General features: G+C 40.9%; 1 protein-coding gene across 5 annotated transcripts; it reads right to left on the bottom strand.

Annotated features, from left to right (window-relative positions):
- Positions 1–950: 950 nt before the first annotated feature.
- Positions 951–114,958, bottom strand: SEMA6A (semaphorin 6A). 5 transcript variants are annotated; one of them, XM_034073274.1, is made up of 20 exons: positions 114,076–114,958; positions 99,095–99,193; positions 62,933–63,070; positions 60,177–60,294; positions 55,151–55,211; positions 53,595–53,657; positions 52,630–52,731; positions 49,874–49,964; positions 46,538–46,657; positions 45,445–45,533; positions 44,338–44,555; positions 41,337–41,468; positions 38,324–38,479; positions 36,743–36,919; positions 35,892–36,032; positions 35,708–35,788; positions 33,695–33,753; positions 31,891–31,911; positions 24,616–24,780; positions 951–3,011 (listed from the first exon to the last, which is right to left on the bottom strand). In XM_034073274.1, exons 3-20 carry the CDS (start codon positions 63,030–63,032, stop codon positions 1,822–1,824), a joined length of 3,084 nt encoding a protein of 1,027 aa, XP_033929165.1. In that variant the 5' UTR covers positions 63,033–63,070; positions 99,095–99,193; positions 114,076–114,958; the 3' UTR covers positions 951–1,821. The 5 variants fall into 5 exon arrangements, with proteins under 5 accessions (XP_033929165.1, XP_030899448.1, XP_033929164.1 ...); XM_031043588.2 differs by lacking the exon at positions 114,076–114,958 and adding an exon at positions 112,171–112,203; XM_034073273.1 differs by lacking the exon at positions 99,095–99,193.
- Positions 114,959–144,179: the final 29,221 nt, after the last annotated feature.

Here is a 144,179-nt window from a genome sequence, read left to right on the forward strand (position 1 = left end):
AAAAACCAAAAACAAAGCCATTTTTCCCCAAAGAAGTATATGCAGCATCCTTCTGGAGCAGCAGGTAGCCACAGCAGGAGCCTGCCAGCCTGTCCTCGCTCCTTTAGCCCTGCGTGCTGCAGGATGCACGGCCAGGCTTTCTGCAGGGCTGACCCCTCTCCCCGGTGCTTGTGGACAAAAGGGAACATACAGGCAGGGAACACACCAGCCCTGTTGGACAAAGGTGTTGGTAGCTTCCCTGCTGCCCAGTGAGATGATTGCCATGCTGACAGGCAGTAAAGGAGGAGGAGGAGGTGGAGGAAGGCGGAACCCCCAGCATGGTGCCTTGAGAGTGTTGCCGTTTGTAGGCGGTTTTGAGGGAGGACTTGGCACAGCTATAAAGTCAAATCAAAGTGGAGGATATGGTGCTAGCCTAATTTCTTAAGGGACATGGGGTTATGACAATAACCACCACGTTCTTCATTCTATGTCTTTACTCCAGTTCTTTAAAGGGCTTGGAGGAGGAAGGATCAATAAATATTTGCATTACTCAAAGGGGAAAAAGAAAAAGGTTTTTACATACTACAGCTCACAAGTGTACACAACTGAGGGTGTAAGGCACAAATTTACATGTGGAAGAAAACAGGCTATTCACAGATATATTTCCCACGAAAAACCCGTGTGATAAGACCATAATTTATGCATGGTAACAGCCGGCATATTAATTAGTTCACACTGTTTGAGGATTTTGTTTGCTGTCTCACATGCAAGGTGAAATGAGATGGCACATCACAAGCTGGTGCCTTCACAGAAAGTATTAGCTACTGACAAAGCTATGTTGATAGCAATGGTGCACAAATGTGCAGCTTTTAAAGAGTTTCTCTTGCAGTTGCTTTAGAAGTTATGAACTCGCAGTATTTGTTTGTTGCTGTCTTAGGTCAGAGGCCGAGCCAGCTAATTAGCTGAGAGACTTAAACAGATATCCCCTTTTTTTTTTTCTTTTTTTTTTCAGCTAATCAGGCAGTCCAGGCACAAAGTTCAGAATTCCAGCTCCAATTTATCTACCTCAGTGAATTTATTGGAAAAATAAAAGAGTTTTAATTACTCCAGTTAATGGGCTTCACGTTAAATAGGTATAGCTTTCAAGGTACTTCTCTGAAGAGCTGCTCTCAGGATGATATGCAGAAGTCATTTCTTTAGGAAAAAAGAAAGTTGAACAATAAATAAAAAGAGTTACTTGCATTAACAGTCACGTGTTATTCGTTAAAAGAGAAGGGTAGCAGAAATCTATGACATAGTTTGCCCAACATGGCATTTAACTGCTGTAACCAAGCGGTTGTAATACTGATGGGCATCATTTCACAGTACCTTCACATAGTAAACTTCTGCCACTGTTAAGTCAAAGTTAGCTTTATCAATGGATTATTTTTTTCTTTTCACTTTTTGTATTTTTTAAATTTGTTTGTTTTTGTAATTATTTATTTTGCTTTTCAGAGCACTCTTTCCCAGTTCAGGAATGCACTGTGCAGTTGGGGGTGAAATGTCACAGTCATTTTTCACCTGTGTGCTTTTGGCTCAAAGTTTGTGATGGAGGGTTACTCTTTTGAGCAAAGAACTGGCGGGTTGTGGGGGCAAGTCCTGCAATTGCAAACCTTCAACCATGAGTCATATGGCTCGGGTTTAAAAAAATATTCCACTTTTCCCAGAGAGCAGAAATTCAACACATCTTCAGCTTACAACAACCATCTTCTCAGAGAAGCAAGCGATAACAGTTGCAGAACACTGGATTTTGAGGGCAACCTCTGCTTAATTGCCATCATCCCCCCTCCCCCCCCACTCTGATTATGTACATGCATCGTTGGGCTTCATGGACGTGGAGAGTGGGGGAAAGGAAGGTTTGGGAGGTACATCTGGCTTTAGCGAGGGTGTGCGTTTCAACCCTGACCTTGTCAGCGAATTGTAGGTGGTAAGACTTGGCTGTCGAGATACAGTCACAGCCTGTGCCTGCGCAGCATGGACCTGTATGGAGTCCACCCGTTGCGGGGCCGGCGGCGGGTTGTCGCCTCGGCCGAAGCTCTGATTGCGGGAGAGGTGGGACGAGTTAGAAGAGTTAGTGTTGTTTCTTTTGAGGGTCGACGTCTGGTGACTTCTCGTGAGCGAGTTTGTAGGGTAGCTTCGCTTGTAGTCCACGTTGTAAGCAGAAGAGTGCATCTCCAGCCGCTTGCTCAGGCCACTTTGTGACAATGAGGCGCTCGGGGGCCCAAGAGAGGCTTCCCGCTGGGGTACTTTTGGTGGCATGCTCTCGAGATTTTCCACCAGGTTAACCCCATGGCTGGGGCTTTTGCTGCTGAGATGGTCCTTGATGGTTTTGTACTCAAGGGTGGCATTCTGGTCCTCCACAGACATCTGAGCTCCATCACTCATTTTTGGCTGGTCAACGTACTCATGCTGGTAGCCTTGCTGGGTAATGGGCAGGACGACAACGCTGGGAATGTGGCTAGGAGAAGCCCTGAGTGGCAGGTCAGTTGGGATCACAGGAGAGGCCATTGGGGGGATATCTTTTGTGCAGGCATTGATGAGGTTCTGGTTTCTCTCCCATTCCCTGCTGCCACGGCTGGGCTTTCTCTTCTGCTGCAGGGTTGGGGTGGACTCAGGGGTTGGCAGGGCAGCCAGGTCCAGATGGTGCTGGTCAGCTTTGATTAGCATCTTGGCAGTGTTACCTGGGGTAGCCAGCTTGCCATTGTGCATCAGAGGAGTGAGGATAGCTTCAGGCTTTGGCTCCTTGGACTGAGCGTCCCCAAAGAGACCACTGAGTTTGGTAACGCTGCTCATGGAGCCACGGCGAGAATGGGTCAGTTCCTTCTCCTTCCTCTGCACAACAGCCACATCTCTGCGGCGGTGGTCACAGATGCAGTACACAATGATGCCCGAAAAGACGGCCCCCATGACAAAAGCAAGAATAACAGCAATGGCCAACAGGGTGACCGGCACCAGCTGATCATGACCCTTTAGGTAACTCTCACGAATCACTCCTGCAATAAATAGCACACAGTGGTTAAACAAATAAAGAACAGAGAAAAGTTACTCATCATTAACTACTTTGTTCAAAGGCATGCTCTGGAAGGTTGGTTTGTGTATTGCAAGGTGATTTTTTATCAGCTTGCCCAAATTTGGCAACTACCTGCCAAGCTACATCTTGCATGTGCAGCCTTAGGCTCTCAGAACAGCTTTCAGATCTGGAACTGAAGACTTTGAAGTTCAGCAGGGGAGAGAAAATTTACTTTCAGGGCAAGTGCAATCAGTTTGAAACCCTGGCCCTGGGCAACTCACTCCTGACTTCAGGAGGTCAGAGCTATCATTTCTCCTACTCTGACATACTGCTTTTTTCTCCCCTCCCTCCATCCAGTCTCTCCTCAGCTAATAGCATCTTATTTTTACTATGGTAAACTATTTACATTGAAAAACCTTTAAAAAAAGGAGAGGAGACAGAAGTTCCATAAATACCAGAGAAGTGCATCCCCTATTGTGTAAGACTTCTTTCTCTGCTCATCATTCTGTTCTCTTTATCATGTGTTTCAAAAGTCAGTGTCACATGCCCGAGCATCAGGAGGATGCTTAAATAACTTGGAAAGATAGAGCAGTGTTGAAATGTATTGAGACTGCTAAAGGACTGTCCTTGCTATTTTCATTTTAAAAGCTCTCTCTTGTTCTGAACACATGAATAGTTCAACCTCTGTGCTAGAGCCTGTGCTTTCTCATCTGAAAGCCCTTACTCTGGGGGCCTCATCTTGTCCGGTGCCATGATCAGAGACCACTGTCACATCTTACTTGGCCCTCCAAGAGCCAAGTGTCAGTGAAAGCATCTTTGGCAGAGTTTGCCTCCTTCATCTTAAGTCCCTAATTCAGCACCAATCAATACCCTGAATTTCTGAAGAAAGTTGCTTTTCTGATATACTTGGGCACCAGGCCTGCAGCCCTAATGAAACACAAACTTGCAGTTTGCTTTTCTTTCACTTCTGTTTTTGTTCTTTTGTGCCTAACAAGGAGAAGCTTCAATCTGACAAGGAGTTGAAGGAACATCTCTCCCACCTGTTTCTCCAGACAGGACCCAAGTGCCTGGCATTAAAAGCTCCACATGCTTGTCCTTATTACACAAGAGGCAGCAAGACAGAAAATGTACTTCTAAGGCTCTCCTGAGACTTTGTAAGGATACAAAACTTCTATGTCATAACTCAACTTCTTCTAGACTGTCTTTTCATGTATTTGGAAGAGAAGGTATTAATGGCCCAAAATTAGAAACAATGCACAATTCTCCTCAGCAAACTGTGTTAAAAAGGCATTGAAAAGTCTCCACTATCTCACAAAAATCTTTGATATAGTATTGCTTCTATAGCATGTATTTTTCTGTGCCCATTTAATCGCAGAGTTTAGGTGGGCAAGAGGTATATCCTTAAAAGACAGGAACTTCACATGTAAAAACAAAACAGCTCTTGAAATCATAAGCCCCACTGTGTGACATCACAGCTGGTTGCTGTGGAAATTATTATAATGTGAAAAATAATAGAAGATTATGATTTCATAAGGAGAATAAATAGCAAGAGCAGATGATCACTTAAGAAAATAAGATCTAGCATTCATATAAATATCTTAATAGTCAAAAAGTAAAGGGAGAGGAAGAAATAAATCTCAGGAAACAATACGTAATTAGAAACAATCTTCCAATTAATTGTTTCTAAGAAAACCCTCTTTTAAAGCCCAGCAGCTTTTTAAGAGGCAGATTTTTCTACTCTTTGTCATCAGCACTTAACAAACAGCAGTAAAAGCCTAGCTCTGTAATTTAAATACATGTGCAAAATTGCTGTATTCAGAACAGAAGCACAGTCTAGTGGTTACAGCACAGTCAGCAGTAACTACATTTCACTGGAAAGGTGCTGGTCTTCTGCAGACCTTCATCTGCTGATATTTACAGCCTAGGCTATGCAGCATTTTGAGGCCAAATTTATTTACACTTTTAAAACTGTCTGTGGTCACTAATTGGAGAATCAGTAGGAAGGATGGTCAGGGAAGTGTTAAGATTTATCCAGAAATGCATTGCTGGGAGTGGAGTTAAAAAAGCTCCAACTGAAAAAACCTAATTTCATAGACACATTCTATCCACAAACTTCTAGAGATACGCCCTTTTGAGCACTGAAGTCCAATGTTTTCTGCATGAAAGAGACTCAAAATCCCTGCTCAGTGCCTGTGTAAGGGTGTAAGCATCTACATCAAAGCCAGCATGGGTTCAGGAAGGGAAAGTCATGCCTTACTAACTTTATACCCTTTTATGTAAAGACTGGGGGAAAAGGGTTCTCCACAAAGGGACATGGCAATTTTGTCTGATGGTAAGCTTAGTAAGAATCAACAATGATGTGCCCTGTTGGCCAAAAGGGCCAACAGTAGAAAAATATCAGATTGTGTCCAAAGCTCGCTAATACAGGTGTTGAAAAGACTACAGGGCATGACTCATGAGGAACAGTTGAAGATACCCAGTTTGTTCAGCTTAGAGGAGATCTCATGGATCTAAAACTTCCTTATGACAAGGAATGGAGGGGAAAATGCTGATCTTTCTTTCAGGTGTCTGGTGATAGGATGAGAGGGAATGGCTTATACCTTGCATCCATGCCTCACACTTTCTACTGCCTAAGTGAGGCTGTTCTACACTCTCAGCCTTCTGCCACAGGTCATATCTACTCTGTGATGATAGCCTTAAGCACAAACTTGCATCACTGCATAAAATAGCATTTATACTACCAATGGATATTGAATCATTACAACTCATGTTATAAAATTAGCACACAGTTCAGACTAAGTGACCAGGTATGTTCAAGAAATGGGTAGCTGAAATGGTGCTGCTCATGCTGCAGTATTTTTATCAGCAGATATTTATAATGGTCTTAAACCAGCCTGATTCCAGCTAGTCCTTCTTGAGCTAAAACCTTCCTGATATTTATTATATTATCTATACTAGAGTTAAAGAATATTTAACATTAGTGGCTTTGCTCTAAGCAGGTGGATCTTCTCTGGACACAATGTCAGGTAAACAATGTAATTTGTTTTTTTACCATGGGTCACATCCATGTATCTTCAGTTAAGCAAGTAATCCAAACAACTTTAACCTAAATGAAATAAGATGAGCAAGATTTGACCTTGCATTAATGTTTATGGAATAGTTACAATTAAGTAATGAAAAAGTATGAGGAATGTTTAGCATCCTACTGTCATGACCACATGGAAGTAAATTCTCCTATGAAATAGACTGATAATTGCCGTCATTGTCAATCAACATCTCAAGCCTCCAGCCTCAGTAGCAACTGCCTTCACAGACCGGGAAGAATAAACAGATGTGTGATCCCAACTATGTCTCCAAAACAAGACAGTTTGAAAGCAATCAGATAGGACAATGTTTGTGTCTCACTATTCAAACAATTAAAATAAAGTGAGAAAATAAGAAGAAAAATTTAGGGCTTCCGTGTTTGAAAGTCAAATGAGGTATTTGAGCTTCCAGCTTTGAGGAAATCCCTGCTATTGAAAAGTCTTAAAGCTATTTATTATCTGACAACCTTCTAAGTCTTGTATTGGAAAACTAACTGGGCTAGCTGCATAAAATGCTAAGGAACCAGGCTATGAAGTATGATTGGTACAAATATTACTGTACTATTTTTATATTTAATAATAAAATGATTATTTTAAATTGGTTAGTTTTAAAATATTATGTCTAGCACTTCCCTGTTTGCAATATGTTCTTCCCAAATGTGAAAATACATTGCTTATTTCATTATGTGGTCTGAAGTGCTCAGCCATATTCTTGGCTGCTTTTTGTAGTATGTGTATAATACATGTATCAACATGGATAATAACCAGCTGTTCTTTGGAAAGGGATATTGTTGACAGAATTACCTGTATTAACATTATATGTGGGAGAGGTCTGGTGGTAAAAATAGTAGCAAAACTGAAAAAGCTTCAGAGACATAGATGAGATTAAATATTTGCACCTTCAAGGATCAGACCTTATATGTTGCTAATGCTGCAAACATACTGACATTTACCTACCTCCCTGAAGTCTTCCAGTTGGGTCAAACTCTGTCCCTTGCAAATCACAACTGGGCTTATGACTTCAGGATCTTCCCACATGTAATGTACCATTATTTCTGGCTATTAAAAGAGCCAAGCTAGTCCTCTGATATCCTCCACTTTTCATAGCCATTCTGATTCCCACAGACAATGTTATCCTTTCTCCTCCATTAACTTTCTTTAATTTCATCCTATGTCCTTTTTTTTGCATGTCCTAACATCCCCATTCATCTTCTTAGTCAGTATGCGTTGTATTGTAACAGTCTGGAACCTGCAAAATCACCTCTTACTCATCCAATGAGAAAGAAGACCCAATACGGTATCGCATTATTCTCCTATACATAATACATTCTTCCAGCAGTCCTTGTAGGTAAGGTACATGGTGTTGGATGCCTGGTTGTTTAAGAAAAGTGTTTCCAAATCGTCAAAGTATTGAAATTCTGAAATGAGCTAGGGCTCATGGATAAACCAGATGAGCAGACTATGAGTCTAGCTTGTTCACTAAAAGCAGATAGGGAAAAAAACAGGAGATGTAAAATTTTACGTCAATAATGCATATGCTTTTTCTAAAGTTCTGGAAAATGTGGGAATCAGACTTGCTGAATGTGTCTGAGTGAAAATAAGAGAGAAAACACTGGAAGTGATGCAATGACATAGATCTACTGTACACTAGAACTTCATAAGCAGGAAGATGAGGCTTTTTTCACCAATTAACAAAAGTATTTAAGGGTTGGGGGTGTATCTCTATATCTTCTAAAAAGACAAGCTAAAAAGCTAAATGTGCACAGTGCTGAAAGTATCATTGCATGAAAATGCTGATGCAGCTATTCTGGGCATGTTCTGTTCCTTCTAAGGCTAACAGAAAAAAAACTTCTGAGGGCAGAAATGTAATTAGGATGAATAATCACAAAGGGATAGAGTTCACCATTCTAAAGGATACATGGCATAAGCTTAATCAAAAAAGAATAACGAGTATTAGTGCACCAAACTTCAATAAAAGAGAAAAGATAAGGAAAGACATGGAAACTGATGCATTTACTCCTTTTTCTGCTTCACTTTTCAGCAAAAATCCCCACTCTGGTCTATGATCAGAAATGTAAAAAAGTCAGGAAGTAAGTGTTGCCCATGACAGAAAAAAGATGTAAAAATATTTAGGTAATGTAGGTGTTTTCAAGTTGGCTAAATGAATTCATCCCCAACTGCTTAAGGAGCTAGCCAAAGCAATTTCTAGACACTGTGCAGTATCTTGGAGAACTCTTGAGGAAGTGTAAGCATCGAAAGCTCTGGTAAAAGATAAGCCTATTACCTGACTTTGAGATGAGCCAAAGAGAGGGCCTAACAAAAGACAGACCTGCCAGTGCAATTTTTAGAATGGGAATGACACTAGAACAAGTGACTAAACAATCAATCTTAGGAGCATTCGAAGAATAATAAAGTAATTATTGAAATAAATAAATGAAAAAGCCAAAGCAAATTTGACAAGAATAAATTACATTACACCAGATAAACTTTCTTTCTTCATAGGATAAATGGCTTACTTTTTATGGGGAAACATTAAGCATGATACACTTTGACTTCTGTAAAGTCTTTGACTTCTTTTCTCAGAAGCAAATGAAAGGGAGCTAAAATCTGCTGAAAAGCTGTGGTTGAAAAGTACTCTTCAAAGGTCTGCCTGGAAAGAGATCTGAAATAAGGTGTCTGTCTCAAGAGAACTGCACTTAATAGGCATCTGCTGAAAGGAGATGTCAACTCCAGAGGCCTGGTAGAAGAGCCATGTCCTTTTAGCATGTATGGTATAAAAAGAAGCATCCCATTATGAAGCCTAAATCTCTTTGTTGCACCTATGGTCAGGGACGGGGATAGCAGTACATCAAGATGAGCCCCACAGTCACATTCCTCTAAGTCTAGGCTCTGGCATACACTTTGCAGTGAGCACAAATTGAAATTCCAGCTTATAACCTTGACAGCTGCTTGACAAATAAGAACAAATAGCAGAAAACTTCCCAGTTTGAATAGCTTAATGTGAGGCTGTTTAAGTGATACAACACTCTGGACACTGCCTTCTCTCACAACCAAGACAGTGAGAAAAACGTACAGGGCAGACAGCAGTACCTGGTCCCATAACTGCAAGTTCCTGTGTGTGAATAACCTAGTTATTTGGCACCAGAAATAACATCTTTCAGTCTGTGCACCACAGTTGGCTGTGGCACAAAGACAAAGGCACCTCTATCCTGAAATGATTTATGGCTGTGAGAGGTGTACCCTGGACAATGAGATGACTTCATGCCATGGCCATCAAGAATGCTCTGTGATCACCTCTGCAGGGATCTGTCATTGTCCAGCTTTCCAAAGCTGCCTGCTACAGATGGTGAAGCAATAACCCAAAACGGTGGCACACACAAAACTGAAACATGAAGAATGCTGTTTTGGCAGGGAAGTGAGGAATAGCTGTCAGGGAATAAGGTAATCTTTAAGTCTAGACCACACATGAACAGCAGTCAGGGAGTGTCACTGCTATCTTAAACTTCCCCTCCCTGGCTAAATGAGAATGACCCCGCTTCTATCTCCAACACCTAGAAAATCACTTGAGACTTGCACAGAACAAGTCATTGTTCGAGAAAGGCACAATGATTTCTTTACTGTTGTTATTCAAGGGGAAAACCTTCCAATTAGTTTTGTTCTTCAGTGCAACCTTTTCTGATGTAAGTCTCCCCTTTGCTGAGACATGCAGGAAACCCCGGTATAGACTCATTATGATGGAGGTTTTTATGGGCTTCAGAATATCTTTTTTAAATACCACTGAGTAAGTTTTCAATGTGTGTCTCCAGGTGTTAGAACTGTGTTTACAGACAGTCTCATGCTGCTAAAAGACTATCTCATCCTGGAAAATCCCTGCAGGTATTAACAAGCTTTCTTCCTCCGTTTTAACCAGCAACAGAAATAATAAAAAAACAGAAGATAAATTTAGACCAGACACCCAGATTTAAAGTGATAGCACATTCAGGAATGTCCAAAGTCTACCATGCATTTCTGAGTTCATATTTCACCTCTTTCTTGAAGGAAGGGTTTTATGGTTTAACACAATCCAACCACATTACAATCCCAATGACTTGATGTTTGTCACTTTATCAGAACTGCTTTGTTGAAAACAGTAAGCAAACTTTTTCTTTCTGTTTGCAAAGACTTGTTCTGCTGACTCAGTGCACTCCTACCCAATATTAATTTTTCTGGACTCTTGGTGTCACCAGCTAGGAAAAAACAGCTTAGACATTCATAGTTAAACCTGCTGGCAAATGCTTTTTTCTCCCACCTCTCGCAGTAAAGCTGTATTGTTGCCTTGTAAAGGTCTGCAACTGTAAGTTTTGCACGAGTGTGCTGAGGAGAGCAATCCATCTTGCCCACTCTACAGCTCTCAAAGACAGTTACCCAAGCTAGCAGTCTGAGATATCTAGCAAACAAAAAGTGGATGTATGCGCTGGGAGAGAAGAATGAATCTGGTAAAGAGAAAATCTTCAGTGACAAGAGGCCTGAGGATCATTGAAGGTATGAGGAGAAATTGTGCTTCTTCAAAACTATGAAAAGAAAATCAATATATAATATGTCTGAAGTAACATATAACAAAGCCTTGAAAAAGATCTAAGCAATCAGATCAGCCATAGTGGCCTCTGTCAGGGTTTTGTGGCCCTTAATCAGAGCAGTTTCAGAAGCAATCCCTCTAGGATAGGTTCATTTACCGATCTCGCAGGGTAGTTTTATTTCTTCTTTCAATTGGTCCAAATTGTATCACTTTTCTCCACTTTTGACAACTGTCAACATGACTCTTTACAGAAAAAAGATGGCTGTAACTTAGTAAAAGAAGGCCATTTCCATATCAGATAACCAACAAATCTTAAAGCAACATTTTTGGAACAGAATTCCATTACCTGTTTTTAGTTTGATTATGAGTCTGCAATCCAATTTTTCTGCATGTGACAACAGCCATACAAAACTACACTATTATGACCATACCTGTGAATTTTAAGAAATTAGAAACAAGCAGTTCTTTTTTTTTTTTTTTTTAAAGGGATTATAGATGGAAATTATGAGATCTGAACCAGGAAAATTCATGCTTAGACAAGTTCCACTCTCACTGAAAAGAAGGGGCAGGAGACCTGAAGAAGACTGGAATAGCAAACTCTTAGAGCTTTTTAAATTGTGTTACTTCTAGGCAGTATCTCTAAATTAATAAATCAGTTTATTAATTTTGCAGATATGGGAGAAGGTTTGAGATACATGACCTCCTGGATCTATAATATAACGACGAAAGTCATTAGATTCCTGATGCTAGCCCAGTTGTATTTGTCCTCGTGGCTAGACTCAAGCTCTTCCACTAGAAAGTGCTTGACAACCTTTCTCCAACTGGCAAGTGGTACACAGTGGCTGATCATTTGGAGCTTTCCTGATTTCAGCACTTTCTTTCACCTCTCACCCTCTCCCAGTGAGCAACGATAATTTTAGATGCCTCTGTGTGATGTGGAATAATCACACATAGCAGATCCTTTAAAAGAGTAAAACACAGGCATTCGCAGGAGTTAAAAAAATATGTATAAAATCCAAATGTCAAGGAAAATTAATTCTTTTGTAGCCTGTTTCAGCAAGGCAAACTTTATGCTGCTTTGCATCTTAAAATACAAGTTCCCTTTAAAGTCTGCTGCGTTTCCTCTAATGACGTAAAAAAAAGTTCAGTGCACATTCTGGGACCTTTCTACTATGCCTGGGATGAGCTTAAACATATCCAGCTGCTCTTTATTAGTTTACTTCAGGGGATCTTTCACAGCTGGCTTACACCATATTTACATATGTTTGGCTGAATATGCATGAATTCAGGACTCCAGAGAAGTTGTTGTAGCCTGTAAAGTGAATCTCTCATCTTCACAGTTCCCATTTCACTGCATGGAGCTCCTCTGATGGTGCAGAACAAATGCTTTTTTTTTTGTCCCCTGCTGTGGGCATTATGTATTCTGGGCAGCCCAGTGCCTTTCTGGAAGCAGTTTTTATGAACAGTGTCAAGGAAAGAGAAGCTGTCACTGAGAAATCTGTGGCTTTCCCCCTCCTTTTTTACAGCCTGTTCTGAACTATGGCCTTTCTGCACAATAGGGAAAAGTGAAGTTCACTGAATGTCAACATAAGCAGCTCTGCTTAGCAGACTGAAGCTCAAAGCAGCCTTATGGAAGGACTGGGGTTAAATTTCAAACACTGCATATGACCTAAAAGCAAAAATTTTTTCCTCATCAGCTCTGATCTTCTCTAAAGAAACAAAAATGGAAATACTAGTTTTGAACTACTAATGCGACTGAACACATCACAGCTGGACTAACAAAGGAGCCATCCATTAAACATCTAAGGCTTTTAAATAATAAGACTGTACCCTATATATCCTATTTACTGAGGTCCTTGGAAATTACTATTAAAATGCTGAACAACTCCATGACCTAATAATGTTTACTCATACACATAACTGTAATTCTTAGGAACAGTCCTTCTCCCCACAGCTGGTTTGCTGGTGCTCATTAGGTATGTGGCTGGTCTCCACAGAAGGTCTCTTACACAGAAGGATGAAACCTCTTCTGTGATTAAAATGCCAGCACTGTATATTTTGTGACAGAAAGCAAACACTGTGGATTAACTCTTCATTTCTCTGACACTCATGAACACTGCAGGTGTAGTCAAAAGCAGTCAAAAGACTGCTGCTTCCAGAAATATTTGCAAGGGCTGGTGCTGTAGACAAAAAGTAGTTTATACATGTCTGCTGTTAGGTTTATCATTTCCCTCTGTATTGCAGTCTCATAGCCTCATCCGCCTTTGAATACATTAAGTAACTGAGGAACTGTGATGAGTTTGAAACGCTGGCCATAACAATCAGAAAGACTAATTTTACCACTAGTTCTTTTTTTGGTATCTCTCTACTCTTCCAATATAAATATCAGAAGCCTTCTTTCCTCTCAATTACATTCATTTGAATCCACAGCATCTCTAGTGAAGCAAGCCCAGTTACTCCAGCCACATCCTGAGTTAAAAGACAGCATTTCCCTGATGGACTTCTTGTCCTGGTGCTGCTATTGTCTCTCTCACTTCATTTTCTATATCTCCGATGGTGACTTCTTTCATGCATTTTTTCTTTCTGTTGAATTTGTAGTTCTCTACATTTTTTAACCTATCTTTTTTTAACCACCTGCCCATCTTGCAGGCACTTTGATGCCATAACTTCATTGATGTTTCCTGTCTGTGAATTTTTTTTGCATACTCAGTGCTTACTACAGCCTGTCTGCTTCACTGAACAAGATGACTGTAGACAAGAGGGAATGGCTTAAGCTGAAAGAGGGGAGATTTAGACTAGATATAAGGAAGAAGCTCTTCCCTGTGAGGGTGGTGAGGCACCAGGTCGCCCAGAGAAGCTGTGGCTGCCCCATCCCTGGCAATGCTCAAGGCCAAGTAAGGCAGGGTTTGGAGCAACCTACTCTAGTGGAAGGTGTCCCTGCCCATGGCAGGGGGTTGGAACTGAATGAGCTTTACGGTTCCTTCCACCCCAAACCATCCTATGATTAATCTCAGAGGATACTCTTTAGCAAGCTGAGGCCAGTAGCACTCTTACCACAGAGCAGTGTTGGCAAATGTGTCTTCTCCAACATACATTCAAAGCCCATCCAGATATCCTTGACTGTCCAGTGGCAGGTGAGGCAGACATGCCTGTGTATTTGCTTTACCACACACCTCACAAATGGCAGTGTTTCTGCAATACAACTCCCCAGCCTTTCCCTCAGTTCCGGTACTGGATCAAATCTCCATTTCCTAGATTTACTGTAATGTTTGTTCAGTTTCTGCTCATGCTCTTCCTTTAAGCCAGTATTTTCCTCTGCTGCAGGCAAACCAGGCAACCTGCACAGCTAGTTGATCAACATGAAGGTAGGTCTATAAGAAGGCTTTTTCATATCTGCACACTAGCTCTCAAGATGTGTTTATGGATCTGCAAATATACAAACTTCCACGTGAGCAGTTAAAGCATCATTTTTTTCCTAGCATTTTGGACCCTAACAAATTTTATCACAGTCTCTTTTCTCTCAGTGATATGTATTTATTCTCCCTCCCTCTTTCTAAACACAGTGTAGCTGAGACCAAACCTTTCAGGGAAGCACAGCTGATGTTATCAAATTGTCTTGCCATGAGCAAGTAGAGATAAACTGTATTGTCTTTCCAGGTCTTGATGCTGGGTATATGAAAGTAGCTGCTGATTTCATATTCGTAATTCAGTTCCATGACTGAGAACTGCACACTTCGTTATACAAATCCCCCTGTGTATAGGAAATTAATAGGTCATATTGTATGAGTGCCTGAGGGTATTGCCCATAGCTTGGTCATATTTAGACAGAAAGCATATGAAGTGCTGCAGGACTGTAAGACCTCTTTAAGACACTGAATAGAGACTAGTGTTTTTTTGTAGAGATAAAGCTGAATGCTATCTGCAAAAAATAAGAAACAGTGCTCTTTATGTTCTTCATTATGAGCCATGACTGCCCAAATCTCTGGGCAGGCTTTGTGGTGAATGCAAGAGGTTCAGTGGGAAGAGCAGGCAGAAGATGGGACAGAGGGCACTCTTGCTCTGTGCTCTCCTCTAAGAGCCTTTGCTTGGGACTCATTCAGCAATGAATACACATGGAGAATTGTTGAACTGTTTGGTGGAAGCTGGTGGCAGGAGTGGTGACCACTGGCTCAAGCTACTAAAACATGCACCACATGACAAGATCACTTCTGTTGGCTTCTTTAAAAACAAACACTGCTCGATGTTTACCCACCATTATGGCTTCTGTCTCGCTCACCCTGCTTGCCTTCAAACAGGAAGCCAGTAAGAATTTATCACTTGAAGAATAAGGAAACACCTGGAAAATATTGCTTCTCAATAGACTTTTGGAACTATTTTAATGCAGGCTTCAGTGTGCGACTCTTCAGGAGGTGTTTCTGTGCATGCTTATATTGCCCTGTCTGTGGTGGTACTGTTTGTGTTTAGTAACCGCAGATTTTTCAGGCTCTCCAAAACAACCCTCCTCTGTTTCTTTCTACAAGAACATGATAGTGAATAACAGTAGCTTTGTAGTGCTTTAAAAATGTGCCTGCTTCTCTCCCCCCCCCCTTTTTTTAACAGCTGTTCTTTTATTTTCTATCATAATTGTGGGTAAGATGGGATGGAGCATGCACGAGATGGCATATTATTGACAGCATGCAGCTGGTGTTATTTTCCAATTAAAAAAATCCTTGTTGGGCATATGAAAGAACTGTCTAGTTTATGCCCAGTTTTGACAATGCTATCAAGCGGTACCTTCATCTGAGATTTTATTTCACAAAAGATAGCAATCTTTGGTTGCTGCTGGGAGAACTACAGTTTTATATCCAGGGCTAACCAGTATGGTAGATGTGGGAGGCTGGAACTGGTCTGGAGGCTGTCACTAGGACTCACTATTTCAGAGTATTACAGATATTCTTCCCACCCAATGCAAAGCTGCTGATGAATGTACTGTTAGCCATTTCCAAATTTTTGCTGTATTGTACAGTTGTGCCAGAAAAGCCTCTTAATGATTCTTGAGCAACTTCTCTATAAATTGCCCTAAGCTCTTCTAAAGTCAATGGAGCTGTTAAAATTCACTTCAGCAGGGACTATGACTTTGATCTGCTGGGGCAGGGAGAGCTGTCAGACAATCAGCTGGTCATTAAAAGTGCTTATCAGTCACAGCTCTGAGGCTCAGTGTACACTGTGTTGTTGTGTATTTAGTTGCCTAATTGTGACAAATCTCTTCTGGGTATGAGGGACTGAGATTTTTCAAAAGCTTACAGCTTGGCCAGTAAAGCTCTTTTTTCCCTTATGGGGATGTCAGGATGCATATTTTCGATGTAAAGGTAAATTTACACAATCTACTTCAAAACTTCTCAATAAAATGCCCTTAAGAATCTTTTCATAACATGTGAATAACAACATATTTTTCCCTATCCTTTCTCTCAGCTACTGGCACAGAAAATCTTTGAACACACGATTAAAATAATCTAGCAAAAGTCACAGAAAAAGTAATTGGATACCAGAGACTATAGCGTCTCACTAAATGACTGTCAAAGACCTCGAAGCAACACCTGCTTAAACACTTGACTAAAGTAAGGATATTCACAGGAACAACTAGTTTCCAATCACAATGATAATTTGTTATCTGTATTTAATGTTCAATAAAATTAACATGGCAAAATCTACATTATGCCCTCTCCAGGTTCTTCTTCTTTTAATTAACTTCATGCTGTTAATCAGTAAACACCAGCCCATCACGACATAAAGAATTAAGCTTGCCTTTTTTTATAGTCTTAAAGAAAATTGAGAAAAAGAGGAAAAGAGTCAGACAGTGTTCTTCCTACATACTAAAAGGGATGTTGACCCCATTCACTAAAAGGTTACCTGTATGAGAAGAATGTAGGTGGTGTTTTGAACAGAGGAATGTAATTAAATAGTTCACAGTCCACAGATCATATTAAAAGTGCTCTGAACCAGGACTGTTATTGTTTAGGTTGTTGTAAAATCACTACTGGACATCTTACCTATTAATTAACACAGTTATTGAAACTAGGCACATCCTGTATGAGAAAAATGAATTATTCAAGTATCTTTAACAGCATATTGACATTTTAATTGTATACTGGCTTTAACACCAAAAGGTGCTGTAAGTGTCTTTCAGCTAGTACATTGTCTGCTATCAAATCCCTTCAAATTTTAAAGCAGTTTCAGACATTTATTATTTAAAGGGCTAGGTTGCCCTCCCAATTCAGCATCTTTGCATGGCACAACATCTCACTATACTCAGTATAAATGGCACAAAAATCAAACTGAGTGTTACTTAACATCCTGTCCACCAATTATGCTTTGCTGTTTCCAGATAGAGTAGTGACCCTGTAGGGCCAGCACACCCTGCAGCAAATTCCCAGCTCTTGATAAATAAGTCAGTGCTACAGGGGTCAAATAAGAGCATGAGGCAGTCTGTGCTGTCCTCACTGGGTGACTGAGGATGAATGCAGCTGGGGTTCTAGTCCATCACACAATAGCTCTAATGCCCTGAACCTTGAGCAGCTGCCTTGACAAATTAGACATGGCCTTTTTTATTGAAAAAGCAGACCAAGGTCCCAGGGCAATGATAGTTTTTCCCTGTTTTAGTGAGACAAGCTTCTATTGCTCATTGCAGCCTGGAAATTGATAGCCTGACTTTAAATCTATGCAGACGGACAGTTACAACCTGCTGTTTCCTGCAGCCACATTTACATCTTATAAGCTCTATTTGAAATTTCACCCTTCTTTTATTTGCAGGATCCAGTAACCTGGGAGTAGAAAAGTTCTGCTGACAGTTTTCTTAACCAGGGGTTGCACATTGACACTATCTCTTCTATTACCAATGATGCCTTTTTCAGCTACTAAGTAGGAAATGGCTCTTGTTTCCAAATTCACTATTCACATTTTCACTTTTGATAGTTAACCCTGATATTTGTACTGTCAGTGAAATGGAGAAATATTTTGATTTCTGAAAATTTTAAGTTAGCGCCAGTGCTGAAGTATACGCATTTCTTCATGTGTGGCACTGGCAGTTGGTGTGTTTTGGAATATACTCTTTCCATTACTTTAATTTCCCTATACTTGTCTATGTTTTGCAGTGAAAACTGTTCCTATCCTTATACTTTCAGGTTACTGTAAAAAACCCATGACTAAATGAGCTTGGGCTTTTTTTTTAACTTAAGGTTTGAAAGGAAGACTTAGTCACGGAAAGGATGCACTAAATCATGCCCTGTATTCTTTTACAATCCCTATGTTTGATTAAAATTGGCTTAAGGAGACCCTGCCTGGGGACTTAGCTTCTGTAATTTTTTCTGCCTTATCTTCTCTCTGTCTCTTTGCTCTTATTCTCATAGAAATTCAGAAAAACATAATGAAAGCAAGTTTGAAGAAAGTCTATTGTCAGAAAAATCCTTCTAGCACTCTTTCATCAATTCTATATACAATATCTATTTTATTAATTAGCATCTAGTTTTCACTGCCACTGTTTGAACTTGAGGATGCATTCTGAGATGATTAGCTGTCTCTAGCCCTGGAAGCAGACAACTCATACATGCAAGACAGAACAGAGGAAGGATCAGTGTCATTCCTCTGGACAAGTCTTGTGTGTTCCCTTAATCCTGACTGCACAGCCCTCTGGTGCATGTCATGGGATACCAGGAACTCCAGGATGGTGGGGTCATTAATTTGGCATGTTTGCTAGTTATTAGCCTTGTATGGTGACACTGGTATCTGGCCATTAAAAACTGCTGAGAAATTTGGTCCCATTTAATTGATAACATGGCTTTCTATATTTATCTGATACGGAGCTAAAGTGGTGCTCCACAGCGTGTATGCCGTGATTAGTCTCTGAGACATTCAGTTCCTGGATAAGTTGCTCATTAGAGCTGTTCTAGACAAATATATGGTTGGGTGGTTGTTTTTTTTTTAAAGGATTTTTTTAGTGTTTCACCCTAGCAGCTAGTATATGTGACAAACACCTCCGCAAAACAGGGATGCTTACATTAAGCTGCTGCTAATTTACCTAAGAACATTATTGAAAAAAAATAAACTACAGGGCTTTGTTTGACAGACTCATCCAGCCAAAACCCCCATCTAAATCCTAATGGGAAAAGTAGGTTTCAATCTACATGTGGGTCTAGGATATCAGAAAGAGACTCTTCACCAGGGACTGTAGCAATAGAAAAAGGGGCAGTCTGTTCAAACTTAAACAAGGGAACTTCAGGTTAGATATCAGGAAGAAGTTCATTACTGTGAGGGCAGTGAGGCACTGGAACAGGTTCTCCAAAGAAGTAGTAGTAAAAGCTCCATCCCTGGCAGTGTTCAAGGTCAGGCTGGACAGAGCCTAGGGAGACATGGTCTAGAGTGAGGGGTCCCTGCCCATGGCATGAGAGCGGGAACTTGACGATCTTAAGGTCCTTTCCAGCCCAAACCATTCGCAGTTCTATGATCTCATATTGTGTAGGTGAAATTCCTTTGTGAAGAACTACAGCTTCAAGTAATCACACCTCATGCTTCAATTCTCAGCCACGTGCTACAGAATCATAAGCAGAATAAGAGCAAATCCGCTACTCCCTTTCCCACAGCACTCTCTATTAAACTGTGGGCAAGAGACATCTTTGCAAATGCACTTCCTGGTGTAAAATTCAACCCTCCCAAGCTGAACATCAGTTGTTTAATTTATGCCAAAAAAGACTCCAAAGCTTTGCTTTGCCACAGTTTTTTTTTTCACTTATTTCATGTCTACTTGTAAAGTATCTTGTTAAATCAGCACTTATCACTTTTTATCATAACTGTACCTGAAGTTTCATGTAATTCTGTCTCACTGCAGCAAAATCTGCCTGAACATTTGAAGACTCTCCAGAGACAAGCATTGGCAGTGCTTGGCAAATCTTTTAAGTAGCAATACTCCCAGTAAAATTTAGTAACAGCAGCTTGTGTACAATATGAAACATCTTCTGGAGTCAGGTTTTGAAATTAACATCTTTTGGGCTCTCCAAGAGCACAGCCCTCCCCAAATTGAGAACCTGAATATTGCTAGTTATGTCTAATTCTGTACTGTAGGGCTGCAATTATTATTAATAACAATATAGATTCTACAGTCTATAATAGGTGCTATCAGACTCTTGCATCTACAGGAGCATTCTTGACAACCAAATACATGGGCAACTCAACTCTGTATCCACCACATCCAGCTTCTAATCAGCTTTTTAATTTTGTTACATAGATGTTGACAAAAGGATTGTTAATGAAAGGAGATACCACCTCATAATCTTCACTTAATGAGTGTTGAGACAACTAAGAATACAAACATTAAGCCTGCTAACAGCAATGCTACACTTTCGTCATGCGGTGCCCAGCTCAGCCACAAGCATCTGAATGCTCTAGAGAAGAAGCTATAGCAGAACCACAAAACTGTAAGCTGAATTTACAACCAATTTATCAAAACTGTGATTAAAAGGTGGGCTCTGGGCATTCAGGGAGCAAGTGAGAAAACTGAACAGTAGGCTTCATTTGTGCTAATGAACCCAGGACTTGAAAAGCATGAGGCATTTCTCAAGGAAGCCTGGCAAGGACAGGAGGCAGCAGAGAAGGGCAGCAGGGTAATGAGGGGCAAGGCCAGCTGCTCCTGAAGAAAATCACTTTGTTTTCTTCCCACAGGCCTTTCGACAAGTGGTACATGTCTACTCCCCCCTTCGTTAGTATTTTGACTAGAGAGAGACACAGCACTATGGTACTACTGGGGTGTAGAGGGTAAAGCCTTGGAGCGCTCCACAGAAGGAGCTTCATGACTGCGGAGGGAGGGAGACCAAGTACAATGGCAGCAGGGGGGAAGGTTAGACCACAAGGAAAACTGTTTCAACAAAGGTGAGAAACACACAATTAAATTAACACTAAAACATAGCAAGAAAGCAAACAAAATGTAAACATACTCTAGAACATGTTTGGTTTTCTTTTTTTCTTCTTTTTTTTTTACTTTTTTTTTTTTTTCTGGGGAGGAGGTGGAAAGAGAAGGGGAAAGAGGGGTGCAGTTTGCCCAATCAGAGCCAATATTTTTGTTGTTGTTCTCTGCAGTATAAGGGCAGATTCCTTAATGGCAAAAATCAAAATGCCAGTGGGATGGCAACACATAGCTCCCACTATACGGGTTGCACTACACATTTTCATCTTGGCATGAAATGTGATGCAGATCAGAAACAATAATCCCAGAGTATATTTAGCTACTAAAGCTGTGGCACACAAATGTCACATTCCCATGAGTCAACCCTTTTAAAGAACCCCCTCTTCACGCCCCCACAGATATTCCCCAAGATGCCTGCACTGAATTAAAAGTGAAGCATATGGATGGATGTGACATCATCAAAGCACCCGTGCTACAGAAAAGAAAGCAGCAAGTGGATTCTGTACAATTAGTACAGATCTGTAAGATTCTGTTTGTGAGCACAGAAAAGGAAAGAAAACACTGTCCAAAGCATTAGACACAACCAAAGAACAACAGAAAGTACCTTGGAAAACAAAGAGAAAATGTTAAAAAAAAGTATTTTTTTCTTTGTGAATATGTGAAAATAAAGGAAATCACAGCAAAAGTGAAAACAAAATCTTTATAAAAGGATAGTATGCATAACATTTTCTGATTTAATTTTGTGTAAGAACTCTTTCCATTGCCCTTTTAAAAAAACAAAAAAAATAGTAGTTTTGGAGCCAGCTGGCTCTGACTGGGCAAAGCAAGGAGTAACAACACACAAGTGGATGGTAATGGTAAACAACCATGCGGTCACCTCTGCCGCCATTGTTTTGATTGCGTGTAGACTGCTTCCAGCTTTGTTAATATTCATAATTAGGCACCAAAGAATGCATGATATTTAAATGACCCTGTCAAGTGCTAATAAGGCTCTTTCGTAACCATCACTCCCTGGGGAGGGAAGTATTGAACGTAAGCTTCATCAGTCAGTGAGCTGAAGTGAAAATTATTAGAATCCAACAGCTATACATTTACTAATATTTTCAATGCAGACTTTTCTGAAAACTTCTACCGGCATACAAGATGCTTTTAAGAGCTAGCTTTCCATCTATTAAGCATTGCTTTGTGAAAGATTTGTGAAGTAGGGACCCACACATAACAAATAGTGCCATTAAAATGCATGCGTCTCTGCATTCCTCTGGGTACATAAAGGGCCAGATCTTTCAATGTCTGTGTTTTTGATGTCACTCCCCTGTCTCCATTTTCTTATCCTTTTCCTCGTTTTCCTTTTCTCCTTCCCTTTCCTTTCCCTTTCCTGCCCTTGCCCTTCCTTTCCCTTTTTATTTCCCTTTCCCTTCCCCTTCCCCTTCCCCTTCCCTTTCCCTTTCCTTAAATCTGCTTAATGAGATCCCCTCCTCTCAGGGTAAAGATATTGCTTACTTTCAAAAGAGGGAACAATGGACTTTCTAAGAAATGTCCTCTCACTTCAAGCATTTTTGGATACCAGGTGTTACTAACAGACAGGACAGAAAAATAAAATAGCTGTATTTTTCTGGTTGTCAGCATTATCACTGATTTATTGCTGAGAGGAAAAAGGACTGCTAGGTAAACCACATGCCATCTTTAGAAGGGCATGCAGGTTTATCTGCCTTCCCTCCTCTATATATCTGATACCCCAAAATAACTTTTTCTAAGTAGCCGTTCTACTGCTGGAGAGCAAAGGATAAGGAATTAAAAAAAAAAAGGAGGACAATATCTCAAACTGACCTTAAGTAGGAATATTAAGTAGGAATATGAATCTGAGCTTTAGCCTTCAGCACTCTCGTCATTTGCACCCTAAGTTATGCTTTTGAATTTGAGTTTGGCAGCTGTCTTAATTTTTTCCTCTGCTGAGGCTCAGCAGCTCACAGGTCTGCAAGGTGTAGAGAGGTTCTGTGCTTAACCCACATGTAAGCCTGTCAGGTTCTAGAAATTCACCTTTTTTGCTTTAGATTTACTTTTAATCCCCCCAGATGTCTACAGGATCAAGCTCTGACAAAAATTGTTCAAACAGAGGCCACTTCTAAAACCCAGCTGAAGGAAGGAAAGCAAATAGCAGTTTTCCCCTTTTTTTATAGGAAAAGCTAATTGCTGGGAGGTGGGAGACAAGTCTGCATCCTCTGCCTGAGGGAATTTAAATCTTTATATTCCATTTCCTGTCAATCAAGCCTAAAAGCCAAGATGTTTGCTATGGCATCTTCAGAATTTTTACTGCATCTTCTGCCTAATTTGACTGGCCTCCTCAGCTGGAAGAGAGCTCCAGGCTTTGTCTCTGCTGGGCCAGCCAGGTGATGCCTACTGCCTTCATGGGGAGGAACCATGAAGGTTCTTCGAGGTCAACCCTAGGGAATTCAGAGAGAAATCCAGGATGTCCCAGGACTGTGGGAGGGACTGTATATCTGGAGCTGTTGAGAATAGCAGGCACTGAGCTCACAGTCTGGGTTCAAACTGCTGCCAGCTGTTCATGCAGCTCTGCTGAAAACGGTTCTGTGATGTTAACAGGCTCATCACTCGCTGATCAAAGTCTCCATGGCCAATGCAGAGAATTCAAGATTCACTGGGTCAGATGGAGGGGAAGGAATGAGAGTTCGTAACCTACTAGTTTGGGCAGACAAGGCAAAGCAGCAGGTCTCGCATGCCAGTAGTTTCTCTAGGAACAGCTGATGCTTTTGTCTAATGAGTTTTTCATGTAAAATGCATGAACAATAGAGACCAGAATCCACATTTCAATTAATATTTTAAGTGTTTTATATCAAGTATTCATAGCAGAAAGGACTGAAGCTCATGTGTGTTCTTGCCCCTGGTGAGTGCCCTAACCACTCAGCAAGCGAGTTTTGCTCATTCCCATCCTTCTTCAGGCCCACCGAATACTTAATTAGTCCATACAGAGTGAAATATCTTCAACAGGGAAAGAGATTGAAATAAACTACCTAAGAACACCCTGGAGAAGAGTAACAAGGACTCAAATCTCTCTAGGCAATGGAGCTACTTGAACCTAAGTCCCCTATTTACAAAGGAACAATTTTAACTTCTTTTGAGACACAGATTAAAAGCAGATGGGATAACTGCGGAGGGCCAAGATGGAATGAGAAGGCAACACCATCCTCACATAGGAGAAAAGCTGCTTGTTCTCTAAGCAGGTCCAAATGGCAAGTTTTGGCAATTCTCTGCCTAATTCTGTGTACATATAGCAAAAGGGGATTGGAGGCCAAAGGACAAGGCTGTCACTTGTACTAGACTGAAGGGTTCTTCGGCACAGGGTTGAACACTAAAGTGACACCTAACTCCAACCTTTTGATACTTTAAAAATGCAACACAGAATCTCTCTCCACCAGCAGTCACCTCAGCTAATGATGACCTCATCCCCTACTCTCAAAGGTATTTGATGCTCAAGTCTCACTGGCAGCAGGACTTAGGGCTAGTGTCTAGGACTACTGTCAGTTTTGCTTCAGTGGTTAAACTAGAGCAGACTTTCAGTATCTCTTATCTGTTATTGAGAGGTGGAAATGATGTAAAATCAGCCAAGATCTGCTGTGATGCCCCGGGGATTCAGACAAAAAGACAATATAAAAATGCACCCTTAAGATCAATGGGAAGCTATAGATCTTCCTCTGCCAGAGAACAGGGCAGATCAAGTTTAAAGAGAGCTAAATCCCCACTGTTTCCCTCCTTCCTGTACACATGCAAAACACGTTCTGCAAAAGCATACACTTCTGTTTGTTTTGTGTGGTTTCCTCAGGCAGTGAATTATCTAGGACTGGGACTGAGATTGGCTGTTTAGTTTCAGGCTTTACGATAAGCTTTTAATTATAGCACAGGAGTTTCATTGCATGTTACTCCGAGCCAGCTGGAAGCAGTTACACTTTAGTCTTCCCCCCACCATGCTCCTCACTACAGGACGTCATTTCCAAGGCCTTACCCTTCTTGTCTTGATGATTATGGGATGAAACTGCCACATATGGATCTGTATTTTCAGACGAACCAAGCGGATCCTTCCAATCCAGCATGCGTCCCCTAGCATCATAACCCTGTCGAGCGTGAGAGTCGGAAGTGGTGGTGCTTGGGACTAGGGAACTGGAGTGTCCTGTTTACATTATAAATACAGGTAGGGAAGACAAGTCTCATTAGTCACTTACCATGCTATCTTCCCACACTCAGGAACGCACATACTGCTTTGTTTTGGTGATGGGTGAACTTCTTGTCTTAGGCTGACAAGTGTTTCCGAAGTCCTTCAAAGCATAGCCTCAAGGAAACGGAATTTGAACCTTCCGGATCAGGGTGTTAAAAGGTGTGTGCACACTTTTGGCTGCCACTGAGCTGGTGGTTGTGTTCTTTTATTCAACAGAGTCATATGCATGTGAAAGGGGGTGAGTGAGCACACTTCATCTGAGTCAAGCACCCTCTGTCTAGATTTATACACGCCTGATTGATGCTGAAATGTCAGTCCATGTGTCTAGTACTGGCTTAGCAAAAAAGCAATTTTAAAACCAATTTGAAATGGAATAACTTCTAATATGGCTGAAACAGAAGGGGAATGCCAGAAGGGCTATAAAATGGTGACAGCAGTGGCTCTCTGTCCCATCCTCCCAGGGGAACAAAGGACTGCCAGGAATCAGCGTGCTTGTGCTGCAGCATTGCCCTCTAGATAGATGTGCAGTGCCCAGCAGCCGCTCGTGCCTGTGTGCACCCTTGTCATTGGTTCTGTCTGAGCTCACAGAACCAACTGGCTCTGAGACAAGCAGGAAGCCAAACATCATTTCTTCTCAGAAAGACAATGAAGATAATGTTTGACTAAAGGGACCTGCCCAGAACCTATGACTCCAGCAGCTGCTGAACAGAGGTCTCACACGCCTTCTTTCGGCTACCGCTACTCCAGACACTGCTACTGCTGTCCTGAATAAGGCTGAGAAGCTCCTTGCCTATCAAATACATCCCAACAAACAGCACATTCATAGAACATGCCCTGATGAAAACATCACACACTGATTTGGTTGGGGTAGAGCCGTGTTTGTAGGCTCACACGTCTTTTGCTGCTGGATCCTGAGAAGTATGTCAGCGCCCAAAATGCTTGGATTGCTTGGAGTCTACCATCTCTGAAAGATGGCTCCAGTCTGGACTTCCCAGTGGCTTGGGTTGCTCTGTCACTATTGGATGGGGACACCAAAACCCCATCCATAACACAACATTTTTACCTCAAAACTGCGCATGTCTCTGAAAGTTCCCTTGTGGCACATGTTTCCAAATGAATTATTTTCAGTGAGACTCAAGGAGCTCTGGGCCTAGTTAATTTGATGTGGAGTAACTTCCATTTACTACCTTCCTGAAGGACACCATTGGAAGGGGTTTCTGAAATATGCTCAAACACAAACTAAGAGAAGTGGATTATTCACAAGACAGAATGGCAGATAACGCTTAACTCTTTGGATAACACCGGACATACTGACAGCAGTCCTCCTTTCTCCTGCCTCCTTTTTCACAGCCCAGCAAGTTAATTTTCCTTCCTTAGATGTGACTCTTTGGAGAGCAGTCCAATCACCAGGCTGCAGATTGCCCAAGCAGTGACCCTCTCCTGGCTCCTTCTCTTGACATTGTTTCACTGCTCAGAAAAATAACTTGAAACTCACTGGGGCAGAGGCAGAGCAACACAAGGAGCCCAAATTTAAAGCCTCACGGAGAAGGCACAGAGTTGGGCCAGAGAGTCTCTGCGTCTGTAGTTTATTTCAAACAGTCACTGGATAAGTGCAGAGCTTTTGGAAGCTGCGTCTCAAAAAGGCTGCTTTAAATGGCTTCTAAAGCCAGCCAGACCCAGCTCTCAGATGCACAAGAGAGAGCTGATGAACCCAGTTTCTCTCCTTCAATCAAAAGTCTAAATGTTGGCCACCAATGCTCCCAAGCTTTTAGAGGCACTCCTGTGCTTTGTTTTATCCATCCCTTTCACCACCTTCATGGGATTGAACTACTGATGAAGTCAGCAAAAAGGCTGCAACTTCTGTTAAGATGCTGCTATGATTTAAATAAGTCCTGCTGAATATTAATGATCTTACAAGAGGAAGAAAATGTCTGCTTGTCTATATATTTTTGAGGAGCCCTTTTAATTTACTGCACACAAATATATATAGCAGCACTTTGGACAGTGTTTTGCGTAGAACATAGACACAACCAACTCCTATAACTGGTATACTTAGCAGAAAAAATTGGTCAAATTCAGTGTTCTCACCATAAAGCCAACCTTTGGCTACTACAGCTAATCATGAACACAATTTAGCTCTGGACCTCAGGCTGAAGGCATATGCTGGCAAGGGCACTGGATTAATTTTTACCTCTCATGATAGGTACTGTGGTTTCTCCCAGACATCTTTCTTTAACACAACAAATTAGAGGCTGTATTTCATTGAAGAGTTTTTAATGCTACTCAAATAGAGAACAGAAGCCAAACATTATCCACTTCTAAAAGGTTTCCATAAACCACAGCACAGCTGGGAGCATTGGTAACATACATTTAGATGGGCAATGCACTCTGATCCAAACGTGCTGCCTGCTCTGTAGCCGTCCTGCAGCAGGGCTGCTTGTTTCCAAAAGGACAGGTGGAGGTACAGCAACTGAAAAGATGTGCCCTCTTGAATCAAGAATATGCTGGACCATGAAAGCATTCAACTCTGCACCGTTTTATGCTTGTCAACTCCCGTGCTCATCCTCAAGAAATAAGAGGAATAACTGGACAGAGAACAGGCCAGAAAATGGAAATCATGAAATTTCTACGTCTTCTTTTTTTCCCTGAGGACTAAACCACAGTGCCAGCATTCATGGGGTTCTCCAAGTCTCCAAGTTAATACCCCATTCAGCAACCACAATTATGTGTACAATATTGGTCAGCCTGCAAAAAGCGCTGCATGCAACATAAGAAAGCAATTAGTTGTAGCTTGATAAGGAGGCAAAAGAGAAGAAAATCTTGCCAAGTAGCACTCATATTTTATGCCTGTGTTTGATATGCACTTATATACTCATATATATCTTTGCCCAGACACTTGCACTTTAGGTGTGCTTAAAGGTGAAATTCTAAGGAAAAGCCATAAGTACCGTTAAAGAAAAACATTCCTTAATACAGTAACCTAGAGGAAATATATGCCAAAGGGACACATTTTCTGGGGGAAAAAAAAATCCCTGAACCATATGCTGCAAATACACAGAAAACTTCTTTGTAATGGAAAGCTAAGGCTTTGTGAAGATATTGATGTGTACCAGATGGTCATTAGGTAGAGAAGGGTTTCACACAAACACAAGAAATCAGTCTATTCACTCTGTTACTAATGTGTTAGTCTAGTACACACGGAGAAACAACTTGCCACACCTAACCAAGACAACCTTTCTTCCACCTGACTTTGGGAAAACAAAGCAGGAGTAGATTAGACCTTAATAGCCTGTTCCATTCATGTTTGAGCTGTATTCTGCAAACACTTACTACTGGACAGTGGCTGTTCCCATAAATGGAATCACCATGTCTTATAAGTGCCCCTACAGCCAGTACCGCTGGGTGAACTTCACCTCTGAGCACAGTGGCACCACAAATGCATGAGCTAGTGAAGTTTCTCTTATAAACAGAGAAAAGACTGAAGTGGCAGGCAATGCAGTCCTGGCCCTTTCACACACAACCATTATTAAACCTTTAGAATGTGTTGTACAGTTTGCAACACATAGTGAGCCTTTTTTTTTTATTATACCATTTTTACCTGTTTAAATAAGCTTTCCTGCAATTTAAAGAGAGTTTAAAATTTTGAGGTGTGCCCAGGACCTCTATGTTAGTATTGGTTAATACCTAAACATCTAAGAAACAATTCTGCCTCTGTTTTAAAACAAACCACCTGAAAACCTGCAGAGACAGTGCTTTTCAAACTTATGTGTTTAAAGCAAACATGTAAAAATCAAAACAGACACTCTTAAAAAAAAAGCCCAACTGGTTTACATGCTTCCATTATTTGGAAAAACTTTTCATTTGGAGTACTGTAATCAAGTAACAGAAGGAGAGTAAAAGCACTTAGTGACTACAGGCATGGATAATGATTCAGAAGGGCTGCACTTCTGTAACTATAGCTCATTCTGAAGTGTACTTGTAAAATATAAGGAGGTTTTTTTCAGGTTTAAAACAAAGACAGGTATTCAATACATATTTGATAGTTGCTCTAATATGTGCAAGTCATTAGGATCTCAGAGGTTAAGATGTCTGCGAACTATCCTATTAACAGCTATAGCAACCTAATCAGACAATTAGAAGGAAAGGCTAAATCAATACTACAGAGGGAGAAAGGACTATGTCTAGGGGGTAAAATAAGGGCCCAATTCACTAAGGACTGATGTTTCCAAAGCTAATTGAAGCTGCTTGAAATTTTGCAGAAGAATCTAGCTTAATCTCCTTGTTTAAATACGTGGTTCTTGCATCATTTACCTCTGATGTTCTGCAGCGAGACCTTCAGTCTGCTATCTTCTCCTTGGGTTGCAAAAGGGATGAACTTGAGCAGTAACCTGTGTGGACTTTACACTACTTGTTTACAACCCATCACATGAGACCGCTCCAGAAAAGGGAGCCCACCTGCCAAATTCAGGAGGAGGCTGATGACAAGAATACAAAGATTAAGGGCTTGGTTCTCCTTTCATTCATACTGCCACAGATAGAGAGTAAGCCTGTTGAAGTGAACTGATTTAGAGCGGAGTAAATCAAGGGAATCAGGCCTTATGACATCTTTTGCAACTGGTGTTTCAAATGCATTTAGATACATTTAGTCTCCTGAGTCCAAAAGAACCATGAGCATTCACTTGTTACTATTCTGGTATATCCCAGCATGCTGAGGTTTAATCTATTAAGAAATATAATTTGCTTATGCATTTAACTGTACTCAATAAAAATGCACCACTGATAAAATTTTTGTTTTCTCAAAAAAAAAAGATTCAGAGCAGTCACTACAGTTACCAAACATGAGCATGTTTGCTGAGACTGGTTTACTACCTCATGCTGTAATTTTATACACTCTTTATGTGGAAGATCAATAGAGGTGACTAGCACATTTCCTTTCACATTTTGCCATGGTAGGTGAAAAAAAAAATCTGCAATAATATCGGAATGGGTGTTTTCACTAAACCCATAAAAGGAAGAGCGGACTTGCCTAAAGACCACTTTATCAGGATGTACCTGAGAAGGGTCAGTGAAGTTATCTGTGAAAGACAGGGCATAAGTGGGAACAAGTGCTAATGTTGGGTCTGCATTTCTCCACTGCATCTGCCAGTAGGGTCCTGCTCAAAGAGCTGGGTTAATTCCTGGAGTCTGTCTTGCCTGAACAGTAAAATGGACTCCCTTTTTACCTGTACTCCCAGCTTTTTTCACCCTGCTGCTCACTTGAATAACTTTTCAGATTTCCTGGTGATATTAAAATATCAGCTTTTGCTAAAGTCCCTACTAATATGGTAGCTGATGGGATCAACAGCCACAGCCCCACAGATGTAACTGTTCAGTCTACAGATGTGCTTAGAAGCAGGAGATCTAGAACATTTCTGGTAGCACATCAGTACTATGTAAAGGCCATTTTCTTTATCTTTACATTCAGCAGTACAAATTAATTCTTACTATTCTTTAATTACTGTTTTGTGCCCTGGAAATACAATTTTCAAATGAAAGAAAGTACAAGCTGTATATGCAGATGAAACCATGAGTCTTCCACACGTTATGAACTTTCAGCTTGTCTTTGACTTTGTACATTCCCTTCACTAGTTTTCACTCTCATACTTTCAAACAAGTTTCACCTGCATGTTTTCCATTTCCTGGTAATAAAGAACATGGTGAATTTGATTTTCTTTTTACAAATGCTGAACAGCATTATTGTGCCTTCAGTTATTTATATTCTGCTCTACTGAGCTGTCATTGGTTCTGGTTTGTACCTACATGTTTTGCAGGCACGAGATGAAAGGTTCTATTAAATGTTTGTAGTAACTGCATGCTAACCTACCTCTTGCTACATTCAGCCAAACATATGGTGGATTTGCCCTAGCACTGGTGAATTGCTAGTCTTTTAAAGCCTGCAAACAACTTCACAAGCAAGCTCCCATTCCACATGGAAATTCTCCATGGACTTCACTGGGAGCAATACCACATATCCTCTTAGCTTGCAAGTACTTGTCTGTGCGCAGGATGTATATAAAGACAAACTACTGCAATATCGGTCTAGGTTTGAATTTAAAGTGATTATTTATTTTGCAATAATTCCTCATGAAGACATTTATTCTGCACTCCAAGTACTAGAGTAATCCACTTCCAAATATACAGAACAAAGTAGAGGAAAGCACTATGAGCACAGATTAACAGCTGCCTCATGGGAAACTGCTACTCTAGCCTGGCAGAAATGCTCTTCTTCAGCTCAGGTAATTTAATTCGCTATGTGAAATCCTGGTTTTTGGGTTTTTTTACAGATCAGATACTGCAAGCTTGGGTAACAGAAATTACTTACCCTAGCAGTGCCCTGCAGGAGTCAAGGCATAACCCAGTCTCAGCTCACATGGTTAACAGGTTAATTTTCCTTCTGAGAGATCTTTCTGTAACCCAGGGACAGTTCTGCCCCTTTCCCTGAGGTATCTTTGACTGTCTGCTGCAGCAGTCATGACACCAGCCTCATGACGAAACATGAGTAGGAAGCTGCTATCTTGTTTTTCCTGGCAAATAGGTAGGATGCATCATTGTACCCAAGTGTCCCTTTCTCTGAGTGATCAGATGAAACATGCTCTTAATGTCTGCTCATATCCCATTAAAACAGGCCAAATCTTACTTCAATTCAATGGAGATAGTTTTGAGGGAAGACAAGAAAAGACAGATTGAAAATCAAGAGGTATGATTCAATCCTAGTTGTGATTAGTGAATCAGGCCCTCAGACCAAGACAAAACAAGTATTAAAGGGCAACAACTATTTGAGTACAGAAACTACTAGCTAAGACAAGGATCAGGAGGAATTTTTAAAAACACCCATAAACTGACCATACACTGTGTCGTAAGACATTTCATGATCAGGTGAAGCTGTTGAGATGTCTATGAACAAAATAAATTGGGAAGAAACATTAAGCAAAATGAAAGTATGAAAATACTTAAGATTTTAGTAAAAAGTGATTCCTCCAAAATGGATTTGCTGTCAGTAAATAATGAAACTAAGAACTTCCTTACCATTCAGGGCTACGAAGGAATCTGAAAGACAAATAACAGGGGAAAAATAATTATTTTTCTCTCTTTTTCATTTTTCACTCTTTTGTTGCTAGCAGTCTTCTATCCTACAGCTGATACTTATGTGATTAGTACCCTAACGACCCACGCAAAACTAATATTCAGACACATGTGAATACAATGTCTGGCTCTGAAAGTGTTCATGGCCAGCCCTGTGCAAGGGAAACCAACTAGGAAGGCCAATGTCCTCCCTGCCATGGCACGAGGCAATACAAGTGATGCAGCCAGCAGTGGGAGTCAGTGAGGACGAAACTCAAATGACCCAAGACCACATGAAGTAGTAAGATCAGCTGGGTTATCAGGGAATGAAATCTACGCCTTTGTAGTGTCAAGGTTCAATGCATCATTCAGGGCTAAAGCAGGGTATAGGCTTTGTTCTCTCTGCACAGAAACAGACATCTCTCCATGAGCACAATGTGCTGTTTCTGAATAATTTCCTACGTTTATTTTATATTTAACTGATATTAGGTACCCCGCACTTTTCTCTAACCTATTTGCCCAAGGAGAGCAGAACTGTCTGAAAGGGCAAAGTTTCATCAGCTGGGAAGTGACCTGATTTTGTTTGTTGCTAACAGCACTAAGGGAGAACAGGAGGGACTATGTGTACACCTCCTTCAAAAAACTTTGAGACAGCCTACATAACCTTGTCTTAGGGCAGACGAATGTGTAGCTGAGATGAAGGGAGGGCATGCAGAGGCTGAATCCTTGTACTCCCCCAAGCACAGTGACCACAGTAGTAAGTGGCTCTTGAACAAGGATGCACAAGGCATGAGAAGGCTCTGTCTTTCTCCAGAGCAGCTGGCCAGCACTGTATCCCACAGCACATTCTAGCCCTCCATTATTTTGCTGTGTATTCCAAAAAGTCATGATTCTCTCACTGTACATTACTTCCTCACCTTCAGCAGTTTTATTGCATGTACAGGCATCAGTGCAAGCTGCACTGAAAAGAATGTGATTCTTGATTTCATAAGGCTCATAAATAATATTTGGGGCTCAGAATTACACTTGGCAAGAACATTTGGAACAAGAGCTGCCCTGAACACAGATGTTGGTATTCCTTAAGGTTGAGAAATCAGCATGTAAGGTTTCTTTGCATGCAGTGCAAGCTGTACACTTTTAAGCACCTCAGTGCAAAACATAAATGTTTAAAGACTGTGTTTAAGCTTCCAACTCAAGCTGTCAGTACCTAAGGTTTACCATTAAAATTTCTTAGGCAGGGTCAGTAGTGACTGGCTCTTAAACTGCCATGTTGTCCAGCCTGCGTGCAAATATCCACTAAGGTTCACAAAGTAAGTAGTTGCCACTTCCTGATCTGGATCCAAAGCTGAATTTATATTTCACTCTCTCCCTGTCCTTCATGGGAATGCAGTACAAGTCACATTCTACATGAGGAAACCAAGCTGCTTCTTGTGCAGCTACATAAACAACCCAACTACAATGGATAACAAAGACAATGAACACCCAGTTCATTATGTCATTGCTACAGCCAACATCCTCTAGAACTGAGATTTTCTTACTACATAACTGCTTTGAAGTCTGGTGTTTGCATAAATCACACCAACTGGGCATTTTCCTTATACATATTTAAACAGCCATTCTTGTTCTGAATCTGTATCATTAGCTGTCATTGCTGTCCCTGTTGTGGCTTACATATTGCTACCAAACAATGTCCAACAGGTAATGGTGATTAGAGGCATTCAGAAGAACGCTGTGACACATGGTAATAGAGGGTAAAAGATTTGCTTACTTTGGCAGTCACCCAGTCCATCTGTATTGCCATGTTCTATGTCCTGTTCAAATGCCAGTCTAAATAATAGGAAAATACAAAACAGTATGAATAACAACAGTCACAGGCATGACCAGAAAGAAATTATCAAATGCTCAACTGAAATAAAGCCCTGCCATAAAACTGGCCATTTCTTTGGAACCTCCACAAAGAGGCTGAAAAATTGCAACATAGAGCTATTTATCATTGCTTAATGATTTCTTGGCTTCTGATAATGCTTCTTCTTTACATTATTACGTTTAAAAAATCCACTGTATGCCTTGTCAAGGGAGGTGAACAGACTTAAACATTTTAAACTCTCAACTCTATCGTGAATTATATTATCAGGAGCAATTATGATACTACCTTGACTTGTCCATACAGTAGACAAGGTGCACTGATACTTGATGTGAGAAGGAAGGTCACCCTTTGGGTAGGTGGTGTGCTGGGGAAAGACGACCTGTGTTTGAACAGTCACTTAGGTACTGCGCTGGAGAGGATGCAAGGTGTAAGTACCAGTCCACTGATGGCATTCCACGGAACTCAAGGGTCTTTTCTGAAAAACACTCACAGGCTATTCTAGCTGGCATGCCCAATTTACACTGCTAACCTCTGCCTGTGATTTTGGGTAACTAGTGAAGCTGTTCTTCCAACTTCCTGTACAATTAAAGATGAATGACAAGAACCTTAGAAAATGTCCAAAACAAGCCCTTGTCTGCATTAGTTACGATCATGCCCTTGAGGCATAATTATCCTTGTAGGCACCTCGTTCCCAGCTCCATGTTCCTAAAACTCCTGCTCATGTATCATCTACTCTAGGAGGGCACCTAACATCTCTGCCAACAGTTGGCTAGTTTGCAAGTTCCCTAGACATCTTCTCAGCTAGCTGGATCCCCTTTCTAAGTGTTATGCACTGGAAGGAGAGGGACCTGCCTTGCTCACCTCTGGAACGCGCCACTGCAAATTGTGCCACCTGTTTCTATGGATCTATCGATAAACATGAAAGCTGTTTTTATAGTAAGATATGTAAGTTCCCCACAACATGCCAATGAAGTGCAAAAAGACTCAAGCATTTTGGGCATACTGAGAAAACCTGGTATGGACACAGGTCAATTTTAACATTATTCTACCCTATGTACAGATAGGAACAGTCACATGCTCACAGTAAAGCAAAAATATAGCTATAGCATGCCCAGTGGACAAAACCATTTGAGTTGAACTAGGAAATTAAGAGCAAGACACAAGCACAGGAATAGTAACTCATCCATTATATATTGAAGACCCGTTCAGGAGCAGGGTTAAGTCGGGGGAGCAATGGAGCTGTCAAGGTTGTGTGATGTTGTGCTACACTTGCTCCACTACCCTGAGGATGTATAGCTGCACCTTAGAGTGGGCAAACATGAAGTGTGTCAAATGTGGCCAAGAAATGAGATCTCTGAAGGGGATCAGTTTCCTGCAAGAAGGCTTTAGTAACCACATTTAAACAAACCTTCACAGACTTTCATTATTGTATGATAATTAAATTCCATGGTTAAGGAAGAGGAGATACAGCACTTCTCTGAATCTGCTTTAAGCTCTTACTGTGCTCTGATTCCTCTCAGTAATACACAGTAAATTAGAAGGACTGGTTTTGTTTTCAATGGACAAATTGCTTCAGTAATTTAATTTGGATTCTATTGCCTCTTTAATCAGCTGTGATGGCTCCAGCGTGGGCTGGTCCAGATATACCCATCCAGTTTCCTCCTTTCAATAACACACAACCTTAGTACAGCTCTTTCATTTTCTTCCTCCTCCTCCTTTAGCAGTTACCAATCAGCTGAGAGTTCAGATCAGAAAACTGTGAGACATTTCAGGGTTGAATGCAAATAAGGTAGAAACAAATACTTCCCACATTTTTCCTTTACTAAGAGCTCCATGTTTCACATAGCTCTGCCCAAGACTGCCCGGCGCCACTGCCAGACCTTCACGTCCCATCCAGCCAGAGCCCTTACTCACTTGGAGCCAAGGACCAGCTGTGTGCACACCCCGCTCTCCTTCATCCATCCGCAATATGGGTCTCTGGATGCTATACAGGCCCTTGAGAAAGAAAAGCACAAGGTGGCATTCATGAGTGCTCTCGCCTTCTGCATGCCTGCAGTGCCAAGAAAACATGCAGTGACAGCCACCTGAAAACACATACTTTTTGCATTTGCCATGACGCCCACAACGTCCCAGGGGAACCTTGATGACACAGGTGGAGAAGGCGACATACAGGGCACTGCTGGGCTTGTCAAGCTGCATGCCCACAATCCGCTTGTCCTCCACGCCGTCGTAACTGCACCTGATTCAAAAAGAAATTTCAAATGAGTTCTGCTGGGAAACTAGATGAAAGCTTAATGATTCCTCAAGCTAAAGAATAAAACAAATCAACCCCAAAAGCTCCCGCAAAACAACCCAAGAATGGCAGAATTGAATACGGCAAGAACACACAATATAGCCACTAGAGCCACTGATACATATAAAAGTGAGTATTAAAAATACATTGGACAGGGGAATAAGAAGTGGAGAGAGACGGCACATGAGACAAGCTTTCTGGAGGGCCCTTCATATTTTTCTGTTTATTCTTCTCCAGCACTCAAAGTAGCTGAAATTTCTACATGATTATGGCCCACTTCAAAGCCCCCTTAGGCATATTTGAGGAAGGTTGAAATGCAGGAAATTTCCCTTGGAGAGCAGCTTGCCGGTTGTTGAGTTATTTGGAGAGGAATCAGGTATTTTTTACAGGATTAGAAAATTAATCTTCCTTTGCAGAATTCACTTTTAATTATCCAGCAACTGCTGCATAGGATGGACTATTTTCTACATGTACTGGAAAAAAAAAATCTTATTGCAATGCAGAGACTGATAAGCAGACATCCCCTCCTCAAACAATTTAAAATTACTCAAAAAACTTGGCTTCTCTAACTATTTCCCTTTTCATGGGACAACCTACTCTGGGAAATTGGAAGTCCAAAGTCACCCATACACAAGTACAAAAAGTCAGATACACACTTTTCAGGATTGTAAATGTTCATCTCCTCCAGGAAAAGGCTGTCATTTAGGAAACCACTGTTTCCTGTCCGTGCCAAAAACTTCAGGATGATTCCCTTCTCTGATCCTAAGAAAACCACAGTGTAGTTCTGATATGGCCCAGCAGCAGAGTCCACGGCAATTTTGGTCAGGCGGTATCTAGAATAGCAACATGGCATTTTGCATCACTTGGGATTAGATTGCTGTTTATTTTATTACATTTTCCATTTCAGAGAATTGTGTGGTAGCCTTCTAGCGACCATGTAATGTATTTAAGCACTTTTCCTAGCTGAATAACCCTGTAAGTCAACACAGACAGTACCAGTTTGGCTATCAAAAGGTGGGGAATTTTCGTGTGTTTGCCTGCAAGTCCACGTGTCCAACAGCTAGCAGAAGTGTTTGCAGAAAGCTGAATGGGGCCATTTAGGAATTATCCCAGTCAAAAGCAAAGAACTTGCCTGGTGAGTTATTCAGGCAGGGAAAGAAAATTAGCACAGCATATTTTCTATTTTAATTTCAAGCTCTGTCACATTAAAAGCAGCAATAATGATAACTGATCTACATCTAACTTTCTTGGCAGGAAAAGCTGTGCCAGTGCAACAGTGAAAAGCTAAAATGCCTTTTTCCTCACTAAAAATAATCACACGACTGCCACTAAGTGAGTTGGGTGCTGAGATGATACTGAATCTTGGGATGACACAATTTGTTGAAACTGAGTACTGGTGATTGCGTACCAGTTATCGGGTACTGGTGATCAAAGGAATGTGTTCTGTAGAACTTGCTGCTCTCACCTTTGGTTAGAGGTATAGAACCTGACATGAAAACCTGACAGAAGATACTTTACTAGAACTAAGTCACACCCTTCCAAAGCTAAACAGCACCTGGCATGAAACTCTACCCTTGTTCAGAGGGAGTGAGGAGAACAGGCAAAAGTTAGTCACTCTATTCTGTTCACAACTGGAGGGCAGACAAGTAGTATAGTGACCACAGCAAAGAGTGGGAATGTATTTGATGGGAAGGGAATGGTGTGCTTGAGGCTTGTTGATTTATGAGTCTTTGTTCAAATTCCTTCATTATTATTTTTATCTTGTTGCCATAGAAAGGATACAGATTATGTGATTACTTCTGCCTGTACACTTCTGTGAACATTAAAACATATCGGTACATAACCCGACAGACATCTTCATATCCTGTGAACATATCCTGGCAGACATATTTGTATCCTGTGTACATATCCCTGGGCTGTCTGCTAATCCTTGCCCAAAGTTTTCTACTGAGCTGCCTCAAACACTTGACCCATAAGCCAACAGGCGGGGTCAGCCTTTCCCTCACAGCATTTCCTCCAACATCCTGTTTCAGCACAGCGTGGTTGGAAAGGACTGAGGTTTTTTCCTATCTATCTTGAAAGCTGCTCAGGGAGTTCTGCAGCATCTGCTCAGTGCTGCCATCATTCCTACTTGGTTTCATGCCCAGCACACCAAGGATGTTTACAGAATTTAGGACTATTCTGAGCAAGACTATTAGCACAACTTGACAGCTACAATGAGCACAAGAGGTACACACCTGACCATTGTTCTCAGGAACCAGGGTCGATTGACAATGGAAGGTACAGCCTCGTCCATCAGAGGATGTGTTTTGATGAAGTTCAGAGTATCATCTGGGAACTCATTAGAGGTTACATATTTTTCTAACGACACAGAGCCAGCACAGCAACCAGGCCTAAATAAAACAAGAGGGTAAAGCCAGAACACTTACTCAATGTCTAGTGCAAATTTCCTTTTGTAATGAGACCCTCAATGAAATCTGATGTGCATTGCAAGGATTTAAATGGGGGATTGAGAAGTCTGGTGTACTTGTTCAGCCCCTCAGGGAAGGCCTAAAATCCTGCTATGTCCTCCACTCAAAAGGACTAGAAGCACAAAACAAATTTCTTTAGCAGGCGTGTGACACACACAGTTTGTAGTTCATCCACTGACATGGAACATAATCACTGCATGTGTCCATGGCTTGATGGGGCAAGGCGGAAGGGGCTTTCTGATCTGTAACTATCCCAGAGGACTGCTCTTTCTTGGAATAAAGGCAGTCCCTAACATACAGAAGGAAGTTGATCTTTTCAGCATCTGTGAAAGAGAGTTGCTTTCAGGCCTGTCAGGTAGAAAGTGGACTATCAGAGAAGACCCATGGCAGGGGGGTTGGAACTAGATGATCTTAAGGTCCTTTCCAACCCTAACTATTCTATGATTCTATGATTCTAAGACAACCTAGCAAACACACACATAAACATAGGTTTTACCCTTCTTTCAATTTGAATGAGACAATTTAAATACAGTAACACATTGAGGCTTTCACTAAAACGTTATCTAAATATTCTTTGGCAACTTAAATGCAAACCCACTCACCCTATTTCCTAAAGTCCACCCTGCTTTTCACAGGTAAATTAACCTTTCTTTCTGGAGAGGTCATCTCTACACAGGAAGAAGCAAAATGATTCACCTATTATTAATATTTTGTGGGCTATTTTCGCCAACAAAAGGTCCATTTGTTCCCATTTCATTATGATTCTTCAAGCCTTTGAGCCTCTGTGAGATGGGAAGATAAAAGATGGACTACACACTCATAAGTATGCTGCAGTGTCCAATTTTCATCTGATTTGATGTGTGTAGAGCCACTATCATGAATGGAATAATGCTAATTTGAACAAAATATAGAGTGGTTCTGTCATATCTGTCTCTTAGATTTATATAAATATTCAAATCTTAGGTATCTAATTGTTATGTAGGAAGGTAGCATAGGACTGGAGGTGATTAGCTGTGTCAGTGGGCCTGTTCCTACACAGCTGCACAATAAGCACTACATGTAGATACTCAGTGGTTTTTCTTTTCATATCCAAAATATTTTGGTTGTTTTGTAACTGCATATAGAATTAGCAATAGAGGTAGAGAAGGAGAAACCAAGGGCATCACCAGTCCTTGCTAGGGCACTGATTCACAAGGAGACATTCTCAGAGAACTCTAGGGAGCAGCCTATGCCTTTTGGCACCATGGTCCCCATCATTTATGTATACCTAATCTGGAGGCCTATTACCTCCTAAATGCTAATCACATCATAGGATTAATTCTTCTTTTTAATCTCAAAACTGATTTAATCAAATAAACATAAAACCAAGTAAAACCTGCTGTGCATCTCAGCCAAAAAAGGAAGCAAGGCCCCTGAAAGGCTCAGTGTGGTTCTTAGAAATGTTAGGATCAATAGGAGCACTAATGTTTCTACACAATACAAAGATACCCAAATAAAACTCGTATTATTTCAAAGGCGCCTGTTTGCTCTCATGCATTTCAATATGAGTTATAAGTAATTATTATTTCTACTAAGCAGATTAATGGCCCAATGTTACATGAGACAGTGTTCACCACTTCACTAGTGGCTAAGAAGGAGCTGTATTTTCCTATCTTCATCGTAACTGTTAGCTTGCTATTGGCTTATTCCACAAACTTCTAATGCAGCGCTCTCTTCTTCCTTCCCATCAGAAGAGATTTCTCTCTCCTTTCCCCATTCCCTGCCAGTATTCTCTGAGTAAGGTCCAAACAAATGACTTTGGAGCCCTCACGCAGCCCTGCTCTACCAGGGGAGTCCATTGTGTCAATGAATTGTTGAAACACTGCAAAAAGGAGAAGAAAATCCAGCAGCAGTGTTAGCAGATGCCTTAACTAAGGCTCAGATTGAAAACACAGAAGTTACCAGATTTTCCAGCCATCTCCAGGTTCTTCTCCTGAGTGACTTCAGAATAAAGACAGCACAGGAATACTATACTCAGCAACTCTAAAACATGATGGGCCAAATCTGGATTTAGGCAGAGACTCAGTTGCCACCAAAATGTTTCATGTAATTTTTTCTTCTGAAGTTATTTAGGACACCCCAAGCAATGTAAAACATACATTAAAGTGGTAGAGCTTGACTGAGATAAATTAATTTGCTTCATCTATGTTCACATCATGTTCTCAGCACAAAATGCCACTGGTGTAAATGAGTTAACAAGTGGCTGTCAACAGCAACCTGTACAAAATGAGCGCTTGTAGAAAATATGAAGAGGGTGTAATAGAGGAGCCACATGCAAAAAGAATGAAAGTGGAAGCAGAGAAAGCAACTCATAGGAGGAATGAGGTAAACTGAAACTCTATTTTGATGGAATGCTGGTTTTTTGTCCCCATGATGCTTCCTCTGTGGCACATTAATTGCATGTTAGCTGCAGAGCAGCAAACCACAGAACTGGTGCAGGCTTTGTAATAAAACATCCATTACTGAGCCAATTTGCAACAGGTGTGTAACACACCACTCTTATGTGATAGATTATTCTGACCAAGTGGATCTGACATTGGCTTGATTTATGTTACACAAATCTTGCTAAAGTGGAAAAATTCTCACTCACAAACCTTCCATCCAAATGCAATTCAACTTCTAATTCACTGTTACAACATGTGTTTTCAACTGTATCTGCACCTTACAAGGCTGTTCAAATTACAAAATTCCTCTGTTTTGTGTGCAGGAACAGAAGAACATCACTATACATGAAACGTACCTGGGCTTGGGCACTCGTTCATCAGGAACTGGTGTCCATGTTGAGTCTGGAGACTTTTGTTCTTTGAATCTCCCAGTAAATACATTGGCAATGTCAAGCATATCATAGGCACAGACTGCAGAGCCAGGGATGCTGCAAAGTGACATTTCCCATAAATTATTACTGATTCTGCAGTTATGCATAAGATCTTGAGTGAAAAACATGGTATATAGAAGACTTCCTGTCAGAGGCTACTTAATCCTGAACTCTGTAACCTCTGAGCATTGACAGGAAAAGCCAGCCCCACGGAAAAACCTGAAATACACCAACCATCAGACAGCTCCTTCTATAACAATTTGTTACAAAGGCTCTATAGTAAGAAGCAATTGTAATAATCCTGAAGAAAGGAAAGAATATGTGAGACTCTGGGTACCACTGACAATGCATAAGGAGTAAGAGCCAGTCTCATTCAGAGCCCATTATTTGAAAATTCAAGTTCTCGTAAGTCACAACATCTATTGGCATTAATTCTCACAGTCCCTGTCATGCCTTCAAAATACACTGCAGAAAGCTCAGAAGCTGGTGCTGATAAAACTGGGAGAATGCTGCAATGTACCACTGACCTGGCATTTACATGTTATTACTCCATCCTCCCACAGCCTGATCTCCAAGTTTTCCCAGAAGAAAGGAGATAATTATGCTCAAGAATTTGCTTAACTCAATGAAGTGTAAAGAGCTTATAGAAGCAAATTCAATTTTTTTTTATATAGTAAAGTTGTAAATTTCAGCTTTTTGATTATTTGCATGCAAATCCCTAAACCTAATGATATCCTTACCTACATACTTTCTGAAAGGCTTAGGGGTTTCCCATGGTCAGTTACTTGGAAGCATGAACTATTCATTTACCCACCTTTCATTTTTTTAACATGAACTACTATATTTATGTCCGAGTTTCACTGCTTGATTTTATCAAGTAAATAGCATGAACCCAGCTGGCTGAGGCTTTCAATCTTGCTTTTAGCTACTAGGTTATATATATGTCAAAGAAAAATTGTAGGAACTATAATACTGCTACAGAGAATAAAATTAAATTCATAAAGGTACATAAATTGATAGTAAAATAACTGTTTAAATATTAAAAGGTTTCAAAATTATTATTACTGAAGAAAACAAGAAGCAGGGAGACAGTATTAGTCTTACTTTGATCTCCACAGATTGTGTTTTTTATGGAAGAGAGCTTCAAAGTTCTATATTAATATGATATTTCTCAGGAGGAGTTTTAAATGGAGGCAGGCACATGTATGTTGATGTAAGAGTTGGTGAAGGGTCTATTTGGCCACACGTAGGACCTCACCCTTAAAGACACAACGAGCTAAAAGACCCACTCCAGACAGAAGATTTTGCACTTTGTTAAATTAAGCCCTAAAGAAAAAAAAAAAAAACTAAAGTCTTGAGGAGTGCTGTAAAGAACTAAAAGCTCTGAGAACTGTGCTCAACCCATAACTACACAGTGACTACACAGAGTCACTGTACTCAACCCATAACTACACAGAGAAGACTGCAACAACTTTAACTCTCGAGGATGGCATTTTGCAGGTCCACAGTGGGATAATGCCAAAAGGATGGAGTACCATGGCTCACGGCCAAGCCATCGCCCAACCACTGGACTACAACCTGTCACCAGCTCCTGTCCTGAGTGACTTTAGATTAGACTGGGGAACCAATTCCAGCTCACCCTAAGAGGAAACTTTGTTCCAATGATCAAAGATATTTGTTGCAGCTTTTTCTCAGTACGGGAGAAATGAAAAGAGATCTGTCTGCGTGAGAGGCAGGTTTGTTAATGAGGTGCCTCGAAACCCATGCACCTTTCTGTCACCTTCAATATCTGACAAAAAATGGAGCCTATAAAATAGTAGCTTGATTTAGCACCGAGTATTTAGATTTTAAATGCGGGGAAAACTATTATTCATGACACACCACAGGAAATATTATCAGAATGGGAGGACAATCTCAGTTTTGAGATAATCTTAAGATACAACCTATTTTCTGATGCTGAATCTCTGTTTGTTCACTTGTTTTTATTAAGCTAGTTGCATAAAAAGAGATCATCCTAATTTAATTCTGTATTCCCTATTGGTGGCATAATTATTCCACTCTAGTTCCCGGTGTTTTGATGTCAAAAGCAGCAATTATGCATTACAGGCCTGGGCTTACTCCCATATGAAGTCAGTTCTGTGCATGACCTCACTGAGGTCAGGCTTGAAAAGACATGGTGAATGCACAGCAAAACCAGATGAATTTCAGCAATAAAGTTCCCCTTTCAGCTCAAACATTACTCTGTGAAACAGCAATATATTTTTTAATTAGAGTGCTACTATTTTTTTAACTTCTCTGGGAGACCTTGATAATTAGATACAGTTACTCTCCTAATAACTTCTGGAAAAACATGTTATAATGTGCAATGGTAATAAATTCTTTGCAGATGAACTGATGCTTTTGGAAAACCACATGAACAATGAGATTCAGATGTTCTGGGGACCCTCTGCCCCAGCCAGCAGGACAGTTTAGGTTCTTGCCTCTCCCAGGAGAAAATGTAAGAACCAGAAGGGATACATGAAATAAAGGGAACGAGTACTAATGTGGCTTTGGAGGTTAGATGTAAACAGCACAGGCCTAGTCCTCTCTTTGTGAGAAAAATAATAATCATATTTTCTCTTTGGAATAACATTCTGCAAAATTTCTTGGTGGCTGGTCTGAATTAGTCCCAGGTATAAGAAAGTATGGCCAAAGAACATGTCCAGATAGCAAATGGCTGAAAGCTGTTCTAAGTTATCAGATATAAAATCCAGTAAGCAATACAAGGGTATGTTAAAATGAAACATGAACTACCGGTATGAACATGGTAAATAATAATTACATTGTATGGGCAATCACTTTTTGTACCTTCATAAAGTAAAAAGAAACTGCAGTGAAAAGCAAAACATGAAGGAAGTAGAAGGTAAAAGGTTATTGTCCTTATTACCTATTATATGGAGTGGAGAAGGTTGCTAAAACAACATCCCGACCATTGAAATGGATAACATCTGTAACTGCCTGGAGTATGTTAAAGTAGAAGTGTGAATCGCCAGGAACTGAACAGTTCAAACGAGCCTTGAGAAAGGAAGTCCACTGTTTTTCCAGCACTCTCTGAGATCCTCCCATGTCATTTTTGCAAACCTGAGCCACCCTTGGGAAAACTACCTAGAAGGAGTAGAGCAAAAAAAAAAAGGAGAAAATTAAATGCCTGTTTGAACTAAAGGCTTTGTTGGAACTCTGCTTTTAGAACAAGGTGCTTAATTTAATCCCACGTTTCCATAATCTGTGACAAATAAGAAACAGAGAAAAATTAAGCTTTGGAACAGTGTGCTATAAAAGATAAGGCTGTAGCATTCACTATACAACCATAAATCCTTCAGGAGATCTGTCCTCAACCCATATAAAACTCATTTCCATACCAACTGCTTAGCTTTCTATTTCCCCAAACAAAAGCACATTTTATATTCACAATCCCTGCAACCCACGCTGCCAGTTCTGACTCTTGTGTTTTCAGCACTTAAAACCTATGCAGATCTTGCTGGGCTTTTATTCCTGCCTTCTACCTTTGTGACCTTGGTCAGCTCTTCTGCCTGCTTAGTCAGAAAGCTATTATGAAATTAGCAAAAATGCAGAAAGTGTTTAATTATTCTTTGCAAAATGGCAGAACACAGAATGCCTGCCCCTGTTTATTCAGCACTCTAATTCAGATTTCTTAAAGAAAAATATCTCCCTGTTTTGGAGTTTGTTTTCAACAATTTCTGCTAGACTGAACTACCTACATTTGCCTTGTTCTTTTTATGAGTTTAGAAAAGAGACTTCAGTATACACCGTCACTGTAAGAAACCACCCTGTTTCTTTTCAAGGCAGTAAAATGTTTCACTCCAACCAACCTTTTGGCTTAAGCGATAGGAATCTTCTCAAAATGATGACCTTGTCATCATGATTTACGGTTCTCATTTCAAGGTCACTCCTAACAGCATTGGTCCAAGAATAGCATATGTTTTGTTCCTCCTGAATCTGACAAAGTCATTCAAGGCAGTATTTTTGCCCTTACCTTTCCCATGCTGTTGTACTCCACTGCTATTTCTCGGAAGAAGAAGTAAATGTAATTGCCATAGTCCACTGCCTGGACAAAGTATGGTTCTAGGAAAAAACCCGAGACATCCTATTTAGGCACTGTGTAAGACATATAGCATGCAAAGAGAAGCCAAATACATTCACACTAAACACCCAAAGGTGAAATGCTTGCTCAAGCTTTCTCAGATTTCAGAACTAGCAACATCACCACTGCAGAAGAATCACAGTCTGGGGAGAAGGCAGCTGGGGACAAGTCTGTGCCAACATGACTACAAGGTAGTTAAAGTGTTTGCCACTAATATGGCTGCCCTGCGTGGAAGTATGAGGAAAGGTAAAGAGGCAATACATATACTGGTATGCCTGAGGGGTCCAAACAGTGCTCTTCATGGCATGCAGGCTGCGTGTGGAGGGAAAAACAAACCATGTAACTGCTTCTGCCCACACATGACTGTAGCAGCAAGCAAAGTGGGACTAAGTCAACGCCTGGCAAAACATTTCTGCACGCAGAAAAAGACTTCAAACTATGGCTTTGCTCACTGCTAAAATCATTCCAAATGCTAACTATTTGTAACACCTACATGAAGCTAAACAGCACTGTTCTTAACAATGAGGGCATTTAGAGCACAGAAATTGCCTAATACAATGGCAGCTGTAACAGTCCCTAAGAACCATAAAAGAAAGGCTTTGTGCAATATTCCCATAATTTTATTTTCACTGATGAATCCTAATGCTACAGGACAAGCCCTCTATGCTTCATGAATTCTTGACTACTACCTACCACGCTCCTGGGAGCAAGAATATTTTCTAGCACAGCTCAAGCACACTTAGATCTGCAAGTTCTAACCTTTACATCCAACAGCTGTAAGCTGATGGATTTCAGCTTGGAAAGATGCTGGAATATATATTGTGATCTACCATGCTCACAGTTTCTGTCAGGTGCAGTAACTTGGGGTCAGGAGAAGAAGGAAAGAGATAAACAGAAAGCGGTGGTGAAATTAAATGACAGAGAGGTCTGCCAGGAATATAAGACTCTCATCAGAGATGCTGCTCATTTTGTTTTGTTTATCTACCTTTCAGCCACTTTGAGTCATGCTTAACTGTCCGCAGAGTTGGGCTGTCTCCAAGGCTCCGGTATATGACTGCATCTATTGCAAGGAAGTCGGTCACTGTGGCAGAATACAGCTTTCCCTCTGGGGGAGGAAAGAAAGAAGAAACAAGAGGGGAGGTACATTAGAAATAATATAATTCATTTCTATCATCAGTCAAATGAGATGGGGCAAACAATATCATCACAATCTCCTTAGGAGCACGAAGGGAAAAAATTCAGCTAGGTAAAGGGGACTGAACACTGAACAAGCATGTCACCAATTTTCAAAACTGTCATATCAGAGGGATGCTGTGTGGGAGAGGAAACATTATGGGGTAATTTTTCTCCAGCTTAGGTAAGTCATACCCTGTCCAGTTTCCCTGCACATGCTTCTGGTTCAATGCTCATAAATTCTGCCTACATTCGTGAGCAAAACAAATATGGGAAAACCATGACAGAACTGTTAGTTTTAACTGAGAGGGCAAGCCAGACAGGTCTTATGGACTGCAGCTAATTGACACTTATGCAAATTTCTCCCTTTGAGAGCACTCTCCCTCTGCCAAAGATCACTAACAAAAAATCAAACAGCATGCACAGAGCCCAGGTGAAACAGGGATACAAAGAGATGGAGGAGGATTGCCTATCTATGTTTCTTTTCTAAAATGTGTTTTAGGCATTTTCTGCATGAGTTATGCATTCCTCTCTGTTAAATAACCAAAGGACAAGCAATGAAAAGGACAACCAAAAAAATGTAAACCTATGAGGAGGGAAAACTGTTAGTTCCAACATTTTTAAATTACATTGTTGTCTAATCAGTTTGTGTGTCATGGTAACTGTACAGGGCTGTTTTCATGTGTGAGACACGCCTTGGAACATGTTGTATGGTAGAAGCACAAACATTGCAGCATGAGGACACAACTCTGTTGTGTCTACATAAAATTCAGAATGGCCTCCATTTCATTTGACAGAGATTATGTTGCACGTTGGGCCTTGAAGTCACCAGCACTGAGGACATATCCAGCAGAAAGCATAGAGGCTGCTATTGGTCAAGATCTCCTCATTGCACTTAGAGACAATGTTTCATTTCAGCTCAAGACTTAAAAATCAGACTCTGTTTTATTAGCAGGACTGTACTCTGAGCCCCCATATCATTATTTGGCTGTTTAAAAATGGGCTTCTCCTCTTAGCAAAACAGAAAGAAAAAATTACAAAAAAAAATAAGCAGATAGTAAAAAAGATTTTAAAACAGAATAAAAAGCTGAATTGCTTAGATACGGATGTCTGCACTCATATTAATACAATCACACTGTTTTTATGCTAAGTTCTTGAAGACCATGTGACCAACTACAGTTTGCATATGTCAGCTGTAATAGCTACAGGCTGCAAGAAGAGCCATATTCATGTAAGTAAACTCAACAGACTCGGATGAGCTGGATTAGTGCCCCAAACTGCTCTGAAAATGCTTTCCACTGCACTCCAAAAAGTTACCATGAGTATCAATATGTATAGCATAGAATCATAGAGTAGTTAGGGTTGGAAAGGACCTTAAGATGATCTAGTTCCAACCCCCCTGCCATGGGCATATAAGATGGTGATTTCCTGAAGCTAGCAGATTTACACAGTATATTCTACAAGAATGTATTTGAACAGTATCATATTTATTCTGAATCATCATGAAAGAGCATGATCATTTCCATAAACATATTTTTTATTTTCAAATACTGCGAGGACTTTTTCAGTGACACACTGGGAGTCATCTTACTAAACTTCAGCTGCATGTAAAGTAAAGTACTTCTCAGTACTGTGAGAAGTGCTCTTCTGAAAGATCGTTCAGACTGGCCTAAGGATAGGGAATCTGAGACACATGGGATAAATCTTTCTCTGAAGGTGTCTCTCTCTTTCCATGGTTTATGAATTACCTGCTGCAATTTCTACTTTATGTTCTTTTGACTGCAATTAAGAAACTATGTGCTACCACCATCATCATCATCACTATTTTGAAACAAAAGAATCCATCTATTTACACTTTAAAGAGTAAAAAAGAAAAAAAAATTGCAACCTGCTATAAAATCTCTCATTTCTGAGTCAGATGATGACACCTCAAACACAGTAGTGCTTACTACAGCTCTTCAGCCACAGATTCAGTTGAGAATGGATGAAATACTTGCACACTCTTATATCCTCAGAGGAACAGCTAAAGTATTTCCATGTGAGCACCCAAGCTCTGCTTTCTAGTATCACACCTGCCAAAGAGGACTGACATTATCATGTCTGACTTTGGTATTATTGTTACCACCTACTTTACAGGCAAATCTAACAAAAGATCAGCATGGTTCACAGTAAGGGAAGTTCAATAAAGAAACAATTTAATCCAGGATTCATGAAAAGAGATAAAAAAATACTACACAATCAACAGCCCTAATCAACTCCATTAATAATCATTCACTTTTCTTAATTATTGTAGTAGAAATCAGAGTTAACTGTATTCTGTTGTATGCAGCACAATTCATTATTAATCAACACATTTCTCTTCCTGTCTGCAACAGCCAGTAACACCACACTGAGATGTTTTCTGTTTTAAAATAAAATCACCTTCCCTCTCCTCCTAGGTCTAGAAAAGGGTACATCACAGCATCTTACCTAACTTCCTTTTATTATGAAGTTTAACTTAAGCTTAGAGCTCTTAAAGTGCATGTCATAGAATCATAGAATGTTTAGGGTTGGAAAAGACGTTAAGATCATCTAGTTCCAACCCCCTGCCATGGGCAGGAACACTTCACACTATACCATGTCACCCAAAACTCCATCCAACCTGGCCTTGAACACCACCAGGGATGGAGCATTCACAATTTCCTCAGGCAATGCATTCCAGTGCCTCACAACCCTCACAGTAATAGAATAATAGAGGTTAGGATTGGAAAGGATCTTAAGATCACCTAGTTCTAAGCCCCCTGCTATGTCCTGCCCACCTCTCATTAAAGTTCACGTAAACCATGACTTTTCTTGACTTCTGCAGAAGCTGGATGCAGCCAGAAATGGTGCCTCACACTGGTCTGGCACAATATTATCACAAATCCAGGAAATATTGAAGTATAGAATCAGGAAACTGAGGCTTTTGGGCAGTGTTTATGATAGTGAAGTTAATACCAGAGAATGTGAGGTTTCTTTGCTAGTGATTTCCTTATGCCCCTTATTTTTAGTCACTATTCACTCCCTTTGCCACTTCTTAGATTTTCAAATTCTATTCTCAAGGGTCAGAGTGTTATGTTGAGCCGGGGCTGCCGGACAGAAAGAAAAATGTTCATCTCTGTCACTTTACCTGCAAACAATGCAACGTTGGCATGCTTTGCATCATAGGGGCATCTGGCCATCCCACTGAATTCATCTCCTAGAACTTCCAGGGTATCCATCTGAAAAATGAAAGGAAGCCCCTTAGAGAGAGAAAAAACTTCTTACCCAGGATGAGGCTTGTGACAGTGTTTCTTCTTTTCTGGGCAGGGAGGAAGGTGCTTTCTCTAACTATGCACCTCCTATGAGTTAAAAACCCAACAAAAGTCATGGTGTTAAAATCAATCTGAAAAAAAGTGCATGCAGTAAATCAGGCATTCTTTGGATCTAATCACTCTTACCCCAACACATTTTACAAAAGTCTTCAGTCTATAAACAAGTCTGTACACAAGCTTCCTGTTGAATTGTAGCAGGCTATGTGGTCTGTGGTTCTGGCAAGGATTCAAAATTTATCCTCAACAGTGATCCAACAGAAGCGCTCTTATACACAGAAAAGACTGCAAGCCACAGCAGTCAGAAGAAACAACACTAGGACAATTATCTGTGTGTGCATTTTTCTCCCCAAAGTCCAGAGATCCTTCTGCTCTAGTCTCAACAGCGGTGCTCTCTTTCTTGATTTGCATACTCAGAAGGATGCTCTTGAAGTCTAACTCTATCAGTTGAGTCTGTGTCACGGAGAAATCCTCTTACCATCAGTCAAGAATTAATCTGTGCAGGAGCTGTAAAATCTGAAGCTTAAGTTTAACTCCTGGGAAATAAATTCACCCTGAGCACTCATAATCATACAAATGTACAGGTCAACTTTACACTAAGTTCAAGAGGGTTTAGTGAGCTATGGGGGAAAGATACAGCTCTGACTTCTTTAAGATTCTTATACTATCATATTTTGGGAGTAAGAATCTTTCTAGCATATTCAAGTAACTTCAGCAGTTCATACTGTATAAACTACATACAATACAAATTCATAGAACATGAAAAATAACCCACCTGGCACCATCAACATTTAGCTTGCATATTACGGCACCCAAGTCCTCCAGTGGTCACCATTTGTTTTGTGTTATGTACCCTTCCTGTCAGAACCCAGTCTGAAAGGAACTGTATTTATCCAAGGGCCCATCCACACTTCCATTGGCAGGGTGGAGGAATAGTCCTGTTTTCTGCTTGGCACAACTTTAGTTCTCTATATACACTGCAGAAATACATGGACGAAAAGCCAGGACAGGTACTGGAGCGACCTCCAGCTGACTCCAAGAGATACCACTCAGCTTCTGCAGCTGAGCAACAGGTGAAGCAGTGTGCAGAGGCTGTGTGTCACAGTGAATGAGACATCTGCAGTAAGGGTAAGGAGGGCCATTTATATTCTTCCCATCAGGATGCCAACAAAATAGCTGTATTAAAAGACACCTTTCTTACAAGCGGTCTGGCTGAGATTTGTCAGATCCACTAATGGCATTAAAAGCTAAAAAATTACAAACAGTGCTGGAAGACTAAAGACAGCATTGAGACCAAGAAGCTTCATTACATGCTAGAAGCAGGAAGCAAGAAAAGAAGAAATGGCTGTTAACAAAGTAGCTATCTGCACCACACAGTTAACATGACACAGGCTTGTGTTTTTATTTAAATCTGATTCTTCCTCCACAGATGGAAAGAAAAGACTATTCCTAACTTCAGTGTTTCGTAGAACTAGCTATCACAGTGGCTAAACAAGGTAAAGCAGCACTGCAGGAAAAGCAAGGAAGAGAAGCAGTCACAGCGAATACCACTAAGGAAGCTGATTTCCCAGATGTTAATGTCTTTACTCTGGTTTGGATTTTTTCTTACAGTAACTCTGACCCCAGTGAAATAAATTAGAATTGTACCGTGACTTTATTAGAAACAGCACTATCAAAGCTGAATTTTCTTTTTCCTGAAGAAGGATGAGAAATGACCTGTGGGACACTGCAGTACCTGGAAAAGCAGAGTCTGTATATTGAAAGGGCCTGAGTAAATTAATTTCAAAGTTACTTCAGAGACATACACTGTTGGGGGTAATATCAGATTATATTGGTGCAAACCTGAGAAAATGGGAAGCGTTTGAATAAATGCAGATAACCAGGATACACTATGTCAAAGGAAGACACTGGGGTCAATGAATTAATGTTGAGTATCCATAGATCAGCACAGTTTTCTGCACTACTCAGGACAATGTTTTGGCTTTGCAGAGTCTCAGTTACTGAGGAATACATCACCCTCCTGCTATACTTTTCCCTGTGGAGATCTGCTGTTAATCACTTTTACAGCACACAATGCCATAGGATATCCACAGCTATCTGCTGGGTGCCCAACACCAATCTTGGAGTTTGCTGTGCTAAGTCCTCAAGTGTCTTAAGAACTGGCTTTGGTATTGAGAACAGTACAACAGAGACATTTAAAATGTGCTGCTCCAGAGGTAACCCTTAGCATAAGCCTACAACTTGATATGGGTGTCAGTAACAAGCTGAGGAACTTTCTGAAGACTGACTGCATCCCCAAGCAGGGATCTGAAGGACTCTGCATCTGTGGAGGGCAATACAAACTAGCAATAAACTCTTGACGTGGAGGAGTTGAAAAGAGGTAGGTAATCAGCCCAAGAAATCCTCAGAAATACAATCAATATTGAGCTCTGTAGCACTGAAACAAGTGGGGATAAATGCTACAGAGTTAAATGATGCACTGTTGAATGACAACCTCATGCTACTGCCAGCAGAGTCACAATAAATCCAACAGAAAGACAAGGCATAAATGAAATCCCACAAACAGAACACATACCTTGTAATTCCTGCAAGAAGGGTTGAATGCATTTGTTCCACAGATAAACAGTGTATCCTCATTTCTTTTTAGGAGAACCTTAATAAAATTATGACATTCATCCTGAAGAAAAATAATAAAATAATTTCAACTACTGTATTTTGAGTGTCTGGTTTTATTTGTATGCCATGATATTTCACCATCAGGTCTAAAATGGAATTGGCTGATAGCCACTGTGATATTTTCAGCTTTATTTCATCTAAGTTTAACTGACCATGAGCAAGATGCAATTGATTTATATTCCAGTGGTTTAAAAATGGTTACAAAGAACTGAAGATATTATATTAGTATCATAGCTCAGATTTTACTATTGTTCACATAGATGAATTCTGTTTTAAAGCTGCTGCTTTCCCCAAGAGTGAAAAATCTGATCTTCCTCTCACCTATGTTGCTGTAAGACAGTAGCATTACCAATGCAACATATTGGCATAAAGCATCTGTAACTAGAAGGGGAAGCAGGTGTAAAGACTCAAAGAGTCTGCATCTAATTCTGATACCACATGTGCTAGTCATAGGTCATATACAGTGGGCTAAAACTGGTGTGAGAAACAGTCCTTCAACATCTGTACACATTCATGCTTTCTGATGCCTTACACAAACTTATCCATAAATTTCTTCCGGAGGATGGACAGCAGCACTTAGCTTTTGAGGAAAGTGGTAAGCAAAATCAGTACACTAAGCGTTATGTCCAAAATCCTCAGTGCCTTAAGTATTTCAGGATATTCCTGTGTCTCCTGTTGTAATGTTTTATCACATTAAAAGTAAACTATTTTTGCAAATTAAAGCCTTCAGTAAGTTGATGGAAAAAGCAATTACTGGCAAGAAGTGAATGGCATGATCCATTCCACATCACAGACAGCAGCCTGAGATAATAGTGAAGCAAGTAAACTAAAGTGGCAGATACAGAAGAAATGAAAATTGCTTACCTTATGTTTTCCCTTCATTCTGCATGTGTCTACATCAGCTTGTCTAGATTTCCATGTCAGTTTCTGCAAGGATCAAGAAAGAAATCAATTAGAGCCCAGAGGTTGTTGCGTTTAATTTCAGAAGTATAAGTCCCTTAGGGAAGACTAGCTGTTGAACATATATTTATTGAAAGCTTTCTGCACCCTTTCTCCATGATTAATTCACCACAACAATGAAAGATCAGTGATGTGGAGCATGCACTTAATTTTGTATTGCCATCTATTCATTAGACTAGAAATGTATCCCTTTTTTTAAAGCCTAAGCCAACAGAATTCAGCAATAGTCCAGGTTGCAGAAATATGTGCATTTTTCTTAAAAACACTAGATTCTCTCTTCTTTTAACTTGATATTGTTCTGCAAATTACAAGAAACATTTATGGACTAGATACTCTAACTGGATTCTAAATAAAATATGTATTCTGGAAGATAATATTTTAGCTTAGCAAAGAAATCAAATTCACATAATTCTTATCACCTCAATTCAGCTATCAGGCCCAGGAAGCCCTCTTACCTATCAAGACACTGCTGACTTTATCAGTCAACACTCTCACCAGAACATTTACAGGCAAATCCTAGCCTGGATATCTTTGTGATGATTTTCAGGAGTGGTCAAATGTGGTAGGCTGATCAGTTATAATAAAACTTTAAAACCATATAGCCTAAGTTAGTAATGCCTCAGGCACTATTGCCACAATAGGCCTGATAGTGTTTCCCATCAGTAAACTGAGACACTGTGCATTTATGAAGGGCTCCAAGCTGAAAGAGTAACCATGACTGTTTATTTCCATTACAAGCTTGTACCCTTGCTTCTGATGAATAACTGGCCATAAGCTTATCTTCAACATCACTCATAGTTACACTGAAATACTCTGGCCTCCTACAGTTGATTAATCTAATGTCCAAATTCATATGATTTTCTGCTGGACCAAGGCTGTATATGGCACATATTGCACTGTATGGATGCAATGCAAAGGAGATGAAGGGAAAGTTTTTCTAGTGTGTTTATGTTAATATACAATATGGTAATGCAGACAAAGCTCTAGGTTGAATGAAAATTCCCATGGAGATAATGTGAATATATCTACAAAGTGATGTTATAATAAGATTTTATTTAGTTAGTACTTGCATGAGTGAATAAAATTTGTGTGCATAACAGTATGTAAATAGCACTGGCTTTTTATGATGAAAGTTCCAGTATACTTAATTGGGGTAGTGTAGCTATTACAGCAAACTGCTGAATATAAATTAATAGATGTTTGACAGATGTTCCATCAGGGACTTCACTGTATTTCAGTATAGATTGCATATCAGCCCAACTAAATCACTCATCAGAAATTCACAGAGGACATGATTGCTATTCTAGCTTTCCTCAAATATGATTAGCAATGCCATCTTACTTGGTTGTTGCAGCTTTTACAGCAGCACAGGCAAGTTGTTTGAAACAATGTCATTGTCCTATTTATTTGAAGTTTGTTCTAGAGTCCTTGCTTTTTGGATGATGATAAAAGCTACTTACTTTGCTAAAATAAATTTCTTCTGTATGTGATGTGTCCATATCAACAGTATAAATATGGTCCCTGCAAATGAAGGCAAATGAACACAAAGTCAAATGGAGTCATCAGTTCATTTTCTGTGAAGAGAGTTATCTATCACAAGATAATCCATAACCCATTCAAAAAAGATCACAGGTCTTACCATGGAACATTACTGGCAGCATTGTGAGCTTCTTCCAGAAAAGCACTCTCATATTTAAACTGTTTTCTTGCCCATTAAGCAAAAAAAAAGAAAATGCTACAAAACTTCAAAGCAAGATTCTATCCCAAAAGCAATTATTTGAACAAATGAGATTTTGGAAAGATGAGCCTCATATAATTTCTGCTCTATAGGTCCTATGGCAGATGACACAATCCAGCATGCAGATGCTTTTGCTCTCTCCCTTTTTTCCTCTCTCCCTTTTAATGTATTTATTTATTTGAAATTACATGCCTAACCTCACCTGTGATAATTTGACTGATAATATGGCAGACATGAGGCCGACAGCCACGGAGCTATTCACAGAAATCATTCTTCACACACTGGTAGCCAAACTAAACTAAAATACTCTGCTGGAAAAAGTTCACATTTCTTGATTGCATTTGCTTTCCTGTTTTCCTGAGAACCTGTCCTTGTCTACAATTAGCTGCCAATCTCTCCCTGGAATGAGTAATAGACTCAGCTACTCAGGTAAAGAGATATTCATAAACATTCTCCTTTCTGGAAACTGAGAACAATGACATATCTATATGAAACCTAAAATGTGGGGAAAAATAACAAACCAAAACAAAAAAACCCCCAAAACTGCACCAACCCATAACACTGTAGTAACTGCCACATCAAATTTGGACTGAGCATCTCATTTTTCCTGGAAGTAACACAGGCTTTTTTCAAAATGCAGGAAGTTGTGCAGCTGGAGCATGATCCACAGCATTGAAGAGGTCTGTTGAAAGTAGGATACAGACTTTTTCCATTTCAGAAATCCTTGCTCTCAGAGTTAACTTCATTTTCTTGGGTTGTGGGGAAACAGTGCTAGTCTCTTCAATAACGCAAACACAAAATACTGCTATGAAAGGAATAGGCAACACTTCTCTCATGTGGAGAAAGGAGGCATCACTGTTACAGGGAACTGGCTTTTAAAAATCTACTGTTTGTTATGGTGGTCGAAGCTGTTTGCTTTGTGTGACACCAAAGTGAGGAGTGGATGGTTTCTTCTCCTCCAGACACTGTAAAACCAGAGTTGTCATTTACTTCCAAGATTAGTTTAATTTTTCAGTTTACTCTTCTCCCAACTTTACTGGCAGAGCACTGGTCAGGGTTGGTACTGGAATATATCAGTACCTATTATACCAGCTTCATAGATTACTGCACAGTTACCTTTTTATGTACATCACCCTTTGTTACTGTCACTCATACCGCATAAAGGTAGGAACAAAATCTCTTGAATTGCAAACTAGGTGCAGCTGAAGCTCTAAAAACCTTCTTCCAATGCTTTCCAATGATTATGATTTTTTTCTTTTTAAATAAGACAATTAGAAAACATAGTGGTGGTACTCAAAATGAGTCTTGAGTTATTTAGTTCTACTCTCAATAAAACAGCTTCCAGAGGAGCTAACTTTCTGGTTCAAGAAACAGTTCAAAGAAAACACTCATGTTAAGTTACAGGATCATCTGAAAGAGGGTTAGTATCAGACAAATTACCTATCATTTTCTCATGCTGTATGTGAAAGGTAATCACTGACAACATCAGCAGAGAGAGAAAGAGCTGTCAAACTGAGGGAAGGGCTCTCTAACCACAGACAATGCGGAATTGTCCTTGCCCTCCTTTTCCCACTGCTGCCCTACTCCTACTATCTACTAGCTATGGTGTGTGTACAGCTCATTGCTAATTAAGTTATTCTAACACAAATTGACTTAATCCCAGAGCTTCCGTTTTTCCCACCTCCAGTCAGCAGAATGTGGTTTTGTTGCCATGGCATAATCTTGTGGAGGAAGGGAATTTAAATAATACCACCGGCTGTGCATGACCCTTGGCCACTCAGTGGATCATCTGGAAATGTGTAGCTGCAAATGAGAAGGCAGCCATCCCAATGCTTCAAGGGCTCAATAAACTGTTCTGTACATACACATGAGGGGTGGAAGATAATGTGAACAAAAGCTGCCACCACACAAGACATTGGGAGGAGTAGTCATGGAAAATTTATAAAAGGGTGTGTGTGCTTGGATGTGGGTGAGTGTGAGAGAGACAGCGAGGGAGAACCCTTCCCACGAGAAAAAAACCCCAGAGCTGCTCCTCTGCAGACTGCAAGCCAGATATTTGGACAGCACTGCTACATGGGTTTTGGTTCAACTTATTCTCATTTGTATTGGCTGGATACCTTTGCCTGATAACATGAAATAAAGCCTTTCTGAAGTGACACAAGATTTCATTTGGTAATAGCTAAATACAGGAGTCATGTATCCCATATGACAAAATGAGCAACTGACAGACAGAAATTTTGTTCTTTGCCAGTCGATAGGTAATGAGCTGTTGGAAGCTCTTGAATTTGAGTTAGTCCCCGCCTGCACACAGAAACGGTCTTCAAAATCAACACTGTATTTTCTAAAGCAAGCAAACAAACAGAAAACCCCAACCCAAACCCAGCAACCCCAAAATAGAAACTATCAATGTTTATGCATTTGTTTTGATTGCTTTTCAGATAATTGGGTATAAACATTAACCGAGCATCACTGCATTTCAATGTCTAAAAAAGAGCATGAAAGCAACATCTGATATGACAGCTAAGGGATTTATGTTAGCTTCAGTTTTCAATCAACCTTGCTACAAAACTCTTTGAGAAACACCTTTGATTGCGTACAAATTTGCCTCAGTGTCTAGATTTACTGTTATCTCTAAAAGAGATGCAGTATTGCAGTTATAAACTTTTATTCACACTAGTTATTCAAGGATGACTCATTTTCTGAATTTTATTACTTAAAGATAAAAATGACCTTTGAATTTTAACTAGTATCACATAGGCTTCTCAGCCCAGCAGGGAATTCATTCAGTTACATGTGGAGGGGGAAAAGAATACGTCAAACAGGTTTTGAGTTACCAAAGTGTAAGAAGATACTTTTTGTGTTTGTGTAAGTAAAAAACAGACCAGGTCTTTATTCTTTTTTGTAGGTTGCAAGACCCTAGGAGTATATGAGCACTTTCAGTGTAGTAAACTGTGTTATAAAAATACATAGTCACATAACACGTAAGAATGCATGTTTCACATCCCCCAAGTGTTAGCATTCTTTATATAACTTGTGCATACAGTGGTTTCATATCCCAAAATGTTTGCTGGGTTTTCCTGCTGTAATGCCAGTTGCTCGGGCACTGCGACAGTCTAATTGCGTCAATCTCAGTCTGGGAACAAACTATGAATACAGGAGAGCAAAATCCACAAAGCGGATTTACCACCTTCTCACTGCAAATGATTTCCTAATTTAAAGGAAAACAAGGAAAACAAAGGGAACTCAGCCATGAAAAGGAGGAAATCCTGCCACAACTTTTCAAACCCGTTCAGCTCACTCCCCCGCCTCTCTCATTATCACACTAAATGCAGCAAAAATACTAATCCCTGAGCTCAGGCAAAGTGCAGGGAGGCCTTGCTGTGGGGCTAGCTGCTTTTTGTGCTGTACAACCAACACCACAGCAGCTCCCATGGAAGGATACATGCTCTCTGCACAGACTTAACACAGGGGCTTGGCACGAGTGAGAACCCAGAGCTCTGCCATCCCACACAAATTGGCCTGTGTGAGAAACCTGAAGAAGCTGCATTTAGCTGGTACAGCAGCAATGCCTGGGTAGGGGACCAGGTAGAAGTGTGGTTGTCTACCAGCCAGGGACATGAGTGAAAACAGCTCTCAGTGACCCTGCTGTTGTAATGAAACTAATTACTTGGTGCCAAGTGGAGACTGACAGGCAGATTTATAACACAGGACACATCTGATCACCCACAAGATGGGGAGAGGCTGTTGGAGAAGAAACACAGGCAGCTCTGGACTGCTGCCAAGGGCTCTGAGGACAGGACTTGTGAGAGGCTGCCTGTTCAGCAGCTGTTCCCTCTCACCTCCTGGCCATCCCACCCACCACTTCTTCCATCTGCAGCAAGGGCCTGGCTCCCTCCAGCAGGTCCCAATTGGGATTTGGGACCAAGAGCTCCTAAACTGGACTACCCATCCTTGCTAATCTGGACCTTTCTCTCCTTCTGCCTGCATCCATCAGGTAATGGATCTAATATCATTAATCTCCTTTGCTAGCAACAGGCAGGGAGAGGAAGTGTTAATATCTGATCTATGCCAGCTTGGAAGTTGTATAAATTGGTGTAGCTCCACCATCAGTATGGCACTCATGGTGCCATGCTGAGCTATTCAAACTGAATGGGTAGCTCCACATGCAATTTTGATTAAAAGGCATGTGCTTGTATCTGCACAGTATAGCTCTCCAAAAAAATCCATGCACTAAATTCAATTAACCTTGCTGAACACAACAAAAGAATAGCAGCAAACATGTTCTCTTTTTTGTCTCTTTTTTGTCTTAAGACTTTAAAAATATGCCTAAACTAGCAATGTTACAGTTTAATAACTCTTGTCCCTAAATGCATTTGTGCACCAGCAGAATCATTCTTTGGAATATGTCATTAATGGTGTGCACAAACAAAATTACAGGATGAGGACAAACTCCCTTTTCCATGGGACTAAACAATCTCTCTGGCAACTTCTCTGCTGCTGAGGCAAGGTGTAGTCCAAAAGGAGGTGAAGGTGTGTAGACCTGAAATAACTGGCTCAGCACCTCATAAAACTGAACCTCAGTTGAGGTTTCCAGTGTGTCTTACTAACACTTACTGACTTACGAACCTGTCTCTGAGTGTGAGAAAATCCTGAAATTAACATGAAAAAAGAACTTGGAATATCCCTAGTCTTCTCCTTCCTCCTCTGAAAGCAGCAAGGGAGGAGTAGCAAAGCAGGGGACTACTGACCTAGCAGCAACGTAGAGGGTCCTGTTCATGACCATGACCAGTTGGATGTCCAGCCGGTGCCTCTGCGTGGTGTTCCGCCCTGGTTTGTGACCCACAAACACCGGATACTGTCTTGTATCTGCGGAAAGGTAAAAAAACAAACAGGGTCAAAAGAGAATAATGAACTGAAACAGTGCTAACATGGAGCACCACAGAGCCCAGCTACAGCCAGCTCCTGTGGTTTCTGTTCTACCCTAGCAGCATAGTCTGGAGTTGGAGGGCATGAGTACAGAGAGCTGGAGAGTTCTTCAAGGTTGCAGCTGCAAAGGAGAAAGTCATCACCTCTGTAGAAGACAAAAATTGCAAGGGTTTTTAGAGTGTAAAGCTGTTCTGGAGCTCTTGGCACAAAGGTATACAGCCCTTTCTCACAGCTTTTCTTTCACTGTTTGCAAAGCTTAAATGCATGCTCCTGGCTGCCAAATTGTGTCTAGCAGGACAAAGCTGTTTCCCTGTGGCCCATCAATCACCACACTGACTGGACTGGCAGTGGTTAAAGCAAAACACTTGGTTTTCCTTGGTTCAAACTGCCAGCTCCCTGGGTTTCCTACAGGATTGGACTGCCATCGTAGAACAGCTGTGGGGATTTCTGAGAAACAGTGGGAAACCATGACTTGAACTTTATAATATGAAAATCACTGCATATTATTTGGCAACCAGTCTGATACTCCAGTTCTTCTGGCAGCTGGACAGCAATACTGATTGGAAGCCCTGGACTGAGCATATGCTATTGACAAGTCAGCTTTCCCCCCTTGCTCTATCAGGAAGAATATTTATTCACGGTGTTTCCATGATTTTTTTAATGAGACCTCAGCATACACAGTGTCTGCTGCTGCTCCCCAGCTATCTGTGTACAGCCTATAACAATAGTGAATACTTCTGCCCAAGGGTCACCTTACTGGTAGACTTCACATGTATACATAATTATGACATCTAGATATACAAACTAAGGTACTTGTTAAGTAAACAAAATTACAAAAAACGGGAGGAGGATAAAACTCTGATGAGCATCCTCATCAATGCAGAACTGCTGCATATGCATGTTATACAGAGGTGACTAGCATCTAGCTGTCCCTGAGGTTTTTTCCCCATCAATAAGCCTTCCCAGAAACCTGGAGCTCTTTGAAGGAGCCTATTTCTTCTGAAACTCACCTTCTGCTTTAGTGTTTTTAGCTATTGTCCTCTAAAAGTATTTTCTCTGTTAAGTTTGGTCGATGTATTGATTCCCATCATGGCTTCAGCAAAGCATCCAAGAGTGCCTGGTGATAAAACTAGATAGAAACAGGAACTTCCCTGTGATCTGGATACTGAGAACTCTTGGAGAAACAAAGTAAGATGGCCAGGCAGGATTTACATTCAGAAGCTTAATCCTTCTGACCAAGTCCTAATGCAAACGCCAAGCTTAACTTGGCTGTTCTCTGTCCAGTACCAGTAGTTTCCTCCGTGACTCATGGATCCATCATGAGCTGGGGACCTGCACATTCATGTGCATTTCAGCATGCCATGCTGCAGAGGAAGAATCTCCCCCATGTTCCATTTCTCCAAAAGGATGAAGACTGGCTATTTCTGCATTTGCAAGGATGGCTAGTATCACGCTTCTGGAGAGTGAAAATATTGATACTAAAGACCCAGCAGTCACACTAGACATGTTTCAGCAGGGTTTGCCTGAGAGCAGTTCTGTTCTTCTATCCCAGATATCTATTAGCATCTGGAACACATCAAATGTGTCCCTGGAGTCTGTCTTTTGGCTTGGTGTTACCCAAGACAGACAGGTTTACAGGTGCCAAGGCCACCCCAAAGCAGACTAAGCAATGACAAACAGGAAATTCACTTTAAAACCAGATTCCTGACCCAAAGTAGGCTTAAACGTAAGCCTATTGATTTCTGTCTTGCTACCTCTTAGCATACTTTTAGAGACGCAAATGCTAAAGACTTTAAACATCTGAACCTTTGGGACTTTGTAAGACTTTTCTTTGTCGTAATTGTAATTGAACTGAGGTAAATGTGAAAGAAACAGTTATGCTAAGCCTGACTGGCATGGCAAAATGCACAGAAATCTCTCCACCTGTTTAGCCAGCAAAATCTCAATACTGATTCACAGTTGTTTGCATTACCCTAGATTTTGGAGTGTTTGCAAATTACTGCTGGTAAGAAAGAAGAGAGATTCTGTTACAAAAGATTCTTTGTCTTGATTTGCTTTTTAGCTACAATTCCAGCTTAGCAAAAAAATGCCTAATGCTAAAGTGGAATCTATCAGAGCTTAAAAGAGTAAATTTAATTATTTGTATAGGCAAATTATACCTTCAATAGATAGGCAAATATATACTTTCAAAGTTCAGTTACATTAGTGCGCTATGCCTAATACTCCTGAGGCACTTCACTGGTTATCCAGAAGAACATTTCCACAAGTCAGGTGAGGGACACTTTGATTACGGTACAGGGAAGGGGGGAGAAGGCTTCTCTCCTTTGCTACCGGATAGAGCAAGATACATGGTTTGATTATGTGATGGAAATGTCTATTTGAGAAGGAGGAAGGTCATGGTTCTGGAAGTTCAAGCAGTTTTCCACCTAGAAGCCATAAATCAATGTGAAAAAGTCATGTTCCTATATTAGTATATGAGATTGTTAACTGACTGATCTGAGATATTCATTGCGTTCAACAAAATACTGCTGAAGTCCCCTGATAAAACAAATGAAGTCCTCTGGCCTCTTATACTTACAGTTGCCATGCGAAATACTGATTGGCTCAGAATCTTCTGGGAAACCAGCCCCAGCAAAGTGTAGCAGTGTGAAATATAGCAGCAAGGCTTCTGACCTCATAGTAGTTTAGCTGGGAGGCTTCACTTCTTCACTTCACCCTGTGGAAGACAAACAGGGATTTAAGCACCTTCTGTTGGTTCAGTTTTAACCGCTGCATACAGAAAACTAAAAGGGAGCTTTCCTTCTCAAGCATCTCTCCATACCTGAGGAAGTATGCCATGTTTCTAAGCAGAAAATACCCTATCATGTCATTTTCCCTTTAGCCCATGCCCCAAGAGTGCCCCATCTTGCTTGAGGATAGACTTCATTACCTGTGAGTTACAAAGAATATTCTGCCTCAACTGCTTATATGCAATAAAGAAACTTCATCTCCTACACTGATCGACAGCTGGCAAGAGTTTTCTAGGAAATGTTTTATTTTTCCCTTCTTTGGTTTACATAATTAGATGATGACACAATGACACACACCATAAGTAAAAAAAAAAGCACTCTATACTTTCTGGTTAGAAAGAGATTAAGGATTATACCATGGGCCTGATTCATACCCTGCAGAGTTGTGAATCAAGTGAAAAAACACTGAGAACTTGATGGAGCATGCATAACATGTCATTGAGCTTTACCATAAAAATATGTACCCATAAATCTAGGTGCCATAAAACCAATAATCCAACTTGTGATAAAATAAGGGAGAACAGAACTGTCTAAACCCAGCATTTTTTCCCCATGTTCCACTGACGAATTCACTCATTCACATTTCATGTACAAAAATACCCCTAAATCTTTAAGATAAAAGGAACCACAGGGGCCTCTGGATACAGTGAAAGAAAACAGCACATAATACAGTAAATAGCTCATAATTCCCAGGCAAATTTCACAGAGATGTTGATCTGCAGGGGAAATTAGTGTAAAAGTGGGGTTTTCTTTTCATCCCTTCCAGAGTTTCAAACCTTTGATGCTGCCTGCCAAAGATTCCTTTTGAACAAAACTATTTTACAGTACCCTGTCAGTCATTCAAGATTTACGGGCAGAAAGTCAAACTTCATAACCTACATAGTCTTTGAAATTTAATTTGGCAAACAAAGTGCTAACTTGCCCTTCTGCAACACCATTTAATATTAGATACCTATATCTCCTTTCTCAGTGCCAAAAAAAGCATTAGCAAGTCTGGAGTGTTGCATTTTCATTTGTAATTTCATAGATACAGTTCCTCATCTTTCACCCAATTCAAAAAATGACACAATAATTAATTTGTTTTATCAGGTATTTGCTTCCAAATGAAATTTTAGCTCCTACAACTGGACTGGAGTAGGGACTTCATTGTAGGGCAATACAGTCCATAAGGAATAATGATTTATTATACTCCATGTTTGCCTATTGATATTCAAACACGCAAATTGGAAACTTGGCTGATTCTCTCTATCTATCAACAAAATAACTGAGAGGCTGAGTTAGACCGATGCTAGAAAAAATAAAATTTAATGTAAATCAATGACTGACACCTTAATGGAACAAAGTGTCGGATGGCAAAGGATAAAAATAGCAAGAATAAATGAAACACAATGCAGACACTGACTGTCTATTATACCTTATGTGAGAATGCATACTAGAAGACAGTACACACAAGCCCCAGGAGAAGCATTTCTATCTAGCACTGGTTAGGCCGATAGCTATGTTGATTACTGACACAGCTGGGTCTGCCTTCAGACACTTTCTATACCTATTTCCTTCATTTTTCTCTTTAATCACCTCTTACATTTTCTCTTCACTCCTGGCTGTCTGGGGCAGGCACCATTTCTTTCTATTTCTTGACCTTTGGGGCCCTTAGGAATGCCCCAGGTAGAAATAAGCAGCAGAATTAAATATAATACTTGGAAACATACTTTCCCTCAAAAGGTTTGAGTAAGATATACACGTTACAGGGATTAAATCCTTTCTCTCTACCCAATTTTTCAAGATGTAATTTTGATGCTTTAAAAATTTTGCCCCATAAGTACACTGCAAAGTGACAAAACAAAGTGCCTTATCTTCCTTCTTGAAATTATTATTACAGTCCAATGCAAAATTCTTTTCTGAAACGCACATGAGGAGAAACAGTTTAATGGGAAGAACTTATCAAGCAATCCAATTCTTCCACTTAAACCGTATTCATTCACAGTATCAGCCTGCAGGCGGTTGATTCAAAGCACTTGGCTCACAGTAAGACTCTGGAGTGTAAGAATAGCTTCTCTCTGTTACTCCCTATCAGAACATCATCCACCATCTAACAGTGTGTGTACTCCATGAGAAAAGCACTATGGTACTGTATACACATAGCTGCCACTCCCCTTTACAGCTTAAAAAACTTTTCCCATGGGTGATTCTGCACCATGTTTCCCTACTTCTCATTCAGACATGTGTACTGCTCTGTGTAAATATATATGGGGGCCAGCTTCCAGAAAAATGAACAATGCCCAGCACGCTTACTTTGCTATCTTACATACATGTGATCAGGCCAGATCTTTTTAATTTTACCTGAAAAGAATTAATGGACAAATAAATTGACATGTTACCTTCTAACAAAGACTAGATAAATAGAATTTTAACTAAATGAAATTCTCTGTCATTCTGCTGGGTAGGTTCTGGGGAACAAAAAGGGAGAGAAAAAAAACATAATTCTCTGTTGCTGTAGCATTAACATAATTGTTCAAATTTGTAAGAGTATTTGCAAAATACCTACTTCTATCTGTCAATGATTCAAGTGGACTACACATCTCTATCAATGCCGGTGTCAATAAAGTAACATCAAGTAGGACTCAAGATGCATGCAATGGCAGCCTTTTACTAGGAGGTAATTATTCAAACATAAGGGTTTGCTGTTCTTACAATGGTGGAGAGAGCCACGCTGTTTCAGTGGAATTTCAGAAAAGTGCTGATTCGAGAAGGTCACACTTATTTTTAGTAAAAATTTCCTTTTCAGCAAATACTCAGCTCTGGTTGGGCTCCTGGGAGTGGTGCAAATGTTCTCACTTGCAACTGTGCTGAAATGACTTTCTAATCAAAAGTGCTTGTGAACACAGTGTCTGATGAAGCATGAGTAACTAGACTGTGATGCCAAGCAAGTATAGACACTGTCTTCACACAAAAGCTTTGCAAACATCAATGGGGAGATCTTCAGTCAGACCACTGATGTTCAACCTGGCCTGCATTAAGCCATACTTGTTGAGGAGAACTTGCTCTGAGAACTCCAGTTCTCCCCACTCAAAACATGATGCTGCTCCCGTTGAAGGAAACCAATGGTGACAAGAAGAGTGAGTTTTGGTGGCGTCCTTTTATTAGGAGTAATGAGAATAAAATACAGCGCTGCAAATATTTAAGAGCATATTTTATCACCTGTGTCTAATGCAATGACTTGTAGCCATTGAGTAAGTGGAATAGAAGGTAGTTCTTCCAAGTTTCAGACTCCTAACTAACCTGATTCCTGCATGCCCAAGACCAATACAAATACAACTTTATGCAAGATACTTAAGATACTTCAGTGCTCCGATTCTTCTTTCTGAAGTTGATGGTTTCCAATACCTATGTAAGATGACCTGTTTGGCTATTTCTGTGCTCCCTCCTTTCTGTCATACTCTATGATTAGGTATAAATAAACCATATGACCTCTTAACATATATACAGACCAAAGTTTTGCCTTCCTAGATGGAATAAGCTTTTCTATTTGCACACTGCAGCCAAAAGGCGAACCACCTCTAAGTACGATGTTTGCATACCAGTGCAATATAGTTGCTATTGCTATTATATTCAATCACTCAAAGCCTATGAATACATATACATATTCATATACATATACCCCTTCACATACATAGACGCTTGACATAGAGGCATTTAATTTTATAAAAAACATGTTACTGGCATGATGGGAGTTTCTGAAGCTAGGAAAGTAATGATCCTTCCAAACCAAGGAGAAAAGTCTAATTTTTCCATGCCAAGTGCCTCCCACTGTGGTGATGCATGCCTGTCTGAGCCATCTAGAGGCAACCATGATGAGCTCTGCTTTTAGCTGTCTGATATTTTTAGCATTTGATAAACAACAGCCAGGGTGGCAATGCATATAAAATAATTGCTTGGCTCTTCCACTGGAAATGATTACATGGCTGTTGCCATAATACTCCAGTAATCAAGTTATTGTATCTACAGCTTCTAAGTTCCTGTGAGGTTGTACAAAACGCAAAAAAAAAAAACCTTAAATGGAACTGCTAACTTCCTGGTAAACTCCAGAAAAGTGTAATGCCAAATTTCAGCTAGAGAACAAATTCAACAGCAATGGCAATGACTGCATTGATATATCTATAAATAACTATTGAAAGGGACATTCTTCCATGTTAGAAAATCTCCCATCTTGTTGCTTTGGCCACACTGTGTGTTCAGCTAACCCCAGCGTAATTCCAAGTAAAATCCAAGTATGTAATTATGTCAGAATTTTCCCATGGCACAGTAAGCCTCCTCAGTAATGGACAGACCTTGTTACAGTCATTTATTACAAACCTTCTTTATACCATGGTGGGTTATGTTCATACGCGACAGCTGCACTTCAATCCACAAATTATTAAACTTAATGTGAAAATTTCCAGACAAAATTCAATGGTCTGTGTTATGCATAAAGCAAGACCAGAAAACCTAATGGACATAAAAAGCCCCAACTGTCTTCAACAAAAACTTTTATTTCTACAAACATGTAGAGAAACAAGTTACTCTTCAAAAAGATAGTAACTCTAGTGAGAAGAAACAGCACTTAACCAAACAGTGAGGAAACTAAAAACTGAAGCCAAAAGAATTTCAACTACTGCATAAGGAAAAATGTATGACCAAAAAAAGTAGCAGCCTCTGTCAACTGACCCTGGAAATGCACAGCAAACAGCCATTCTCACCACATTCAGCAATTTCTGGGAAAAACAAAAGGACCATAAAGAAGCAGGGAAGAAACTGTTCTGAGCTTCATATCAGAGATGACAAAAAGATTTGGGACTCTCTTGTGGTAAGAGCTTTGAAGACATACAAGTGAATCAGAAACCCAAATCCTACTTCAGTTTCTCATTGAAAGAGACTTACAGAGTGAGATCTACCTACCCACAATAAAAAAGTACACATTAATCTACACAGCACATACTTTGCCATGCTGAAGGCAAAGTGCAGAAACCAGTCGGCTGACCTGACTGCTGTTTCCCTGCTATGGAAAGATTTGCCACACAATGCTGGCAAGCGTCTCTCATCTCTTGGCTAACCACTAGGAAATCTCTGACTGGAAGATGCCTTTACTGCTATTTATCCCTTTAAATTCACAGTTTCTAAAGAGTGAAAGACAAGAGTTCTGTGCAAGACAGAGAAAGGAATTAAAAATAATGCAACAACAACAGCAAAAAGAGAGGAATACAACCTGCAGGCTGCAGCTTCCAGAAAACGAGGGAAGTTGGGCCAGTACAGTGGAACTGTTCAGGAGAGCATCCTTTGTCTATGCCGGTTTTGCTGGTGGGCTAGTAGCCTCTCAGCCACCTTGCACGGCTGCACCTGGCAGCGGAAGGCATCATGCAAAATGCCTGGGCTGAGTGGTGCCAAGGGGATCAGACAGATGTGAATGAACAGAAGCTCAGCAGGTGCTTAGGGAGCTCAAGAGAGAGGAGACACAAGTGGCTATCAGCAAGACACAGTGTGGAGTGCCAGACATTGCAACTGAATTGGCACATGGCAGGACAGTGCCTGGAATGGCCAGCTTTTTTGCTCGTGTTGTCCTTTCTCTATCAATTGCTGCTCAGTCACCTGAATGGTGGTGCAGGTGGCCATTGAGACTTAATGCCAGCTCTGTGCCTATCATCGCTACTAACCTCCAACATCTTTCTGTGACTGATGATGCGGCTATCATTCATCTTTTCTCTCCTGCCCTGCTCCTGTTGTCTCTACAGCTGGCCATTCATTTCAAGTGGCCAAAAAATCACTTTAGCACTCCAGGTAGCTGGCCCTTATGCCAGAGAGGCTGGTGTGTGAATGCATGGGGGTAATCACCTCTACTCCTTCAAATTATACAGTAACAAGGGGTTGTTTCTGGGTGCTGGTGAGGGGAGGGAGGCACTGCCCAAAGGAAATCCCCACCTGTCTGGTATCCCTGTTGACCCTGGATTACATGTATGAAGCATTCTCTCTCATCTTTGGCACATATAAAAAGATTCCCCCTGACTATAAGAGGAATACATAGGTGCCCTCTGTCATACATGCTTTATTACCATTTTAATTGGACTCAGTACTGCTTACTCATTGCCCAGCTGCCGTAGGCTTCATGCCAGATGTGACTATTAGGTCTAAGGGATAGACACCAATGAGAATGATTTTGCCACATATAGTAAGCAACAGCATCAACCTTCATTAAAAAGAATAATAAAAATCTCATTACTAGTTTGATGAAACATAGATACATGGACCATGCAGATTTTTCCACTAAGACTTGCAAAAACGCATGTCTAAAATAAAATTTCAGCCAAAATACAGAGTACTTTTCACGCAAGTTTCAGTAGTACTTGCTTATTTTGGTCAGGTTTGTGCAAATGTGAGTCCTTACCAGTTTCCCTCTCCCCTCATTTGCAACTTTACAAGGCCATACATCATGCACAATAATGTCAGCTATGATATGTAACATTACTAGCTCCTGCTTCAGTAAGTGATAAGCTGAAAAAATTTGGACAACCCCCAGGCAGCAGTGATGAGCCCGGGCCTGCTGAACAGTAGTAGCAGGTGTCAAGTCAGTAGGCAAAACCCAGCATGCTTAATGCTGGCAACCTGTCTTGTCAAGATCAACTCGATTGTCAAGATTACTGCTCGATCCAGTGCAGTGCAGAAAGAAAACATAAAGAACAAATGGAGGCCTAAATAGGAGAAACCTTCTGTTGACCTGAGTGAGACATCCCTGATGACTGCAGCGTTAATAGGATGCTGCTGTTCAGAGTGGGAACAGTCAGATGGAAGATGAACATCTCCCAGATGGAATTAGAAGCATCTCAGGCCTATCGATTTTGGTTGTAACCTTTACAGTAAACAGTCCACAGGGGCCTCATCAGCCACCTGTTCAGTGGTATTTGCATTGAAATACAGAGCCAACGCAAATGAGAAAATGGCCACAGTTCCTTGCTAAAGCATCTGCTCTGTTCTGTCCCTCTACCTACACATCACCAGCAGTAGCAACGGTACACGTTTACAGGTTTTAAAGGCAGGGGTACCACAGTGGCACTAGGTCTCTCACATGGTACCAGAAACAATGAACACTCCATTTGTCATGATGTTGACCGTGGTGATAGTGGTGTTATATCATGCAATATTTCACTTTCTAATAATTGCTCAGTTTTATACTGAAATCAGGCTTGCCAAAACTGGGAGGAAAGCCATCTGTGCAGGGAGGATGACTGCCAGAAACATTTTCAATTTTATTTTTGGGGTTATAAACCTGCAGAATCAAACAAAGGCATTGCCTATATAACCCCTTTCACTCACCACCCCCAACCACACAGAGCAACAGACCTAAATCTGGAACAGCTTGGTTGGTCATTACAAAGATGTCTTTATTATTTTTAAAAGCCTCACTCATTTAAGAGATAAAATTAGCTCTATTGATTATTTGAGGGGCTTCAGCAAACCTCTATCAAGATTTTGAATTAAGAGCTAAATGTAGCAATCACTGTCTTCTGACAGGAGAGAACGCCATCTCTAATATATACTTTGCTGTTTTATCTCAGCATGCTTAATAGAAAACAGATACACTAACAGAAACACCATTACTCTCCCCAACACTCACTTTGCTTGGGAAATATCAGTGCCAGTCAACGGACCTTCCATTCTCTCATGTGATGTATGGTGCAAAAATTATGTAGCTGCAGGTGACCCAAAGCTGTAATGGGAAAGAAATGTGGCATCTCTTTGTTTCTTTTAGAGAACAAAGATGAAACAAGAGGCCTGAGACATTTTCACAACAACATTGACAATTGCCACTAATAAGAAGTTCGACACAGCCCTGCAGACATTGTCTCATCTGCCACATGACTGCTGTAAACATAACATTAGGATCAGGCAGTAATCCTAAAACAATTCTTACAGCTCGATCAAATCATCAGGTCAGATTCCCCCCAGATACTTAGCACGTACTTCCTTTTACTGCTGGTATATACTTAAATGGATTGCAGTTCTTCTTCACCCTGTAACCAGCTGGAAAAACTTAATTTCCAGCTCTCTTATGTCTGCATAACGCATCTGATCATAGAATCATAGAATTGTAGAATCATAGAACAGTTCTGGTTGGAAAGGACCTTAAGATCATCTAGTTCCAACCCCCCGCCATGGGCAGAGATGCCTCACACAACAATGTTGCCCAGGCTCTGTCCGACCTGGCCTTGAACATTGCCAGAGATACCACTTCTTTGGACAACCTCTGCCAGTGCCTCACCACCCTCACAGTAAAGAACTTTTTCTTTACATCTTACCTGAACTTCCCCTGTTGAAGTTTTAACCCATTACCCCTTGTCCCGTCACTACAGTCCCTAATGAACAGTCCCTCCCCAGCATCCCTACAGGCCCCCTTCAAATACTGGAAGGCTGCTATGAGGTCTCCATACAGCTTTCTCTTCTCCAGGCTGAACAGCCCCAACTTTCTCAGCCTGTCTTCATACGGGAGGTGCTCCAGTCCCCTGATCATCCTCGTGGCCTCCTCTGGACTTGTTCCAACAGTTCCATGTCCTTTTTATGTTGAGGGCACCAGAACTGCACACAATGCTCCAAGTGAGGTCTCACAAGAGCAGAGTAGAGGGGCAGGATCACCTCCTTCAACCTGCTGGTCATGCTCCTTTTGATGCAGCCCAGGATACGGTTGGCTTTCTGGGCTGCGAGCTCACACTGAAGCTGGCTCATGTTCATTTTCTCATCGACCGACATTCCCAAGTCCTTCCCCTCAGGGCTGCTCTGAATCTCTTCTCTGCCCAACCTGTAGCTGTGCCTGGGATTGCTGCGACCCAGGTGTAAGACCTTGCACTTGGCGTGGTTAAACTTCATGAGGTTAGCATCAGCCCACCTCACAAGCGTGTCCAGGTCCCTCTGGATGGCATTCCTTCCCTCCAGCATATCAACCGAAACACACAGCTTGGTGTCATTGGTAAACTTGCTGAGGGCACACTCAATCCCACTGTCCATGTCACTGACAGGGATGTTGAAGAAGACTGGTCCCAACACCGATCCCTGAGGGACACAACTCGTTACTGGTCTCCAGCCGGACATTGAACCATTGACCACAACTCTTTGCGTGTGGCCATCCAGACAGTTTTTTATCCACCAAGTGGTCCACCTGCCAAACTGATGTCTCTTCAATTTACAGACAAGGATGTTGTGCGGGACAGTGTCAAACCCTTTGCTCAAGTCCAGGTAGATGTCGTGGTTTAAAACCAAGTCCGCACAGCTCCTTCACTCACTCCCTCCCTTGCTCCCCCAACTCCCGGAGAGTTAGGAAGGAGAATCCAAAGAATGTAGCCCCCACGGGCTGAGATAAGAACAGTTTAATAGCTAAGGTATAACACAAATCATTATTGCCACTACTACTACAAATAAAAATGATAAAGCAAACAACAAGTGAAGAGAATACAACACCTCACCAGCCACCGACCCATAACTCACCCCACCCTGCCTGACCGAGCACCGACCGATACCTCCTCCATCCCCCCAGAGCTCCTGCCCTTCCGGATTTCTCCCGGTTACATCCTGGACATGACGTGCTATGGTATGGAATACCTCTTTGGCTAGCCTGGGTCACGTGTCCTGCCTCTCCTTCCTCCCGGCCTCCCCTCCTCCCTGTCAGAGCATGAGCTCAGAAAAAGGCCCTGAACAAACCAAACATTTGAGCAGTAACTCAAAACATGCTTGCTATCAGCAAACGTTCTAAGCCCAAAAGTCAAAACACAGCACTGCACCAGCTACCAAGAAGGAGAAAAATGACTGCTACTGCTCAAACCAGGACAGTAGATCATAGAATCATAGAATTGTTAGGGTTGGAAGGGACCTTAAGATCATCCAGTTCCAACCCCCCTGCCATGGGCAGGGACACCTCACACTAAACCATATCACCCAATGCTTCATCCAACCTGGTTTTGAACACTGCCAAGGATGGAGCATTCACTACCTCCCTGGGCAACCCATTCCAGTACCTCACCACCCTAACAGGAAAGAATTTCTTCCTTAGATCCAGTCTAAACCTCTGCTGTTTAAGTTTCAACACGTTACCCCTTGTCCTATCACTACAGTCCCTAATGAACAGTCCCTCACCAGCATCCCTGTAGGCCCCCTTCAGATACTGGAAGGCTGCTATGAGGTCTCCATGCAGCCTTCTCCAGGCTGAACAGCCCCAACTTTCTCAGCCTGTCTTCATCCAGGAGGTGCTCCAAACTGCTCTACCCCTGTCCATCAGCTCTGTAGCCCCATCATAGAAGGCCACCAAATTGGTCAGGCAGGATTTCCCCTCAGTGAAGCCATGCTGGCTGTCACCAAGCACCTTTTTGTTTTTCATATGCCTTAGCATGCATTCCAGGAGAATCTGCTCCCAGATTTTGCCAGGCACAGAGGTGAGACTGACTGGTCTGTAATTCCCTGAATCATCCATTTTCCCCTTCTTGAAAATGGGGGTTATATTTCCCTTTTTCCAGTCATCGGGAACTTCACCTGACTGCCATGATTTTTCAAATATGACGGCCAGTGGCTTAGCAACTTCATTCGCCAGCTCCTTCAGGACCCACGGATGGATTTCATCAGGTCCCATAGTCTCAGACCTGATCCTCTCCTACAGTGGGCCTGAGGTCTTTGTTCTCATGGTCCCTACATCTGCCTTCCTAGACCTGGTTGGTGTGGGCAGAGCTTTTGCCAGTGAAGACTGAGGCAAAGAAGTCATTGAGAACCTCAGCCTTCTCCAAATGCAGGGTAGCCAGTTCTCCTGATAGCTTCCAGAGAGAGCCTACTTTATCACTTGTCTGTCTTTTATTTGCTACATACCTATAGAAGCCTTTCCTCTTATCTTTAACAACCCCGGACAGAGTCAATTCCAACTGGGCCTTAGCTACCCAGGCAGCATCCCTTTATTCTTCCCAGTCTGGCTGTCCTTGCTTTCACCTTCTATAAGCTTCTTTTTTCCTTCTAAGTTTTCTAGTCATGGCGGCCAAAAAATTCAGTACAAACTTCAGCATTGCATTATAGAGAACCCTGCTCAGCACAAGGATATGCGGACATACTGTGGTCAGGCAAGCTGATTCCTACAGGCAGGGAAAAGGATAAGGCTTTTCCTTCTGGAAATCAGGCAAACTCATAGTGGAAATTTATGTTTGTCCCTAACTGATAAAAAATGCAGGTAGGCAAAAAGAGTTCTCAATATGTATTTATAATTTTAGCCCCTAATTTGTTTATGAAATAGCTTTTTTTTCCAGGTTTCTTGGCAGCTTGCAGAAAAGCATGAAATAGATTACTGTAATAATGAAAAATGTACACAAAACAAATGTAATCCTAAGGGAAATTTTAAAAATACCTGTGGATAAGCACAAGTAGGTAGGGCAAAACTCCCAGTAGACTCTGAGTGCCAGGAAAACAATCAAATTAACTGAGAACATTGTCTCTCAGCACTGTCTCTGACATCTCTCTCCCTCAGACCTCCAGCCATGTGCCAATACACTCATAGACATTCACCCAAATTTAAAATGCTCAAATATCACAGGAAAGATTTTGTATTAAAACTTCAGAAAAAAATCATAGATCTCTGTCTTTCATGATTACTCTTTGTTGCCCAATGTTTTTGCTGATACTTTCAGAGACCATAAAGGAGTAGAATAAATCTGACGTGGAGACAGAAAATCCATGTAGTTTGCTTTTCCTTTGAGATGAGCATGATGCTTGCAATAATCCAGTTCCTGCAGTTTGCTAGTAATTGCTAGCTGCAAGTGGCAGACTCTGAGCTTTGCTATGCCTAGATTCATGTCCAAAACCTTCAGATTTTACATCATATACCCTTTCCTTAAGAATGCAGTTTGAGTGAAGGGATCACCTCAATATGTGAATATGACACATTTTTCACTCTTCACTTCAGGGTTATGAAGAAAACAGTAGGCAAAGCAAGAAGCCAAGAGATACCTAAGAAACCCAACTTCCAGCATACTGCTAAGACAAATGATATTGTCTGTTAACCTGGACAAAAGGTTAATTACTGTAACTCAGTTTATTTTAAGGGAAACTGCTATATGCAGATATCATCAATTAACCTCTGAATATAAAAATTTCAATTCCTGTAATTAATAGAACATTGTAAGATCCTTTTAATTACTGGGAGTCTGTTTCTGAGAGGAAACATGAGCTATCTAATGTGATTTCAAGGACAAACTTAAAATTGATGTGATGTAGGTCAGAAAAAGTAAAAAAAAAACCAAAAAAATATTACAGTCAGCCAGAGATAAGTCCCTGCACCACATAAATACACTACTATCTTCTTCTGACACACATTTACCCATATACTGAAGAATACAAGCATCCTTACACATTTGTTCACACCTGCTTCTTAGCACAGCATGAAAGAATTAGAGCAGCATAGAAAATTAAGTCAAAGCAGCATTGACAAATGCCTGTAGTACAAGTTACAAAAGCAATAGCTCTGTTATTATGTGCTCTACTTCTTTGGAAAAGCTGTGGAAAAAAAGGTTCAGTGTAGCAAGAGAGAACAAGCCCACTGAGTATGACTGCCTGAATGGGCCATGATGGATGAGCTTCCTTGTGGATAGGAAAAGCCTCTAATCTGTTCTCTGGCTCATTGGTAGAGCAAGGCAAAGTCATTCTCTTCTGCGGGAAATATCCTCTGCCTTCTCGCTACCACGTGCAGGGTTTTTGCAAAGGACAATCCAGACTGTCACCCAGATGAGACAGCAGCCTGTTTCCAGGTCCTGTGCTAGGGCAGGCTCAGCTATGCAGCTCAAAACCCCCCAGCAAGACAAAGATGTTTCTATATTGCTCATGCTTCCTACGGCTATTTTAGGAATGATTGGCTGCATTCAGGTTCTGACTGCAAATAAATCAGACACACGGGAAGAGAAGTCATTTTCACGGCACCAGAACATGATGACTGATGCTGAAAACATCATTACTAATATTCCAGCTAATTTTCTATAGTTGAAGAAACCCACACTCTGCAACAGACAGAATGCAGACATCATCCCAGTGAGGCAGTAACATCCACAAGCACTAGGACAAGAAATCCCTCACTCCTGGGTTCACTGAAGAAGTTTGGCTCTAACTGGAAAACTAAAGCTTTCTCAGACAACCAAAAACATATTCCCAAACCTCTTCTTCTCCTCCCTATCCCCTGGTAACTTCACTCCTTAAAGGTGGGGGATTGCAAGAAAAGCAGTGGTTCATTATCTACATGCATCTATGTGAATTCAGCAAGATTGCTTGATGAGTAGGCACACAGAGTTACGGGTTTCTAACAAGCCTGCCAGGTGTTTTTGAACCTAAATGATCCTTCTCAGCTTGCCTGACAGAACAGAAATTCCTGTGTAGGAACAGGGAAGAAGACAGTGTAGCTGGCAAACTGCTGCTGTTATTTCTTAATCTGCAGTTCTGCTGCTTATGTGATTTATATCAAATGCTGCAGAGAGAGTTTCCTCTAACTTTGGGTTGGCCTCAATAATGTGGACATTCAGCTGATCAGCTGCCAGGAGCTGTTCTACAGCCAAGACCCAAATTCCTGCCAGCAGATAGAAGAGAAAAAAACCCAAAACCACAGAAGACTTTAGACCAAAAAAATAAAAAAAATCACATTACTTTTCAATGAGACTGAAGGCTGTATGCGTGGGCCATGCTGAACTCACTAGAAAAGCTTGAAGAGATCCAGGTTGACATCAAGGTGAGATGTTCTCAACTGGACTCCAGTTCGGCAACCCCATGTCAAACCTTGCCTACATATATGAATGACGTCTAGCAGATTATGGTTGCTTGTACCACAGGGCAGTGACTCTCCAGCTTGCAGCACAGTCACACCGTTAGCAGTTACAACTAAAGGGCATCGGCTTGTTTTTATTTATGCCTCTGGAAATGGTGACACTGACATCTGCTAGACTGTGAAGTACTGATTCCCCCTGGACTTCAGAAAGACTTGTAGCAGCTCTACCACTCATTCCATCTGCATCAGCTTGCACGTGATGCTGCTTTATCTATTTATAAGCCTTCAAGTTATAGAGAATTGTATATATTTAATTCTTTAATCCTTATAAAAGTACACATCTTTACCTAAGGACTTAGGTTAATTCTGCTAACTTTACATGGCTTCTGGGCAAAATCTCCCAAATAACATGAACAGAGGGAGAGATCCAAATTTTCTGTGAAATTTGAGGTTATACTTCATCTTTTAAAAGAAGAAAGTCTTTTGTTGTAATTCTTGCTTTCTTAAAGTAAGCAAATGAGATGCTCTTGGTCATATTCCATGCTGTATTTTTTTCTTGTTAAAATTTGCCTGTAAGGAATTCAAAACAAAATCTCGTGGGTACTACTCTTCTGTGGTAAACATCACTATATCAGCTTTAAATAAGACACCATTCTTTGTACATGGATGTCCCTATTTTCAACTTGTGGCTGTGGAAAAGTCATTTTTGCAGTGTCTGTTACTATATACGTTGATAACTTCTGAACAACAGGACTAACATCACCTACAAAATGGTCTATGATGACTCTATGAAAAAGCTTTTTGGAAGAAGATTTTTCCTAATGATTTGCAGTCCTACAAAGAGATCTGAAGGCCATCTCTTCTGGCATTCCCCTCTTCTGATGGAAAAATGTAATTTTGAAAGAGCATACTTAACCTACAGAATCTTTTCTGGAAGCTCTGAGGGACCCTGTTGTTTGACGACTGCTTTGCCTCAGGTGTGTCAGAAATAGCTGCCTGGACACCAGCCATAGAGGTATGTACCTCAGTAGGACAAACAGCCCAGAGCTCCATGCTCCCACACCACTTCCGAAAAGGAGAAAGACCTTTATTTATCTCAGTGGATTCAGAAACGTATACAGCCACAGAACAAACAGCACTCTCAGAACATGCTGAAAAAACATTTTATTAGATAAAAAAAAAATTAGAAAAGAATTTGCATATGTTCCTAGATGCTTAAGAAACAGAAGAAAAAAGGTAGAAATCGATAATTTACAATTACCTCATTGATTGTCAGTGCCTCCCACATCTCCCCTCCCAAATTTAGAGCTGGAAACCAATCCTGTTCCCCTCGTCAACTAACCATACTTTTTTTTCCTGGTGTCCTAAAAGTATTACTTACTGCCTTGAAAAGGAAGACAAACTGCACAGTGTCTGCATGGATAAGCCTGCAGCTGGGAGAGGCAAAACAAATCTATGAGTAGCAAGATGAAGTTGCAAGCCAGCAATGCTCTAAAATAAAGTGCTTTTATAAAGAATGGAATTGGTTTCTGAGGCTGACAACTCTGATGCCTCCCTGATACAGGCTGTGAGAAATGCTTGTTCACTCCCCTTCTGAATCCTGAGGAGCATTCCACAATCCCTTGCCTTCCAGGCACTTACACACAGGGTCTCTCTCTCATAAAAGGACTTGGCTTTCCTCATGCAAGAACAGATTTGGCTTTCCTTACACCAGAACAGATTACTCCCCTTACTTACACACATCCTTACATTCCCCAAAAGCTGAGAACCTTATTTCTGTTGCAAGCTTGTGGAGACAGATGGTACCTTCCCTCCTTTTTTGGACAGCTTTAAGAAGATTGCTAGTGCTTCACATAAACAAAAAAACTCCAGTGCTTATGATCAAAGGATGACTAAACTTGGAATATACCTCTTAATGTACATTTTAATGAAGCTGACTTGTGCCTTAATTTATCTTAGCGGAATGCTGGTAAGCTCTGTAGGCAGGTTTTATATGGAGAAACCAAGATAGAGAGATGAAGTAGCTTTCCCGAAGGGGTTGGACAATGAAGAAGGTGGAGATAAAGCTCTTTCCTCCTAGAGCTCACAAGGTGTGCTCCTTTCGCCATCACAGAGACAGATCAACTGCTCTGCTCTTTCTGAGTTGATAGAGCTAGGCAGCCTCCATTCCCCCAACCAGCTGAAGACAACCACTTCCCTCTGCCAGGAACAAAGAGCGTTGCCCTGCTGTGCGTTCCCCAGAGGCAGGACACAGTCATCCAGAAGAATTTTGCCTGACTGGAAATGCAAATGAAGTCAGAAATCTTTTCATCAAAACTTCCACTTCAGACTCTTCTCCTGCTATGCGTACTTAGAAATACACAAGGTCAAGCATATTAGGACAAAAATGCTAAGCCACACATCCTCTGTAGGGTCCTCCTGCCTAGATCTCTCTCAAGTAGGATTAATTGTAATGCATGAATCAACACACACAAACTCTATAAAAACCTTTCATTTCCACTATGCTGCTTTCAAGGTATTTCTAATGTAAACGCAGACAAAAGGTATGCTCTCTTTTATGACAGGCCTGAAATAAAGCAGCTCTAATTAGCAAAACCAGATACAACTTCAGAAGTAACACAGTTTTGAATGCAAGAAACCTCTCCTTTGAACGTATTTAGCAGCAACCAGTCTTCCATCTTTCTTCTTTCTTATACCCTCTTCTCTTTGACTTTGCAAATCTATACAATAGATGAATTGATGACTTCCTACGATAGTAATTTGATTACTGATTGCTGCTTTGTCACAAACCAACTGCACAGCACCTACAGTCAACCTGTTTCAAGCACCAACAGAATGAAGTAATGCACTACGCAGTCCTGTCCATGCTATCACTCCTATTGCTCTCTGGAACTAGCTAGGATGCTGTAACCTACTTTCTATCTGTCACTGGTGCAATAACAAAGTTTGGGCTACAACTAGTATGGCGAAATACTGCTTGGTATTAAAGTACTGCTATCAGGAAAAAAAAAATTAAAAAAAAAAGTATCTTCACCAGCAGATATATTACTGCACTGTATTTTTCATTTTAGTTGTTTTTCCTATTTTACACCAAGACTGCAAGGTGCTGTGCAATTTTTAAGAAAAAATGTCCTAAAAAGTTTACAATCCACATAGACAACACATACATGTATGGGTAAAGGAGAGTTGTTGTTTTTTTTTTTAGTTTTACAAGTATAAGATAAACTGTTCCCACCTGCAGTTCTCCTCATTCAAATACACAAGTCTTCCTTGGCCCTGTTGTTTCTCTAAGCAAATCTTTTAGTTACTAAACTGTAAAAATATTGGCAGCATTTCTACAGCATAACAGCATCCATAGTTACTGACTTCCAACATCCCAAACTGCTCAGATCAACGTTTTGGGCTCAAACAAATGCATTTAATTGCTGACCTCTAGCCCAGCACCACGTCCTTAAAAACTGAATCATGCACACATGCACACACATGGGATGCATTCTCCCAGACAGATGAGTTATTGCTTGCAGTTTCTGTTTCAGCAGGGACATGGCTTCGGAGTACAGTTTTGTAGTTCAAGAAGCACAAACAGACAAACAATGATTCATCTCACATTAAACTCATCCTGCATTCGTTTAGTTCTTCCATTGTTACCAACTGGTCAGTCAGAGCTACATTTGTTTAACTATACCTGCAAAAGCTACCCAAATAACAAAAGAGTCATTATCAAATCTTTCTCCTAAACAACAGACTTCAGAAACATTAATGTTTGAAAAAACCTGGGCAGCGTCTGGCAATGGGCTACAGAATTAACCCCTCAGTCTTGCTTCAGTTACAAGAGAGATGATGCCCCACATTTTTCAGTTAGTTAAAGAAAGATTTCCTCAATCTGTCTAATCAATCAAGTTAAATTATGTTAATTATTAGACTCCACCAGCTGGCTTAAACAGAATAATCTAGCAATCACAACAAATTCACACATAAAATCAAACCTCAGTCACAATATCTTGGACAAATTGAAGGTTTAGCATGCAAACAGTTACCAGATGATACAACTAAAAGAACATGGTTTCACTCAATAGTCATTAAGTTTCAATTCTAAAAGTAAGAAGAAGGAAGATATTAAATATTACCAGAAAGAAAGAAAGAGAGAAAGAGAGAGAGAAAGTAAGAAAGAAAGAAAGAGAGAAAAAAAGGAAGGAAGGAAGGAAGAAAAGAAAAGAAAAGAAAAGAAAAGAAAAGAAAAGAAAAGAAAAGAAAAGGAAAGAAAAAGAAAAGAAAAGAAAAGAAAAGAAAAGAAAAGAAAAGAAAAGAAAAGAAAAGAAAAGAAAAGAAAAGAAAAGAAAAGAAAAGAAAAGAAAAGAAAAGAAAAGAAAAGAAAAGAAAAGAAAAGAAAAGAAAAGAAAAGAAAAGAAAAGAAAAGAAAAGAAAAGAAAAGAAAAGAAAAGAAAAGAAAAGAAAAGAAAAGAAAAGAAAAGAAAAGAAATGGAAAAGAAAAAAATTAAAAAAGAAAAGAAATAAAAGAAAGATTGAGCTCTGCAGAAGAGTGTCCTGAGCAGCAGGGACTTTTAGAACAGAAGATGGAGAAAAGCCATCTCAGCACATTACAGCTTTATGTTAAAGCCATGGCCGGATCTGGTACAATCTAAACAGCAGCAGCAATTCCCTTGGGACTGCAATGTTATGTGAACCTACACACGAAACACTTCATTGATGTCTCCCAGGGACTAGAGGAGGCTAAAGGTCTGTTTTAGCTAACTACTCTAACCCTTCTGTTACCTCCTTCCAAACTAACACTTACCTTCTTCTTCAACAACAGCAAAGGCTGAAAGCCAAACTACGCACTGCTTTGAAGATCTTGCACTTAATTAGGCTTTGTAAGTTAAGTAGAAATTACTAAAAATAAACTTTATAAAGCTTACTAGTCTGTATCTTTAATATCCAAAAGCAATGGAGAGACTAGCAGGTATCTCTGAAAAAAGGAATAAACACCACCACATCTTAGTCTTGCACTGCTGAACATTTACTCCTCCCCCTGCCCCTTATTGTGCTGACAGCAAGACGGACCATACATGAAAATTTGATTCCTGGTAAGCCTACTCATGCAAATTAGCTTAATGAAATAGATGACTTTGTGTATGTCCCTTTGATACTGATTAAGCTCAAGTATCCACTCAGCTAATGACTAAAGCAATACCATGAGAGCTCTTGTGGAGGTGTCATAGCTATACTTTTTTTCTTCTTTTTTTTTTTTCTTTTTAAACAGCCCTTTACTCAGCACTTATTTCCATCTCAGATCCTCTGGCCAGGAAAACAGGCCAGATTCCAAACAGCAGACAGAAGCAGTTAACCGCTTAAGACACGTCTGACGTAACATAAAAATCTGCAGCTACTTTGCACAGCTTGGGCCTCAACACATAAAGGAGATATGCCTTTGTGCCCCGAGTTTTCAAAGCAGATTACCAGTGCACTGCAAGGAGCTGTTTTGACTCTGTAATTTTAGCCATCCTAGTAATGATCTGTTCAATGTCTGCCCACTGCTGGTGCCCAGACAGTTTAATCACTATGCATTCGGCTGGAGAGAGCTAGCTATCCTTCCTGTCATTTGAAATATGGGACATGTTGTGTGAAGGTGGTGTAAATGAGTTCCCCCAGAACTAGCTGGCTAATACAATTTCATCATTTAAAGCCTAAATTCTAAAATAGACTAGTAAAAATGATAATGCTTTACTTCTTATCACAAAAAGATGTCTCACATCAGCTGCACTAGATGAACAGTCAATCCCTACCAGGCCTATACATATATAATTTATTGAGCACCAGCTGTGTGCTCAGCACTGTATAGACACAGAGAGATGCACTCCCTACTCCTGGGAAGCTTTTATGCTCTGAAGTAGTGGGGTTTGGTATTCATTCTGCATGCAGAAATCCCATTGACTTCACTACGGGGAGCAGTTGCAGAAACAGGTATTTAGGCATATTTTACAAGTTAGTACAGTATCAAGTGGGAGGTACAGTGAGAGATAAAATTTAAGGACTACTCCTACATGGACTACGGTTTAGGTCTTGTGGAAACTACTGTGAAGGGCAACACAAAAGAGGTATAAAGACACTTGAGTGTATGTGAAGATGTAGAAAGATGATGCAGTGTTACAAGTTCCAACAAACCTTTATGTTGATGCTGGCTGCATCCCTCTACACCCTACTGCTGTGTGGCTGCTGTCTTATAACATGTTCTCATAACACAGTGCTTTTAAGATAATACTGATCTAATAACATTCATCAACAGAAGAACCAACATCCAAAGTCCTCCTGTGCCAGGGATTTGCTAGGACTCCTAACTATATAGTAGGTGTGTGCCTAATGGGAGAAGGAGGCACGAATCACCACCACAATCTTCAAAATGCATTTTACACTTGAGATTAAATCCTACTGTTTAATTCTTACCAAAAAAAAAAAAAAGAAACCCAGAAGTGAGTGAAGGCATATTTACAGTAATATTTACACACAGTGAATGGAAAACCTGGGAAAGAATTGGGGAAGAGCAAGGCTAAAGTGGGAAGGCAGCACACCTGAGTACAGGCACTGGGAAGCAGAGAAAAAAGACCATGAAGATTGAGGAGCTGGAGGTTCAAACAGATGAAGCCAGCTAGGGAGGGATAGCTGTCGTGGCATTTGGGCATGGGGGCAGAAAAATGATTGGCAAGTGGAAGATGAAGCAAAAATACAAAGATGAGAAGGACATTTCAAAATGAATACAGCTTTAAGAAGACTGTGAAACAGAAGGACAGATGCAGATATGTGTAAAGGAATCTTTAGAATTGAAGGAAGGCAGTTACAGGTAAAGAGAGAAGAAAGGGAAAAGATTCAGAGGAGATTCCTAAGAAAGTGGAAATTAAAGAACATCAGCTGGATGGGAGGAATTGAAGATTAAGAAAACACATCATTAAAGCTACTATTGTGTTTCACACTCATTTTCATTTTGAGTCTGTGCTTGGAAATTAGGTCTCATGGGTGTTTTTTTGTTCCTTTTCTAACTCATCAGCTTTTTAATCTTAAGAAATAATTCAAGAAGAGGAAAACACAGAAGGAAGCCTGTGTATTGACTAATCATTACCACATATTAAAGGAGGCAATGATGCTGCCCTCCCAGCATCTGGCTCAGGAGGACTGCAGGTCCCAGTACAATGGCTACATCCAAACACAGGTTCACAGTTTGTTGCATAGGTCACTACTGGATGAAAAAACAATTCACCATCATTTCTGTTAGCACAAGCCATCTAAATACGTTAAGATACATTAACTACTATCTTTTAGTCACTCTTTCCATGTCAGCAATTACTACTTGTCCCAGAGATGCAATTTAATCATAGGTGAAAAGGAAAGTAAGTAGCTTTTAGATTATGGGTGGGAAGGCAGGTGGTCCACCAAACAGCATCACTTTTGTGAGATCCAAACTGAAAAAAACTGGAGACTTACTGAGCCAAGTGAATTTTGACTGGGCATGGGAATTGTCCTTATGTTTCGAAGATGAAGGATTTAGAGTCTGTACCCAGTTCCTGGTTGCCTTGATTTATACAGTAACGGTGCTTGCTGCCTGCAGCACAGGGACTTGTTATAAAAACACAGGGAAATGTCCTCCTGCAGAGCACTATTGCACACCTCACTCAGCAGCTGCAGAGAGAATTGAAAAATGGCCCACAAGGAGAGGAAAAGACTTCTAAGCCTCAAGGTGGGATAGAAGAAGAGCAAGATAGGAAGGACAGAGTTGCGGGAGAAGCACAGGCAGTGGAACAGGAATCTGAGTGAAATAGGACAGAGAAAAGATATATAAAGAAAGTCCAACACAATATGCACCTAACTTGCCTCATGGGAGTTGGGTAGATAAGTCTACATGGAATAGACCTCTATTTTCATACAGCTGCAAAGATAAACATCCTTCCCATGAAACCATTATAAATCCCTCATCTTCAGGGTTGATTTAAAAATTGTAACTCAGCTGTTGCAATTTGTGTCAGACTGGAATTTGGCACTCCCAGACATCAAATCAATTTCACATGAGAAAGGGATCTACAATGCTCCATTTTAAAGCCTGAAATTGTACTTTCAAGGGTTTAAATTGTTTTCTACACCACCCAAAAGTGAAAGAATAGGTTAATTTTTAAAATGAGGCATCAGTTTAGCTTTTAGTAGAGTCAGTGGAAAGATTCCCCCTGTATTTAAAGGATCCAGTCAGAAACACAGATGATATGCCTCCAGCATTCTTCCTCTCAAGAACAACCAAAAAAATGAAAAAGCAACAAACAAAGCACAAATATTTAAGATGAGAACATTTAAGTCCTGAGCATATATAAATATAGATATTTGACGTTGGCATATCACTTAGCAGCCTGCTATGCTGTTATCCAAAACATTGCTGATGCCTGCACACAGTCACTCATTCACTGATTTCCATGTGTTTTTCCATGTTTTTTTTTTGCTATGACTGTCTTAATTTAATGGGGGTTACATCTTCTGCACAAGGTGCACAAGGTTAGTAGCCCACATGGCAAAGATCAGGAGCCATGCAGTGTTACACTTTCAAACTGTTAAAAACATGCAAACTGTGGGTCTGGATCCTGAAAAACATAGGCAAACAAACCTGCCATTTAGTTTAATAAAGTCAATGGGAGTGTAGCCAGCAAGTCAGACCTTATGAAATTAATATTCTGCACTAGTTAGTCTGCTAGTTTATGTTATAGGACGTGTCGGGCACTGCGAAACGCAACATACCAAATTCAGCTTCACACAACCCTACAGGAGGAATGTTCTGTTTATTTATATGGAAACATCACTACTAAACAAGCACTGGCACCAGTGAAGCCTGGTTGTTAGGAATTTATGACCTGATGCGGATGTCTTTAAAAGGACAGAGTTCCCCACATGTCTTTGGCCTCTTTGAAGGTGCACTCTTTCACCTGCTTGCTTGAGGTCAGGGGTGATCTTGCAAACCCACTAACTTGCAGCCTGGGCTAAGTCAACCCAAAACGTCACAAGTTACTGGGAGCTGTCAACTGTGTATACACAGACAATATGATCACACAAGTCTTGTTTCTTTAGGACGACAGGCTAGAAATATAGCCATTTGCAGTAATTGCTCAGAAGAATTTCAGCCTTGAGCTACAGTGGGTATTGTACCCCCAGTTGCACAGAGCCAAATTTAGCCCTGGAGGCAGAATGAGGCCAAGCTTGTCCCTTATCCTCCTCCCTTATGTGGATTTCAGACACTTCTTCAGCCTGTGCTCACACAGTTGTTTGTGCTCAATTGGAAACAGTCGAATTTCCTGTTAACTCATAAGCAAACAAAGCACCCGCTCCACCAGTGCTGGGACCCCTGCTTGGCTGACTTTAAATAGATGAGGCTGACCAGATACTGACCATTAGTTCAGTGAAGAAAGGGCCATTGTGGGGGAAAGCCTCACCATCCCCCCCCCAACTCAGGGACTCAGGCAGCACAGTGCTGCCATTGCTCACCACAGCCCCACAGTCAGCTCAGGAGAGGTGGGCCTGGAAGGCAAAAAGCATGGACCTTCATCACATTGGGAAGACATCATCATGCAAAATCCCACAACTGGTTCTGGCAGGTGGACAAAAATTTGTTACTTATTTACAAGGATTTTAGAGTGGGAAAGGCAGAGGAAGAGAAAATATCTCTGCTCTCCATGCAGGGATCTGACAAATCCCCAGACCCAGATCCTCCTGAAAAGCTCAGTGTGCCAGTGTTTCCTGCAGGTACCACTTCAGTGTCAGCAGCAAGATGTTCTCAGCAGCAGAATAACAGCTGCACAATACAAGCAGCAACTGAATGGCTGAACAGCTCTTTATACAGGCATGGTGTGATAAAAACCTGGTGTTCTTTTGTGCTACACAAAGCCCCTACTTTGCTGACTCCAAGTTCAAATCTCACGGGCTATTAGGAGAAGGAAGGAGGACAATGCATTAACATGCATGGTAGAAAAGAATGTGCTTTATTCTGGAAACCAAGCCTGAGCTAGGAGCAGTGTTACATCCTAAATACTAAGCCAAAAGCTGCTTTCATGTTAATTAGAAGGTATGTATTTTGGCATGCATGGATCAACAACTTAATCAATGCAACTCAAGCCAGCTCTACATGATGAGGAGTAAATAGAGCATTTTCCCCTCACTATTTGTGCTCCCCAGTAGGGGCAAACACAGGAGATACAATGCTGTCACCAACTGATGACCTTGCCGTTTATTTTTTTTAAAGGTTGAGAAATGTATGATTTTCCCCAGTTCCCAATCTTTTCCCTCCAAAGAATATACCATAGCCAAATAAACGAGAGGTGGGAAATTCTTTTTAGACTGCGGAGCTGAACCCTGTGTTTGCAGAGCCAGCTAAGCCATCGCTAACTCATTTGAATTGCATTGGAGGAATGAGAAACAAAGCAAAGGATCAGGGAGGGAAAAGCAGAGTAGGGCTGGGGTGGCTGTTAGAAGTGGTAAGCTAGTAGCCAAGTGAAATAACAGATCTCTAAACTTGTTTGCTTGGGGTCGGGGGAGGGAGGTTCTTTAACTGCCTCCTCTTCACATTCAAACCCAGTTCCCTCCAGGAGAGGAATGCCAGGCAGTCATGTGGAATTAAGACTGAGCTCTGCATGGGTGGTTCACTGGCTCATACCAGTCTATGGTATGTTAGCTTGTCTTTGCTTCCCCTTCCCAATCTTCCCTTCAGAACATTTATGATTTTATTGAGAGTCATAGGATTGCATGAGGCCTTTGTTTATTCATCTGCAAATCAGTATCTTAACGCAGTACCTACCTCACAAGGAAGTTATGAGGCTCCATGAATTCTTGCAATGCACTTCAAGATAATCAAATAAAGAATGCTAGGCAAGTGTATGGTAATGTTATTGTTCCCTGGAAATTCCCCCTTTTCCTAGTTGGCACAATTCTCCCTTTTCCCTACTTAATTTTAATCTCTTTTTGCCCTTAGGCTACAGTTTATTACCCTGTCTCTAAATCGAGGCCAAAACCTTTGCAAATAAATTTCCACCAGCAAAACTGAGTCAGTGTCAGAGCTTTCAGTGTAAACTACAGGAATTAGAACAAGCCATATCGGCAATAACATAAAAATTCTGTTCTCTCATCCCTGCTGCTAAAGCTTTTTATGGAGCTCTCTAAAATATGACAAAGTGTGTGAAGGTCAGCAATTGGTTTTGTGCCATATGGGCTGAAGGCTGAATATCCCTGTAAACACACAGATTTGGGGGTAAGGGGAAGGTGCAAGGTGTGGTGAGAAAACCCCCAGCAGTAAAGGAAAGCCTAAATTTACATGCTGGACTTGTTGAAGCAAACTACTAATTAACTGGAATTAGCTTAGTCTAAAAACCCTGAACTTGTTGAAAGTGAAATGAGACAACACAGTCTTTCCATCTATCAGTCTTAGAAAAACAAGGTGTCCATTTTAATAAAAGAACAACTACTACAGAGAGATTTCATTTGAAAACCATGATGTTCTGAGTTAATAAATCATAAAGGCAGAGTACTAAAAATATAGTTGAAGTAACTCCTAAAAAAGAGATTGCCACAGGAAAGGGTTAATGATTATATACTGATAATGATAGTCATCTCACATAACTTCTGTCTGCCAGGACTTAACACATATTGTCATTACAGGTTCAAACGTTGTAGTAATTCTAGCACACTTGCTACAATGTTAAATGGGGCTGGGCATCTAGGGCAGGAAAAAGCTCTGAGTTCTGTAAGCCTTAAAGAAGATGGATTTATCCACATGGGAGTTCTCTGGCATAGCTGTATCATGCCCTTGTTGCCATGATTTTTTCTTTCCGTAACCCCCATTACTAAATTAGAGCTCTGTTATTTCAGTGAGTTATTTCACTCTGCTAGATTTTATAAAATCCTTTCAATCGCAACAAGAGCATTCAAAAATGCATAGCAGACTCTGTGCTGGTGGACTGCAGAAAGCACTTCTGAAGGCTCAGAGACTGAGGACAACCTCCATGGATATTCATTCACTGACATGGTGTTCCTTTCACTGGAACAAAACAAAGTACTCAGGCTTCAGCCTATAAAAATACACACCCCACTAGTCCCAGCAAAGAATATTACGCCAGCAGTAGTGAAAACCATGCAGGAACTCTCGCTATTTAAATTCTGCTCTGCAGGAAAATTCCATGTTAGGCTCCCACAGAAATAAAAGATTCTTACCAAACTGCCACTAGGTTGACTCATACTCAACAACAGTATTTATTTCAGTGGCATAATTCCTGTCTTCCTCTGCTGTGAGAGCAAAATGAGGTACAACATCATTTTTACTAAAGTTTAATGGACAGCTAACCTCCAAGGTTTTCATTAGAAGGTACACATTTGTAGTCTTTACTGTGCTTAACATAGTTTTTTGCTAAGCCAGCTTTGGGGGCCTTTCCTCTGAAATAATAAATGATAAATATAACACACATCATCCATTGCCCTCCTCAAACTCCAATTTATTTGTTATTTTTCGCTTTGCCTAATGAACTGGATAATCTCGCTTACAAATGACTAAGTTCAAGTGTAAAGAATATTTTTTCTCAAGAAGTGCTCAGATGAAGGTCGTGGCATTTCCCACGTCAAAGATCTTTCAGAATATCCTATTTTTTTTATTTAGTTTTTCTTTTTGAGGCTCTTAACTTCATTCTTTGCTTCTTAAAAAGTCCATCTATCCAGTTACAAGGTTCGCTTCTCAAGACTTTCTGTACTCACATTTGTTGACTCTGCCTGTGATGAATAATCAACATGTTAAAACATGCTGATAAATACGAGCTTCCATAAATCCCAGCATTGTGACTTGAGACCTGCTTTGAGCCTAGGTGGCATTTTTATTTACTTGAAGATTATAAAATGTTGGGCAGCTGAAACAAGGGAAACAGCATATGCTTTCACCTCTTAGCAAAATGTTCTTTCGAAGGCAGTAGTGGTGATGACAGCTTTGAATAAGTGCCAGCTGCAACTGGAGCACTTTAAGGAGTACCAGAGGGTGTGCTCCCTATTTTTTTCTTTCCAGACCTGAGCCACTGTATCTTGGATACACTCCCTGTTAATATACTGAAACAACCACTGTCACTAGGGATTCCAGCTGGACTGCTTCTGGGATCTACTTGCAAGCTGAACCTGGGAAATGAAAGGTGAGCTGACTCTTCCATTTCTCTCGTCTTCCATTTCTAGTTCTCTTTAGAGAATTTGTTTTCAATTGAAGCGTTATCTCCATCTCTACTTTCACTTTTGTCCAACATTAAAATCAACAAAACAATCTGCAAGCTATGTATGGACCACAGTTAATACAAAAATACTTAAACTACTACAGGCTTTCCAAACTAGGAAGCAGTATAGACACACACAACCCATGTATGCACTAGTACTGCTTCTGAATTCCAGCTTTCAGAATAGGAGAGAAAGCAGCCTTATCCAGATGCAAGCAAGAAGAGAGGCATCTGCACCAGAAGCAGCTCTGACTGCTACCAGTTCAGAAGGCTTGAGAGCACAGACAGCCCTGACAGAGAGTAATGAAGGGCACTTCAGCTGTTTCACCCCTGGATAAATCCACACATGTTCAGAACAGTCGAGCAAGAACTTGGAACAAAATCACAGCTAGTGAGAGTTTTTCCATTGACCTCATAAGAGCAAGTATTTCTCTGTTGTTGCAGGGCTCACATTCACTCTGATGCTAACAGGAAAGCACCCATTCTTCTATGATGATCTGTTGGTGGATATTTCTGCTTATTTTGCACGTAAGGGTTGATAACCTAAAGAAATGGCTAAAAAGGTACAAGTTTTGCAGCTAATCATGTAGACAGATGCAGATGACTGGTTCATCTGACGCTCATTCCCAACCACACACTATAGCTAATGCTCTCTGTTGTTGCAAGAACAGGCATTACTAAGAAGGATTAAACTGCCAAAATAGTTCTGCTAGTGATTATTCTGCTCATATTAGCAGGTTAATTATTGGTCAAAGTATTTTTGATGATACTGAAAAATCAAAACAAGTTTTTTCCTTCAATACAAAATTAAATCTTCAGTTGAGCTAGCAGTAGTTGCTTTTGTCTGGGGAAATAGTGAGAACCAGCTGCAACTGGAACTCCAGCTCAAATCATGAACCCCATCCGCATTTTCTTTACATTTGCCTTATGTCTATGTCAAGCTCACTAATTACAGAAAAACCCCTATGTTAATATAATGTGGGGGGCAGCAAATACAAAGCTGTCTGCTTCTCAACAATCTCCTAAATTCAGGATATTCAAGTTTTCCCCAAAGACTGATAGTACAATGCATCGAAGATCCTGAAGATCAGACCTTCTGAGATGTTGTCACATACTGGAAGACAAGGGCAAACAAACAAGAGGTAAAGAGTCAGAAACTCAGCCAAAGAAAGAAGAATACAGAGGAGCAGGCACCACTGCAATCAAGATGTAGAGAGAAAGGCAGCTGCAATTACAGAGAAGAAAGGAGAAAGGCCTGAAATATGAACCCTTCAAAGGAAGAAAGGATCTGATTGAAAGCAGTAAATAGTGGGAGCTTGTCAATACTGGGATCCTGAGGAAAGCCAGGACAATTCAAGAAGGGTGTCTATTTAGAAGTTAATTCTCAAAACATACTAATCTTCCAAAGCGTGAAGAGTTAAGCTGAGGTAAGGCCACTTCGGAGTAAGATCACTCATACGGGATCAAGGCACTTTAATTAAAGCATAGTTGTAGTTAATGAGTCTTACCTCTCTATGCCCTGAAGAATAAGGACATGGTGACACACTGAAAAGAAGATATGAGAAGATAAAAGACACAGAGAAAAGATGAGACTTGAAAAAGTCTGGTTGACAAAAATAATGGTAAGACTTTATTGTAGCTGACCAGACCCTTGACATCTCCATTTGTACTCAGTTTCTCCAAAACCTTTATATGCAGAAGCAATATTTGGTATTGCTAACAAGTTGTAAAAGTTTATTCTGCAGGTTCAGTAAGAGATTACATCCTAGAAGGTTCCTGTAGATGTTGTGAAGATCACATAGCCTGCTGTGGCTAATCAGCTGGACATCCTGTGCATTACTACAGGAAATAATGAAAGCAGCAAAGGCATTTCAAGTAAGAGCACAGGATATTTCACCTCCCTTGTTCCTGTTATTTAAAAATTTAGCTAGGGCAGTAAGACTGCAGGACTTTGACATGCATCTGATGGCTCCTTCACACATGAACCCACTTTCCACTTCAGTCCTGCCAGCAGTGGTTGGCAAGTTACCCCTAACTCCTTTCTAGCTACCCGTATGACATCTGCACACAGAAGGTGTTTACTTCCCATGCTCCTTTCAGAAAAAAGTTTTTGAGATGTTTTTGACTAGAAGCTACAAGAGCTCATAGAACAAATAAAATAGAAGTACCTTTTCTCAAGGAACTGTTGTTGAATTCTCCGATAGGGATAAAGCTAGTACAAACAACTGCCTGATGCGAGGTAACCTTTCCAACCATTTCCAGGCAGCTACGTCTGGAGTCTCTGTTTATGCTGGTATATGATGGCTCCAGACCTATCAGTGGACAATTCAGTCCTGTGGAGTACAGGTGGTGCACTCCATACGGCATCCAAAGATGCTGAGGTTTACTGTAATTAGTTTTCAGATTAAGTTTGGCAGTTAAGTATGTTTTATGTGCAATGAGTAGCAAAAATAAAAAACATGTTCTAAAACCAAAGGGAATTAAAAAAAAAAAGCAAAGCTAAGAAATATTTTCTTGTCCTTTCTTGTTTCACGATAAAGAACTATTTCTTCTTTTGAACTGCAAAAGAAGTTCATAGGGGAAGTTTTTTTGGTTCAGACCTTCCAGTGCTGTCATCCTGGCTCTGAGTGTAAACTGGACGCAGACCTTTGCAGCCTAGCTGCAGCAAGACTTTTTCAGAAAGAGCTGTCTGATGTTGGCACAGCACTGCCATGTTGTCCCCTTAATTATTGCTTCCTAAAACACCACTGTGTGGGAAATAAAGACAGGAAAGAAGCAGTGAACAATGCATCTTTGCATCCTACTGACTTCCAAGAATAGTACAGCCAGCCCCTGGCTGTGACACACCTCTCCCCAGCACACCTCCAAGCCAGCCTTTCATAACTGAGGGCTGCTCTAACGGCTCATCATGACATATGCATGATTCCCACAGGTTCGTGCCACTCTCGGAGAGCTTACAAGCTATTCAAGGCAATGGAAACTGTCTTCTATCGAGTCTTCAGTGAAGGTCTATAGCTTCACCCCCTCCTTTTAAACCCTGAAAATTACAGTATTGTTACCTCCCTAAAGCAAGGAGTTTGAAAGAACTGCAAATTAGTTATGTGAGACTGAGTTGAATAATACCTTCTAATTGTGGTGAATTCCAGAAAGAGATTCATTCACACTTACTGACTTTATCTCAAAATGTTCATACACTAAATGGTTGGCTCCACATATGGTTTCTACATGAGCTGAAAAAATCGTTTGTTTGTTTTTTTTTTTTTATGACAAGTATTTATCAAATATTTGGTCGTTTTGTAAGGAAGAGAGATATGCCACTTAGCATCAATTTAACATATCTGCTTTGCCTGGTGGCTATACCCTGGTTTTGAAAGCAAGTATAAAATCTCAGTATCTCTAAAATCTATAAGCTTATCTGATTTATTTATGAACATCACCAGAAAATCCTTCTGTTTACAATTTTTATATTACATTTCACCTTCTATACAGAAATACCCAAGTAAATGAGTTCATTTCCTGGAATATTCCATTGGAGCAGTAAGTATTACCTGGCGTGAGCTTCATGTGCATTGATAAGGTAAAGCAACAGTAAGCCTATATAAAACAAGAGAATGGGTATATTACAAGGCCCTAAAAGGAAGAGTTTATTCACTCTGCACGGCTTCTGCACAAAATCACCAAACACCAGTGGGTAAACCTCTGCACACTGAACCATGATGATGTTCCTCCTCTTTCTACACTCCAGTGCCTACATACAGGGGGTTAAAAATGCTGTTCCTTGTCAGTTTGCTCTCAGGAGCACCTAGCTGGTGCAGGCACAGGGCTGCTGCAAATCCATTCAACAGGCAGTGAAAGAATGTGCAGCAAATTTAGGGCAAATTGGACCAATTCCCAGCTCTTTAGCAGATTTTTTTAATAGTGTCATTGCTTGATGTACTGGTGACTGTGGAACTACCCTCAGCCTATTCACAAAGACCTTCACTTTTCATATATATTTTCTTGGTCAGCCCTGATTCAGAAGCTTTGGTTCCTATTTTCAAATCCAATAGGGCTGACAATCAGATAAAATCCTGGAAAGTGCTGTGGTTTTGGGGTTTTTTTGAGAGAAGGGCTCACTGCAGCAAATATTTCTTTTCCTAGTGACAGTCTAATTGCTGATGACAGCCTAAAAGTCTTAGATAAAGTTCAAGAATCAAATTGCAATGCCAGTGCTCTTCATATTTCCCAAGAGTCACGGTGTTCCAAATTTTCCACTCCAGAGTTTTTAAAGTAATTCTTATTTTTCTCTCAGAAATACATGCTCACTGCCTAAAAGACCCACACAACTTGAGATGCCTTTTTTTATTTTGCATTTAAATACGCAAAACAGCTGCAGATGTCTGCTTGCATTTTTCAACCATCTGCTTCAATAACTACAGGATGGACTCTGCACTGACCTTGCTTTCCAGTCCCATAGTCTATGAATAAAGCTGTTTAAAACATGACTTAAATCCAATGACTGATTTGCAAGAAACCCATCACTACACAAGCCTAGAGTCTGAAGGCACACCACTGGTTCACACATTTTCTGCTCACAGGGAATGTCTCCTTGTTTACTCTGACATACCTGGCAATGAATGAACAGTAACACCAAAGTTTACAAACTTTTTTTACTCATCAAATAATCTTTTGGGGTCAATGGCAGCTGACAAAAACATACACTCTTTTTGAAGATAACCGAAGAGTCACCAGAAGATCACTTGCCAGCTAATACAATGCATATTTATACCTTTATATAAAGGTTTTCGTGTGTGCCATCTTTGCTAACTCCTACAATTTTTCTCACAAGGCTATATAACATTGTATTTTCTTTGATGCTCAGGCTTCTGGAATCCAGATATTAGATTAATTTCCAGGAGTAAAAGAACTTCTTGGACACAGGACATCTTGCAAGTTTCCCATTTCATCATTGGGAAGCCTTGATCAGTAGAGTTTGGCAACACTGTCTCTTCACACTTTCAGAGACTCCAGAAGACCAGCACTCTCCTATGAGTGTTATGAAAGGCTCTGTGATGTATTTTATCGCCACTTGTTAGACCCAGGTCAAGGAATTCAGACCACTGACAAAGAAGAGTTTTTCAAGTACCACTTGTGGCAGACAGAGTTTCTGACCCTTGGGCAGAGCCCAGCGCAACCCAGCAGAGCCACGTGAGTGGCCGAGCAGGCTGGGATGGCTACACCAGGTGGGCTCACCCTGCCTAATGCCAATGGTCTGTGGGGATTTTGCATCCGGATCCGGTTAAAGAAAAGACAAGAAAGAAAAGTGAGAAGCATAAATCAGTGGCCATAAATGCAAATGAAGCTAAAGCATAACAGCAAAACCCAGGAGAAAATAAAACACTAAAATATCTTTATTTGTAAAGAGAAAAAATTATCAAATGCATCTCTGGTAAAACATCCCCATTAGCATTAACCTTCATTATTGAGCAAAGTAACAAAACTGCTATCTCCTTGATATTTCCACTAAAAATATAGAGCTGGTGATTAATATTTCACTTCTTCATCTTTCTATTTAAAAAAAAAAAATCTGTTTTGAAAGGAAAAAAACCAAGAGACAATACATTTAGTGGTCAACCCAAGACATGATCACTGAAGGGATCAGAATGAAAATAACTGCCTACAATGCTTTCCCTGTCAGTCCAACTCTCCCGTGCACAGGCTGTGAGTAGGCCTCTGATAATTAATTCACATTCCTCTTCTACATAATCCTACAAAGAGAAATTACTTAGTCATATTTCCATTTTACTTTACAATATTTAGACCAGCTCTCATACATACTGAATATTTGCTGGTACCTTCCTTAGGAAGCAAAATGCAAATAAGGTGGTCAAACGCGTGTAATAAAATGCTATTTAGCCTCTGACTGTCATTCATCATGGAGGTCAGCGGGCATGTGTGGCATACACAAAAACATTAATAAATTTCACAAAATGTATTTCCCACATGGCCTTTTTTTGCTTCTAAATTGTAGGCTTGGTCTAGGTTAAGCTTTACATTTTTTTAAATTACATTGCATTATCTGGCTGAGAAGGAACAAAGCAGTATTTTCCTAACTTTATTTCAATGTTGTTAAAGCAAAATACAAACTCAGCAACCACTTACCAGACCTCTTCCCACAAGACCACCCTGAAACTCTAAACAAGTTAAAAGGGCCACACTGAGAATAAATATCAAAGACATTGCCAACTTTGTCTTTCTGTTTAATTAGCAGACAAGCTCATTAGCAGAAGAGCTGTACAGGAGAGTATGCCTGAAGTCCTTGCTCACATAAAGGAGTGCGGTGACGAAGGCTGCAGTCACACATGCAGAAAGCAGCCCAGTGCTGGCAGCAATAGCAGTAGATATAGCTGAGGACAGGGAAGCCTGTCCCCTAATGAAGGTGAAACTGCAGCACAATGTCATAAAGTGAGATTGGGCATCTCTGCAGACAAGCTACAGAGTGGATTCAATAGCACAGAGCACAACAGATAGAACAGATCCTTCCTCTGCTAACCAGCATGAAGAGGTGGGAAAGACAACCCATGTCCTCAGCATCCAAATGCTGTCTTGTCCCATGGATACCGCACCATGAGCAAACAAAAACAAACACGGGTGGTCAATGAACATTACCATCAGAAAACATATGTGGTATATGTGTGTGTGGGAGCAGTGAGTGTGGGCACCTAGACTGTGTGGGGTAGGGAGGGTAACGCATATTGCACTACAGCAGTCCACTTCTGGGTTCAGCCTGTCACTGAGCAGAACTGTTTATAAATTAATTAGATTTTAGTACTTGTTCAGCACACAGCAACTAATACGCACAAAGTGCTCCAGGAACTGAAAAGACTGTTTGAACTAAAGGCAGTTAGTTCATTGCAGGCTCTCCAAGCAGGAGCATGTCCACCTAATTATTGCTAGGATATTGTCAAGCACATTTTAGCTTAAAATACAAACAGAAACCTCATTTACAATAATTTGAGGATTTGTTTGAATTTTTTGTATTGAGAAAATAAAATTTGGGAGACTTGCGGAGTCACAGCTGTTACTAATCAAATTTATTTAAGAGAGTAATGTGAAACAGCATGTTTGCAAAAGTTCATAATCACAGCAGAATTAAATCATTTTTACAGAGCATTTATTTGAAACATTCTGTACACAAACTTTGAATATGGCAGAGAATATTTCCCTTGCAGTTTAGGTTTGATTTTATTCCTGGAAACCGCTATGAAAATCATGCTCGTTTGCAGCAGGGTTCTTTATTTACACTTGGTTTTAGGTTTAAGACCTGTGACAAACACCAGATTGCTCACGTTCATCATGACCCAGGCAGAACTGCCACACATCCTGCCTTGCCTCTGGTGCTACCTGGCCGTCATGCTGCGTTCCTGCCTCACTCAGGAGCAGCTGGCTCTGCAGGTTTTTCCTCTGTGGACATCCAAGGCCAGAGCTGGAAAAGGTGCTTTGAACTTCATATGCCTCAGCCACATCAGCAGTTACAGCCATAGGGTGACAGACACACCTCAAAGTTAATGATCCTTGCACTGGTTGATGTTATTCTTTCCCTGCTACAAAGACCAACCCTGTACTCATTGCCCACACAAAGACAAGTCCTGTGAATCTCAGTAGGAGTTTTAGGTCCAGCACAGACCTGGTGGCCAGAGCCCCAGAGCCACTGGCTTCTTTCTCTCCCTTCCCCACCCACAGACACCTTCTCTTCAAAAAGACAGGCTGTCAGTCTTTTAAAAAGGGTATAATACATCAAAATCTAACTTTCAGGGACTTAAAATTGTGTTGAGCCAGGCTTTTGCTTCCCCATCGAGGCTACTGACAATTTTCCTAAACAGTGCCAGGTGCAGGGTTTGGTTTGTTTCAAAGGAAGTTTTACTAGTTCAGTGGAAACTGGCCAAAAGCCATGAACTTGTTCCAGACAGCTGACCAGCCAGCTGCAAAGGGTAATGCCAATGCCCTTCCCTCATGGCTGCAAACATGTCAACTCATCAGTGGCCCGGCAGCAAGATCATACAGCCCACTAGCAGTTTCCCTCAAAATGCACATGTTGTAAAGCCTCCTTCCACCTCTTTGGCCAAGATTTATTACAACAAAATTGCTTACTGCACTTCTTTCAGTGCCTCTTCTCTCTGCACTACTATGTGTCAGTCTCTCTTCCGCACAGGAAAAACACCTTTCCTAGCCAGTGACTCGTGATTCTCAGCAATGATGGAAAACCACCTTCTTTTCTCTACCGGTAGCTTGTAAGAGGAATTGAAGGAGTCTCGTGAGATCTCCCAGGGCAGGGAGGAGGGTATGGGGATGGAGGAGAGTCCCATCTGGGATTTTTCTCTCCCCCACCTACCAAATTCTGTGTGAAGGGTAAAGAAATGCGGCAAAGAGATGAACGATATCACTTGCATTTCCCACGTGCCATCTGGGTTTTTTTCACTCCAAACTTTCTGTATAGTTTAGATGGTGACAGCTCATCAGAAAGAATTGTCCCACAGCATACTGCCGATTTGTCCGGTAAAGAGAGAAATGAAACACAGCACTTTCATCTTGCCCTCCTCTCTTATACCTTGGCACTTTGGCTATCCCTCTGTACCAGTATGGATATATCTACAGCTATTACCTTAATCCCTGTGTTTGTAGAAACTTTCCATCCCTCAGACTTGACCTTACAGCTGCTTTTCTTGCTCCCTATAACCATTTTTTCCTTAGAAGTGACTCTATGTATCTATGTTTGCCCCACAACTTCTGGGGGTAGCTGGGATCCAGCAAGAGCAGTATGGTACCTCAGCTGTATCCACTCATAATTTCAGGATTTATGGGTTTCTTCTGAACTTAGTCATGATGCTATCTTTTGAAAGATAAGGTTTTTGAGAGGTTAAACATACCAAAAGCACTGATATGCCTCCATAAATTTAACTTCATTAACTGGGAAGCACCTCTCGAAACCAAACATTATTCTCTTGATTGAAGTGTTTTGAGTGAAGCTGTAATAAAAAAAAATTGTGGTCAAGATAAAGCAATACATCAACACAGACCATCTTAGTGGGTTTGCTGTGGGGGAAATAAAACCCCAACAACCAACCCAAATTCTGCAAACTATGAATAGCTTTCTTGCATCTCTCTCACCTCTCACAAGCTCTCAGAGCAGGCATTAACCTGACATACAAACTTCCAAATATTTTTAACACTTCAAAGACAGATAAATTCTCTACTTCTTATTCTTCATCAATGTATCCTTCAGCAGGCCAACACAGCTTCCTACCTTTTGCCTGCTGAGTTAATGCTGAAAATACAGATTAGGCATGAAGTACTTGTTTCAAGAAAGTTGAAACTGATAAAAAGTGAGGATTTTTCCTGCAGTTAAGGGTTACATTTTGTCCTTAATTTCCCATTTAATCTATTTTTATATCTCACGCTATCGCATAAAGTTGCAATGGAGTTTAAAGCAGAGAGTGATAGCAGTGACTGTAAGCCATCCCAGTGTTTTCTAAGCCAAAATCATAGCCAAAGACAGTGTCCTTGTTTCACACCTGCTGTTGTCAATGGAAATACTGTGCATGTTCATCACGAGAATGTAACATAATATTTTAGGGACTGTAGTGACAGGACAAGAGGTAATGGGTTAAAACTTAAACAGTGGAAGTTTAGATTGGATATAAGTAAGAAATTCTTTACTGTTAGGGTGGTGAGGCACTGGAATGGGTTGCCCAGGGAAACTGTGAATGCTCCATCCCTGGTGGTGTTCAAGGCCAGGTTGGACAGAGCCTTGGATGACATGGTTTAGTGTGAGGTTTCCCTGCCTATGGCAGGGGGGTTGGAAGTAGATGATCTTAAGGTCCTTTCCAACCCTAACTTTTCTGTGATTCTTTGGAGTATTCCACCTATTTCTTCAAAGATGATCAGTCTAGTTAGCATGAGCCACCTTGTCACTCAGAGGCACCTCATAATTCTTTTGGCACATGTAACTTACTTTTGCACGCATTTGAGTTGTGTCTCTAGCCATTTTAAACACACACAACTCACTATTTTTTTAAAAGTGAGACCTGATCGGATGTGACTGAAGAACTGTATGCTTTCTTTATGAATGCATCACATTTCTTCTACACACAACGTCAGCCACTCAACAGCAACTTTCTACCCAAGGCTCTGTCTAAAACCATCTGCAGGCTTGCACATCTGAGGTGTGGATTGAGAAGAGGGCAAAGGTGTGAACTAGGTTCAGAAGCAAGCATCTGTCCACACAGTAATTGCAGGGTGCAAAACCAAACATGACACCTTTTCAGAAAGGTCTTCGTCACTTGGGAGTCCACTGTACCCAGACAAAACAGATTCAGGGAAAGCACAAATTTAAAGCACGTGAGCATAGGCATCTTGATCAGCAGCGGTGCCTTTCTGCTGATTTCTTAGCCTGCGTGGGTGTCCCAAGATCAGCAGGAGTGGGAGCAGAATGACTCCAAAACATAAAAAACTCTCTCCCTAGGTATCTTGCTTTGAAGTAAAAAACCAACCAACCAATAAACCTAAAATATGCTAAGCCCTGCAAGTTCTTGGGCTTGAATCCTAAACGCAAGAGTAACTCTTGGATGGCTAAAAGAACAGCTTCCAGAACCTGCATTTTGCCTGTTCTGGATCTATAATATGACTATTGTTAAGAAAATGAAGGCTGAAAGATGCTGTGTCTCAAGCAAGACACAAATGAAATGGTTTAAAATATGCACTGAGTTCACCTGGAACTCACCTGAGGCAAAATCCAAATCTGAATGCACACTATTTCTTTAAAATAGCATTTCAGTTAAAAAAAAAGGCAAAACTGAAAATTTTAATTGCCTTAGATATGTGGGTCAAGCCCATTTCTAGCTGATTTCTAAGTCACTTTTAAAATAAAGAATTATTTGAATTACTATTTCTTTATTCTTCCAAACACTGGGGCAACTCACAGCTGCTGCACTCTATGTTTCTAAATCTTGCAAAAAATCTATACAGTTCTAAATTCTGGAAGCTCTTTAAGAGAGTATTTAAATACCTTTTGAGCTACAGAAAATATCCTTCGTATGAGCAAGGGGATGTGCTAGAACTACTGCCAAAAACTAATAGCTTGAAGCAATTTCTACCCTCCTGTTTGAGCAGGAGAAAAAATTTAACAACCCTGTTTAAGGGACATGGAATCTCTTTCAACCTTCCCTTCTCTCTCTAAAACTCAACTAATTTGCTTCAACTTAAACTGTGCTTTTAGTCTCCCTTCCCCATGATTACTGAAGAACTAAGCAGTAAAGAGAACAGGAGACCAAGACAGAGCAAGCAAATGTTGATCTGGGACTCTGTTTTGCTAATATAAGGAACCTCCATTTCTACTCAGTGCAAATTCTGAAATGTGTTCAATTGGATGCACTTGTATACCTATCCTGTAAGGCTGAGCAAAACGGTGCAAGCACTGAAACTAAACATGAATATATTTTCCGTAAAAGCAAGGCTGAGACATGAAAGCTGTGAAAGAATCTTGTTAGCAATTCCTTGTGTAGGCAGCATGTCTCACTTTAATCATATGCATTACGGCCTTTACCCGTCACTGTGAATTCACTCCCAGAGCTTTGCTGCACATCAGTTTGGCTAACCCACTTTCTGGTGTCTATGTCTCTGTGTAAGAAAGCTGAAAACTATATTGCTTCTTATACTGCAAACAGCAAGACAACACACACACAGACAAAATCAGTGCCTTTGAAAAGCATGGCTTGTGTCCATCATTTTTTGGTTTTGTTCCATGTTTTTCACTACCCTTCATTATCATCTGGATGCCTGAAGCATCTGCACTGAGATTCTGAAACACAAGAGGGCAGGCTACATGCGAAGGAAAAAGCACAGTGCGTTTTCCTGTTATTTTTTACAGTGCAAATTGCTTAGTTGAACACTCTGCTGTAAAACTTTAAAAAACGCATCTCTCAGTTTCAGCATAAAGAATATGTGACCAAGCTCCTGTCTCTCTAGACATTACGCTGTTAGCTATAGCTGTACCTTGCACTTAGAAACTGTGTGAAAAGGTGTAAGTTGTCTTGAAATCTGTAGCAATTTCTAAGGCCACTATGTAACAGCAGACAAAGTTACCTTGCCCTCTTTCCAGACTGACAAGTACCAGTTTCTTTCAGAGTTTCCGTTTTCATCAGATTGACATGCACTCTGATGTAAATATAGTGGGTTCTCTCTCAGTAAATTCCACCCATTGAAATTGTTAAGGCTGTAAATGTATTTTGGTAAATGTGTTGTGTTCGTTCTTACACAACCCTGTTTTTAAACGCCGGGAGTTAGAGCAGGCTGTCATACGATGGTTGCCTAGAAGTAGGCAGCACAGCTGCGAAGTAGCACTCCAGCCTCCCCACAAACACATTCTCTGCTGGCTTACTGATGAAAAATTTCCACTACTAGACTCTTTGAAGCTAAAATGTCAGTTCAATGTACAGATACTATTATGGTACAATGCCTTCTTGATGGTTCTGATACTCATTTGCTCATGAATTCATTTCCTCCAAAATTTTTAAGTTTCAGTAATTAATGACTCCTACTGAAGTCAGCAAGGTTTGTCACCAATATAAACAAAAGCTTGTTGAGTAATTAGCTTTTCTAGACAAATCCCATGTCTCATGAAATAAATATGGACATGCAATCTCAAGCAAAACTGTATCCTCATTTTTCTGTTTGATGTTAACAGATCAAATGTTAGATCCTGCTTTTAATCCATATTTCTGTGTTGTGGCCCAGCTCCTCTGCACTTATCTATGTGAGCAATGTAATTGGTTCTGATGACATACTCATGTGAGATAAGCAACTTGTTTCAGTAAAGGTTTACAGCTGCATATACAAGTATTTGAATCTTGGGAGCCTGGGACAAAGCAGAAGGTCAGGATTAGCCCTTCCACAAAACCAGTGGTGTAAGCATCCATAAAGGTGCTCCATGTTTTGAAAAGTTCTTTAAGTTCTTTGACTGTGACAACAAAGAATTCTTTCATCCATTTGAAACTAAGGCAGATTACTGACCATTTGGGGGGGGGGGGGGGGGGGGGGGGGGAAGAGGGGAATTCTAAAGAACTGATTTGCTATTCAAGGTACATCAATGCAAGCATTCTTACAGACCCCTTCTTCACTATTAGCAGTGATTGTACAGTCTCCCCTTCTGCAGCAGGCCACCAGCATTCAGTTGCACCAACATGTTACCAGAAAGAGCCTAGCTGAATTGGGTGCTCTTCAGCTTCTTTGATTTTTGCAAATGACATTACCTCCAGGATTTCAGCTGCTACAAGAGAGCTGAACAAGCACGGATGAACACAAACAAAAACAATTGGTCAGAAATGTAAAAGGTGCACTGGAAAGGAATTAGAATTTGTGTGTCAGAGATGTACCTCTATTCCACACTTCACATTTTATCGTCTGTGTTTTCTCTGATAGACACTTTAACACATGCATGTAGTATTTTAAGGAAAATGTCCCGACAAATCAAAACTGGATTATTCTCAGTCAGCCAGTCGGTCACCAGCCTTCATCTCACACCTTCAGGCTATTAGCTCCAGGTTGGCTAAATTTGCCTTTTGGACTATACGCGCTGTTGAACAAGAACAGGATTTCTTTTTTTTTTTTTTTTTTCCTATCTTGGGAAAGGAAGTGTTCTGGCAATATCTCCAGGTCTTACGCTTAAAACAGGATAAAGCAAAAAAGACAACACCACCCTACAATATACACATCTCGTGACGGAATTAATCAGTGTATCTGAACATGCTGAACTTCCCTACAACAGAATTCAAAGGAAACACCTTGCAGATAATAATTAAAAAGTGTAGCAGCTCATGCAAAAATCTTTCCTCTTCCCACAACAGCTCTTCAAGGATTCAGTTCTTAATTTCTTTTTAAAAAAACCTCACAAACTAAACAAATTCCTATTCAAATTCAACAATAATTTCCCTAGGTGAGAAAAAGCTTCCCAAAGAATTACTACAAAAAAGTTTGCATTCTAACTTCTTCATGAAACTTGAAATCTTTCATCTTTAACTCCTTTCCAAGAACAACAACAATAAAAAAATTTCTACACAACGTGTTTCTACAAAATGCGAATGATACGAACAATTCGAGATTTGCATGGACACTTCTTAAAAAACATTTCATCTAATCACTGTCCTGTAACAGACTACAGCAAATTTAACTGCACTAATTTCTGATTAATATGGCTAGGATCAGTAAGTTGTAATTGCAAAAGCTGTGCATTTCTAATTAATAAGTAAAAATGGCTCAGAATTAGAAAGGGTTGAACACTATTAGAATTTTATACACATACTACCAAACACTGTTCACACAGAAAACTAAATTCAAAAGTTGGTTTTTATGCATGACGCTCTTCTTTGATTAGACAGATATGATGAAAAGCCAGTACTATGCTGGACAGACTATGACTGGAGGTTCAAGACTGCAGTTAAACAGCCTGTGATACTGATACAATAAAAAAGGCATTTTGAATCAAATAGCAGGCTGTATTTAACCATGCTTGCAGTGTGCAGTACTACTCAAGAAAGATAAACTGGTGGGACCCAACCTCTATTTTGCCATCAAGCAGCAGACAGCGGGCTGTATGATATGTTGAGAGCAAGTGACATAAACACGGCTCCAAAGGGCATATCTTTTTCCTTGTTCTGTTGTTTTGGGGCAGGATGCAGTAGTATCCTCTCAGCCCATGACAATGGCAATCACAGCATTTCCCAGGCAGACCCAGGCATGCGGCCAGGGCTCCGACTGCCCTCGCGTCCTTCCTTCCCATCCACCCACTCCAAAGGACCAGTGGGCAGGAGTGTACTCTGTCCAAAGCAGAAGACCGGCTGTAGGCAGCAGGGAGCTCTGAGGCTGAAGAGAGGACAACTTTCCTGTCTCTGAGGTCCTTTTGTGAGCATGAAGCCAAAGCCAAGCTTTAGCCTCCCAGGAATATTCAGGCAGTAAGATGCTATTCAACATGTGCAAGATTTGTGAAGCAAAATCCCTAATTTTGCTAGAAAGACACAAATATGGCAACTACTTTCCCAGAAATTGTCATTTTCTTTTCTTGATGAGGTTAGTACCTTTGATGCTTGAATTCAGCTGCTTAGGGATGCAGAAGAACTACTATGATCAAAGATAAATGAACTGAAAAAAATATACCAAAATGGAGTAGGGGCTTGTTGCTGAGGTGTGCAGTAGAAACCCTTCTTTACTCTTCATCAGAAACAAGACTGGGCATCTATACTGACTGTACAATCACTTATCACTCTCTTCTCTGTTTCTTGGAGGTACAAAATTAAACCATAAGCAATAAAAATAATCAACTAATGTTAAAGAAGTGTAAACATACCTTACAGAACTGCTTAAATTAATTTCTATGCAGTTATTCTATACCTAACCTGCAACTAAACAGTGTAAAATTCTGAGAAGAAAAATACAATAGAATTTGTACCTCTACAAAATGACCAGGGCATATTATTTTGTTACATCAGACCGCCAACCTGCTAGATACATGCACACTGTGAGTTTAACATGAAAAAAGGCTAGGATTAACTTCATGTACATATGCATATATAACAGAGTACACAAAAGCCAGACTATAAAACAGAAACTTCCATGTACTATGTGAGAGTATAAAATTGCAAACACAGATTTTCTGTGCATCTACCAGCAAACAGAGCTTTGTAATCTTCAAAATTGATGTGAAATTTTTAGACTTCAATTTGTTCAGTTGGTAGGACTCCTGAGGGTGATTACAAATAACATGCACATGTTCTCAATCTGCTTGTCGATCTCACTTTAAAAACTGACCACAAGATTGGGTAGTAAAGTCCCAAGCTGAAGTTTTAAAACTCATCTCTGAATGCAACCTAACCATCTGAAAGTAAAAAAAGTGGCCAATTTTCCAGATTAGTTCCAATTATGCTGAATTCTTTCATCTAAACTGCACAGCTTTTAATACGCTTATTTACTTGATGTGAATATTCAATGCTCTTATTAATATTTTTTTTTTTCAAGCAGAAGATACATATCAACCTTATCTGTGCAAGACCAAATTGCTTTATTATAACTGGAGGGAAATCTGTTATTCTAGAGACACTGTAAAGTGCAAAAGAAATGGGATTGAAGTATCTGGTAAAACATGGGCCTTAGTCCTGCACTCACAGAAGTAATTAATTTTTTTTCTCAATGGGAAAAGAAAAAGGGGAGCATGATTTTCTTAGTGAAAAATGTTTGTGCATTATTTTATATTACGCATAACTGACAAAACAATATTCAGCACTACATTTACCAGTCAGTCTTCCAGCTACTTTCCTGTTAGATCTATTTACTACTTTACTACTTTCCCATTTGTCAGAAAGCTATTTCTGACTACTCACAGCTCCGCATTTCTCAAAGTATTCATGTTTTAATGCTAAAGTTGTGGACAGATATTGAAACATTGTTAAAAAAATAAAAATACTGCCAGTGCCAACACAATGCTGAAAGAGCACTAGTTCTGTCTGAAAGAAGTTTATTTCTTCTTCTCTCCTTTGTAATTCAACCTGCTCTGCAGCTAACAAAAGGGTACTTATTGTCATTTTCTTAAATTTAAGGTAACAATAAACATTAACTCAGTCTCAAACATGATGTCATGCAGTAAGCTAGGTTAAAAGAGAATATAAAACAAATTACCTGAAACCCTAAATGCCCTAATTTACCCAAGCATTTATCAGCAGAACTAATGAAAAGCCTCTTTTGCTCTTGCAATGGATAAAGGTAGTCATTAGTCTTTGAAGTGTACCATTTTACCAGCAAGACACAACAAAAAGCAAATCTTGGGAGTAAATATCAGCTGGACGTTCACATAACAAGGTCCAGAGAGACATATCCAGAAGTTTCTTCTTTTAATCCAACTCTGAATAATGTTGGATGCTGTTTTCTGTTCCTTTAGAGCTCTTCTACTGCCAAAATAACTGCAAGGCTTGCAAGTCCAAGTATATCTTAAGCCTTTCCCAAGGCACCCCAACACTATGTGAGGCACTGAAACTATGGCAACCGAATAAGAAAGCAGCTTCCATGATTAATAGATGAAGATCCCAGCGACAGTGCCTAGCTAGGCCATAATTCAGGAATGCGGGAGGAATTAGCATAGAATCCATCTCAGTCTACCAATAAAAAGTAGATTTTGAATGGAATCAACAAAACAGCAATTTTTTTTTTTTCTGCTTAAAAACCTCCAAAAGTGCAGAACTATAAACTTCAAATTCTCATTAACATTTCAATGACAGGCTGCCTCAAGTGCAAATAATGGATAAATGTTCATGAACAATGGTGAAGGAACCAACACTGCAAATTTCCCATCTGATTATCAAAGCCATACATAGGAATACTCAATATATAGAACATCTGAGTGAAGCTGAGCAGATGGGGATAAGAAAATAGAAATAATGTTTGCTGCAGTCAGGAATATATTTGGACACAGTTTTTCCCATTGTGTGTAGGATTCATGAGAGAGTACTTTTTCCATCCACTGAACTGGAACACCCAACCATATCTATTATATACTCCACACATTTTCATTACCAGAAGGGTTTGTGATTCTGTCAGGGTCATTGCAAAATTGATGAGGGTTAGGAGTACCTTTTTTTTTTTTTTAAGTGCATAATCATACTTATGCTATTATTGCCAGTAAAAATGCTAGTATTAGAGTCTTCATCCACTAGATGGTCTCAGACTAAGTTGAAAGGGCATGATAAAAATATTCTTTATTTCTTTCCACTTTCATAAACAATATATTTTCACTAAAGGAAACTGGCTACAGAGGACATAAAAGCATAGGAATGCTTCTTTCGCCTGTATCATACAAAGGGTATAACCCTGCAGTCAAGGCAGAGATTTACCTGGGGAGGGCAAGGGAGAAGAAGCCAAAGACTTCTCATATCAAGGACAGCACACATGCTGTCATGTCGCACAGCGCATGTTGTGTGCTGCAGTCCCCGGCACCTGGCCCTTCAAACTCTAACTTCAGCACCACATGAATACTGTAAAACTATATTTCCGCAGAAAGTTCCTCAGTAGCAGTTTTGTCAGCAGCTGAAAAAAACCCTGGAAAAAATGGCATGGGGTAGTCCATGATATGTGAATTTCAAGTATCCAGTATAAATATATAGAAATGCCTATTATTAACAATACTTTTAACGGAAAGTCATCCTTGAATGTAGTGAATTACCATATGTCTCCACTCTAGAGATACAGCAACTGGCAGTTCTGTTAATAGCTGGTTTATCTACTTCATTTTACATCTCTATTTCAGCCACTAAACAAGCACACTGGGGCTTGGGGAAAAATTCCTTTCATACAAAAATGACTCTGTATTCACATAGAGCATACTATACCCCTCCTTTTGGCTGATAAATAACTACAGTTCTATATTGGGACTGACTTCAAGAGGTTTTGCAGTGAATTATGGGACAATTCATGTTGGGTTTTTCTTGTTTTCTTCCTACTTTTTTGAAAGCTGTTTGGTTTTGGGTTTTCTGTTTATTTTTGTTTGTTTTGTTTGAAAAAAAAACAAACCTAAACCTGTGATACCTCCTTCCTTTTTAAATCAAACTGTACCTGGAGCTGAACTTTGCATTTCAGAGGGCATAAGTCTGGCAGCCTCATTTATGTTCATCTAGTGCATGAAAGCTGAGAATATGATTATTTTATGGTGGAAGGCATAGTTCTTTCATCCCCTTCCCTATTTCCAGTGGCACCACTATTAATTGTGAGCAGCTTTTATAAGTCTGAAGTGAAAAAACTTGCATATGCCTCTATGCCTGTCTTTCACTGAACCCCTGCTAAGACTTCCAGAATACCCTGCTGTTGTAGGTGCCTACGTCTTCTGTTTTTCTTTTCTCCTTCAGTTCCCATACCACATTTAATTTTGAAACCTTTCACATCTTCCAGCTGCTAAAATAGGATAGGCAAAACGAGCAGCTTGGGAACTAAGACACACAGGACACGTAATGTATGTAATTATATCACAGTAGGTGGCACTCTTCCCTTTAAATCTTAAAGCAGTGTCCTTGAGCTGTGCTGCCATATTGCCGTGCTGCAATCAAGATCCACAGCCAAAGCACTGGTCACCATGGACAATTAAAGCATCTCTTAACACCGTGTAAACGTGAACATTATGTTATTTCCATGACCATAGGTAATGGTTTAATTGTCTCACAAGACATAAAGAAAATAAAGACATGCAAACTCCAGTCTGCCAGATTTGCACTTGAACTGGGAAAGTCCACTCTGCCTTTGTAGACCCTATCATATCTATGAAAATATTCCTATGAAGAGTTGTCAGGCTCAGGCACAGGCTTCCCTCCAGTTGTTTGTTTCTGCCTTTGAACACTGCTCATGGTTGCTGTATGCTGTTGATCAGCAGCCAGACTCCATACTACTATTGACTGCATCCTATTGCCACAATTATCTCCGTGTATATCTCACCTCCTCCTGATAAACAGAATTAATGTGCATAAAGTGCTCAAATGGTCACAGTGAAAAACACTGATTATGCATCTTAGTTTACTGTTGCCCCATCAAGACAAAGCTTGTCACAATTTGTCAGATGCGACACGCAGACCTAGGTCTGACCCTAACATTAAAGACTGATCTAGAGCAAACATACTTGCACAATAGCTTCAGGTCCTCACAAAGACTCCCAACAGAGAGCAGTATTTTCAGACTGAGGCCTAAACATCAAAAAAAAAGTCCCATTTTGAGTAATATTGAAGCCTTTAATCTCAGAAAATTAAGCAAGCAAGGCTTCAACTGCATAAGCAAAGCTTACTTGGGTGAATGAGACTGAGAAAGATAATGGCTAAAAATTTACCTCCTCAATAAATGAACAGGAGGTAAAAAACTGGAGCATCTGTATCCAATGGGATACTTCTCATTTAGTACAGTTCAACTTTTCTCTAGCATATGCTGCATCTAATAGAGTTGAATGTTATTTTCCAGAATTTACCCAGTTGTTTCTTTCCAGCCCTTTGCTATAGTGTATGGGAATCAGGCACTAAACACAAAACAGTTGTTTGGGTAGTATAACAATGTATTCTCGCAAACAAGCTGGATGTAAGGAATGTATTAGCTCAGGTCAATTTAATCCTAAAACATTTTATGTCTCCCCTGCTGTAAACCATGTGAACTCCTTTCATGTGTATTTATGTATGGCTCTTCAAAACAAGATGACAAATTTCCCCTTCCCTTCACAAAACATGCACAAGCAAGTTCACAATCACCTACTTCCTTTTTAATGCAAACAGTTTCTAGTCTGATTTATCACAGATCATTAATTTGATCTCTCTCTTTTCTTTTTCCTTTTTTTTTTCCTTTTCAAAAGCTCAATGAAGACAACTCCTCATTCTTAGCCTGATCTATCTCCTTCTTCAATCTTAAATGCAAATAACTCTGATCCTCTATTTACAAACATTAAGAGGGGACTCTGGCTAATATTTGCTTTCAACTTCAACCAGCTAGAGACTTTAGCTTGTCGTGTTTCTCCCAAATGTTAATGTCCAACTATTTTTGGTTCAAGTAGTATGAGTTCAGTTGATAAGGTTGGTTTTGCCATTAAGTAAGAATATACCGTTTTAATGTAGATAATTGGGAATACATAGAACATCTGTGACCACAAGATTTGTCTTTCCTGAAGGTATTCACCCATGCTTCAAGATACATGAAAAGTAAATGTTGCACATACACTTTACAGTATTACCGTTTTAAAATTCGTTTAGCATTCAGACAGAAGACTCAACTGGGCATTCTGTACTAAACTTCCATGAAAGCCAGAGATTTTCTCCAGTTAAGAATGGTGGAGAATTGAGATCAACCTTTTTATGCATAGGAAATTGTTTGGCTTTAAAGACAGTTAGCTCTCTTTGCCTTATACTTTATGAGAAGCTACCATATTAAAACCAGGTTCCTTTTAGATAAAATTATACCCTAGAAACTGAAATGCCTTGGCAACTGTACTTTTTTTAAGAGTGACAAACGTTCCTGATTTTACTGAAGCTAGTATTTGCTTTCAACCACGTATGAGGCAATTCCATGAAGAAAGGGGTTTGCTGGAGCAAACCCAAATTTCTTCACAATACACTAGATTGGTCTCATTTAAAACAAAAACAAACAAAAAAAAAACAACCCAAAACCAAACCCAAAAATCAGAGCAAGCTCATTTTGCTTTTCTGGTCTGGAAACAAACAGCAAAGGAAGCCCTGAACATGATAACAGCTGCATAAATCTTACTCTTAAGAGAAATGCCACAGACTCCTCAAAATCTCCTCGAGTTCTGTGATTAAAAGAGCCTGACTCTGCTGGACTTTCTCATGTTGATGGCAAAGGATTTACCCGCCAAGCAAAGATTACTTGGATGAGAATGTCTTACTGGATGACAGATTAAATGAATGCGAACCAAAAGCAGTCACTGAACTAATTTTTGCAAAGACAGTGGGAAAATCACGCCTCTAGCTGCCTATCTTTGAGTTAGCTTAATGATTAATACTTCTCTGGACTAAACAAAAATTAGCAGAATCTGTGTCAAATAAGACACTGCACTGAGCCCCATAACTGAAAATGGTTGTGGACATAATGCGCTTCGTTATTTACAACACCTGCAAGCCGCATATGCTCCTCTGGAAGATCAAGCATTCACCTTACAGTCAGGAATTAGCATCTTTTACAGTTTATAGCAGAACTGACTACAGCTTTTACTTCTTGCCATTCCATTAGATAAATAATTTTCAGTCTACAGCAATCAGAGATGTGCGCTGCACAGACGCGGGCACAAGCGCGCATGTTTAACAAACTTCAAAAGCAGCAATTCAGGAGTGGAACAGGAGAAAGAATTTGCATCTGAACAAGTGTTCAAGGTTAGAAAAAGACAGAGCCATTTGCCTAAAGAAACCCCAGCATTTACCGCCTTGCTACTCACCCTGGGAAGAGCCGGACAGGACGGAGATGGTGGGCAGAAGGGCATCTCCGCTGCAACTGTCCGGGATGCAGCCTCAGCCCCCCTCCTCCGACAGCCCCCGCCCCCACGACGGCCTGAGCCACCCCCGAGAAACGCCTCCCTCGGGTGGGAAGGGTGGAAGGAAGGAAGGAAGGAAGGAAGGAAGGAAGGAAGGAAGGAAGGAAGGAAGGAAGGGGCGGTGGGACGGCCGAACCCTCGCAAGAAGCAGGTACTTTCTGCACGCGTGAGGCAGGAGACCCAAAGTTTTTGCCGCCCTCCCCGTCAACGAGGCGGTCTGACGCTCACCGGCCACAGGGCCTGCCCGAGACGCCGCTGCCCCACATCTCTCCAAACCCCCAACCTCCCAGCTCCGCTTTCCCGGCGTACTGCCGGCGGGAGCACAGCTCGGCGAGTGCTGCGGACTGCCGCTCAAGTCGAGCCGCAGCCACGGCACCTAACGCACTTTGCTCTCAGCTGGGAGCCTTCTCTGACCGTGCCTACAAGGGGATGGGGCGTGCAAACTTATCGACCTCCTCAGCATCCTTTACCCTGGCACATTCTGTCCCCTCCTGGGCACCAGCTGTCCAAAGGCGCCCCGCTCCCGGGCCCCCCACGGCCCGTCAGCCAGTCCCGGGGCTCCCCGGCGGGGCGGGACGTGTGCGGGGCGCCGCGCAGCCCGCCTGCAGCCCCTCTGGGAGGGCTGGCAGAACAGGAGCTCCTTTGTTTCGGGTACATCTGTTATTCCCCCTTAGAAAAACTTTCTTCCGTCCTTTTGCCCGGATTCCCCAAGGAGGAGACGGGATGAAGGAGCGGTGGTGCGAGGGCGCGGACAGAGGGAAACGAGCTGGGCTGCCCCCGCGGCGCCCCAGCCCGCCGGGCCTCCCCGAAGGGTCCGGTCTGCCCCATGGTCGGCGCCCGCCCGGCTGCGCTCACCAGCCGGGAAAAGTGGCTGGCAAAGCCACCGGCCCGCCGGGGAGAGGCTGGCAGCGCTCGGCTGAGAGGGGTGGGGAGCAGCCCTGCCTCACAGTCACCTTTCTCCCGGGGTTGAGGGACGGCAGGCGGCAGCTCTCCTCGGCCGGGACCAGGGCGGAGGGAAAGGGAAGGCGGCCGCTGTCCGCGGGAAGAGGGCGCGGAAGGGAGCCTGCGGCCCCAGCCCACGATCGCTAACAAAGCCCGCGGCAGCGCCGGGGTCTGCGCCACGGAAGAAGTTTCCTCGGTTCTCGGCCACTTCCCCCAAAATACAGCCCCAGCCTTGGGGGGGAAAAATGTATATATATATATGTATAAAGAAATAAATAAATGAACCACAGCCCAAGCACCCCACATGGAAAAGCTGAGACCGCGGGGTTACGCCTCTGCACGGAGAGCCCACATTGTCCCTCTAACAAAGACAACCCCCCCCCCCCACCCAGCCCCACTCGATGTCCTCCTGCCCCGGGGGGAGCGGGCGGAGGCCCCGGCCCCAGCCCCGCAGGCGGCGTCCCGCGGCACGACCCCCGGCTCGCTGCGGGCAGGGCTGGGAGCTGGGGTGGCGGAGGGGAGGCAGAACACCGCGCATGCAAACCGTGTCAGGGGGCTGGGGAGCACGGCTAGCGCGTTAACCAGTTGGGGGGCAGGGGGTGGGGGTAGGAAAAGAGGACAACACAGGAAAGGAAGGCGAAACCACGGTATGCCTGGAAAGTGGCAACAGCAAGCGCAGCGCGTGCACTTGCAGGCAGCTCTTCTCCTCCCTAATCGCTGCAAACGCTGTCGAGACAGAACGCAGCAGCCAGCCTTAAACCGCACACCATCCTCGCTCCTCCCCATCCTGCCGGGGCGGCCCGGGAGCCCCCCTTAAAAAGCAACCCCAAAACATCAGGTAGAGATACGGACGGGGGAGTACTGTACCTTTTCGGTGCATGTATCTAGGCAGCTAGAGGACAACTAGCTGATGTTGTGTCCCATTTAGTAATCCATTTAAGGGGATCTCTCTGGGAAACTGGAGCCACTGTCTCCTTTGCAATCCTTTGTCATTACTACATGTGTGATTCCCGGGGGATGGAATATTTAGTATTTCTACTTTCTGAATTGCAAATGCAATTTGTTCATTTCCAATGATAGGCTAGAAGAGGGGAGGGCACAGGGAGAACAAAAAAGAAGACAAAAAAAAAAAAACCAAAAAACGAAAAAGCGTTAGCAACTCCTCTCCAGACCCAAATTCCACTACGGTTCCACTCCAGTAAGTCCCGTTCAGTCGCGCTTCTGGAGGTAAGTCATTTCGGGGTCTCCTGCTGCTCCCTCTCTACCAAAAGTGCTCCCGGTGTCACGGCTGCTTCAGGAAAACTCCGAGGCCGGAGGCGCTCCCCGTGCCGCGACAAGAAGGCGCAGTAGCTCCTCGCCCCGCGCTGCCGGGCATCGGACCCAGAAACCGCTGTGTCCCGCCGCTGCCCTGCCTCGCCGCCCTGCCCCAGGGACGCTGCTTCGCCGGCGGAGGCGGAGACAAAGCCCGGACTGGAGCACGGCGGGCGGGCGAGCGCGCCCCTCCCCTCTGCCCCGCCCCGCTCACCGAGACGGGCGGGGCGCGTGCCCGGCAGTCCCGTCCCGCCCCGGCGGGCGGCATCCCCCGAGGGGGCGGAGCTAGCGAGTGAGAGGCGGGGCTCCGGCGGCGCAGATGGAGGTGAAGGTGGGGATTGCCCCTCTTCGGACCGATGCTGCTCCGACAGTAACACCTGCCCGCTGGCACCGGCTTTATGCGGGCAGGTGCAACCGGAGGGCACCCACTGTCCCCGGCTTCCACCCGTCCCCTCGGAGCTGCCGAGAAGCGGCAGGGTGACGCGACCGACGCGGCGGGACAGAGACACTCACGCCCGGCCACAGCCGCCCGACCGGCCCGCAGCAGCGGAGGCCCTCGGTGCCGGCCGCTGGCCGCAGGCCCCCGGGGCGTGGGCGGCTGTTCCGAGGGCTGCGGGCGCGACAGCAGGGGCCGCTGCGGAGCCTGGGGCGGCGGAAACCCGCACGTGCTGCCGGCTGGCAGAGGGCGCGGGGATGGGCCGTAACCCCCGCCCGCGTTACCCCTATTCCCCGCGGGACCGGGCACCGAGACGAAGGCCTCGGCCGGCTGCTTGTCTTCCTTTTCCCCGTCCCTCCGCCCAGATCCCGCCTCGGTGGTCGCTCGCCGCGCTAACGCCTGTCGTGGAGCCAATCCAGCAAGCGACGCTAAAACATTAATCCCTCTCTCCCCGGGCTCGCGCCGAGGGCCCCCTCACGCCGCCGTCGGTAATCCCCCCGGGCCAGCCCCTGTGCGGCGGGGCAGCGAGAGGCTGTGCCCGGGACCGCTCCTCACCAGCTGTGCTCGGGGCTGAGCCTCCTGCCAGGGTCCCGCGCCTTCCCCCCGCCCCTCTCCCCCGTCGCCCCGAGCGGGAGGTGTGGAGCCCCGAGCTCGCAGACCCCTCGGAGCCTGGTGATGCTCCCGCTGTGGCGTCCGACCCGCCGGTGTGGTCCCCCGCGCCCCGCTGACCTCTCGGAGCACTGGGGCTCGGACGGACGTGCGGCGGGAGCGGACAGCGGTGTAACCCCAACGAAACAGCCCAAAGTGGTGAGCTGAAAATCCGCATGCACGCTCCTTTGGCGGCGGCATGCGATCGATCCCTCAAGAGTTCTAGCAGTGATTTCCACCCTATAGATCTCGCCGGAGTAGCGCTGCGAGGAGAGCCTCTGGTTGTTCCAGCGCGAAGACACCTAGTTTCCAGAGGGCTCATTTACATGTGCAATTGCCTTAACATGATTTATACTACTTTTTTTTTTTTTTTTTTTTTTTTTTTTTCTTTCAAGCCAGATGAGTGAAAGGACAGAATGGAGCTAGGGTATTTGCTGACAGGCCACGAAGTGTGGCATTAAAATTAAAATAATGACTTGTTTATGACAGCTCTTTTTCTGCCTTTTATTTTCAGATAATGAAAGAACTCTCAAAAATTGGGTTTGGTTTGGTATTTGATTTGGGATCTAAAATAGCACACACATTCATTCAATTTCTAGTTGGTAGATTACAAGGGAAACATTAATCTGTATCAAGGAAAAGTTTCTTGTTTCCTTTCAGGCAGTTTAAACTGAATGTATACTTAAGGCAGTTTTCTGACCAAAGGAACTGGGAATTAATATATATTTTCTTTCTTTCCCTGAAAATTTAAAACAGAAGAGAGTTCTGCACCAAACAGAGTAATTGCTGGGGACAGATAAATTTTAGTGAAACAAACTTACCCTAGATCTGAAAACAATCAGAGAAACTGAACTGGTACAAATAATTTCTGGGTACCCATGCGTGAGTCAGGGGGGTAAACCAAACGAATGAACCTTGATTTGCCAAGACCCCCAACTCCATTTCCACAAAGAGGCCCTCTATCATCACATGCTACTTCTCCCTCTGTCAGGAAACCAGAGCAGAGACTGAACAGTCAGGATTTGCAGGAAATACCCATTCAACTCTATACCAAAGGCTGACATTCAGTCATTACATATGCTTAATCACTACATAAGTTTTAAGGTGTTCAGGGCTTCTACCGGCTTTGTTGTGGATTTCAACTGTAAGCAGATCTAGATTGGGCCCTAACAGTTTGCTTCAGATACTTCACAGATATTTCCACAATACCAAATGGTTTATTTTACATTTGCATCTCTTCATTAATCAAAAAAGGCTCTCTGACAGAAAGCCCTCCTATATATAGGGTTTTGAAAAATACAGACCAGATTTTTTGTATTATGAAGTTCTACAAGAAGCAGAAAGCACTAAAAAAATCCTATTTTCCAGACACTAGTATTAGCTAAGGCATCAGTTGCTAGAAGTTTTATATTCAGGTTCTTCCACAAAAGTGTTTTCCATTCATCCATTTTCTTTCCCTTTCATTTCCAAGCCTGCACGGGCTAATTTCTTCACTTAAACCCACATTGCAGCCCTTTTTCATTTAGCTTTCTGCCAAAACTGAAGTCAGCTCTTCTGTCCTTCATTCCCTTACTGTTCCTTCTGCTCTTAACTTACTGGAATCAATATGTGAAATCAGATGTGTCTTCATGGTTGAAAAAAAACCACTCTCTTCTCCATTACCTGACTCCCTGTGCTGTTTATCCCACTCTGTAAAGTATTCTTATTTTTTCTCTCCCACCATTTTTAGGCTATTTTTGTGAAACTTTAATGTCAATCTGAAATTCTCCGTGCTGTCAGATTTTCTGAAAACAGAGACACAACCTTATTTGTTTTGCCTGAACTAGTTAACAACTGTGGGCTACTCATACTAGCATGGGGAAGGGAATTATTACCCTTATTGATGGGAAAAGACATATTTTCTCACTGGCTGCTTTTTGGCAGCTGCAGAGGTAGAGTGCAGTGAGATTTTTCCAGTCAGGAATCCTTGGTGAGGTCTCAATGGAGCTCTGCATTTTAAAAGCCTTATCTGAAGAATTCACTCAAGCTATAGAGAACTCCTCCAGCTCATGCCAACCCCTCTACCAGAGACTTGATTTGAGTTTATATGAAAACATTGACCTCTACCCTTTCCTTCCTGATCACATACGAAATATGTTGATTTGGAGCTCATGGGAGTCCTGTCTTGTGTGTGGGAAGGGCACTTGAATCTCTTTCACTGACAGCTGCTGGCTCTTTCAGTTGGGTTGTGTGACGTTCAATGCCAATTGGTGTGCTGAGACCCACACTGTTTACAGTCATGTATTTTCTGCTTTACCAACTTCCATGTGATGGCAGGAGCAGCATCCCATTTGATACAGCTTGGAGGAGCTGGGATACTGCAGGGGTTCAATGGCACTTTATTATTGAGCACATCCCCATTCACTATCTTCACACGTCAGGATAACCTGTGCAATGTTCCCCTATTACTCTATCAGTTGTTATTGTCAGATTCAGTACCTATTTCCAAGGTTCAAAGTGCAGCAGACTTTTACATTGACAATACACAACATGCAAGAGTGGCACAGCTGAGGCTTTTGACAGCTGTCTGAGAAACACAAGGGGTGTTTGCTCCAAGGAAGGTTTGAGATGGTTTCAATGCCTTAGAGGCACTTGAATCCTGTCAGCTTGAGAGGGGTTGTAACTCCTTTTTCCCCTCTCCCATTGTGGCATCAGAGGAGATTCCTTTACCTGTGGGGATGCATCTCACTACCAGCAAAAAGAAAATGTTGAGTGCAGGGACATCTTAATATGAGGGAATGTTGACTTCTTTAATCTTAGAGCAATAGTGAAAGCTTATGAAACTGCAAATATGGTTTTTGTCAAGATGATGTTATTGAATGCCTGGCAAAGTGATCACTCCTACACAGAAAAAAATAAGATCTTTCTTTTAATCACTTCAGAGGAATTCACCAAACTCAGCTGAACTCTGAAAATGTGGTTGGAAATGGGCAGGTTTCTAATCAGCACATAGCTGTTCGCAGGCACACTTCAGCTAAGGGAAAGAAGATTCATACAATCCAACGTGGACCCAGTTCTCAGTCTCTTAATGTAAAATGTCAATGGGTCTTTTGCTCAATTAAATCGTGCAGACTTAGGGTCATAGTTTAAAATTATGAGTGCTAGATGTTTAACAGATCTCTGTAAATGTAAACTGAAGTTACACTGAGAACAGGTATGACATGGCCTCCTCCAAGGATGTGATTTTTAATGGTTTGTGAATCTCTGCAAAATTCTGTCTGTAACTAAAGATCTTACTAGAAATGCCACATTTTTAGGTTTCTGGGTGGTGTACATGGATTTCCTTTTCTTAATCACTCTTTTTTGGACATCTTCCAAATGGATACCAATATAACTGTGCACTGGCACGGGGTGTGCTCAGCTGGGGCACCCAGAATACTAAAAATCTAGGAAAGTAGTTAAAAATGTTTGTTGGAAATACGAGGGACTCCACTGGAGGATTTGCCTCTGCCTGGGAGCCCAAGAGGAGTCTCTCTGTGCCAATTGTGTGCAGGTTGGTCTTTACAGCTATGGAGGATTTTGGCAGGCAAACAAGGCTGTGGAGCAGATGTTTTATGCAGGAGGCTGCCCTGGTCAGCCCCTGCTGTACTGTGCCAAAAAAATCAGCAGAAATTCATGTTGTGCTGTGAGCAACATTCACATGTCACCGTGTCATCTAGTTCCCAGGAGAAGAGTGTTACATGATGATGAAATACTAGAGAATGCTGTGGAGAGCAGCTGAACCATATGGTGAAGGGAGTGTTCGCTGTTGAAAAACCAAAACAACAAAGCATAGAAGATCAATATGGAAAAGTGTTGTAGAATTTAAGAGTTGTTAAAAGCAACACAAATTTGCAGAAATTCATTATCAAATTACTCTAAACACACATGGACTGGATCCTCCTCTGGAGTAAATTGGCATAATCTTACTAATATTAGTGCATCTGTATATATTTCACCTGCTGATGATCTGACTTGTAAAATTTCACCAGGAAGGGAGTGTATGGTTGATTTAACTAGGTTGTGGAGCTCCATAACAGGAACGTAACTGATCTGTTGTATTCCATAGACAGTTGTTTAAGTCACTAAAAAAATTACTTGCTATTGAACTTCCCATAAAGGGAAACTTACTTTCTTCACACACTGGATGTTGCTGATCTCATATTAGTCTCTTCTACTTAGTCTCTGAGAGGAAAATTAGTCAGAAGCTATAGAGATAGCATCTAAAGAGAGTTTCCAAGGCTTCTTTCCTATCAATTTTGTTATGGGAGAAGACAGCGTGCTCATCAGTTACTTCACAGTGGTTTAGTTTCAGGTATTGTGCTCCACATTTTTAATTCACTATTTCAAAAATTCTGCCCCTCCCCACACCCAGCTTTTCCAGAGCTGTGTTTAGATGTCACATCCTCCTTTTTAGGTGTAGTGAGGAACCGAGCAGAATAAAATGTATCTCTCAGCTTCTGTTTCTCTTTATGTGATTAAGGTTTGATACTAACTACTGAGTTGTTTGGAAAGCATGTGAAGAGGTGTAGAGACTCTCTGAAAACATGCAAAATGTATTTTGATTGGAAGGTTAAGTCAAATTCATAGTTTTCCTGGGGTAAGTCAAGTCCTCTGTTCCTCTGTAAAATCAGGGTCTTGTTCAACATCTTAAGGAAAACAGCAAGGAAAGAGATTTATTTTGGCTTTGCCTGTCTTCTTGCAGTAGATAAATACGGTCCAAAGTGAACCTTTGCAGTGGCTCCCAAAAAAAAGCAATGAACATTTCAGATCTAGATGGGTGAACTAAGTATAAAATGATTGTAATGAAAAGACAGCACTGAAAGAAGTCAATATTATAATAAAAATGTTTTAAATACTATTACAGCATCAAACTGAGAGCAAATCTAATTTTAAATAATAAGAAGTGGTTAGTTTAATAAGTCAAAATCATTGCTTTCAGTGTCTTTTCAACTGAACTGAGCCCTTAGGAACACTCACTAAGTGTAATTGCCAGACAATACGGTATCACCAAAGAGAAATCTTTAATGGTTTCAGTATCTGAAATAAAGAGGCTTTATTCTATCCTCCTCCCCAACGCACACATCTTAATTCATTATATTAAATCTTATCCATCTGACTTTTTGACCCTTCAAATTGATGGCAGTTGGAAGAAAAAAGGCTCTGTGACTGACAGAGAAAATACATAGAGGAAGAAGAAAAGAGGGGAGAAGAACGGCCGGGACAGAATGGAAGAGACGAGGAGAAGGCTCCAGCTGGGAAAATTTATGAAGCTGAGTGTGCAGTGGGTGAGAGGAAGGGAAGCCAGGGAGAGGTGATGGGGGGAATGAGAAAGAAAGAAAGAGGACCAAAGGGAGACAAAAGCAAATAGTCTCTATGTGAAGCAAAAGATCAGCAAGATGTAGTAAAGCAATAAGAATTGGTTAAACCTTGACAAATGAGCAGCTGATGGAAAATGATCTTTTAGTCAGGTTTTATCCTTTGATGCAGTGATATTACTGAATTAAACCAACAAGAAATGAGAGGATGAGTTGTTCTAGGTTTACAGTTGCTTTTAAACTATATGAATAATTTTACATACTAAAAGAGAAATTAATGTCAAACACATTATGGCATGCTAAGATAGAGAAGAGTGACAGAAAATGTGTTGAAAGACACGACAAGGTATTTGGGGAGAAAAGACTGTGTCCTGCTTTTGACAGAGCAGTTTTTATCAGTGTCAGTCACTCCCCAGACAGACTTTTCAGATATTTGGACCTAATTCTGTGTGGAAAAAGTGACACAGGATAGCCAGGAAACAACAGTGCTCAGGGACACGTATTGGATGGTGGATCAGTCTAGAAAGGCACTGGGGTGACTGGGTCACACCTGTGAGCAAGGCAAAAACAGGAGGCGAGTGGAAACACATCTCTCCCAGCCTCACCGAGCACCTGCCCTCACCAAGGGCAAGTTAATGTCCCTGCTGCCTTGTAGGGAAGAGCAGAAAATGATTCCTCTCCAAGGGGAGTGTGGGATGAAGCGCCAGTTTATAGCACAGTGTGCCTTTTACAGGATACATTGGGGAATTGGCAGTAGGGAGTTGATGGGGTCTTTTCAGTGATTTCTGAGTATGCTTTATCTAGCAAAGATGCTATTCAGCAAAAAGAGCTGAAATGGATATTTTCCTTTGGCTGCTTTTCTGTAATCCTTTTCCTAAGGGGAAAACTGACAGGATGGCTTTCTAGCTCAGGTTCAATTAACTGGTGTAGAAAGAGCTCTCTTTGATTTTCTCTATATTTCATTAGACCAGGAATAAGAATGCTGGAGATGCAAATTCAGTAGTCTAGATTTTTCCAGATGACTATATGTACTCTATCAATGGTACCTGTATTTGAAAAGGTTTTACTCCACAAGAAGTTGCACTGAAGTACAGGTATCTGTAGAGTTGGATGTTTCTTACTGTGTGCAGAGGCAACAGAGCTTCTGGCCCATATGATGATGATGACAACAACATTACTGCCAGGTACAAACCCTCCCTCCCTCCCTCAAGGCTGGTTGCCCAATGGATTTTCCTGGTGATTATTCGAGCTGAAAAACATGTGGTAATGAAGCCTAAGCTATTATCAGGGAATGAGGGAAGCAGAGTGGAGACTTCCTGTGTTTGCTCATTCCTTGGGATTATTAGCTAGCTCTTGTTTGGAGTGTGACTGTCCCAGGTAAATCACAGCCCAGGCATTCCAGGCCTGCCCAAGTTAATGTCAGTCACTCTGCTGCGCCTGATACCAGTGCAGCAAAATTGAGAGGAAGTGACTGAAAGCCATTTGGAAGATTTGTCACTGATCCAACAGAAAGGGCAAGAGACCAAGCAGAAACTGGCTGCTAGCAGAAGCCTGTTTGACTTATTGTGAAAGAAGGGATTCCATTTCTTAGAGGCACATGTTTGATTTCTGAGTCAATCCATTGTCCTTTCCTTAAACCATCATACCAAACAGTGTGTTAGTCTACTTACCATTGCATGTGTGGAAGCTTAGTAGATAGAGACGGATACCTCATAGGTACAGAAGTGGCAAGACTATGCATGAAGAAAAGAAATGTGGAGGAAAATATTGACTTGCATGAAATAAACCACAGGCTTTCTAATTCATGTGCCATCAGTGATGAAACTCCCACTAGCTGAAAAATAAATTCACATATTATTGCCCAGGGTATCATTTATAGTAATATTCTTTGTGTCTAAGTCTTTATTTGGCCTGTCCTGAAGACAACATTATTCCTCACTTTGGCAGACACTTCCCATGGATGTTGTTTGGATTGTACATTCAGCCCTGTGTGGAATATTCATTGGCGTTCACAGAAAATCAGTAGAAAACATATGTGCATTTTAATATCTACTTACATAGTATGTCAAAGACACAAATAAAACTTGATTTAAGAGTATTACAGTTTTGCTTGGGAGTATTCTATTGAAATCTTTAATTTACATGTTCAGTTGAATAAAACCCAAAGTAGATTTATAAATTAGCTACATTTGATGTGGGCTAACGTGCCTGGGGTAAAGAAGTGGCCTTATAGAAGTCTTTGGGAGTATTATCATTGACTTTCATGGGACCAGGACACCACACAAGATGCAGAATCTGTAACATTAATCAGCTTGTAACCATGCCTCCTAACACCGTGAAAACAGAAAATTAAGAAGACTTTAGCTGTAAAATAAAATAAAAAAGGCATCAAACCAGAAAATCTGATTCAATTCTTGGTCTCACTAGAGTAAGTGGCTAAGCTTTAGCTGACCTCAGTGTGGTGAGACACTGCATTTCAAGTTCAAATCCAGATCCATCATGGCGGTCGTGTTTGTCAGGTAAGACATCTGCAAGCCACCCTTTCCCACAGTCTACTGCATGCTAATGAAATTAATTTCCCATTACTGTTTCCTAGGAGGAGTCACTTGGTTTCAAAGTGACCTTACCTGCACTATTTGCGGTCTGGGCAGTGTCTGACACCAACATATAGATCATATAGATGTTTGATTTTTTTATATTTTTAATGGTATTTATGTTCTTTTTTGTTGGAGGTTAAAAATAGACAAGAGTACTGCAAAAAGGACTCTGGTTATCCTTAAATTTTCCAGCAAAGTTATAAAACCTTGCAAGTAGGGGGCTTATAATGAAAACTCTACACTGACCTTAATGATGGTGACAGATTATAATTTGCAGGTGGCTAAGATGTCTACTTAATGAATGTCAGTAGGATTAGAATATGATGAAGGCACTTTTTAAGGCAGTCGTGCTGTGATAGATTTCTATCACTCCTTACAATGAAAGGTGCACAGGAATCTATGGACACTGACCCTTTCCTCCAGAAATCGACACCGTCTCTTATTAAATGAATTGAATACAGAACAATATAAATCTCCTAGTGCTTTTTCTACTCATTTCATACATACTAATGAGGATGAGCTTCTGAAGCTGGTGGTTGGGACCATTTATTCAGTGGTGGGAAAAATAACATCAGGATTCAGACCCCCTGCTGACTTTGCACACTGTTGTGCTAGATTTATATTGGCCTACTAATAAGTAACTGAATACATTAAATGAGGCTCTCCTCACTGCAAGGGTTACAAGGTACCCCTTGTTTTTCTTCCTTGTGTATTCTTTGGTGAGGAGATTAGGGGAGATGGGCCCATTATGTAAGTTTCTCCTCCTTGTATTTCATCCACCACTTCAAAGCCCTCTTTTCCAAACAGAAACTATGCCAAAGCTCTCATCAATCATTAAAAGTCCCAGCAGTTACAAACTCACTGATTTTGATGTGAAGTGCAACAGTCCTGCCTTTTTTTTCATATAAGAAAGTAAATCACACTACGCTGAGCAGTTCAAACTCTACAACACACAGTGTGCATGATTAGTGAAGAGAAAAAAATACAGGGCATTCAGCAGCCAAAGAAATGTCTCCTTAGAGCTCCTCTTTGGAGAAAACACAATGGAACAAGCAAGCTGGATATTCCAGTGTTGCATATGTGGCAGCAAAAAAAAAAAAAAAAGCAAACCCATAAACCAAAATGCTGTGTATCCAATTTAATTCTGAACTGATAGACCCAACTTCTCAGCCTTCTAGATTTAAGGATGAGAAAACAGTATGCGCTATGCTGCCAGACAAATGGTTGGTGTTACAAACCTAAAATACAACACTGTTACCGCACTTCATAGAGAATACCCTGTATCTGTGTATGTAAGTTTCATAGGAAAGCACTGAAAACAGTACTGTGCAGCAACTGGCAATGAGGACTTCTAACAGTCTGTGACTACTGTATTTTCTCCGTTCATCAGTTACAGAAGACAGTCAAAATGCACCAGCTATTTAGATCAGCAGACTGATCCCTTCTACAGATGAGTTTACAGTGTGACATGGGAAACTCAATTAGCCTTATTAGCTCACCTTTTATAACTGCACCAGTAATTAAGTAAGGGTGGCCACCTCTTTGAAAAGCCCCAGCTGCACTATTTGGCTGTACACAAGGGTGGGAAGCACTTTTAACATGTTTTGCAAGTAAACTGGTGGGAAAAAGACAACAATTTCCAAAGAACAGAAAAAGTACAGGATAAGGATTTGTGCAAGTGGGGCTCCTCTGCAACCGTTGTCTCCAAAGTGTTCAAACAATTTGCTTTTTTAGAATGAGCTGAACAGAGGATTCCAGTACACAACTAATTACCCTCAAGTTATTTGGCTGAAAATGCAGGACTCAATGAATTCAGTGGTGAATGAGGAAATTAAAAAAATGTATAGTGGAGATTACAGTCATTTTCTCATTCGTATTGTATGTGGCAATGTACAAATGAAGCTTTCTAAGAGACTTTATTATATGTCCATATGGTCCAGTTGGCTTTGCATAACACCCTCTGGAAAAAAAAAATAAAATTTTGTAATCCTTGTGTGGCTTTTTTTTTTTTTGAGTGGGGGTGGAGGGAGCAGAGGGAAGGGGCCTACTGAAGGATATCTCAGTAAACTTACTTTCCAGTTTTATGGAAGGAAAGCATCTTGCTTGCTGTGTTTTCCTTCCTCGTGCTGGTGACCTATTTTGTGAATGGAGCTATGCTTTGCTTTGAAGTTGCAATTTGTCTTGGAAGAACTACCTAGGAAGCACTATTTTATTGTTAGACCTTGAAGGAGGGTGGGGATTGTTACTCACCTCTGAGCATGTGGGTGAACCACAAATAGTATCTTTTACCTTAGGAACTCAGTTTTACATTATAACTTTTCCCTTGAAAGGTGATGCTCTGCACACACTTTCTTGTTTATGGAACTTAATGTTTCAACAACAGCACTAAAGGTGATTTATTTATAACATATATTTATTATAACAGATAGCATGTCAAATGGTAGTGTGTGGAAACAGTGACTGTGAAATAAAACGGCGTTTCAAAAGATTAGAGGAAATACAGACAACAGTCAACCATTTTTACTATACGGATAGGAAAAAGATGTAGAAATCTTATCTCATTGAACTTACCTCCCTTATCTCACTGCTGGTTTGAGGTTTCTTTTTTAAAAATTATTCTTATTTTATTATTTTTTTCCTTATTACTTCATCATAGAATTACAGGTTTCATGGAGGTACTTCGCAGTATCTCCTTGTTATTTTTCAAAACCATGCCCTTTTTCTTCTGGCCCCAGTAGCTGTAAGGACAGTTTTTATAATGTGTCAGTTATATGCCCATGAGTAAAGAAATAAACTCGAGAAACCTCTGTTACTTAAAGTATGTGTGCTGAGTATGGAAATAGAACTTTAACATCAATCCTTTCTTTGCAATCTTGAGAGTTAGTTGCTCAGTGTATTTACTGGAAGTACCTATGAGTCTATCCCCTAATTGTGGGGCAGAAAGAAAGCAGTCATCTCTATGGATGAGTCAGAAATGGAAGTTGCTATGGTAAGTCTCTAAGAAGTTGTAGGAGCCTGAAGATCTTCTCTGGATGATATCCAACTCTGGGATGCAAATTTTCCTGGCTGCAGTTAACAGCATTAAGACTCTAAAATTATGGCAGATACTTAGCACTTTTAAGCCACTTCCTACTCAAATGTCTGATTCCTAGACTTTTGGACCACATCTATAATTACACCATTACATGCTGAAGATTATAATCCATTCTCCATTTAAAGAGATCCATTAAAACTACATGTGTTATTATTAATCACTTATACTTGCAAGTTTTCTACTTCTGTGTACTGTTTACCTTTCACATTACAAGTATAATGAGAAAAATGATGTGTAAAGATTTGCTAGGCAAAATATCCTATGTAAACAGCACATAATATATGTAGGGCAATCAGGAAGAGTCATATCCAGTAAGGGATGTATGTATCTTATATGCAATTAAGATACTGTATCCACACTGTAACCTGTATTTGTGACTTCTAAAGCAAAGAACTTGATTTAACTAGCCACAGTGATACCGACTATTGCCAGTTATCTCTACCTTGTTGAAGCTGGGATTCAATTCACAGTGCTTCCCTGGACAAAAAAAAATCATGCAGGAGAGGGATCGTGCTTAAATATGTAAACTTATCAATGCTGTAATTCTGTATTTTAGGTCACGACCACTGTAAAAGAAGTCCAGTTAAAGCTGGACCCAGATGCAATGCAAATTTCCATAAAGGAATAAAACTATCCAGATAAACAGCTTAGAAAAATTTCTGCAACTCAGATATGTTGTAATCATTACCTTACCTGTTTTTATATGGATTTGAATCCATTTAATTCCTTGCCATTATTCCTGATTTTCAGCTATAGTAATACACATTATATTATTAATATCTCATATGATATAAATGCTCAGTTCTCTCTGTCTCCTTATATCTTATATATTGATTGATGGCTTGGCTTTGTGAGTGAAGATTTTGGGAAGGGCTTTAGCCACGCTTACTTCAAGCACGATGACCAAGGGCATGTGGGGTATGCAAATCTGGATTGAAAGGGGTGCTTTAGGCAATCAGGGAGTGTCCGACCAGGACTGTCATCTGAGTAATCTCGAGCTACCCATGAGCTGGTCCGCCCACATATATTTTGTATATATATATATATTAAATGGCATCCACGATATTCATTCTTGTCTGTGGGTGATAGAAATTCTTAATGCCTGAATTCACCTGTTTGTTCAAGCAGCACGCTAATGCTGCTTTGCTAGCTTAGGTCTCCTCTATTTGCTGATGTTTTCTGCCCTTGCAACACTCATGCACCTCCTGGAAGGATGAGGTAGGCAGCTCCTCTCATGACCCTCATCTTACTTCTATTTTTATTAAGAAGCGCTAAGGGAAGAATGCGCCTGTGTGCATGATCAATAGGCCTTGCAGGAGGCGAGGTGTTTAATCTTCATGACATGTGCTGTCTTAAGCAGCCCTAGGAGCTGGGATGCCAGGGCTGTTCCCAACACTGGTTATTTGGATATGTCCGTAAGGTAAGCAAGTTGGACTGACCTCTAGAAAACAATTTTTAACTGCAGCTAGTAGGAAAACACTGACAAATATTCAAAAGATTTAGCAACATTTCTGCACAAAACATTTAAAGAGTCTTGTTATATTGAATATTCCTATCTAGCTCCAGAGACATTCGCATCCCAGGTCTGCAATATTTGGTTGCACTGCTACTATTTGATCTAGAGCCTTAGATCTTCAATTAATATGCAATTCAGTGTTCACTGAGACAATGGCAGGATCTACTCAGCATTTTGGCAGCTTGTGAAACTCAGATAAACTCTAATCTTTGCCAAATACAAAGGATGATAACAGCAGAAGTTGCTCCTTCCAGCTGAATTAAAATAAACTGCCAATGACTTTGTAGTCCTCATCTTTTTTGCTGCTTTACTGTAGTAACCTTCAGCTGGCATTGCATGGTGACTGTAAAATACCCACTGCAGAGTAAATAATTAGAGCTGCAGCAGCAAGCAGGAAGCCAGAGATGTGAGTCTGCCCTCAACCACCTCTCATCCATTAGATTCAAAACGAAACATATATTGCTAGATTTCTCTAGACTGTCCCTGGAAATAGGTAAGGAGTCCAGTGCTACAGCAACTTACCTTAAAATGCCTTTGAGTTCAGTGGGGCAGGATTTCACTGAGGTGTTAGCTGGGAACAGATTGAGATAGCACCATAAAGAACTTTTCATGTGCATATCTCAGGGCTGAGATACTGAAAAAGCCGAGTACAAAACCTATATGAAACCCTGGTTTCCTGTAAAATTATTTGAAAATTATGGGATCACTGTTTTCTGCAAAGAAGATAAAATGTAACATTATTCTTTACAGTAGTAAGGAGACAGTACAGAGGCAGGAGAAAAAAAAAAAGGCAAAACCAAAGACCTAAAATATAGTTGAGGGGTTTTGTTTTGCATCATTTGAAAACCTGTGTGCGTGATTTGACAGTTTATCCCTCACAGCTGAGATCTAGTCCTGTATAAAACAGGACAGTGCATTTATGATTGTTTTTCTCTCATTTCACCAGACATGGGTTAAAAAAAGAATATCGCATGATGTGCTATTTTTAGTCACTCACAAAGTCGAAACGGTTTTACATTTCTCCTGCTTAGTGCAAGATCTGTTTTGTCTCTGAAATATTTTCAGAAGAATAGGTGTGAAAGGCCCTCATGTGCCTGTTAAACAGTGTTTTATCTGACTTAAACAATTCAAATGGTAGGGTTTTGCCAGCCTGACACATCTAGATTGAAGTTTATTAAAGAGAGAATCACGCAAACAGCTCCCCTGGCAGATCGAAGAGGGTGATAATCCAGGCGAGCTGCAGAAAGCTGACCTCAGAGAGCTGGGGTGGGCACTGGCTGATGGAGTTTTTAAAAGATCAGGTGATTAACCATGGTCATATGGGACTTTGCATCCAAAGGTTAACACAATGTGAGTTGCAGCCTGGATAAGCAGACCAGGAGGCTGAGGGGTGAACAGAGGAAAACTTCACGTGCTCTGTGTCAAAGTGGAGCAGAGTCTGCTTTTGTTGGGAGAGTTTTTAGTAGTGATACATTGGCATCAATGTAGCTGCAGTGGCAGCTTCATCCATCTGGTAGTGTGGGGACTGGTCTATTTGACAGCTTGGGCAAGGCTGGGGTTCAATCCTCTCCTTTGTGTGAGGAAACTCATGAGTTTGGAGGCCCCAGTGGGGTGCTGCTGCTGCCGTGCTACCAGGTGCGCAAGACTGAGTTACTCACAGCCTCATTTATGACACTGTTACGCTTCACGTGACAGATCCAAAGAGCCATTGCACTGAGACAGCAGTGAAGCTGACAAGGTACGAACAGGGAGATTGATCATCCTAGAATAAACTTTGGCATGTTGATAGAGGCAGTGTACTGCAAGAGATGTCAGCTGAAATCCCCATCAGAGGGATGCAGGTGAGCAGACATATCACTAGCCAGTGAGATGAAAAAGGGCATAGGTAGCATCGATATCTCTTCCTCGGTTTTCTGAAGCCTACTTTGAAGACTGCTTCCTTCTTAGTCAAAATGATTTAGTGAGTTTGTAACTAGTTTGAGGACCACTAAGCCAGGGTTGTGGCTTAAATAAATGGGCTTGTAACTGGCTTCAAAAGAAAAAATATAACCCCACATAGTTCTGATACTGTCTAATTCCTGTTAAGTGATCGCATCAGAAATCATGCTACATAGAAACCAGTTTAGACATACAGTTTATACTGAGTTATTTCACCACAGGGATATGAAGTCAAATGCAGGCATTTATGGGAAAATATTTTAAGGTTATTTTTACTCACAGTATGTATATTAAGTAGCAATTGCACTCCTAGTGATCTTAAAGAAAGACCAGCAGGAAGGGGGGTGAAGTTTACATAATGTATGCATGATCAGAAGAGATGATACCAGTTAAATCACTGACCATTTAATTCTGTTCACCTTTCCTCTGTTTATTTGCTGCTTTAATTTTCTACATTTGATTTATCCAGTGATTTTAAATTAGCTCCTCTTCAATTTAAAAAAAAGGCTAGATTGTCAAGATTTCAAGTGAGTTTGCTGACCAGAAGAATCTTTTAAGAGGCTCACAGTAAATCCAGTAGAGCAGTGCATTTTGTTTAAGTGCTTGTCATTAAAGGTTGGAGTGCACAGTAGGCTTGAAAAGAGTTTAGAAGACTGATGCAAGAAGCAGCACTATTTTTCACATGAGGGCATCAAGAGAGAGCAAAAAGGGTTATAAGAGAAAATGGCAAGCATGGAAAACTATCAATTCATGTTCTCATCTCTTTTTAATTAACTTGACTTCTTTTTAGTCTTTGTCATTTAGACATAGCTAGTGTACATAGAACATAGAACAAGGATAGAACAAGGATAGAACAATAGAACAAGCATAGAACAAGGAATTAATTTATAGCAGTGATTCTGCCTATATAATAATTATTATATCTGAAAAACAAACAAAAAAAAAATCTACGAAGCCCTAAACAAGTCTTATTTATTCCAGATGAAAGCAATTCATCTAGAATAAAAAATAAGCTACTGCTGGTTGATTGACAGGAATGTGTTCAACTTCCACGGTATCTTTTCATTTTCTCTTGTTTTACGGTGTTTGAAATCAGTCACTGAGCACCATCTTTACAGCTTCTTCCTTAAGAAATCTATATGATAAATCTGTGAAGTCCCCAGTACAAAGCTTTACTCACAGAACTAGCACAAATTCTCCCATCCAAAATCGTGCACTTTCTGGCACAATTTCTTGCACAAACCTGTATACCCGAGAAACCATAACACCATGAAAACCATAAACCATAACACCATAAACCATTGCACCAGCACAGCACTGCACGGTGCAGCACATTACTGCTGGGGTGTTTGGAGAGGCTTTAACTGTGATTTAAATGATGGGATTGCTAGCAGGACAGGCTCAACATGTCCTCACAGGCAAGAATTTCTTTCCCTCTCAGCCCACTGATTCTCTGGCTAATTTTTTATGCCTACCCAATGGTACTGCAAGCTTGCCTTTTTCAGGCTTGTGGGAGTGATAGATGTGAGCAGTGCAAGCAACTACAATAGCAGCTAGAGACAGAGCCACATCAAAACTGACACTACAGCCAATGGTGTTCACACTAATGCCTTCAAGCTGCACTTTCTGTCTTCCCAGTGGAGCTCCTGATAACTGGTTGCTGCTAGTAGTTGCTTTTTTCCTCCTCACCACAGCTCCTCCTGTTCTTTGAAGAACCATCATCTCCTCCTTTTCTTTCTCCTTTCTCTCTTATTCTCAGTCCTTTGCTCTCTTTCTCCTGTTCACCTCCTCTCTCTCGTGTTCCATGGTGACTAAAGGGGATAAATGTTGCATAGCCATAGCAGAAGTTAGCATGTGGTTCATTGCTGGCTGCAAAAATACACAACCTCCCATTGCAGAGCCTCTTATCTCTCCCTGAGGATATGTTATTGCCAGATCTAGCCTTAAGCCTGTCAGTAACCACATGGATTAAAGGAAAGGCATTCTGTTTAGTATGAAAGTCATTAAATATTTCCATCTTAATACAGAACCTAGACAGTAGAGCCCTGCGCTTGATGGGAAACACCAAAGCAATTGGTGACTGATGGTATATATCTGTGTATATATTTATATAGTGACCATTATGGAATTAAAAGATCTTTGACTTATACCTAGATACATGCACTGATTGATGCTTGAGATTATGAACCTTTACTACGTGACAAAATGTGCAGAGATTAAGACTTCAAAATAGGTCTATTTTTAAATCAAAAGAAATAAAAATGAATTTATATCACAGAATGACAAGGCTTCTGCTTTCTGAATAAAGCAATACAGGGTAACACACCTCGTTTCTGTTTCAGCTTTTAACTGAATTATTGTTCACTGTTTTTATCTGACATAATTCCCTGCTTTGCAGCATTTGGTTCATCCAGTGGGTCAATCGGGAAAACACAAATGAGTCAATGGAACAGACAATCATTCAAAAGTGTGGGCTTCATTTGCCATGACACCCCATCATTTCTTGCTAACCAATGTGAATATATGGCATACTGCATATGTCTGCCTAATGGATATTTTGTGCAGTCTAAAGCAATTTTCAAAGCAGGTGTATTTGTGTGTGGTAGAGTGATACTGTACTAGCAGTGGTGATAATGATAAAGCTTGATGTACTGGGAGCCCTTATCCGAGATTTTTGTCACCAGAAAAGAGTCTTAAAAAGAGAGTTGCACTGTTATGGGAGACTAATAATGTCTAGGTGATTGGGATGTGTTTATGGAGCATAAGCAAGACCTGGGTTCTTACTGCATAGGTGCAGATTTTGAAAAGCTGAATATCTGGAGCTGGTTTTATAGACAATGACATACCTATTATAAACCTGTTGAAACTGGAGCCTTTATACACCAAGAGCAAGTGTAGCAGGTGTTGAATAGGAGTCAAGAATAAGCCTTGCACAAATAGCTCCAGTAATAAAGAAGAATATCTGCTGCAGCTTAATCTTTGATTTACAGATATTTTATTTTATCTCTGAAAACTAATTATAGAATCTCCTACTCTGATTTTCAGTTCTCAGATCTAAAATGCAATTTTGTCAGGATACGCTATTGTCAGGTGTAATTGCCTACAAAAGAAAAACAGAACAGAGATACAATCCTTAACAGAGTGCATTATGAAGAGAGAAGGTACTTGTAAAGCATACCTCTACATTGTGATTAGCAAAATCTTTCATAACAAGATAACCTAATGATTCAGGATCCAAAAATTAGTCATTTATAGTCTTTTCTTCATGAACACAGGCATTATCTAAGGTATCTAAATATATCTTAAGAAAACAGTTTTAGTTTCAGGTATTACCTTCAAAAAGGTAGAGATATTTATACTAAAAATTAATCGCTTTTTCATAGATACAGATGTTCGGGTATTCTGAGGGCTAGAAAAACGTACTACAAAAGAACTCGTAAAAGAACCCTCTCTTATATGTGAGGGGTCTTGTGAGCTCTGGCTTTTAATAATCACCATCACAACATTGGTTTGCTGAATACCCATCATGCGTATTTCCCTCTCCAAGATCCTTATACAGTTTTACTTATGAGCTCGTAAATCAGAGTCCAAATGATTTTTTTTTTTTTCCTAGCTTCTTGGGCTGTGATAAAAAAACTGGCTTCTCTGTCAAATGTGAAAGCTAAAAACGAGGGGCAGGCACTGAGGGGACAGGTGTGAACACATGAGTGAGATAAAACGGACACAAAGAGGCTGCTGTTGCTGTGACACACGTGAGGTGAGCTGCCCTAACAGAAATATTAGGTTGCAAAGATGCGGCTATGCCAGCATAACTCATTTAAGACCATCCCTCTGAGTCTGCCCGGGCTTCTATATGGATACTTGCTTCCCTGCTAGCTGCTCTCTCTGTGAGCCCATGTTTGCTGAGGACCAGGGAAGGCAACACAGAACATGTCTTTGCCTAAAAATAGGGAGGAGGCTTGAGCAAGCCTTCCCTTGGGCTCTCTGTGGCATACACATATTAGCAAACCCTGACTTCACTCTCACAGTGCATGCATGCATGTACCATATCAAATCTCCTTTGCAGCAGTTGTTTTTGAAGGTGATTACTGTATAAACTAAGGAGAAAGGCAATTTGTTGGGTGTTTGGAACTAGAATGAATATAGAGTCTAAAAACCAGAGTAATGTGGAGGAGACAGTATTGCATTCACAGCTCTGCAGACCACAGCTGTGCTACTACCAAATGTAATAACACAGGCATTCTATAGGGCAGTTTTTACAGGCAAGTAAAACTCCTGAGAAGAGATGCAGCACTGAAATCACATGAATATACGTGTCACACCTCAAACTGTGTGTGTCTATGAAGGTGTGACTTTCAGTTGCTGTTTATGAAGATGCTGAGCATATGTTTGCATTCTGAAAACTACTATTACTTTCAAAATTATGGTTTTTTTTTGTTTGTTTTTTTTTTTAAATTGGTTATTTCACAAGCAAGGTCAAAATTATAGAGTTCACAATCCTTAGGTTTAAAAAGATTAGAATTTTCCTAATTTCCCTGACAGTTCCAGAATGCATTCTCACTCTCTGCCTAACACCACAGATGGTTTTACCTCTTTATAAGCTTTCCACTGATTAAGCCAGAGAGCTAAACAATACCATGCAAATAAGAGGATTGCTTCAACAATGAGCAAGGAGAAAGGTAGTGTCTCAAAACTTTCAGCAGCAGACAGCTGTAAAAGGTCTGGATATCTTGCAAGAAACTTTGTGCTTCATGCAAAATATTTGACAACTTCAGTATTTTCAGTTGTGTAAGTCAGCTAGCCAGACATTTTGAAGTTATCTATCCTCTAATATCTACGAATCTCTCTTTTTTTAGGGTGTGGGATGGTGGGGAGGAGGAGGGTAGAAAATAGTATGTCTTTTTAAAACTTGACGAACGAGAAATTTTGCATCATATACTGTGATACATAAGGGTGAAGCAGTACTTCCTCTGAATAAATAAATAGAGCAGAGGCAACACCCCAACACAATATATATTGCCGATTCACAGCAGAGTAGACCATGTCAAAGCAAATCATTGATTTCTCTTTGATTTGCAGTATTACTCTGTTGTACTTATTGTTTAAGAGACAGTGAGGCTCATCAATTTCCACACATGGCATTATGCTATTCAATCCAGTGCACATAAAGTAAAACATAAACCCAAGGCAAGAGATTTCACTGAGAGAAAGCAGAAGAGCAGCATTATTTTTTAGTAGGGCTTGTTCAAAATTAGCAGACAAAGCCTGTGTGGTTTGGTATCTGCATCAGTAGTGAAGCGAGTGACAGGAAATGACCAGGTGCTTGACAGTTTCTGTTGGCTGCATCAGGTTGTCTTCCTGTAGGATGCAGCTGTTCACGTATTCTTTAGTGAAAGCAGATGGAAAATTCATGTAGCTAATTGGTACTACTGACACGGGAGTCAAAGAAATGTTGTTACTTTTTTTTTTCTTCCCTTTGACTTCATTTTCTTTATGCTGAGTATTAACATTCCAGATGGGAAACGTTAAATTATGTAGAATTTCAAACAGAAAATATCTGAAAGTTGATGAAAAATGTCCAAAAATAAATAAAGGCTGCTGAAGTGAAGACACATGTTATCTATTTCTTCAATTAGCCATAAAGTCCTTGCGGTATTCTTAAGGAACTGTGGGAGCTCTAACTGGAACATTCATTATTTTTGAGGATACCACTGTTAAATAAAGGGAAAATAAAACTCCCAAACTGAGCTATGGAAAGATGCTGCTTTGTAGATGCAGAAGTGTTGGTAGTGAAGCTTTATATAAATACGCTTAATGAAGTATTTGTAAGTTCTTTCTCTGTAGGATCCTAAGAGATTATTTTAATCTGCAGAGTTGAAAGTAAGACAGACCACTTAATTTCACTTTCAAAGTATGAATATATAAAAACATAAACTCCATAAGTATACTGTATCTAGGCTTTATTTGTAGTGTCTTCCTCAGCTTAAATATGTAGGATCATTAAGAGTAGTTCTAGAAATAAAATGAAACATCTTGTCTACCTTTCCTAAAACATTTCCTATGATTTAAATACTCAGAAGTATTAATATATTTTGTTTTCTCACAAAGTCTGCTGTTTTGATTTCCTATATATTCCTAAAAAGAGAAACAAATACAGAAATTTGTGGAAAGACTCATCAAAGGCTGCAAACAACTGAACAATGAAGATAAAAAAATTTAGTGCAAATGCTGCCTTAGCTAAAACTGCTATTAACTGAAAGACATGAGACTTAATTCCTTTAACTATAATTTTTAGTGTTGTCACTTTTCACTCAAATGCAAAATATTTCACTATATCAGCTGAACTAATAAGACTGGGCTTTATAGGGCCCTTATGTCTCTTTTTCCTGTTCAGTCAAAAGAAACTTGAATGGAATTAAAAGAAAAACAAATTTTTTTTTTTTTGTATTTTCCATTTTACTCAAGGCCAGAGAGGAAAAAAAAAATCACAGAGCCTCGTTTTTCAACAAAGTGCCTGATGAAATTATTAGCTTTACTTACATGCTGTATATTTCTTCTAATTACTTGGGATCGCTATCCAAAACACTGAGGTATCTTAGAAACCATAATTCATTTACAATGAGAGTCTGATTGTTCCCCTGAGAAGCCTGTAATGAAGCGACCTGTTTTTTTTTTTTAACCACAGTGAAGGGAAATCTTAATCACCTTCCTCTGCTTCCCTCACCAGATCTGCTGGAGGTCTCTCTGCAAGATCAGAGTGCAGTAACAAGACAGGACAAAGCAATGAATAGGAGCAACAGCATTTTTATTAGTCTTATCTTGGACTGTGGGTTTTCCTTAGAAAATATCATGCAGCCTAGGCTTACATTATTTTGATATGTTCTGGGAATAAAGGAGTAATTTCGGAGTTACACTTCTAGGGAATGAGGGAATGGGAGCAATAAATGGCTGGCAGACCTCTAGGCAAACGTACATTTTATTGGGGATCTATACAGATCTTGGAAAGGGGTTTAGTGACTGTTAGCTGAAGGCAGGGCAGCAGAACCACAGGACGATTAGCTGATGTTATGTCAGAGTGAACAATTCTGGTCTGTTAGTACAATACAGAAAATATTGCTAGTGGTAATGGCTTAGCACAGGGCTTTAGTAGAGCTTTAGCAGAGCTTTATGTTTCATTTCAAAGCTTAATCCAACTTGCCTGAACATTTTTGGGTGAGAAACAGGCCTGTAAATTTCTGGAACTGTAACTACACTAAAACTTCTCTTCCCCCTTTCCTTTCCTTTCCTTTCCTTTCCTTTCCTTTCCTTTCCTTTCCTTTCCTTTCCTTTCCTTTCCTTTCCTTTCCTTTCCTTTCCTTTCCTTTCCTTTCCTTTCCTTTCCTTTCCTTTCCTTTCCTTTCCTTTCCTTTCCTTTCCTTTCCTTTCCTTTCCTTTCCTTTCCTTTCCTTTCCTTTCCTTTCCTTTCCTTTCCTTTCCTTTCCTTTCCTTTCCTTTCCTTTCCCTTTCTCTTTTTTCCCTCCTTTCCTTCCTCCCTCCCTCCCTCTCTTCCTGCCTCCTTCTTTCCTTCTCTCCTTCCTTCCTTCCCTCCCTTCCTTCTTCTGCAGTGCAGTGACCATGCCTTCTGCAGGACCCCATCTGGAAGATGGGCTCTCACAATGTGGATTTTATGGAGCCACTCAGCAGCGACAGATCTGGACTGTGGGAATCCATGTGGATTGCATATGAGATAGAAGTGTGCCGTGGGGTACTGTCAGGGCTTCCCAGTCACTTTGGAAAAGTGCTGCAAACTTTCCATATTTAGGCAATAGCCAAGGGATATTTCTGAGAACTGTAATTTGTATTTATGCAGCTAAAGCCTGTCTTAGATCCTTAAAGACTTTTCTGGATACTGGCTTATGATCTGAGAGACACGAGGCATTTTGTACAACAGGGTTTTACACCACAGATCCCTAATCTGACCAGAATACTAGGAGGGATTTAGGCAGATGTGTGGAATTCCTTCAGTGCCTGCAGCAAACAGCATCACTTGCAGGCTATTTTATGGCTTTTTTCCAAAGAGGAGTAGATAATTTCATATTTGTTTTAGGTCTGAAGAAGAAGGAAGACTACATGAAACATCTAAAAAGAGAAGCTTTGTAATATCACATCCATTTCAGGACAGTAACGGCTTAACTGTTGGACAGCTTCTATGGGCCATTTATAAATGAAGCTCAGACTGTTGTAAAAATTAGTATGCTCATGCTTATAGTAAGTTGTGCTCAGACACACCCCTGAGATGATTTTCACGCAACTTGCTTTTAGCACTAGGAGAAGGTATTACAGAGTGGATTACTGTTGTAGTAAGGTTTTCTTGCAGGGGTTTAGAAAGAAATGTACATTAGTAAAATATTTGTTAATGGTTTTCTAACACTAAATTCCATGTATCATATTGGTAATTTTATTTTTACATCTATTTGGAAAATTTAAAAGGGAGAAACTTAAGCATTGAGGTGCACTCAGCTTCTGAGGACATTTAAACTGAAACAACTTCCAGAATCAGCTCTCTATGTGATTCATTACTACTGAATATTAGGAGATTACAGTGAAAAAAAATCCCTATCTCTCTATCTCTCTTTACATGCATGAATATGTTTGGAGGACTTATCTCACAATGACCACAACTAACAATTTATAAACCAAGAACACACTGTGACAAAGGGAACTTCCACATAGTTAAGGGATGAATAACTTCATCCAGCATCTTGCACTGCATGTGCACTTCCTAGAATGATTCAGAAGCAACTTCAAAGTTGTTTAAGGAGGATCTTCTGAGGGCACTAGCTTGGAACAGATAGGTGAACATGAAATAATTTCTGTTTCATAGGCCTCCGTAATATGTAAGGCATGTATATGGTATTATAGGGAGAAAAACATAATCGCTGGTAGTAATTTCACAAACTGTGCAATCAATTGCCCTTTAGCTATGATATTTTTAGCACATTCTCTCTCACACTATGGGTACACATACAAGCACCTCTATATTTGATGAACTACTTGGGGTTTTCTTTAAAAAACATTATTATCTGTTGGTTAAGGAGTTATCATCAGGAAAGATGCTGAAGTTTCATAGTTTTCTATATTTAAGAATTCTGAAATTTATTCTGGAGTTAGGGACACACAGTGTGTTTGCAAGGATAACTCTACCTGAACCTTCCTGAACACATGCGGTGCTGAGCAAGTGGGGTTTTATGGATTCTGGAGCAGCCTATAGCAGCAACACTGTTGAGCTCTCATGCTCCCTTCCTGCAGTTCAACCTCATTTTTCATGTGTTATACTGAAGGGCCTCCTTCAGTATACACATGAAAAAGGTTATTTTAGGGTGAAAGAAATTTTTCTTTGGCATGTGGTATGCAAGGGAAGGTGAAGTAGCGATCTTATGGATCTATGTGGTTTAAAAATCTCTTGCATGCTTGTCTATACTTGATGACCAAAATGGCCCTTTCTAGGTTCTTTCTATACAAAACCTATGTGGGCATCTTTTATATGCTAAGATGGGAAATACTAGTATGTCCCTTCCTACTCACATAACAAGATCTGTATCTGCTGTTTGACATGCTTATTACGCAACTGTCACTCTTCTGGAACAAGGTGGAGCAGCCTGAAAGCTTACATGAAACTAGAACAAACTAGATGCTTTATCATATTTCAGTTTTCATTTGCATGTCTTACCTTCAGACCTTCATCCAGCCTCAGTCTGAACTCCTGAATGCAACATTTCTTTAAGCTTCTGAAGATGTCAGGTTTTACACTCCTCCCTGATTCCCATCTTTGGACTAATTCATGAAGACTTTACTTATGTCAAAGCTTATCTGGAAAGATAAAACTTAAAGGCGTCACAGAAAATTGACTGTTTTCTTGTACATGCAGTCAGGTTTGTGTTGTTTTGTTGTGTGGGCTTTTTTTGTTTGTTTGTTTTGGGGGGTTTGTTTGGTTTTGGTTTGTTTGTTTTTGGGTTTTTGTTTTGTTTTGGTTGTGTTTTTTTTGCGTTATGTATGCTTTTATGTATGTATATATTTATTTATTTATTTATTTATTTATTTATTTATTTATTGTTTGAATTTTTCACATGGGATGACAGGAAAATATACCAAACAACATTAACTAATTTCCATGACAATGTATTTCAGCTGTATTCAGCTGAACAACAAAACTTGCAAACGTTTGCCCTAGTACAAATCTTAGTTGAAAAGTTCTCTTTACAAATTTTGCTCCAGTTTTGCAAGCTCATGTTCAGTGAAAAGGCCCAAAGCTCACTGGAGATATGTTGGTCTAAGAGACCCCTTGGACCAGCTTGCCGAGCCACAGCCCCTCTTGGAAATTAAACTATTTTGGAGAGAAAATTACATTCCATGTCATCTTAAGTTATTAACACAGAAACTCTGCATCTGTCATTAATGAAAAAATACAAGCTTACTGTTTCCACTTTTAGAATTATGACTTATATTTAAAACCAGGAAGTGATTTGTCATCAGAAACAATATGGCAATACCTAGTCCAATTTGCTCTTCTAAAATGATTGACAGCTTTTTTTAAAAGCCTATAAACTTAATCATCCTTTTCATTGTGTAAAAACACAGCTGCTTTTCCACCTTTGAACACACCAGTGTTTGACAGATAGTGGGAATCCACTTTTTTGAAGAGGCTTTTACAATCCCCATCCAAAGGAAAGGTAAAGTTTAATTCCTCTGTAGGCTTGTTCCTCATCTTAGCTGGTTTTGCACTCTTTTCCAAAGGTAGCTTGCAGTTGCCTACTCTATGTACCTTTACTTCAAGACCATTATGACCACCTAAGGAGAGGACATATACAGGCCTGCAGCTGAGAATTGACAGCATTGCTGATGCATATGTTGATGATCTAGCTGTCTTCCTACTCATCCATAGCAGGTTGCTGCTTGCTTGGCTACAAACGAGCAACTTCTAGCCCAGGCTTCACAAGAAATAACACTGAAAATAAACCCTGCTGCTTTCAAAGACAGCTTCTCTTCTGAAGGCAATCATCATGTACTGCCACTGGTGCCATGTCGTGGTTTAAAACCAAGTCCGCACAGCTCGTTCACTCACTCCTCCCTTTGCTCCCCCAACTCCCGGAGAGTTAGGAAAGAGAATCCAAAGAATGTAGCCCCCACGGGCTGAGATAAGAACAGTTTAATAGCTAAGTTATAACACAAATCATTATTGCCACTACTACTACAAATAATAATGATAAAGCCAATAACAAGTGAAGAGAATACAACACCTCACCAGCCACCAACCCATAACTCACCCCACCCTGCCCGACCGAGCACCGACCGATACCTCCTCCATCCCCCCAGAGCTCCACCCTTCCGGGTTTCTCCCGGTTACATCCTGGGTATGACGTGCTATGGTATGGAATACCTCTTTGGCTAGCCTGGGTCAGGTGTCCTGTCTCTGCTTCCTCCCGGCCTCCCCTCCTCCCTGTCAGAGCATGAGCTCAGAAAAGGCCTTGGACAAACCAAACATTTGAGCAGTAACTCAAAATATACATACTATCAGCAACCATTCTCAGCCTGAAAGTCAAAACACAGCATTGCACCAGCTACCAAGAAGGAGAAAAATGACTGCTACTGCTCAAACCAGGACATGCCAGCAAACCAAAGCAAAGAGTAAGACTCTAAAACAGGTTCAACTGTTTGCAGAGTCCAGTTATATCTGTAGATAAAAAAAAATAGGAAGCTTTTTATACCTGAAAGTCATTTGTACAAAGAAATTAGAGTTCATGAGCAGGGAGACAGACAGTTGCACCTGGGCATGCAGTTCCTTTTGCATCTTTGTTTAATTTGGCTCAAACTAGGCAGATTATGCTTGACAGTGAAACTGAGCCCCAAAAATGCTGTTTATTTTTTTCAACCACCAGAGAAGGCACCTTCATAGAACTGGCACTCAGTAGAGAGCTGCTGTTTCATTTTGGGGTAATGCATTCCCTATTATACTTATTGTTCTGCATTTATTCTATTGCCTGGTACTGTAATACACTGCTCTCAGTGTGCTAATGGGATTTCATGGGGCTGCCATCACCAGCTTGATGTGTAACAGGAAGCCAGGACAATAAAGGCTTTGAGAAGATTAATGTGAGAAATGCATGCCTCTGTAGAGGGGCATCAATGCAAAATGAAAAACAACACTGGGTTCCATTGCTTGTTACTGCCATCTCATTTTCACCAGTAAATAACTAGCGCATTTCTCTCCACAATGAACACCAACAAAAGGAAGACAGCTTTTATTAACAATGGGCATACTGTAGGAGGGGAGAGAGAGGGCATCATTCCTCACAGGCATTTCACATAGTCACCTGTCATTCCTCATCTACCCCAAGACCACTGTGTTTAGAGAAGCTCCGTCAAATTTTGCCTCACTGAGCATTTCCCAATAAGCTGCAACTTTCTATCAGAAAACCCACAAAGGTTGACAAAAGCTCTGGCAGTTTAAGAAAAGGTTTTGACAACCTGCTTGTGAACATATTCCAGTAAAGCTATTTGGTTTGCTACTTAGACGCTAAACTGCATTTGGTAGCACAGAGTGCACAGTTGTGCTGTTGACTTAAAACCAGTCATACAACAGCAAAGTAAGCTGGCCTCAGGAAGTGGCTTCTTAATTTTTATTAGACATACAGTATCATTACACATGCTGATCAAAAGTCACTGGTTGTTTCCTGAGTCACACAGTGTTTTTGCATTAATTAGGAAAGTCAGAGAACTAAAAGAAGATAGGTATTTTTACTAATTCCTGCCCTATCTATTTGCGTTTCAATTATGTTTTTATTTTGGGGCAAAAACTGCAGATGGAGAAAAACTGAGAAGAATGACTAATATAAGGTTATTTCCTTTGCTGAAGGCTAGATTAATCTTTCATGAGCCTTTGGCAGGACACACATCAGGTGCCATCTGAAAACATGAAAACAGAATGAGATGGTATGGCAGGCATGCAGGGGCAGTATAGAATATATGCAGCCCGCAGGCTTCCAGGGAAAGGTTGCATCAGTGTGCAGAAACTAGCATTATCCCAGAGCAGTTACTCGGCAGTTTAGGTAGCCCTGGAGCCTTTTACATCTACCTTGAAGAGAAACTGGAGTCCCACGACTCTGGGGTGGTGCAAGAAATGGCCATCATGCAAACTGATCAACCTGGGTCACCAATGCTTTCTGCTTACCTCCCTCCACAGCTATCCTCATGCTTTGCTGTCTCCAGGTTGTGTTATTCAGTGCTTCCAAAGGCATTTTTACAGTGCTATTTCTGTGTTAAGTTTACTTCTATTTAACTTGGGAATTTCTTAGCTCACGTATCTTGTATGCTATTTATCTAATTCTGTTCACATGCTGACTCTGGGAAGCTCAAGGAGACACACAGTAGCAGGAGGCAGCAGTTGCATCTGGTATGGATCCTCCTGGTTTCCATATGTCCAGCAGTGTCAGAATTTGTTGACCCAAGACACACAGCATACAAGATAGCTCAGTTTGTTACAAGGAGGATTTAAATGTGATAAACACAACAACATTTTCGAACACTGCCTGTCTGTTAATAAATTAGCATGTAAATAAATAAAAAAGTAATGAGGAATTGGGAAAACCTTTCTGCCTCCTGTCACAGTAAAGCATGCTGGAAGACTACCGTGGGTCCATTTGCTGTTTCTAGTTAACAATGCAGTGCATTGAGGTTTCACATTTCTCATGCACCCTGAACAAGTAAACATGGTAGCAACACCTGTAATTACTATAATAGCTCTGCTGTGAAAGTAATAACAAACAGGCTACTTTGTGATATATGTCTTCCCTCAAGTCTGGTAGAGGGGTTCTAAATTAATGTGTGACTTAATTAAACTGGATTAAAGTCTGCACTCCATTAAAAAATAGCCTGCTTATGTGCCTTGCAGGATTTTTACTTTATGAACAGGACTGTGCTTCAGAGATGACTTTCTCCAGAAGGTTGATTTTGTCTCCTGTTTTCCTCATCAGCCTCCTGCAATCTCGACCCGAATGAATGTATGAGCAAGTAATCAAACCTATGGCTGTTCCGCTGTTCTTCACCATAGCTCTGATGT

The sequence above is a fragment of the Melopsittacus undulatus genome, chromosome Z (assembly GCF_012275295.1).
Source record: "Melopsittacus undulatus isolate bMelUnd1 chromosome Z, bMelUnd1.mat.Z, whole genome shotgun sequence".
Classification (NCBI taxonomy): Eukaryota; Metazoa; Chordata; class Aves; order Psittaciformes; family Psittaculidae; genus Melopsittacus; species Melopsittacus undulatus.

What these genes read in the sequence shown, in the direction of transcription:
- SEMA6A (XM_034073273.1), bottom strand. Translation starts at nt 63,032, where the DNA reads ATGAGGTCAGAAGCCTTGCTGCTATATTTCACACTGCTACACTTTGCT. An exon ending in AAGAAATTTATTTTAGCAAA is followed by an intron (nt 53,658 to 55,150) that starts GTAAGTAGCTTT and finishes TGATCCTTGCAG; the next exon opens with AAACTGACATGGAAATCTAG. An exon ending in CTTCTTGCAGGAATTACAAG is followed by an intron (nt 49,965 to 52,629) that starts GTATGTGTTCTG and finishes TTCATTTTTCAG; the next exon opens with ATGGATACCCTGGAAGTTCT.